The sequence below is a fragment of the Notolepis coatsorum genome, assembly GCF_963971535.1.
Source record: "Notolepis coatsorum genome assembly, chromosome: 6".
Lineage (NCBI taxonomy): Eukaryota > Metazoa > Chordata > Actinopteri > Aulopiformes > Paralepididae > Notolepis > Notolepis coatsorum.
Window position 1 is genome coordinate 113,905,237 of NC_140170.1, and position 114,306 is coordinate 114,019,542.

General features: G+C 43.2%; 2 protein-coding genes across 2 annotated transcripts in view; one reads left to right on the forward strand and one right to left on the reverse strand.

Moving 5' to 3' along the window:
- Nucleotides 1-10,533: 10,533 nt before the first annotated feature.
- On the reverse strand, nt 10,534-73,238 carry dctn2 (dynactin 2 (p50)). The gene is made up of 14 exons (XM_084316801.1): nt 73,038-73,238; nt 72,590-72,658; nt 67,236-67,332; nt 65,298-65,359; nt 64,419-64,517; nt 62,569-62,729; nt 60,548-60,698; nt 36,724-36,789; nt 35,792-35,830; nt 30,779-30,856; nt 29,070-29,141; nt 25,209-25,311; nt 17,299-17,390; nt 10,534-11,406 (listed from the first exon to the last, which is right to left on the reverse strand). The coding sequence occupies exons 1-14, from the start codon at nt 73,071-73,073 to the stop codon at nt 11,320-11,322; spliced, it is 1,212 nt and encodes a 403-aa protein (XP_084172927.1). The 5' UTR covers nt 73,074-73,238; the 3' UTR covers nt 10,534-11,319.
- Nucleotides 73,239-77,825: 4,587 nt separating this feature from the next.
- kif5ab (kinesin family member 5A, b) overlaps nt 77,826-114,306 on the forward strand; it is a gene marked incomplete at both ends in the record, with an annotated part of 362,394 nt that continues 325,913 nt past the window's right edge. Inside the window, 1 exon segment of the mRNA XM_084315723.1 lies at nt 77,826-77,954. Coding sequence (XP_084171849.1) covers nt 77,826-77,954 — 129 coding nt within the window.

Consider the following 114,306-nt stretch of genomic DNA (forward strand, 5'->3'; position numbering starts at 1 on the left):
TGCTTGTGATACAGTAAATCTATTACTTGTGGCCCGTTCTTTATCACCATGTTCAGCCTCTGCCTCAGGTCCTGCTCCACGCCTCCATCCAGCGGAGGGATGCAGAGACCCAGCCTCAGCAACAGCTGGAGCTCCTCACTAAACCGGTGTGGGCGGGCGGTGGGCTTGCATTTCACACGGAAAGATTGGCTATACCGCCAGAACACTGGTAAATGTGTTCTTTATCATTCTCTGATGTTCAGTTGAAACTGTCAGATTGAACTTGAGCATGCAGGCTAATTAATGCTATACAGGTGGCCAATTTGGCCAACGATTATGACTAACAGTATTTTAATAAAACATTATGTTTTTATAATGATTATTTTTTGTGAATATTAACAAAAACAAATTCAATGTACAGTATAACATGCAATGCGTTGTCCTTAACTAAACACATACATATGTGTTGTCCTTGGCACATACAGTTGTGTTGAAAAACAACACACATTAATAGCAACACAATTTGTGTCCTTTTTAAAAATAAATAAATAATATATCAATTAAAAAAAACTACACACCTGTATGTGTTTAGTTGAGGACAACACATCCTTTTTTTAAAGTGTCATTACACTTTGGTATCTTCTAGCCCACTACAGAACATCAGCCACGCTGTTTTATTTGCCAACCAGTATCCAGACACTCAAAACATATGTGTTTAATGAATAACACATGATGCATGCAATGTCCTTAAATAAACACAAAGAGGTGTTCTTGGCACATACGGGTGTGTTGAAAAATAACACATTAATAGCAACATAATTTGTGTCCTTAATTATTATTATTTGTTTTAATAATAATTATACACGCCTGTATGTGTTTACTAAGGACAACATGTCCTGTCTTATTTCAACACATATTTTTTTTGTTATTACACTTTGATATCTTCTAGCCCACTATACAGAACGTCATCCACACTGTTTTATTTGCCAACCAGTATCCATGCTGAAGACAACGTTTGATGACCTTAAAGACTCATTATTACCTTTACAATAACAGTGTCTAGCTGTCATCTATAGTCATTTGTTTGTGGGCACTGGGCACACAAGTCCGGAGATTAACACACGATCGCTTGGAGGGTTACGTATAGCTAACTGTTTAATCCGGCTCCTTGAAAATCTTCCCAGCCATAAACAGTCTTATCCCTCCTTTTGTTGTTGTTGTGAGATGATGTGTTCCATCATGGCTGGAGCTTTGGCAGACAGTCCAGTCAATCTTGTTGCCGTTATCCCCTCTTTCTCCTCCAGCCCTCCCTACTCCTCGTCATCCTCGCCTCTCCTCCCTCTTCCCTCCCTCGTTCATTCGCTCCTTCTCCTCATTCTGCCCCACGACTGTAGCCCCCCTCCCTAAACCTTTACCTCCACCTGCTTCCTCTCTCCTCCCACTCTGGCACTCCACACGTTTCACCTGTCCAGAGCGAGAGGAGATCAGACTGAGAGTGGCTCCCGACTCCTCACTCCTCTATCCATCCACCTCTCTTTCTCTCTTTCTCTCTTTCTCTCTCTCTGGCGTCAGATGGTTCATCTTTCTCTTCCACAACTTGTCTCCTCGTGACATCCTACTCAATTTCCTTCCTTCACACAATAATAGAACAATATAATAATAATCATAATAATAAGTAGTATAATACAATTGATAGTTTTTTTATTCATCATTTATAATGAATAATAAACTTTTTTTTTTATCCACTTTTTCTCCCATTTTTCTATATTTTCTCCCATCCCAATTTCGTATCATCCAATTCAACCCTCCCCTGTCACGAACGCTGTTTCTTGCCTCCCACAAGCCGGCTGCAATGTGGACTAAGTCATACATAGCACAAGTCCCCTCCGGTACTTGAGGTAACAGCAGTCGCATCTTTTCACCTGCGCAGCTCGATCTCTCAGTGGCGAGGAGTAACGCGTGGGAGGCTCACGCTGCCCCCGACACTTCCTGATTCTACTGCGCAGGCGCACCAACCGACCTGTAGGAGTCGCTGTCCACAACGCCCGATCCCCACCCATCAGTTTCCCACCCCCTAATACGGCCAATGTGTATTAGTACGGACGACCAGCTAAACTGAAAGCAAATGTGGAGCGCTGGGCTCGAACAGGCAAGCCCAGCGTCTCCAGATTTCGTGGCGAGCGCCTTGCCCACTATGCCACGTAGCCGCCAAATGAATAATAAACTTTAATAAAAAGAAAAAGCAACACTTCTAATCACTTTACTATCTGTCGACAGCAAGATTATAAAAAAATTTAAAATAAAACAAAGCACGGGAGACTAGAGGGTATTAAACAGAGGCTGACAGAGAGACCCCGGGCTCTGGGCTCTTCTGAACAGGTGATTAAACTGACAGAGAGACCCCAGGCTCTGGGCTCTTTGCTCTTCCTCCATCTTTCCTCTCCTCCTTCCTTCCAGCTCCCCCACCTGCAACAGGCCCGGAGGAACTGATGCAATAGAAGATGCTTCCCTAGTCTCCTCAGCGTTCAGACCCCAGTGTAAGTCTTCAGTGTTGATGGGAGACTGGTAGACTCTCTTGCCCTGTGAGGTGTGGGAGAGAGGTGGTAGATGATTGGTGTTAGGGTAGGGTGGTGTTGGAGTGGTAGATGGTGGGTGTTAGGGTGGGGTGGGGTTGGGTTGGGATAGAGTGGTAGATGGTAGGTGTTAGGGTGGGGTTGGGATAGAGTGGTAGATGGTAGGTGTTAGGGTGGGGATATAGAGTGGTAGATGGTAGGTGTTAGGGTAGGGTGGTGTTGGGATAGAGTGGTAGATGGTAGGTGTTGGGGTAGAGTGGGGTTGGGATAGAGTGGTAGATGGTAGGTGTTAGGGTGGTGTTGGGATAGTGTGGTAGATGTAGACACCAACACCTGCATCCCTCTCAGGGGCGTGTTTAGGACCTGGACAGATCAGGGGCTGAGCCCAGCACATCTGGGGCTGTGGTGATGGTGTGTGCGCACGCCAACATATTATTAAATTTTTCTGCTGTGCTGTCTGGCACTTTACCAGTGTATAGTTAGGCTTGTCAGTTACAGTATAAAGAGGCTTGGAATATGATATCTATGCTCAACTATGTCTATATATTCTCAACTAAGTTGTTACCATAGGTTGATAACATTTGTTACACAGATTTGGTGCAAAATGTAAAAAACTATTTGACCACTTGATAATTGATAAACATGGTCACAAAGCTCTCCATAATGCCACATTAAGACCCTGGAGAACACAGTAGAAAAGATTTCTGTAAGAATTGCATTTTGGGCGTTTGGATCTTCTGTTCTGAAAGTGGCTCAATTGTCACTATACCTAGGAAAGCCATTATCATCTGAATGCCCAGGTTTCTAGTTTGTGGTTGTAAAGTTTCATGAGGCTGTGATTATCTACAAGTTATGTTATACAGTGAGTTCAAGTTTCACTACATTGAAATGGCTACTAAGGGGACTAACATCATCACACATGAATACAGCTGGGCTCATTGGATGCTCAAGAGTGAAGCATGGTGGGTCTATCTGTAAAGGGGAGACTCTACCCATAGAACCCATTGTCATTCAGACGTCTTGAGGTGAGATGTCAAGTTAGGGGCCCCTTTGAAAATGGTCATGTCATTTATTCAGCCCCTTGGAGCTTTATTCAGCCCTTTGGAGCTTTATTTAGCCCGGTTGGAGCATTATTCAGCCCGTTGGAGCTTTATTCAGCCCCTTCCCGACAAGCTAACATAAGATAAGATAATTATTCCTTTATTGATCCCCTTGGGGGAATTCAGGCATCATAGCAGCATGGGGGAGGGGGGAGGGGAGGTACAGGTAGTAGAAGACATACAGGTACAGGTCACAGAATTATAGTACAGTGGAGAAGTAAAAATAGAATAAAAAGTAAAATATAATTAACATGACATGCTCGCTGCGCTAGAGGCATTTTTAAAAGTGTTTGTTTTGGTTCCCTGTTTTTTGTTGTCACCAAATTAGGTTTTTAGTGGGCATTTGGGTCGAACTGAAATAATATTAAAATTGCTTTTGTAACAGCAGAGTCACTGGGGTCTTGAAATGTACCATTTTAATATACCAACAGTCTCACACTAGTGTATTTGAATATAATTATGCTGGAATAAGAGTTGTTTTCATTCCTATGTTCTAAGCATCTTATATTCCTCTGGCCCTGTGGCAAGCCCTTGGTCCTTCTGTGGGAGAAGAGTCTTCTGACAGATGGGGCTGTGCTGACCCAATCTGCACCACCTAAAATAGCAGGACATGATATACAGTATACAGTATGTATCTGTGCTCATCGCGGCATTCCCCTCTGAGGGGGAGCCCTGGGTCTGAGGTCTTGTTTATTACACATGACCTGTCTTGGCAGAATGTATGGTCTTCCCTCCTCAACACCCCAGTACTTAGAGCAGGAGGAGTGTTCAGGTCCATTCCCTCTCCTCTGGAATAGAATAAGGACTAGTCACTAGATTATCCTCTGGTACACACACACACACAAAACAACTTGACGGTTTAATCAAAGCAACTGAGAGCCACACGGTCTCTCTGCCCAGCCATGCAGCCCCTGCTCACCCATAAGGAAGGAAGGAAGGAGGATGGTGAAGAGATGCTTTCAGCTATCACCACCTGGTCGGCGATGGCATGCGTGCTCCACGGTCTCCCAGTAAGCCATTCATCCACTTCCAGGGGCTTAACAACAGGCAGACCTCTGATGGATGAGTCATCAGACGTACCTGATCCCAGATCCTACATCTGCTGTCTGTCTTTGTTGTTGATACTTTGATACCGTCACCTGACACGGCCATGCCTCCTGCCCGGGCTGCGTCCACCACGACAGCACTCTCTCCTTTAGATCTGCTGATACTCTGAAGGTCCTGACGCACAAATGCATTGTGTTTAGACACACACAAAAATATTACAACTAATAATGTTTTCCCCTTCTTATTTAGGTCCTTATATAGCCCAGTGAGTTATCCACTTGATTTGTTATTTAGGTCCAGTGAGTTATACACTTGATTTGTTATTTAGGTCCTTAAAGCCCAGTGAGTTATCCTTATCCACATGATTTGTTATTTAGGTTCGTATAGCCCAGTGAGTTATACACTTGATTCTGTCTCTTTCTCTAAACCACATTCAGATCGCATGTAATATTCCCCGTTTCCAATGCCTCAAAATATGGCCTGTGTATGGCCTTAACACATTGACCGCCAATCACGTTGTACGACGTTTGCTTGTCATGCGAATTCTGCCAAGCCACGGCGTACGACGTTATTGAGATCATATTTAATTTTTTCGCCATGGTATTCATAATTCCGCCACCCAGCCTCTGCTGAGACAGTGGGACCATAGCTGTCAACATTGGGATTTGAAAAAATGGGATATTTCGCCCCGCCCCCTTCCCCCCGGCCCCACCCCCTCCCAATGTAGTCTCCTCCCCCTCGTACATATAAATATATATATTGTGTCTGCACTGCGCAGCCGTGAAATTGCGAGGCCATAGATTTAGAATAGATAGAAAGGGCACATTGTGGTGTATCATAATTAATTTGTTGAATACAATAGTATTTTTATAACGTTGACACAAATGAAAGAATATTTACACTAAGTTCTCTTTTACCTCTTATTTAATTCATTCATTAATTTAATTGTAGGCACTATTTATATTGTACATAGTCCTGTGTTGTATATTGTGTCCTATGTTACTTTTGTGTTTATTGTCTCTTTCTATATACACTGTGGGATAATTGAATTTTATACTGGCACATGGGTCTAATACAGCAATGGATTATGGGTAAATGCAACGTTAAAGCAGTGCCAATGTAAGACTGACTTTACATTAAACGAATGACAATAATATAGTATAAAGTAAGGTATTATTTGGACTAAAGAATGGTGTTGTCTCACCCTACTCGCATGTTGAGGGAGAGCACCATACATTATACACTGAGAAACCACGGCCGAGAGTGAGCTCTCCGGGAACAACCCCACTTTGCCGGTATCACTTCTCTTCTCCATCTCATCGCCTTCATGTTGAGAATACAAACATCATCTCCTCTCTTGGAGGGCCCCCCCAAGAGGGGGAACCCTCCATCTCATCGCCTTCATGTTGAGAGAGCGATGAGATGGAGGGTTCCCCCTCTTGGGGGGGCCCTCCAAGAGAGGAGATGATGTTTGTATTATGATTGTATGACAAGAGGAGCAGAGAAGAAGGAGACAGACAAGAGGAGCAGAGAAGAAGGAGACACAGACATGGATGAGAGAGCCCGCGCCAACAGACATGGATGAGAGAGCCCAGAGCCAACAGACATGGATGAGAGAGCCAGCGCCAACAGACATGGATGAGAGAGCCCAGCGCCAACAGACATGGATGAGAGAGCCCAGAGCCAACAGACATGGATGAGAGAGTCCAGAGCCAACAGACATGGATGAGAGAGCCAGCGCCAACAGACATGGATGAGAGAGCCCAGAGCCAACAGACATGGATGAGAGAGCCCAGAGCCAACAGACATGGATGAGAGAGCCCGCACCAACAGACATGGATGAGAGAGCCCGCGCCAACAGACATGGATGAGAGAGCCCAGAGCCAACAGACATGGATGAGAGAGCCCAGAGCCAACAGACATGGATGAGAGCCCAGAGCCAACAGACATGGATGAGAGCCAGCGCCAACAGACATGGATGAGAGAGCCAGCGCCAACAGACATGGATGAGAGTTCCAGCGCCAACAGACATGGACGAGAGAGCCAGCGCCAACAGACATGGATGCGAGAGAGAGAGAGAGATAGAGAGATTGGAAGCTAGAGAGAGAGAAAGAGACATCAAAAAGAGGCACACCCTAGCCAGAGAGAGAGAGAGCACAACCAAGCCAGAGAGAGAGAGCCAAGCCAGAGAGAGAGAGAGAGAGAGAGAGAGCACAACCAAGCACAACCAAGCCAGAGAGAGAGAGCACAACCAAGCCATAGAGAGAGAGAGCACAACCAAGCCAGATAGAGATAGAGAGAGAGAGAGCACAACCAAGCCAGATAGAGAGAGAGAGCACAACCAAGCCAGAGAGAGAGAGAGCACAACCAAGCCAGAGAGAGAGAGATAGATAATGTAGGGGAGGACGGGTTCCAGTAGACTGCGGGAAAAGAAGAAGAAGAAGAATAGCCCATCAAAAGAATTGCGGAGGGCAGTAATACGCCACGATGCGTCTACACTGCCGGAAATCCAAATAAGAAGAAGAAGAACACTTCTCTTCTCTTGTAGGTAGGTAGTTGTAGAATGTAATACATTTCGTGCTAAACCACTCCTTTATCCGGTCGCTGTTTTTCTTCTTCGGGTTGCAACCGTCTTCCGGTCTGACTCCTGTGCTAACTTTCTAATCTACACTGCTGCCACCTGTCGTCACGGAGGGGAATTGCAGCCATTTTGTAAAAACAAATAAAATGTAATAAAAAATACGGGAAGATATTTTAACGGAATGACGGCGGGAAGGAAGGTTGAAATACAGTACAATCCCGGGAAAAACGGGATGGTTGACAGGTATGAGTGGGACTCTGCACAACAGTGCAACGCTTCAATACTGCCGCCTGGTGGATGATCGGGCGAGTTACAACCGGAAATGGATCTGGTGATCTGGGAAATGCGTCCGGCAGTCACATATTGTTGTGGGACTCTAGACACACATCCGTGTATATGGATCGCTGCGCCATAACTCAATAATCGATATGATTTGGGCGTTTATTGCGCCATACAAACCGGAAATGGATCTAGTCGATCAACGTCAAATAAGTGGGATCTTTTTCCTCCAGTCTCATCGGCGAACGGTAAGAGGACTAACGTTATTTTCATGGCGATTGTACATTTCTTTATTTACAAACCATCTGATCAATAAATCAACCCATACTACATAAAGCATTTACGGACGATCACGGAATTATAAACGACCCCCCCCCCGTTCATCCGCGCATGATGAGTCATAACGTTTAGGATCATGTACAGTTGAAATTTTTAATATAGCGTGTATCGGCAACAAACGGCAGTTGATAATCTATATATGCGTTTATGCTTATAACTCACGTTCTAGGAATTACTGCAGAAAACGATAAAAACATACTTATATTCTAGACGGTATTTTTGGAAGAATCTATGAATGAAAAAGTATAACGTTCCTACATCCTGAACGATAGATAATCGATGTTGAATGGCCCATAGTAATGTCAATTTAGCAATACAATTTAAAAAGTTATAGCCCTGCAAAGAAGGTGAACATCTCCATAGGCTTAGACTGGTGGCAGTGATCATACATTGATGGATAGAAGCGTGGCAGTCAATGTGTTAATGCAGGATAACCCTGTACAATTTATATAATAGACATATTTATTTAGTTATGTTAAAATGCTACTGACATAAGCCAGTTATCAACACATTTTCACTTCAGCTAAATTAGGTGTTCTGTAAATGTACATTTATAGGGAACTGATTTAAGAGTATGGCTGTATTAGAGCCCAGTTGGAAAATAATTTGAAAAGCAGTTGATTAGCAGTGAGTTGAAGCCTGAAGCTCATGCCTTTCATAAGGTGCTATGCTGCCATCTTGTGGTAATACATACACATTACACACATGACTGGGGCGTTTTGAGAACCTTTTGATCTGAGCCAGACCTGTATATCAGATACCAGACAAAATATCTATGAAAAACCCTTCATTTCACTCAGGCTTTGATGAAGGGAAGCACATGGGAAAAGTGGTGAGAACACTGTTGCTAAAATAACCTATGCTAGAGAGACTGAGAGGTCAAGAGGATCTTCAAAATATGAGTTAAAGAGGATGCTACGACTATGCTTGCACCTCATGGTACCAAAGCACATCAAAGGCCATAAAAACAAGGCTACAAACATCACAAAACAAACTGGTCAGACTGCTGCATGGCCTTACTCCTAAAACCCACCTTACCCCTGCCCATTTTGACAATCTAGGATGGCTTAGAGTAGACGTCAGAGTACAGCAACTTGCAATGGGCCTGGTCTACAAGATACAATATACCACTAAGATATGAATGAATGAATGAAAACTTTATTTAACAGATTGCAGAATGGGTACAATACAGTACGGCTCAATACATACAATTGTTAAGGGGATGCAGACCTGAGAAAGACGTTTGTCTTGTTTCCATCAGGGTCCCCCTATACCCCGACGATACCCATGTACCTGTCGAAATACTTCCTAAAGGTCACTGAAGTCAACGACCACAACACCAGAGGGAGTTCCACAAATCACGTTCAACCCAGATTCGGCTCAAACAAGGGACTAAACACGTTTTGCAATTATGCCACAATAATGTGGAACGCCCTACCAACAGCCGTAAAGGAATGTGAATCCCTACCCTCCTTCAAAACCGCTCTCAAAGAGCACCTACGGGTGGCTGCAATTAGAAACTGGCCCTGGTAAATGTCAATGTACACAGTTTCTTCCCCTTCAGATGTATATATTTTTTTATGATCTTTTTCTTACACAGTACTGAATATGAGTGTCTTGTATGTCATAAATGTCTTGATGAATTGAAAATGGAGGACCCTTATGTAAACAAGACGAAAGTCTTTTTCTGGTCTTCATCCTCTTCGCAGTTGTTAGTATTGAGAAAAATAAATTAAGTCATATTGGCTCATATTACCCCACTCTCCCCTAAGGTCAAATAGAAAAGTGCTCATATTGGTTCTCTGTAGAACATGTTGCATATCTAGTAGCTGGTATGGCTGGTTTTAAGTGCACTTCAGCATAGCTATCAAGTGCACTACAATTAATCCCACATCTAAAAACATTTGACTATTTTTAATAGGGTCATAAGTACCTTGTGGGTTGAAATGAATCATTACAATGTTGTCCGTTTGTAATGTGTCCATACAATGTGCCAAGATTTAAAAAAAAAAATGCTTGACATTTGAGTTGTGAGTGCTCAGAATGCAATCCTATTACATCATTGCATTGTGGTTGAATCAAATATTAATTCCTGTACCTATATTAGTGTCTAGATCCTATAGTCCAGAAGGATGTTTCCATGGGAATCGGCACTTTTTAACCTAGCTGCAAATTTGTCATTCTCCTACAAGTAAATGTAGGTAAAATAAATAAATGCTTCCCCGCTGTAGGACCTTGACTCTACCATTGAAATGTTTTCCTATACTTCTAGATGTTTTATAGGTACATTAACATCAATAACACATTCTTTCAACCATCTCAGGCAGTATGTTTTCCTATGCTTCCGTTTATTATTAGGTACATTAACCCTTTCACTACAGACGGTTAACAGTCTGTAGTGAAAGGGTTAACCTTGTGGTGTGGCTGTGAAAGGGTTAACCTTCTGTAGTGTGGCTGTTAAAGGGTTAACGATCTGTATTGTCTCAGTGAAAGGGTTAACCATTTGTTAGTGAAAGGGTTAACATCAATAAAACATTCTTTCAACATTTTCCTTACAACTCAAAATAAAACTAGACAACTTGAAAGTCCATTTCAGTTACACTTTTCTCTATGGAATGAACCGAGGACATTTTAAAGCACTTTTTTTTTATTCCGTTTTTATGACCACAGATGTACAATTACAGTCCATTTGTAGGCAATGCCAGTCAAGAGCAGAGATTAAAAGTTTGTGGCATTTGGCCTCAGTCATAATAATAATAATAATAATAATAATAGTTACAAGCGACTGAGCATGAAGAAACATTTAAGGTACACAGGCATATTTACAAGCATCCCTTCCGTGACCTGCTCGCCTCTAGAGACACACACACACACACTCCTGCTACAAGATGGATGTTGATTTTTGTGCACAGCTGAAGACGTGTCCTTTCCTCCTTCAGGTGTCAACTAACCGCCAGAGAACACTCCTTGAAACAACCGACAGGACCGTGAGAAGTCTTAGCTGTCCAGAACATACTGGTACATACCCCAATAAATAGCATGAGAGGTTCAAAAAGGGAATGGATGAATTTCTCATTGAATTAATACTAATAATAAACAAACCAGTCTAAAACTCATCAAGCTTTTAAAAAAAAAAGGTAACCGAAATAAGTGGCATGTATAGAGTGGACAAATGCATTTTCTGTCGATATCAAAGATGATATTTCAATGCAAGAGAGAGGAGAAGGGGAGTAGACAACATTTGGTCTCTGTGTGATAATCCATCTGATTTTGTATTCCTCCCTCATCTTTCTAACATTCCAGATAAAGGCAGAGGTGGAGGAAAAGAGCAAGAAAGGGAGGCTGAGGCGGCCTCGTCTCCTATTCTTCAGCGTTCTCCACTCCTCCCCCCGGGACGTTTCTCAAGTGATTGCTGCTGTTTTTATTTGGAGAGCTTCTTCATCCTCTGGTCCAGGGTGGCAAAGTTATCTTCTACTGCCCCCAAGTTCTCCTTCATGGTATGCTGGACCTGAGAGAAAAATTAAGGAGACAGTTAAGAGGATAGCGGTATGTGGAGACCTTGACCTCTTTTCTTTGTTTGTCTGAGGGAAGCAATAGTTGTGATTGGAGGATCAAGAAAAAGACAGCGACTCCTACAGGTCGGTTGGGTGACGCCTGTACAGCAGAGACAGGAAGTATCGGGGGCAGCGTGAGCCTCCCACGCGTTACTCCTCGCCACAGAGTCCGCGCTGTCTGGTGAAAAGATGCGACAGGCTGCCTCCTCGTGTACCGGAGGGGACATGTGATGCAAGGCTTCCATCCTCACTACAGCCGACCAGTGGGAGGCATAGTCTAGCAATGTTCAAGACAGGGGAGGGGAGAATTGAAGGGGAGAATTGGCGATACGAAATTGGGATGGGAGAAAAATAGAAAAAGAAAAAAAATGTTTTGGCGGCTGGGTAGCACAGCGGACTAAGCGCCTGCCTACCACCGCAGATACACTGGTATCGAATCCAGCTGTCAGCGGTACCTCCGGCTTGGTCGGTCGTCCATACTAACACAATTGGCAGTGTTAGCGGGTGGGAAGCTGGTGGGGTGTGTATCCTGGTCGTTGTAAACAGTGACTTCTACAGGTAGGTCGGGGCGCCTGCTCAGCAAGGAAGGGAACTAGGGGGAGGTAGTGTGATCCCCCAGCGAGAGTCCTCGCTGTCAGGTGAAATGAAGCGGCTGGCTGACTCCTACTGATAGTATCTATCAACCCTCCCTAGGCCGGCAAGTTGGGGGGAAATGCGCGCAACGACCAGGAAGGGAATTGGCATAACGACAAAAAATTTAGATGAGAGAAAAATACTGAAGTAGAAACATTTTAAATAAGTTTGAGATAGGTCAGTTTGCATCAGTATTTATACAGTCCATATCTCAGATTTTTTAACAGATGCGTTGCTTAATATGAGTGCCAAGTGAACAACAGAATAACACTAACAAGGTTTTTAACTGGCTTTATTTTGTTTATCATTTAACAAAAAAATTATCTCAGTTACGACAACCTTAAATTGCTCCAGTATTTTAATAACGCTGCACTTGTGAGAAAACATTATAATTTTCTTTCTCCCATTCCTTAATTTTGTCATTATGCCAATCCCCCCCTGGTAGTTGCACTGATTGATTGATTGATTGATTGAAAAGTTTATTAACAGATTGCAGAATGGGTACAGTACAGTACAGCTCAATACATACAATTGTTAAGAGGATGCAGACCTGAGAAAGACTTTCGTCTTGTTTCCATCAGGGTCCTCCATTTTCAATTCATCATATGACACACACGACATACAGATAGACAGTACTGCTACATCTATACATTTATGACATACCAGATTTTCAAATACAGTACCGTTTGTGATACTAAAAAAGAATCCAGAAAAAGAGTGTATATACATTTGACATAGAAACTGTGCATTGGGGGAGGTTGGGTAGGTGGGGTGGGGCTGTACATTGGAGGGGGGGGACACACACACTGTACATTGGAATACTGACCTACATTTGACATAGAAACCGTACATTGGAGGAGGTTGGTTAGGTGGGGTGGGGTTGGGTGGGGCTGTACATTGGAGGTGGGGGGGGGGGTTGGGTACATTGGAATACTGACAAAGCCATGCTTGGTCTTTATTGTACAACTGGGTTAGGACATTTGTAGGGGCCAGTTTTGAATTGCAGTCTCCCGTAGGTGTTCTTTGAGTGTTTTTGAAGGTGGGTAGTGATTCACATTCCTTTACAGCTTTGGGTAGGGCGTTCCACATTGTTGTGGCATAATTGCGAAACGTGTTTAGTCCCTTGTTTGAGCCGAATCTGGGTTTTACATGATTTGTGGAGCTCCCTCTGGTGTTGTGATCGTGGTATTCACTGACCTTTGGGAAGTATTTTGACATGTACATGGGTCAAATGTCAAGTTAGACCGCGCTCTCAAGATACGACACTGGGTGCTGAAATCCCATTAAGTATTATATAAAAGAAGCAGTGAAGCCAGACCAGCACTCTCAGGTTCAAAATTTAATGGCAGCATGAAACAAACATGTTTCGGAATTATGTATTCCTTCTTCAGTGTTATAGCTTGCGACATGTACATGGGTACCTTGGTCGTGTAGTGTATCTTGTAGACCAGGCCCATTGCAAGTTGCTGTACTCTGTCGTCTACTCTAAGCCATCCTAGGTTGGCAAAGTGTGCAGGGGTGAGGTGGGTTCTAGGAGTCAGGTCAAGCAGTAGTCTGACTAGTTTGTTTTGCCCTTCAGTCAGTCTGGGGAGGGTGTAGAGACCTCCAATACATGTGAAGTTGCTTGACAGGTAAGAGTTTCACTAGTAGAGCGTAACATGCACAGAAGTTCACGCCATCTCCCTGCTGAACAGGCGCTCCGACCGACCAGCAGGAGTCGCTATTGCAACGACCAGGACTCATACCCCAACGGCTTCCCACCGCAAACACTGCCCAATGTGTTCGTAGGGACGACTGGTCAAGCCGGAGGTATGGCTGACACTGGGATTGTAGGCGAGTGCTTAGACCTCTACACTACTCAGCCCACCACTTGATTATCTGAAGACAGGCTTGTCTGAAAAGCTTAACCTGGTTTGAACCTGCAACAATCGGTATTGGAATCTCCGTCATCTGATATGGGTGAGGGGACATCAGATACCTGCCTTAAAAACACCCATATGGTTCATCTCCACAACGGAGACCAAGGCAAACAGGATAAAGAAATTAACACTATGGTCGCCAAAAACGCCTTACCACGTCATTCCCCGCCATGCTCATTCTGCCAAAGACGCCGTAACACGTCATTGATATCAGACACAATGGATAGCAATCCGTTACCAATAACTCGATAAACAACATGATTTGGACGTATATACTATTATACAACCTGGAGATGGATCGCATATTTCTACATCCCATAATAGGAATATTTCTGCTCCACGCTCATCGCCCAACGGCCCGAGGAAGCTACGGTGAGATTCAGCGTTTTTTTTTTTAACGTGTTCGATATAAACTGCTCTGATGATCATATCACCCACACTAGATGAATCATCTAACATTGGCCACGGAATTATAAACGACCCCCCCCCCCATCCGGTCAACATCAGATGATAAGTAGTAACTTCTAGAAGCACGTCCATTTGAAATTTTTTATCTCGCGCCGATTGCTATCAAACTGTATACAATCGTCAATATAATGCATTTAGGGCTATAAATCACGTTCTGGAGAAATCTGCAGAAAACAATAAAAACATACTTATACTTTAGACCATATTTTAGTATGAATATGTGAATGAAAAAGTATAACGTTGCTACACCCTGAACAATAGATACTTGATGTTGAATGGGCCATAGTAATGTCAATTTAGCAATACAATTTAAAAAGTTATAGCCCTGCAAAGAAGGGGAACTTCTCCATAGACAAATAGAGCTGGCGTGGGATGGTTTATTCTGAATTTAAGCCTGGCGACCAAAGTGTTAATTCCCCTTGTGCAGTAAAGATATCGAATTTTAAGATTTTCTGTAATGGCTGACATGATGAAAGATGCTGAGATGGATATGGTGATAACACGTTGTGACAACGGAATGGTCCAAGGTTGTCAATAATGTGAACAGTACATTTATACACACAATGTGGCTCCACATTCTTTATTGGTCTTTTTAACACCAGGCTGCGACACGTCAGGACCAATATGAAGTTGAATTAAACTGTAGAGGTGGGTGACAGAGACGGATGGAGAGAGGAGGGAGAGACGCAGAGAGAGCCGAGGGTGGAGAGGATATGCAGAGAAAATCAGGTTGAAGGTGAGAATTAGATGGGGATGGAGAGAAGAGGTAAAGGAGGACGTGGTAAGAGATGGAAGGAGAGGGGAATCGGGGGGGAATAAAGGAGGGAGGAGGAGGTAGAGAGGAAAGGCCATTAGAGGCAGTGAGAAGAGGAGTGGGGAGGTGTTTAGAGAAAGGAGAACAGGGTGATGCGTGGTAGTAGGGGGGGGGGGGGGACAGAAAATCCTTCCCAAAATAGCAGGGTATGTAAATGAGATTACATAAATAAAGAACCTTTTGGCCTGGATGCGCAGGGCGCAGAGTGGGAGCGCAAAAAGAAAACTAAACAAGCATCCGACGGCGCTGCCGAAAGTCAACATTGTCGGGCAATTTTTCTAGGACACCATGTAACCCGGGAAATGGTGCTTAGAGGAGCAGAATGATGTGCCCTCAAGTGAATCATAAGGGCGTTTCAATTTCACATTCAATGCAGACGGAAAGCCTTGGAGGAGACCAGAGTACAGGGTGTGAATGTGTCTATGGAATGTGAACACACTACACGTAGGACCCTGCAGACGTCTTTCTGCACCAACAGAGGGTTTTCGTTCAATAATTAAGGCCTTGTACTACAGAAGCTCAAGAGTATTAAACACCAACTTCTTCCTCCACTTTTCCCATTAAGTCACTGGAATGAACAACGCATTCTAAATTGTGGTCCAGGCTCGCTCTTCAAAGAAGCCATTTCAAATCAGAGGACTAGATGACGTGGCCTCTAGGGACAGGACATGGCAGTACCTCATTCGCCTATAAGAGATTAGTCCTATGCCGATGATACCTGTGGCAGGCGTGTGCCATTATGCCAGCTTCTACTCCCATGACAGCAATGTATTATTAAGCCTTCCTTCATGCAAAACCTACAAAGTAGTTTACACAGTTTAGTGTAGTTGCCTTGCCAATACTGCAGAATTCACAACGTTTAGACTATTAACCCATTAGTCTACACTACTTTATTCAGTCTACCATGTGTTGCAGGGACTTCACAAGGCTAACAGTCATTAGCTCTGAATTCCACTTTCTCCAGAATCATTTCGGGAACGCATTAAAATATTACTGCAACCAAAGTAAATGAAGGACACAGGCCATTTTTAGCCTACAGTACTTTATTCAGTCCAAATTCCATAGCAGGGCATTGGGAAGGCTTTGGCATGAACAAATCTCTCCAGGATAATTAAGGAAACCTATTTTAATATCACCATGACATGACCCATGCAGATGAGACACTGGACCTTGCCCCCGCCCCCCCAATGCCAGTGGTCATACAGAACAGCCACTTACCGCATTATCCTCAATATTAGATTGTGTTTTTTTTATGGGTGCTTACTTTGATGGGTGCTTACTTAAATGAAATGTATTACCAATAAACCAGTGTATTTCACCTGCTCTTCGTGTCTGAGGCGCTGGCTGCACCGGCCTGCTTCCCCGTGTGTCGACAAGGCTTGCTGGCGCTGGCTTATCAACGTGGAGGCGATGCTTGGCTAGGCCTACGCTTCACAACCTATGCTCTCAAAAAGGCGGAGTCTTCTAGCTCCGCTCTCTGCTACGCTTCTGTATGCTTTTCAACAACATGTTGATTGATCTGTTCCTCTGGATTATTATCTACTGCTCCATCAGTGCTAAACAAGCACTCAGATTCTACTCCACTCCGGAGCTGCCAAGCCTGCGCTCGCAGTATCCTCCGTGATCCACCCAGATACTCACCGTGGATCTGGACGGAACTTTTCTCAGTAAGTCTGACACTATTCCCTCTATCTGGTCCTCCTCATATCACCTCTTCCCTCTGATGCTGTTAACTAAGAGCACCGTTAACAATATCTTACAACCATTTACCCTGAACAACGACTCAGACACTTTCAGTTTATAATAAGTGTCCATCGTCCGACTCAGTATTGTTAGTATTACAATTTTATTTAATAAATACAATAAAAACATCCCAAAAATAAATAAAGGTCTTGAGAAAGTTATATATTCGAGCCAATACAGTAATTCACAATATATTATATCATGTAGAAAGACCAAACTAAAATGATATATAAATTATTTTATACAACAAATGAACATTGACTTCCTACCTGTACTAGCAGTGTACCATTGTCCTTCAGGGAGTTGTTGATCATCTGCTGGGTGGTGTCTAGATGCATCAGCAGCTGACCAAACTGCATGGCTGGAGATGGCGAGAGATGGAAGGGAATGAAAAGAGAGATGGAGGGAGAAAAAGGAGGGATGGTAGGAGATGGAAAAAGGACAAGACACTTGGGATTAAAAAAAGAAAGTGCCGCACACAGCTTCAAATGCTCTCAGTTTAGATGGGTAGGTATGTAGCATCGGGTGTGTTGTTGAAGTTGGCAATGCTGTTTGGGGTCCATTATGGGCCATGTAATATATTTGTAGTATGTAATTCCATAGTATAGTATTTATAGACATCTTAAGACTTTCTTTTGTTGCTTATCCTTATCATTAGGGCACAACTATCTTGTGTTTTATTATAAATAAAGAGCATGTTTCTTCAGCAGGTTCAATGCTCTTTAGATACACACGTTTCTTCAGGTTCATACTGATGAGCTTTAACCTCTTAAGCCAGACGCCATAAATCGATCAATACAGAACAGTATTAATTAATGTTGCGTTTCCCCCCCAAATGTAGCCAAGAGTAAAGACCCTAACCATGTCAAAACAGCAGTCAAAATGTATATTTTCAGCACTACGTTTGTTTACCTATGATTTTAAGTGTTATTAGTGAAATAGAAAAATAACCACCAGGGTTAAAAATCATGCTGAGCCATGGATGCATTCGGACATACTGACCGCTATGAAAACCAGAAACAAAAAATTCTCTGAACTTCATAAAAGTCAGTAAAAGCTTGCCAAAAGCTTCAACAGTGATCTCCAAGCCCACGTAGTTAAACTCAGACAACAACGAAACAGGCTAAGAAATGATGTAAATACCATGATCGAATCTGCAAAAAAAGATTTTTTTGTCAATGATAAAACTGAGAAACTAAAACAAACCCTGTGAGCTTTGGAAATTACTCAACAACCAACTAGGCTGCAGTAAGAAACTGAAAACCATATTTACAAACATTAAGACAGACGACACTCATCACAGACAAGCTGGATGTGGCCAATTACTTAAACATCTTCTTTACGAACATAGCCACAACACTGGTTAACAAACTACCCTCCCACTCTGGGCATTTTGGTGTAGAACACATCCTAGCGCTCTACAAAAACATAGGTGTTCGCGAAGACGATTTTAAACTTGTAATGGTAACAACTGATGATGTGTTCAAAAAAACTGAGCGCCCTCCAACCTAACAAGGCCACTGGCCATGACAATATGATATCCCCTCCAAATTCCTCAGACTCAGCAGCCACCATCACCCCAATCATCACCCACATAATAAACCTCTCCATAAAAGAGTGACCCCCCTGCACAAAAAAGGCAGCAAATTAGACCCAGGCAACTACCGGCCTGTTTCTATTCTTACCTCCATCTCGAAAGTTATGGAAAAAATTGTCTACGAACAGGTCGAAAAGTAGCTTGCCGAAAAAAAGCGAATCTACGAATTCCAATCTGGTTTCAGAACATCCCATTCCACTGACACCTGCCTTCTCTATTTGAACCACCACATCAAACATGAGGTGGACACGGGCACAGGGATTAAAGCAAAAAAAATCTCCTGACTGACTTTTTTTCAGGCCAAGTCAAGTTATTTTAACCTCCACTGTATATCTTTTTTTAATAGCGTTAGCATTTTAAGGGAACTAGATTATTTTGACGCTGGGTTCAAGCCTAGCTCTCCGCATTGCTATCAGCTTGGCTGGTCGTTCATACTAACACAATTGGCAGTGTTAGGGGTGGGAAAGCTGATGGGTGGGGATCGGACGTTGTGGACAGCGACTCCTACAGGTCGGTTGGTGCGCATGCGCAGCAGAATCAGAAAGCGACGGGGGCGGCGTGTGCCTCCCACGCAGACCCCCGCCGCTGAGAGATCGCGCTGTGCAGGTGAAAAGATGCAACGGCTGCTTCCTCGAGTACCAGAGGGGACACGTGATGTAAGGCTTCGTCCACATTGCAGCCGGCTTGTGGGAGGCATGGCCTAACAGCGTTCGAGACAGGGGAGGGTAGAATTGGACGATACGAAATTGGGATGGGAGAAAAAAGTAGATAAAAAAAAATGCTCTGATCGTCAGCAACGGCATACGCTTTGGAGTATGTGAAATCATTGTTGGATCAAAGTAGGGTTGATGTCATATAGTCCTTACCTTTACTAGGAGGCATCCCAAAAAGAATATTCCAATTGTCTGATCACGATTTTCAGTATTGATGTCCATCGGGTCCCTGACATGAACTGGCACAAAATATGCTCGGATGAAGCGATTCACTTTGCTTGGTCTAAATTCTCCGCCTGGACCATATACAATGTAACACACAGTGTGAAATAAGGTTTCAAAGGGTAGGCGATACTGCCACCTAGCAGGATTAGGCCGGTATTGCACTCTCGGGGTCTCAGAATGAGTTCCAATGGTAACACTTAGGTCTGTGAGAGTGTATAGGATATTAAAATCGAATAAAAGAAAAAACAATGAAAACGATCAAAAACCCGACTATACTCTGGTCTTGGCGCTCAACGGTTGGCGAGATAACCCGACTATAGGGTACCGACAATGACATCACGCCATAAATCCATTTCTACAGAATGTACTGTATGAATGAATGTTGCCAAATGTAGCCAAGAGTAAAGACCCTAACCCTGTCAAAACAGCAGTCAAAGTGTATTATTTTCAGCACTACGTTTGTTTACCAATGTTAACTGTTATTAGTGAAATATAATAATCTCAGGGCATCGAGTTGGAAAAAGGCATGGATTGACGCAAGGATTTGGCGCAACCGAACTTGTGTAGTCTTTTGAGAGAAGAGACCCAGGGCTTTCAATGGGCTTTCAAATGTCAAAACACTCACTTCCCAGCTCACGCCAGCCCCTGTCAATCATCCGACTTCTAGATTGACTTTTTTTATTTCTCTTATTTTTTAGGATGATATCCCACAAACCTGAACGTTGCCATAAAACAGAACGTAGTTAGTTTCTCTACCTTTCTACGCGTTGCAATCTGATAAAAAAAAAATCTGCAGAGAAATTTACATTTAAAAAAAGTAACTGTACAGTAGATTTCATTCACGGTTTGTGAATCATGCCTGGTGATACTAAATCGCGATTGAACTCTGCCATTGGAAAGGGGAGATTTGGGGGGCGGCTAGGTGGCGCAGTGGGCAAGGCGCTCGCCACCAACGCAGGATATGCTGGGTTTGAGCCCAGCTCTCGGCGTTGCTACCAGCTTGGCTGGTCGTTCATACTAATACAATTGGCAGTATTAGGGGGTGGGAAGCTGGTGGGTGGGGATCGGATGTTGTGGACAGCGACTCCTATAGGTCGGTTGGTGCGCCTGTACAGCAGAATCAGGAAGCAACGGGGGCGGCGTGTCCCTCCCACGCAGACCCTCGCCGCTGAGAGATCGCGCTGTGCAGGTGAAAAGATGCGACGGCTGCCTCCTCGTGTACCGGAGGGGACACGTGATGCAAGGCTTCGTCCACATTGCAGCCGGCTTGTGGGAGGCAGCCTAACAACGTTCGAGACAGGGGAGGGTAGAATTGGACTATACGAAATTGGGGAAGGGAGAAAAATAGAAAATGTGGAGAAAAAGTAGATAAAAAAAAAAGGAAAGGGGCGATCCATAGATGTGTGACTTGGCCATAATAAGGTCATTTATAGGCCTGATATTCTATATATCATATTCTATATGTTCCATCATCAAATTGCATGTGTCAGGATGGCAGAATTTAGTACTGTATCTACAAAACCTTCTATTTAATCATCTTCCCTTTATTCATTTGCTTAGATTTTTGTACACGTGAGACACTGTACATTTTTCATGTCTGGTCAATTTTAGCAAAGATGAAAAAGAAAAAAGTTTTTTTTGTTCATTACAATTTACTCAAGCCTAGTAACAGACACAATATTTCTAACACTGGGAATACATTCCCTGATATCTTTTTTTTGTATCCACTTTTTCTCCCATTTTCTATATATTTTCTCCCATCCCAATTTCGTATCATCCAATTCAACCCTCCCCTGTCACGGACGCTGTTTCTTGCCTCCCACAAGCCGGCTGCAATGTGGACTAAGTCATACATAGCACAAGTCCCCTCCGGTACTCGAGGTAACAGCAGTCGCATCTTTTCACCTGCGCAGCTCGATCTCTCAGTGGCGAGGAGTAACGCGTGAGAGGCTCACGCTGCCCCCGACACTTCCTGATTCTACTGCGCAGGCGCACCAACCGACCTGTAGGAGTCGCTGTCCACAACGCCCGATCCCCACCCATCAGTTTCCCACCCCCTAATACGGCCAATGTGTATTAGTACGGACGACCAGCTAAACTGAAAGCAATGTGGAGCGCTGGGCTCGTACAGGCGAGCCCAGCGTCTCCAGATTTTGTGGCGAGCGCCTTGCCCACTACGCCACGTAGCCGCCCACATTCCCTGATATCTATAGATGTCCCTAGATCCCTAGAACATGCAAATTGACCTTGTAGAAGTGGAGCAATCTTCCATTTACTTATGTATTTTTAGGCAGATTTTCAGAAAATAGGGCTAGGGCTTGAGAGGTTAAAATAATTGGTAAACAAACGTAGTGCTGAAAATATACACTTTGACTGCTGTTTTGACCGGGTTAGGGTCTTTACTCTTGGCTACATTTGAAAAATAATTGTATTGATGGATTTATGGCGTGATATCAATCTTGTACTGGTACCGGACCGCTCGGGCTTAAGAGGTTAACTTATGCCCTGATAAGTTTAGATACACACATGTTTCTTCAGGTTCATACCCGATGAGCTTTAACTTATGCCCTGATAAGTTCAGATAGACGCACAATGTTTCAAGCGTTATCTTATGGGAGCGTGCATATTCTCCCTTTTAAATATGATTCATCCTTCCACTTACTGCTATCTAGAGGACAGGGAGAGGACACATTATGGTAGATCTCAAACTGACAATTTAATGTATATTTGAGATCGAAGAGAAATTGCATTTTCTTTCTGGGGGTTGTTGTGCCTTACTCTCATCAGTGGAAGGGGAGAAAAAAGATAGCAAACCACCAATGTGACAGAAGGAGATGCAGATAAACTCCACAGAGTCCAGAAAACGTTCACTCAACTGTGACGGAGTGGAACAAATAGGAGCTGGGTGATCAATCACTCCCAAATGATTTATCAATAGTTTTTATTTCGGCCAGTTTGGCAGTAATCCGATCAATTATAATAATAATGTAATATGCAACTCCAAACATCTCATCTCTAACTGAGTGAGAAGAGGCATGATTTGGCATAATCCCATTACCAATTTGAATCCATTTCTCATTATATTTGTATCCTTTGCTTTGAATAGAAATGCATGGTTCAGGCTAATTCCATTACCAGTCTGAATCTCATTTTCTCTTACTTTTTTCTTCCCAAAATGTCCATTGTGAATATTTCACCCCTAGCAGATGGTCTCTGTTCAAACTGTCTGGTCTCAATGACTACAGACCAGTGGCACTCACCTCTGTGGCCATGAAATGTTTTGAGAGGCTGGTCAAGGATCACATTTGTGCCTCCCTCCCCAGTGATATGGACCCTATGCAATTTGCATACAGGCCAAACAGTACCACTGATGATGCGGTCTCCCAAGTACTGCACAGCACACTCTCTCACCTGGACCGCCAGAAGGGGGGCTATGTGAGACTGTTGTTCATTGACTACAGCTCAGCGTTCAACACCATAGTCCCCACCAGACTGGTGGACAAGCTGATCGAGCTGGGTCTGAGCTCCGCTCCGAGCGCCTGGATACTGGACTTTCTGAGTGAAAGGCCTCAGGTGGTCAGGGTGGGGGGTCAGACCTCCAACACCATCACCCTGAGCATCGGGTCCCCCCCAGGGCTGTGTTCTGAGCCCCCTGCTGTACTCACTATACACACATGACTGTGTGGCCAAGTTCAGCTCCAACTCCATAGTGAAGTTTGCGGACGACAGTGGTGGTGGGGCTGATCTCGGACAACGACGAGAAGGCCTACCGGGAGGAGGTTGAGGTACTGGAACGCTGGTGCCAGGACAACAGCCTGCTCCTGAGCATTGGTAAAACCAAGGAACTGATCGTGGATTATAGGAGAGGACAGCAGGAGACACACACGTCACTGAGGATAAACGGGGCTACCGTGGACAGGGTGAGCAGCTTTAAGTACCTGGGGGTCCACATCTCAGAGGATCTGACATGGACAACACACATAGACAGTAGTAAAGAAGGCGAAACAGCGCTTCTACCACCTGAGACAGTTAAGGAAGTTCAGAGTATCTGGGAAGATACTCCAGTCCTTCTACTCCGGAGCTGTAGAGAGAATCTTGACTGGAAACATCACTGCCTGGTATGGAAACAGCATGGCACAGGACAAGAAGGCCCTACAGAGAGTGGTGCGCTCAGCCGAGCGTACCACGGGTATTGCACTACCACCCCTGCAGGTTCTATACAACAAGAGGTGCAAATCCAGAGCCTGCAGAATAATGAAAGACCCTCACCACCCCAACAACAGCCTGTTCATGCTGCTGAGGTCAGGCAGACGCCTGCGAACACCAGCTACTAGGACAGAGAGACTTCGGCTCAGCTTCTTCCCCCAGGCCATCAGAGCCTTGAACACTGAACTCTCCACACACAAGCACACACACAACACACATACTGTACACGCGCACACACTAGCAGCCACTTTAACATGAGCAAACACACACTCATGCTGCACACGCTCACACTTATGGTCACTTTACAAAAGGAAAGGTCACTTTAAGAATAGTATAGTATAACTTGAGATTGTATAATATAGCATGTACATAAAGATCCAGTGCCTCATCCGTAGCTAACAGTGTATTGCACTACCACAGGACCTAGCATGTCCTACCATGCTCTGTAAATAACTCATGTACATATACCGATATGCCCTACTCGGTTTACTTGTTTTATTGCACAATGTCGTTCTATTGGATTCTATTATATATTACTATTGTATTATGCACATCGTTGCGGGCAATACCACCCGCATTTCATTGTATACTTGTATGCCGTGACAAATAAAACTCTTGACTCTTGACTTGAATAAGGATCCTCTTCTCCGTTCACCTAGATTCACGTCTCTCTTTGTGCTGGTGAAGTGTAATTTCAAGCTCGTCAAATACTAGTAATTAATTCACTTGTTGATATTTCGTTATTATCTTGTGGCTCCAAACAGAGACTTGTGTAAAGAAGCAAATGACTGCTTTGCCTGGTAGTGTGTAAACCAGTCCTCTGTGCCATGTTCATTCAGAAGGGAGAGGAGAGGCGTCACATTTTCAGTGATTGTAACTATTACCAATTACCCTGCATGATTATTTGCTTTTGGTTCTGTATTTATTTAAATTGGTAAGCTAAACGTGAACTTGTCAAGCGCAAGGGAGGCTAACGTTAGCTGGCCAGCTACCTCCTGTAATGTTAGGTAGCTGGCCAGTTAACCATTATCTATTTGTCCATTGTTTATGTTAACTTGTTTTCACTGATTGAACATTCAAAACAATAATAAAATAGTATAATAAATAAATAATAAAAAAAATATCCATCACCGAACTACCGTATTCTATCACTCTGAACTATTCGCTATGTTAAAAGTTGGCCGATTATTATTCCATGCTGGTCTGTGTACATGCACGCTGTAAACAATCCCATTGGCTAGTGAGTGTGACTATCTGCGAAGAACAACATCTGGTTGGATGCAGCTCATCAAAGTCCACAAATGAGATAGTTTCTTTATTTGAATGGGAATGAATGGGAAGTTATCACTCTCTCTCAACACCCATCTCACTCACTCCATCCCCCTTGGACCTGACGGAAATCTTAGCAACAGAAAACTTTAATCCCTGTGTGTGTTACCTTGCTCATGCAAATCCTTGACGGCTATGAGCCTCTGCACCACCTGAGGCAGGGAGGTGGCCATGGCATCCCACTTCTGCACCATGTCATACAGCTGCGACACCTGCCAAGGAGACACACACACAGTTTAGTACCAGGAGACTACATAGCTACATATCACAGCCGGGCAAATTCAAATAGAGTGAATGAACTTAAGATCCCCGGGCGACGGGACGTCATGTCGTTTGACTTTTACTTACTCAAAAGCATTCTATTCTACCCAAGCAAAAGAAATCTGGACCACTTGTTTGACAAACTCTCACCACGAAGTCGTATAAATGATCCAGCTCGTCAAAACGTCTGTCTACAGTCTTGTCTCGTCAGAGTCGGTCTACTCTCTGGGGGCTGACATGTTGAAGCGAACACAGCTTGGAGTGAAAATAATGGATTTAACGTTGAAGATGTCAACCTCCAGAAAGCAGACAGACACTCTCTCAACGTTTTGACAAGTTGGATCATATACTGCTGGGAACCATCGACAGAAGACCAAGCCTTCTACCTAAAAGCCACTTAAATGGCCCTAATATTTACCAACGCCTCCAGACAAAATGTTTCATCAGCTGATGTTGCCAGTGGCAGAAAATAAAATACAATGTCGGTTTATATTTATATGCAGAGTTTCGGCTAATACTGCTCAACAACAGTGTTAACATGTGTTAGCAACTACACCGATGGGGAATACAAACATTCCAACCGCAAAAGTGAACTATTCCATTAACAGGAGATGCTTTAGTCAGTTTATTCTGGACCGTGAAAGTGAAAACTATTTTATTAACAGGAGACGCTTTAATCTTTGATCAGTCTATTCCAGACCACGAAAGTGAAAACTATTTTAGTATCAGGAAGATGCTTTAGTCAGTCTGAAACTTGAGGAATCATCAGTGGACTCTATAGGCACGTAGAAAAACCTTGGCCTTCGTCCCAGACGGTGGCTGGTTAGAGCAGTTCTTACGCGACCACTGTTGATTGATTGATTTACATTTTTTGCAGAATGGGTACAATACAGTACGGCTCAATACACACAATTGTTAAGGGGATGCAGACCAGAGAAAGACTTTCGTCTTGTTTACATCAGGGTCCCCCATTTTCAATTCATAATGACATACACAACATACATATATCATGACATTTATGACATGCATGATATACAGATATACAGTGCCGTTACATTTATGACATACAAGATATACAGTACTGTTTAACAGAGATCCTAACAGAAACTATATACATTCGAGAGGGAGGAAACTAGGAGGGGGTTTGGACATTTACGGGGGCCAGTTTCGAATTGCCTCCCGTAGGTGCTCTTTGAGAGCGGTTTTGAAGGTGGGTAGGGATTCACATTATTTTACGGCTGTGGGTAGGGTGTTCCACAAATTTGTGGCATAATTGCTAAACGTGTTTAGTCCCTTGTTTGTGCCGAATCTGGGTTGAACATGATTTGTGGAACTCCCTCTGGTGTTGTGGTCATGGAATTCACTGACCTTTGGGAAGTATTTCGACATGTACATGGGCATCTTAGTGGTGTAGTCGTGTATCTTGTAGACAAGGCCCATTGCAAGCTGCTGTTCTCTGTCGTCTACTCTAAGCCATCCTAGGATGTCAAAATGGGCAGGGGTGAGGTGGGTTTTAAGAGTACGGTCTTGTTTTTTTTTTTTTTTTTTAACTTTGGCCATTTCCCTGGCTCTTTTATACGTTTATCGCATTTATACCTGGTCAAGTTCGACCGACAGAAGCAGGCTGAAAGGGTTCAGATGGGGGGGAAGACACTCTGGGAAAGGCACGGCTGCAGTCCGGGATTCGAACTCGCTCAGCCCCAGATCCGTGACGAGCACGGTTGTCCACGGCGCTGAAATAGCACTCGCGGTACGTGGTGAGCTACTGGAGCTCCCCTGTGGTCTTGTTTTTAGTGCCTTTGAGGTGCTTTGGTACCATGAGGTGCAAGCATAGTCGTAGTACCCTTGAATGAGTGCTCCTGTTAGAGTCTTCAGGGTATTCTTGCTTACCAGAGAGGAGATCTGGTACAAGAATCTTGTTCGTTGGTTGACTTTTTTTATTAGATTGGTTGCCATTTTGTCACAGGAAATATTTGCCTCTAGGATGGAGCACAGCCTCACAGGTATGTAATTTCATCCTTGTGACAATATTGTCACCCACTGTAACAGAGAAGCCGTTTGCCTTGCTGAGTTTGTTATTTGATCCAAAGAGAATGGACTCTGTTTTACCCAGGTGTAATGATAGTTTGTTATCAGCGAGTCAGGTGCAGATTCTGCCGAATTCAGAGCGGAGGGCTTTTTCAACCTGCAACTTGTCCCAGTCAGAGACCAGCAGGGCTGAGTCGTCCGCGATCAGGAACAAGTTGCAGTCACAAGCTGATGACATGCTTCCTAGTATGCTTCCTTGTGGAACACCGCAGCTCACTGAGAGGGGGGGGGGGGGAATCTGTTCTCTCCCCTCCAGGTAGGATTGCATCCAGCTCACTGATTAACTATCAAAACCAATTGCTTTTAGCTGGTCAATCAGAATGGAGTGATTGACAGTGTCGAAAGCCTTTTGGAGGTCCAGCACGACCATGCCGCAGTATTTGCCCACGTCCATCTCTTTGATAATAATAATAATTGTTAGACTTGAAGTCTTTATTTGTCATGCAGTTTTAACACACACGCGAGATGGGCGACCCACAGGAACACACACACACACGCACTGAGTCGCCGATGAAATGTGTCTGCACTTTTCCCATCCCGTTGTCCTTCTGCCGGGAGCAGATAGGGCGTCAACGTGAGCCGCGCCCTGGTGACCAATCCAAGTGCTCCCGTCAGTCTTCGTCAAGGACACCACAGCGTTAGCGATCTGTTGTGCATGTTTTTCCATTGGGTTTATCTTATCGGGGGGAAACCCTTGCGAGCACGGGGAGAACATGCAAACTCCACACAGCAAGGCCTGGGAGATACCCCACCTGGGTACCTGGCATCATGGAAACCTGGTCCCCAAGCGGGAATCGAACCCTGGCCCTTCTTGCTGTGAGGCGACAGTGTTAACCACTACACCACCGTGCCGCTGTTTGATGTGGTCGTTCAAATAGAGAAGGCATGTGTCAGTGGAGTGGGATGTTCTGAAGCCAGATTGGAATTCGTAGATTAGCTTTTTTTCCACAAGGTACTTTTCGACCTGTTCGTAGACTTATTTTTTCTAGGGACAGTTTTTTTTTTGCCACAAATATTGGTATCGGTATTGGCCGATTGTGTTAGTTGAACAATCGGTATCTGTGGCAAATTTTCATATCGGTGCATCCCTATTTTTTCCCATGACTTTCGAGATGGAGGTAAGAATAGAAACAGGGCGGTAGTTGCCTGGGTCTAATTTGCTGCCTTTTTTCTGCAGGGGGGGTCACTCTCGCAATGTTGAAGTCTTTGGGGACGTATCCCTGTTTTATGGAGAGGTTTATTATGCGTGTGATGACTGGGGTGATGGCGGCTGCTGAGTCTCTGAGGCATTTGTAGGGGATATCGTCATGGCCAGTGGCCTTGTTGGGTTGAAGGGCGCTCAGTTTTTTGAGCACCTCATCTGTTGTTACCACTGTAGCATCAACGTTGGTGTTAATGTTACTACCAGGACCGTCCTAACAGCCAAGTACTTCACCCTGGATGAGACTTCTGGAATCTGAAAGGGTGACCAACCTTGTTCTGTCCTCGATAGCTGCTTTGTTTATTTATTTTCATTTAACCAGAACAAATTCTTATTTACAATGACGGCCTGGTGAGAGGACAAAAAGGCCTCTCGAAGGGTAACAGGGAAATACAAATAAAATCTGGTAGTGTGACCAACCTTGTTCTGTGTATCAGCGTCCTCGATGGCTGCCTTGTGCTTTGCTATCTCATTCATCTTCCCAAGGACGCTCTACAGGGAAACAGAAAACATGTCCACTCTCTACGGGTAACACCATTCCAGATACAGTACGCACCTCCATAACAAATACATCCTCCGGTGTTAAGCGGAGACAAATAATGAAATTGCCTTTTGGCTGTATGTGTTGGTGACATGATAGAAATATTGGAACACGTGATTTGTGTTAGTTGAATCACAATATGATTGCATCAAATGGGTTATATGTTACGGAATCAGATCGTAGCATAATTTGCTACATCGTCAAATATTGAATCATTGCCATGAGAATGGAAATGGTAGTGAAGTCTAAGGTTCATAGCGGTAGCGGTCCAACCATTTTAGATGTCAACTAGACCGACAGGCGAGTATACTCTACAAACACAGAAAAAGAGGCAGGCAACCCTGAAGTACAGATACCCAACTGATAAAGGGTTTTGGGTAGGGATGTCACGATCCGATCACGTGATCGGGATCGGCGTCGATCACGTGCTTTTCAGAGGATCGGGGATCGGGAAAAAATAATAATAAAAATCGGCAGTCAAAAAAAGAAAAATTGTATTCAACAAACATGACCATGTCCACGTCTTAAACTCATACGGAGGCCTTAGTTTTGGTTTTAAATTACATATAATATATCATCATTAATGTATTTATTGTCACACAGAGCAGAATAATTGTCCACAACAAACACATTCCCCTTTAATTTACACCGTTGCAACAAACACATTCCCTTTAATTTAGACCGGCTACACGCTCCACGCTCCACATCACAACAACAGTACAACACGTCGCTCCCGAAACACGGTTAATATCCACTGACTTGAGCAGCTAGACTTAATGTCAGAGGTTTGGAACTACCGTAAGCATTTTAAAATAGAAAGTCAAGCCAGTTGCAATGTTTGCAAGGAGGACAGGCTGGAGGCGAAGTTTTCAGACTAACTTTTCACCTGGAGGATAACGTGACTGAGGATTATCGTCGGCGTTTCAGACCAGAATGGACCATTACATAAGTCGAACACTGAATGTATACTAATGTGCAAACATATATTGAAACTTTTAATATTTCTCATATGAAGCAGAAGCACATTTCTCAGGGTGAATGTAATAACAAAAGCCTCCGCGCTCGCGCCCCGGACTATAGGCAACAGATGGGCTTGTCTCGCTCTGCCAGTTTCTGACAAAAATGCGTCAAAATGTATTACTAATGTGAAAGATCGGATCGGAAATGATCGGATCGATAGATATTTAAAATCACATGATCGGGATCGGAAGCAAAAAAGGCGATCGGGACATCCCTAGTTTTGGGGGCTGAGGAAGATGAAGATATTGGGTAGTAAAGAAATTCTGATAGCGATATATCGACCGATATTTGCATACATCTTCAGGATCCCTCAAATTTGGTTATCAAAAGAGTTGTGATAAAGATATGTACTGGAGACAGGAACAGTTAAACTAACTTTATTTTCCATTAACATTTCAACAGTAGACTTCACTAGAAATAACATAATTTCTAAATGATCTCAAGCGTCTTTTTATTCCTGCATAATCTACTGTAATGTCTTGTAATAACATGCCGATACAGACATATCTGTGCTAAGCAAATATCTCACTGATATATGGGCTGGGCTATATATGATATAGTACCTTACCTGCAGTCTGGCCTCCACCTGGTCCAGGGTGGCCGAGTCCAGAGCACTGACCCTCGCCTGCAACAGCTCCATGGTGTCCTGACAGATACACACAGTAATCAAAAACAGAAACTGAACCAAATACAAATAAGTGTTCTGCATTAAAAAAGCAGCAGCATTCCTTTTGATGCATTTAATCAGAGAGAGCAAAGGACGTGCTGTTTCAACACTAGGTAGGTCACCGTTAATTTGACCGGTGAATTTTGAATGAGAGCATGGCATTTCATTCAATTTATTTTGAAAACATAGTCAGAGCCATAAGTATTTGGACATCAACACAATTTATCATTTAGTCTACATGTACACCACCACAATGGATTTGAAATTAAACAATGTGACTTAAGTGCAGACTTTCATCTTTACTTTGAGCGTATGTACATCCAAATCTGGTGAACGGTGTAGGAATTACAACAATTTATATATCTGCCTCCTCCTTTTTAGGGGACCAAAAGTTATTGGACAATTTGCTTAGACTATCAGTGAAGCAATCCATCATTAGACTGAAAAATCAAAACAAACCCAACAGAGAGATAGCAAAAGGCAGTACATTCTTAAAAAGAAAGAATTCACTTGTGAGCTCAGCAACACCAAAATACCCGGAAGACCACGTAAAACAACTACGACAGAAGAATTCTTTCTCTGGTGAGGAAAAAACACTTCACAATAGTTGACCAGATCAAGAACTCTCCAGGACACACGTGTATCGGTGTCAAAGTCAACAATCAAGAGAAGACTTGTGAATACAGGGGGTTCACCACGCGATGTAAACCATTGGTGAGCCTCAAAAACAGGAAGACCAGTTTGTCAAACAAAACCATCTAAAAAAACAAAAAGCTTGTACAGTTCTGGAACAACATCCTATGGACAGATGAGACAAGGATCAACTTGTACCAGAATGATGGGAAGAGAAGAGTATGGAGAAGGTCCTGCTCATGATCCAAAGCATACCACCTCATCATTGAAGCATGGTGGTGGTAGTGTTATGGGCATGTATGGCTGCCAATGGAACTGATTCCATTGGAGAGCAAATGATCTGCTCAGCAAAATGCTTCACAACTCATTGGACAGCGTTTCACAGTGCAGATGGACAATGACCTGAAGCAGACTGCGAAAGCAACCAAAGAGTTTTTTTAAGGCAAAGAAGTGGAATGTTATGCAATGGCCAAGTCAATCACCTGACCTAAATGCAAGTGAGCATGCATTTCACTTGCTGAAGACAAAACTGAAGGGAAAATGCCCCAAGAACAAGCAGGAACTGAAGACAGTTGCAGTAGAGGCCTGGCAGAGCATCACCAGGGACGAAACCCAGCGCCTGGTGATGTCTATGGGTTCCAGACTTCAGGCTGTCATTGACTACAAATGATTTGCAACCAAGTATTAAAAAGTGATAATTTGATTTTATGATTGTTAGTTTGTCAAATTACGTTTGGTCCCTTAACACATTAACTGACAGAGTTTGCCCGTCTCATACCACTCTCTGCCACCACTCTAAGCCTATGGAGATGTTCACCTTCTTTGCAGGGCTATAACCTTTTTAATTGTATTGCTAAATTGACATTACTATGGCCCATTCAACATCGATTATCTATCGTTCCGGATGTAGGAACGTTATACTTTTTCATTCATATTCATACGAAAATACCGTCTAGAATATAAATGTTATCGTTTTCTGCAGTAATTCCTAGAACGTCAGTTATAGGCATAAACGCATATATAGATTATCAACTGCCGTTTGTTGGTGATACAGGCTATATTAAAATGTTCAACTGTACATGATCCTAAACGTTATGACTCATGCGCGGAAGAACGGGGGGGGGGGGTCGTTTATAATTCCGTGATAGTCAGTAAATGCTTTATGTAGTATGGGTGATATATTGATCAGAGCAGTTTGCATTAATAATAATAAACAATCACGCTGAAAATGACGTCAGCATCCCCTTACCGTTCGCCGATGAGACTGGAGGAAAAAGATCCCACTTATTTGACGTGGATCGACTAGATCCATTTCCGGTTTGTATAATAATAATAAACACCCAAATCATATCGATTATTGAGTTATGGCAGCGATCCATATACACGGATGTGTGTCTAGAGTCCCGCAACAATATGCGAGTGCCGGACGCATTTCCCAGATGCACGGAGATCACCAGAGATCCATTTCCGGTTGTAACTCGCCGATCATCCACCAGGCGGCAGTATTGAAGCGTTGCAGAGTTGTGCAGGCTCCCACTGTATCAGCCGAGGCTGGGTGAGGGAATTATGAATACCATGGCGAAAAAATGAAATATCTCAATAACGCTGTACGCCGTGGAATGGCAGAATTAGCATGACCTTGAAACACGTTGTACGACGTTATTGGCGCCCAATGTGTTAACACTTTCAGTGGCCAGCAGGGGGCGCACATTTAGTGCTTGAATGCCCACCATCCGCTTCAATGTTAACGTTAATATCGCCTAATCTATGTTTTAAATTATGGCTATGTGTCTAATCTGCCCGTCGCCCATCAATGACTCATTTTCCAGTCAACATTGTCGAAGTGGATTGTTTTTTTATCGGTTCATTTCCGTTTGATAGCATTTTGAAAAGCCCTCGTTTTCAAGAAGAAAAAAAAAATCCCTGATAAACGCTGATGTACTGTAATATTCTAGAACGTTGTCATTTTTCGGCCTATTTATGAATAGTTTTCAAATAAACGCTAGATTATCGATAGTATGTGTGTACGTATGCACGCTGGTGCCGCAAGCTGTAAATCGATTATCTTATTTCCTGATCACTCGCACAGTCAAAACAGCCATATCACATATAGGGGGAAAGCTTATATCTCTGTGAAAAAAGGTCTGATTATCCTAAGACTGGTAAAATAGATTCCTTATGAAGGAAACTGGTGTTTTTGGGTGTTTTTCAATGTATGTGATGTATAGATTGGGGGGAGATGAGAGCATCTAAAGGGGGCCGGGTCAGGGAGGTCGAAATGTGCAGGCTGACTGTGGTGGGAGCAGGAGAGGTGGTTCAGAGCGAGCAGGGTGATTGTGAGCACCACACTGAGCAGGGCAGAATGTTGACATTCCGATCTGGAACACATTGATAACAGCATGCACAGGGCACAGACAGCAGAGTGGAGAGAGGTTCGATCATTAATGGAACAGTAATGAAACGTTTAGAATGTGTGTGAAAGGTTGCACGCATGACAACCAGAAGGGGGGCGGGCCGTCGTTGCTATGACGAAGATCTATAAATCGAACAGTGGTTCCGGGTAGGGGCAGACTACAATCTGACTGAGACTAAGGGGGAAGAAACCATCAGAGACTCCCATCCCTCTCACCGTCGCCGGTGGGGGGGGGGGGGGGGAATGACACATCATCATTAGCTTCGGCTAACGGGAGAAGGGTTCTGGCTAGACAAGGCCTGAGCCACCATTGGACTGAATAACAGCAGAGACGATAGCAATGAAAATACAATCTGATAACATCTGGGCTGAGGCTTCTGTTTATATCAATAAACAACGCTCTTTCAAGAAAGGTATGCTGTCAAGGTGTCGATTTCTTACGAAGGTGGTGAAACATTATGGTGGCGGATCGCACTAACGGGGAGAGATTGTACAGCCAGTATATGAGACGTCAGGATCATTAAAAGTACACAACGCATAGGGATTGGATGGAGAGAGGATAACACAAGAAGACGTGATACTGGCTGATTGATCAGAATCTAACACTTACCTGAGATCAGATGGTATCCAAATGGATTATTCCAATTCCTGATCGCCATTCCAAAAATCGATCCTTTTATTGATCCAATGCTACGTACTGTAAATACATATTACACGCTGTCCTGAGGGTCCAGAATAAATCTGATCGTCTCCGATTACATGCGTGAGAAGTAAAATGTGGATTCCGGATTTTTTTTTCTTCCTTCATCGATTTTCATTGAGTCCAATCCAAAAGGGTGCATTACCATCTGGGAGACGATAGGGGGCGCTTTTTTCCACATCTGAGCGCCTGGTGGGGCAGGCTTACCAACGGTAGACTCGGTTGATGAAATATGAATTCAGATCGCTAATAAAAAAAATGTAACTAATATTCTCGTGATGGGCATTCAACCCGCGGGCTGATAACCCGAAATATCTCGGGTTGGGCATTCAAAGTGTTAAAAGGGTGGGACACAGAAACTGTTGTAATTCCTACCATGTTCACCTGATTTGGATGTAAATACACTCAAATTAAAGCTGCACTTAAAGCACACCTTGATTGTTTCATTTAAAAAATATATATATTTTGATCTTTTTCCCCCTCCTTTTTCCTCCGTTTTTCTCCCATCCCAATGTTTAGTTGTTATGCCAATTCCCAATCCCCTTCCTGGTCGCTGCGCACCTACCCCCCACAGTCGGTCTGGGAGAGTGGAGGCTATCACGTGCTTCCTCCGACACATGTGTAGCCAATCAACCGCTTCTTTTCACCTGGCAGCGCGGACTCTCACTGAGAGGGTGTAACGTGTGGAAGGATCACACTACCCCCCTTAGATCCTTTCCTCGCTGAGCAGGCGCCCCGACCGAACTGTAGGAGTCACTGTTTACAACGACCAGGACCCACCACCAGCTTTCCCACCCCTAACACTGCCAATTGTGTTAGTATGAACGACCAGCCAAGCTGGTAGCAATGCCGAGAGCTGGGCTCGAACCCAGCGTCTCCTGCATTGGTGGCGAGCGCCTTGCCCACTACACCACCTAGCCGCCCCATTGATTGTTTCATTTCAAGTCAAGTGGTGTTGTACAGAGCCAGAATTGTGAATATTTATGGACCTGACTGTACACTAGCAGCAAAGCATGCACAAACACACAGAAACACACAGGCACATTGTTCTGTATTCCTACTACTAGGGCGTAAAAGACTTAAGAGGCGGGTGAACATTGAGATTGATGGGGACGTTTCAGAGACACGGTGCAGTGAGCAGGTCTGAGACCAATGGCTGAGAACTCACCATCACACTCGCTCCCTGGACCCCAGCACTCAGTGGGCCCTACAGTACAGCATAAATACAGTCAATGTGGAGGATATTAAGACCATGTTTGATATGTGCATTGAAATATCTAAACAGTATGTGTGAGAAGAGGGAGAGTGAGTGTGTGCATGCGAGAGAGAATGTGCATGGATGGGTGTGTGTGTGTGTGTGTGTGTGTGTGTGTGTGAGAGAAAGAATGAGAGAGAATATAAGAAGGACAGAGAAAGATAATGTGAGGGACAGAGAGAGAGAATGAGAGGACCAGAGAGAATGAGAAGGACAGAGAGAATGAGAAGGACAGAGAGAGAATGAGAGGGGCAGAGAGAATGAGAGGGACAGAGAGAATGAGGGACAGAGAGAGAATGAGGGACAGAGAGAGAATGAGAGGGACAGAGAGAGAATGAGAGGGACAGAGAGAATGAGAGGGACAGAGAGAATGAGAGGGACAGAGAGAATGAGAGGGACAGAGAGAGAATGAGAGGGACAGAGAGAGAATGAGAGGGACAGAGAGAGAACGAGGGACAGAGAGAGAATGATGGACAGAGAGAATGATGGACAGAGATAATGGTGGACAGAGAGAGAATGAGGGACAGAGAAAGGGACACAGAGTGAGAATGAGGGACAGAGAGAGAGGGACACAGAGAGAGAATGAGGGACAGAGAGAGAGGACACAGAGAGAGAATGAGGGACAGAGAGAGAGAGGGACACAGAGAGAGAATGAGGGACAGAGAGAGAATGAGGGACAGAGAGAGAATGAGGGACAGAGAGAATGAGGGACAGAGAGAATGAGGGACATAATGAAAATGAGAGGGACAGAGAGAGAATGAGAGGGATATAGTATCAGAAGGACAAGAGATAATGAGAGGGACAGCGAGTACAAGCCTGGACAAAGACTGTGTGTGTTGTTGTACCTGTTTGTCTGATCCTGAGCCAACAGCTATCTCCAGCTCAGCTAGGCGCTTCTCCAGCTCTGCCACCTATAGGGACAGAACAAGACAACACATAATAATATTATTATTAATAACAATAATAATAAATCATACATTTGAAGGGGAACTATTTAGCTATTTCTTTCACTATTTGGGCAATTTTACACAATTCCTGTGAGTCTATGGAACACATCTGTAAGTTTTTTTTGGGCTGTCAGTTAATTCGATTAATTAATTACACAGCAAATTATGACGTTATGAAAATTAACAAAACAATTATATATATTTTTTAAATGAACTGTAAAAAAAAATGTATCTCATTCATTCAAGAACACAGAATAAACATTTACAGATTTTTTTTTTTAAATTGACCATTTGCATGTTCTTGGTATCTAATTCTAGGGACATCTATGGATCTCAGGGAATGTATTCCCAGTGTCAGAAATACTGTGGGCTAAATCCACAAAGAATGGATTGCACGGAGCAAGTTGCACCCTTACTTACAATTCATTATGAAATGAAAATGGGGGACCCTGATGTAAACTAGACGAAAGTCTTTCTCTGATCTGCAGCCCCTTAACAATTGTGTGTATCGAGCCGTACTGTATTGTACGCATTCTGCAATCTGCTAATAAAATGTTCATTCAATCAATCAATCTGCACAGTGATTGATTGAATGAAAATTTTATTAACAGATTGCAGAATGGGTACAATACAGTACGGCTCAATACACACAATTGTTGGGGGGCAGACCAGAGAAAGACTTTCGTCTTGATTACATCAGGGTCCCACATTTTCATTTCATAATGAATTGTAAGTAAGGGTGCAACTTGCTCCGTGCAATCCATTCTTTGTGGATTTAGCCCTGTGTCTGTTACTAGGCTTGAGTAAATTGTAATGAACCAAATGAGAATATCAATTAAATTATTTTATTTATGTATAATTGTTTTTGACTGTGAATAACACCATGCTAAAATTTACCAGACCTGGAAAATCTAAGCAAATGAATAAAGGGAAGATGATTAAACAGAAGGTTTTGTAGATATCACCTGACAGCACCATTTCTTTTTCAATAAAATCCATTGTTTTGTATTTCTAATCAAGTACTGTAGAGCACCACTTTCTGCCCTTCAAGATTCCAAGCGTTTTTTGGCTGGGCTCCGCCCATACTAGTAGTGCGCTTTGAGTTTTACCTTTCTTGGGGGGGGGGGGGGGGGGGGGGGGAAGAGGACTAATAAATTTTGCCGCAGGGGGGGCATAATCCCACGGGACAATGCATTGGTAACTTGTTTCAAGTGACAATATATACCCCGTGAATATTATTGCACAGATCGGAATACGGGCGCGCGCTATGATATTTTGCAACAGGTCGACTGTTCCATTACCTCCCACCCGTTTTATCTAGTTGTGTGTGTGATTCACGGTGTGTGTGAACTAGGGCTGGGCGGTAAAACGATAACTATCGCGATAAATTATTTCCTCGAAATAAACATGAAACGTGGTCGCAAAGTTTCGATATATCGATTTTCCAAGCTTGGATATGAGCACACGCACTAACAACCAATCAGTGAAGGAGATGGCCGATAGCGGAAGGAGACCCTCGCTGCACCTCTGGGTAGAGAGGTAGCACTCAAGTAGTAAACAAGGCTGGCTAGGATAATTAGCTTGCACGGCGCTATTTTATAGTTTACGTGCCGAGTGGGTGTGTGGTGTGAATTCTGAGGGCACGGTTATAGTAGTGTGGGGTATACGGTGGACGTCGTTGCAATGTATTGGGGCGGAACAGAGTATTTTAGGGTTATATTGAGTGCATTGGAAACCAGGCTGGCTAGGATAATTAGCTTGCACAGCGCTATTTTATAGTTTACGTGCAGAGTGGGTGTGTGGCGTGAATTCTGAGGCCACGGTTATAGTAGTGTGGGGTATACGGTGGACGTCGTTGCAATGTATTGGGGCGAAACGGAGTATTTTAGAGTCATATTTAGTACATTGTCATGGGATACACGGCTTGCTCTGGCTAACTGCTAACGTGCGCGGACTGATGACGACATCAACTCGAGACATTCGCAGCAGCAAAACAAGTCTATTAATAGCCCGTCCATCGGCGCCTGGCATAAGAAGTTAATTAAACTTGACAGACATTATATCGACGATAATTATCGATATAGAGTTATATGAAAATAATTTTATAATTTTATCGCGATAACATTTTTGGCCATATCGCCCAGCCCTAGTGTGAACAGCTGAAGGTCTCTGCTGTCTAAACCACTTCCGCATTATTTGCACTCGCTGCTCATATAAACGTATCACAGTTGATTGTGGGCGGGCGGTGGCAGATCAGAATTCTTACACGTCACAGATCTGCTCAATTCAGAATGGCTTGGTTTAGTGGGGGAGGATCTTGTCTCAGCTGAACTGGAGGAATGCGCCAAAATGAGAATTTGAGACCTAGACAGTGTTGGTACCAGGGTTTCGGTTAGAAAAAAATTGTTGCCGGTCTCCGTGTCCTGCAAGATTTCAATCTACCGGACAAATGGGATCAATTCCGGTCAGAGTTTATTGAGCTTAAAAACAATTATATAAAGAATGACATCCTCAAGGCATCTAGATTTATAATATTTTAACTTAAAACTAGGCTACTTTTGCGTATACACACAGTCATTATATTCCAAATCAAATAAGTCCAGAGACTCCGTGCTGCTGCTGACTTTAAATCAAATAGGTGTCTCTGGGCAGTCGGCCCGACATTAAATACAGCAGTGTGTTATAATCACATTTTTATGAGCTAACGAATTCCGTTATATTGGACATTTGTATTAATTATATCAAGCGAATAACTGAGAAATTTGGCAGAGAGAGACGGAAACATTATCGTGAAATATAAACGTTGCATGATGACTATTATATCTCCGCCTCCCAGTCCCAACGAAGAACATACCAATAGTATGCAACTGCAGAGCCGCAGAGCCAGCGGCGCTCTCAGGTCCGGTCTGGGGACCGCTCAGCAGCGCCACCCACCCAACAGCTGAATTGCCAATGGCTGAATTGGAGTATTGCACTGTGCGCGCACAACCGTCAGCTCTGCGGCTCTGCAGTTGCATGCTTCTCGCAAATCTAGCGCCCGCTGCCAAACCAAATGAATCTCGACATCGCTTCACCAATAGTCGTTATCAGAACACTACACGCATATCATAATAGAACACACATCGTTGTCATTATTAGACCTGCTTGGTGAAGCAACAATGAAACAAATGTAACTATTTTAATACAATTCAAATTGTGCTTAGAGGGAATTATTTTCACCGGACATTATGACGGGAGAGATTTAAATATGTCGGACTTCAACAGATTTTGCCGGTCAAAAACCGGTAATTACCGGACAACGGAAACCCTGGTTGGTACAACCCCACATTGCTAGAAAACAATGCTAAAAACTGGAAAAAGGCCATTTATAAGATAGTTCCCCTTTAATATATATAGCGCTTATCTAAAACTCTTGTTGGTAGTGAGACAAACAACAGACAAGTGTAACAAAAACACTGTGGATGGCATGTCTTGGGGAGGAGGTCAGTGTGGGAGCCAGTTGGTGAAGAGCAGGATTTTGTAGTTGACCCAGTGGGAGACACGAAGCCAGTGAAGGTATTTTAGGACTGGGGTGATGTGGTGCGAGTTAGAAGTCTAACCACTCAGGTCAAGGTGGATGAGGATGTTAAGGGCTCTGGTGTCAGCAGAGCACATGGCTGAGAATCACAACAACATCCCACAAGAAACACTGGGATGGGCATTTGAAGGCACGGTTGGTCAATCAGTTAACCAAACTACCCATGAAAAAACACTAGTAATGTAGCCTGCAGGCCCGTTGTGATCCTTGCCTTCACTAAACAAAATAATTATAATTATGTCTGTTCCATTTATTAGTGGGGGCGACAGTGGCTCAGGAGGTAGAGCAGTTGTCTGGCAATCCGGAGGTTCCCGGTTCGATTCCCGCTCCTCCTGGGCAGCGTGTCGATGTGTCCTTGAGCAAGACACTTAACCCCAAATTGCTCCCGATGAGCAGGTTGGCACCTTGCATGGTTGCCTCCACCGTCGGTGTGTGAATGTGTGAGTGAATGGGTAAAATGTGAGTAACAAATTGTAAAGCGCTTTGGATAAAAATGTCAATGTGTTCAATTTATTATTTTGAATCAAGAAAAACTCAAAATCGGTATGATGAATCAGTGCAGTTGATGCAAACAAAACCATCAGCTATAGTGAAATACCTACGTCATTTTGTATAGTTGAATATTCTAATAACCTTGCCCATCCCTAACACACTTTTGTCACCACTATCCAGGGCCAATATATTATATAATAGAATATTAATGAAGGTCTGGTTAGATGGATTCAGCAACAGTTACATTGCAATATGGTTTACATTTTCCCATAACCTTAGAACTATAATTGAATCCACGATTAGATTGGCAAGATTAGCCAAGCAGAAATACTCACAGTAAAAGCTTTGTGACATGAAGGTTAATACAGGGCTTAAATCGAAAAGTGTGATTTTCCATTAGATCATTTTCAATGACATTTCCAGGACACGTTCAAATTACATGCGGCTGATATGACAGACCAGACACGATTAATAAGTTCCTCTGTGTGAAAGTCTCACATTTAAAAGAAATGTGGCTCTATGGTAGGGTTCAACAGGGGTGGTACCATCCCCCCGGGGGGGTTCGGGGTGTGTCAGGGGGGCACTGGGTGCAGAATTGTTGAAAGGGGGGAGTGGGGATGCTCAAACTGGGTGCTAGTTTATTTAAGATATTCCTTTATTGATCCCCTTGGGGGACATTCAGGCATCATAGCAGCATGGGAGAGGGGGGTACAGGTATGGGCATGGTAATAGTAGAAACTAGAAAGACATAAATACAGGCAATAAAAATGATAGTACAGTAGAAAAGTAAAAATAGGCAGTGTAAACAATATAATTAAAGGTCCCGTGTCTTGCTATTCCTTTCACTATTTGGGCAATGTTACACAATTCCTGTGAGTCTATGGAACACATCTGTAAGGTTTATAAAAAAAAAAAAAAAATGCATTGTTTTGTTTTTCTAATAAAGTACTCTAAAGCACAAATGTTCCACTTCAAAGTTTCAAGCTGTTTTGGACTGGGCTCCGCCCATAAGCACTTTGAGTGACAGTCACCCACAGTCTGCACTGGCAGACAGAGAGAGACAGAGAGATTGAGAGGGATACTAATTAATTTCGCCGCGGGGGGGCATAATCCCACGGGACAATGCATTGGTAACTTGTTTCAAATGACAATATTATTGCACGGATCGGAATACGAGCGCGCGCAATGATATTTTGCAGCAGGTTGACAGTGATATGCGAGTGCTCCCGACTGCGTGTGTGCGTTTTCCCGAGAGAAGCTTCTGCCCTGCGCATGGTCGGGAGTGTGTGTGGGGTGCTCCTGTCACCCTGTCTCTCTTAGAGCCATATGAAATCCGTTTAATTTTTTTCCAAATTCCATTTTATTTATTTCCAAATTCCGTTTTTTCCGTTTTAATATTTCAGAATTCTGTATTTTGCTTTGTACGCTCATTTTACCATCAGAAATAGTGTCTAATAAGTGGGAATGAATAAATGTCCACAATTTAATAAGATATAACAGTCCATTTAATAGGGCTGTCTTAAATACTTCGAAGCTTCGTTCGATGGGCATGGGATTCGAATATGAAAATAAAAATCAACTCTGCCTCTCTTTGTTAACTACAACAAGCAATGCTGTTTGTTATTTAAGATGAGGTCGGACTCGGCACTGACAAATTTGTGTTCATTGTGCTGCTTTTATAAAGCCTCAAATGACGGCTTACAATATTTCATGAAAGCAAAGTGTTTTGTTTGTCTAAGATTTAAAAGGGTTTAAACTTTACAGCACTGACAAAGTTGAACAAGGTGCTGTACAAGTCCCACAACATTAAAAAAAAAAAAAATGTATAGTTGATTCCATTTTTATTGCTCAATTCCGCGATTCCGTCCGCGATTCCGTGATCGCGGATTCCATATGGCTCTAGTCTCTCTCTCCCCCTCGTTCTCTGCCTCTCTCTGTCTGCACCCGCGCCACGTCAACCCGTTTGAGGAAGTGTCGGTATTTCCACTCGCTCTGTTGTTGAGCGAATGGTTGCACTACAACCATAGAGGGGGTGTTAGTTATGCAGATCAGTGCCTTATTCACGTCAGCAAAACAGTCAAATCAGAATGGCTTAGTTCACTGGGGGAGGATATTGTCTCAACTGAATTGGAGCAATCCGCCAAAATGAGAATTAGAGACACAGACCCCATTGATACAAACCCCCATTGCTAGAAAACAATGCTAAACACTGGAAAAGGCCATTTATAAGACCGGGGACCTTTAATCTGAATATACGCATGTGAGCAAGACAGCAAGTAGGCAGTGTGATAAAGGTGCAGATGAGGGTCTGTATGCCCCATCAGTTATATTATACATTACAATAAATATAGTTACAATAAACACTAGAATCTAAATATATACCATCTATGAGTATGTAAAGTATACAATATACACAGGTGCAGTATACACATACGGTACCCTAACTGTCGTGATATAAGTCATATGTTATAGTCCGTGCAGTTTAGGTGGGAGTCAGCCACACTCAAGTGATCAGACATTCCTAGTAGTTCGAGTTCTGGTGCGGTTAGCTCTCCGGCTGCTGGTAGCGGTCCCTGCCCACTGTTGTGGAGCCTGATAGCCACTGGTACAAAGGACTGGCCAAGGTGGTTAGTGGTGTGTCGGGGGGTATATTTGATTTATTAATCATTGTTTTAATATCAACTTGACTGGAACCAGAGAGGGGCCTACATGCAGTGAGCACAATCAAAATCCAAAATCCCACTTCAAATCAAATAAATAAAAGGTTTACTTTTTGTAATGTTTAATTTATACACACTTCATTTAAAGGGGCTATGTATTGCTATTCCTAGCACTATTTGGGCAACTTTACACAATTCCTGTTAGTCTATTGAAGACATTTGTAAGGTTTTTAAAAAAAAAAATGCATTGTTTTATATTTCTAATCAAGTACTCAAAACCATAATTTTTCTGTCTCAAGAAATCAGGCTGTTATGGCCTGGCTCCGCCCATAAGCACTTTGAGTGACTGTCAGTCCACAGTCTGCACTGGGAGAGAGAGAGAGAGAGCGAGAGCGAGAGCGAGAGAGGCCCCCTCTCTCCCTCTCTCGGTGATGAGTTTGCGGCAGCTTGTGTTTTTTTTTTTCTTTCTTTCAATCTCCCGTTTGCGGGTCTGTGGCGCGCGGCCGGCAGGTACCCCCCCCCCCCCCCCCCCCCAAGTGCCCCCTCTCTCTCCATCTCTCTCTTCCTTTCTCTCTCTCGGTGATGAGTCCGCGCGCGGCAGAGAGAGAGAGAGGGAGGGAGGGGGTGGGAGAGAGAGAGAGAGAGAGAGAGAGAGAGAGAGAGAGAGAGAGAGAGAGAAAAAAAAAATCTCTCTTCCTTTCTCTCCCTCTCGGCTCATGAGAGTTCACGGCAGCTTGTGTTTTTTTTTTCTTTCTTTCAATCTCCCGTTTGCGGGTCTGTGGCGCGCGGCCGGCAGGTACCCCCCCCCCCCCCCAAGTGCCCCCTCTCTCTCTCCATCTCTCTCTTCCTTTCTCTCTCTCGGTGATGAGTCCGCGCGCGGCAGAGAGAGAGAGAGAGAGAGGGAGGGAAGGGGTGGGAGAGAGAGAGAGAGAGAGAGAAAAAAAATCTCTCTTCCTTTCTCTCTCTCGGTGATGAGTCCGCGCGCGGCAGAGAGAGAGAGAGGGAGGGAGGGGGTGGGAGAGAGAGAGAGGGAGAGAGAGAGACAAAAAAATCTCTCTTCCTTTCTCTCCCTCTCGGCTCATGAGAGTTCGCGGCAGCTTGTGTTTTTTTTCTTTCTTTCTTTCCACTCGCTGTCTAGTCTAGGTAGAATGGGGGCGGGCATTAGCTCCAACCACAGAGCCAATCGCATCACTGTGCGCTACCCAGAGCCCGAATGACGTGACTCAGGCCTTAAAATTAAAATGACCTGATTTACTGGAGGACGAAAGGGGCTGGGCTGAAACAGAGCAATCCGCCAATATGGTATTTAGACACTAAAACACATTGATATGAACTCCTATTACTATAATACAATGCTAGAGACTGAAAAATGACATTTATAATACATAGCCCCTTTAAGTGTAAAATGTAAGTACAATTTGTAAAAGAATATATTTAAGAAAATATTTAGACCCTGCCCAATGTTGGAAGCATTCATTTGACAGACACACAACACTGACAAGCTTAATTGATCCAACAAACTGAGCCAAATTGAAATATTAATGGCTGAAAATTTCATATATACCCATGATAAACAGAAAATAATCAAAACACTTAAGAGCCTAAAGATAAATTCCCATAGGGTGTAGGTGTAGGGGGTTGAAGAGGGTTTTATGGCACAGATTGATCCAACGTGAATCGGTACTCAGTGGTACTGTCTGACGTAATTCTTAAAAGTAGAGTTTGGTACCCAACCCTACTGTAAGCAGACTCAAAACTGAAGGGACTGGGCGGCTAGGTGGTGCAGTGGGCAAGGCGCTCACCACCAATGCAGGAGACGCTGGGTTCGAGCCCAGCTCTCCGCATTGCTATCAGCTTGGCTGGTCGTTCATACTAATACAATTGGCAGTATTAGGGGGTGGGAAGCTGATGGGTGGGGATCGGACGTTGTGGACAGCGACTCCTACAGGTCGGTTGGTGCGCCTGCGCAGCAGAATCAGGAAGCGACGGGGGCGGCGTGCCCTCCAAACCAGGGTTTCCGTTGTCCGGTAATTACCGGTTTTTGACTGGCAAAATCTGTTGAAGTCCGACAAATTTAAATCTCTCCGGTCATAATGTCCGGTGAAAATAATTCCCTCGAAGCACAATTTGAATTGTATTAAAATAGTTAAATTTGTTTCATTGTTGCTTCACCAAGCAGGTCTAATAATGACAACAATGTGTGTTCTATTATGATATGCGTGTAGTGTTCTGATAACGACTATTGGTGAAGCGATGTCGAGATTCATTTGGTTTGGCAGCGGGAGCTAGATTTGCGAGAAGCATGCAACTGCAGAGCCGCAGAGCTGACAGTTGTGCGCGCACAGTGCAATACTCCAATTCAGCCATTGGCAATTCAGCTGTTGGGTGGGTGGCGCTGCTGAGCGGTCCCCAGACCGGACTGAGAGCGCCGCTGGCTCTGCGGCTCTGCAGTTGCATACTATTGGTGTTACAAAGGGTCAGATTAAACCGAATATATATATTTATTGATTGATATATATTGCATAGTATTTGTATATCGTTTGATATCCCTTGTACATATACACGGAATATCCCTTTAACCTACTACAGACCATAATATTTCATTCTCCTATTGGACAGCGGTCCACAGGCGCCAGAGCCGTGCCTCCAGAGTCAGGTTCAAAGCCACCGTCAAGGCTTGTCTCAACATGCCCGGTTCTGCCCAGGACTACGAGACAGAAATGAGATTGGCACTAGATTGTTCGCCGTGCATATAAATATGGCGCAGGTGAATACAGAAGCACTTAGTCAGAAGTCAGAGTTACCCAATAAGTTGAAGCCTCACCCACGATACTCCGTGCGGTGAAGTATGGCCTGTTTGGCCCCAAATAGAGCATTGAGACCGCGTGCGACTTAATAACTGAATTGTCAGAGTTTGGCGCTATACCGTCGAGTGCGACATATTTCTATTAAGTCAGTAATAGTCTATTTGTGTATAGTGTATCGTGCGGCTAAAGTTCTACAGTGACCAGCATCACCAACGCTTCCTCGTATCAGCTAGAGTGCTTATCCAGGCTGGGCTGCTTTCATGGCGCTTTCACCCGAGGAGACCTAGACGAGAACCGTGTGGACATGTACACTGGATTAATCTACCCGACGACTACATAGCCCTTTGCGGCTGGATTATATTTGTTTTGGTCCTGTGATTTATGGAGCGGAGAATCGCAGACGCCTACACGTGTTGGATTTACCCTGTGAGGAGACCAGTCGAGTCTGCGCCTCAGAGAGCCTGAGGCCGGCTAGCTTTCTTCACTGTGGAGCTACAGTCTACGGAGAACAGCTGTATTCGTCTGTGGATCAAGAGGCTATTGCACCGTCTCCTGTACTTGGAGTCTCCTTAGTCATCGTTGACCAGACTCTCTACTACCGACAGATCCTCTACCCCTGCTGGCTTACAACCGGGGGGACCCTTCCAGTATCTCCCGCTATATATTACTAGTGTACCATAGATATAATTCCCTAAGATTCAGGTTGTATAATTACCTCCTGCGTAACCAGAGAATGGACATTCATTGTTGATTTGCCTACGCACATTCCTTTGCCTTACAAGTGCATTCAAAGTATAATAGAGAAGTATTATGTACCTTTTGCTGCAATAAATACTTAAAGACAACTTTGTGTAGAACCGATTCATTGTGGGAAGTGTTCATTATATTTAGATATCATGTACTGTATGGCCAGTAATTAAAGTACATAAAGCGGTAGTGGTTTAATGATACCATACTTATCAATACAGTCAGGGAATTGTACCCCTCAGTTACAATTGGTATGTTCTTCGTTGGGACAGGGAGGCGGAGATATAATAGTCATCATGCAACGTTTATATTTCACGATAATGTTGCCGTCTCTCTCTGCCAAATTTTATTCGCTTGATATAATTAATACAAATGTCCAATATAACGGAATTCGTTAGCTCATAAATGTGATCATAACACACTGCTGTATTTAATAATAATAATAATAATAATCTTCATTTATATAGCACCTTTCATACACGGAGTGCAGCTCAAAGTGCTTAACAGAGACACGTCTTCTTTAAACAAGCCAAGAAAAAAAAAAATACATAGTAACACAGTAAGTCAAGAAAAAACAAGAATACCATAAGCTCAAAATAAATGCATGCATGCATGCATGCAACACTCCCAGACGTACCCCACGCGAAGGTAAGGAAGAACTCACTAAAACCTAACAATAGGAAAAAATGCTCCACAGTCAATGTGGAGGAGAGAAACCTTAGAAGGGCCAATTCAAGCGGGGATCTCCCTTCTTAGATGTCGGTGATAATAGTGTTGCATGTTGCATTAAAAAGAGGCGAACAGCTGGTAAGCATGCACCCATGTGTGTAGTGAAACACAGATGAGTGCATGCGATAGCAACTGAACATTTTGAAAACCTATACCAGAGACACCTATTTGATTTAAAGTCAGCAGCAGCACGGAGTCTCTGGACTTATTTGATTTGGAATATAATGACTGTGTGTATACGCAAAAGTAGCCTAGTTTTAAGTTAAAATATTATAAATCTACATGCCTTGAGGATGTCATTCTTTATATAGCCTGCCTATCAATTGTTTTTAAGCTCAATAAACTCTGACCGGAATTTCTCCCATTTGACCGGCAGATTGAAATCTTGCAGGACACGGAGACCGGCACCAATATTTTCTAACGGAAACCCTGCTCCAAACGCAGACCCGACGCTGAGAGATCGCGCTGTGCAGGTGAAAAGATGCGACTGCTGCTTCCTCGAGTACCGGAGGGGACGCTTGAAGCCTTTTTACAACGCATCAGCGTTTCCGGGTTCCCGTTTTGCGCTCCGATTGGCCAGGTCATGTGACATGAGCGCCAATCGTGGGACGGCAAGTTTCTACACTGGTTAAGCTTAGGCACTCTTCGAAGTTGGTTAAGGTTAGAGTTTGTCTTAGAGCGTGACGGCAAGTTCTTTCGCCGGTTAAGCTTAGGCACTCTTTCGAAGTTGGTTAAGGTTAGAGTTTGTCTTAGAGCATGGCGATAGAACGCCAGGTAGTTTGCAGGCTGTTTCGACGCGGAAATTGGCAAACACGCTATTGGGCGCACATGTCACATGACCTGGCCAATCAGAGCGCCGGAAACGCGGATGCGTTGTAAAAAGGCTACACGCGGAGGGGACACGTGATGTAAGGCTTAGTCCACATTGCAGCCGGCTTGTGGGAGGCATGGCCTAACAGCGTTCGAGACAGGGGAAGGTAGAATTGGACGATAGGAAATTGGGATGGGAGAAAAATAGAAAATGGGAGAAAAAAGTAGATAAAAAAAAAAAACTGAAGGGACTGTATGTGGACTCGCCGTGGATTCAGGCGTGTGGATTATATGCTTTTTGTGGATAACTTCTATCATTATGTTACGAAGGAGTGATTTTTCAACTGAATTGAAAGACTTGCCTGCTATTGAGGCAGCAGACTAACGTTACCTTGTCCTCCAGACATCCTTCTAACGTTACTCAAGAAAACAAATGAGCATGCGACAGGGAAATTTACCAGCACACTTCTCTCTTTATCTCTTTCTAACACACACACACATGCAAACACACCATCTCTCCCTCTCTCTCTTATCACAGACGCACAATCGCAAACGCATAGCCTTCACACACTATCCATCTACACAGCCTTCAACTTGTACACGCATATGCACACAGACTTATCATAAGTATACGTCATTATCCAGATATCTCTGCACATCATATCTATAATTCATATTATGTACATCAAAGCTCCACTTGTTTGTCTACTCTACTGTATAAATACTTTATTAGCTCACCATTCTTTAGAGATCTAGGCTAGGGCCATTTCTGTAATCAGGGAGCGAAATTAAAGCCTGCCAAGCGCCATTTGCGGCAGATTTTACGTTTGGCGGGTGGGACTGAGAGGTCTGTCCGCCATAGGGTGACCACCTGTCCCGCGACTCGCGGGACAGTCCTGATATTGGGCCGTTTGTCCCGCAACAACAAAACAATGCCCTGCAATTCAAAGATAATTTTTTTTTTACATTTTTTATCTTTCAAAGATTATTATTTAAAAAATGTTTTAAATGTTGTTAATTTAATGCCTCGTTCCAATACCCTCTTATATTTAAAATAAAAAAATCGGGCGACGTCACAAACCAATGCATTGCGCAGCCGAGCAATAGTATCCATCTGCAGGACCACAGCACAGACACATTCAGGACCGCGACACTTTGCGGACCCACACTCTCCAGACCCTCGCTCCCATTGGCTGATTTGAGTCACGTGACCATCCCACCCAATGGCTGAATTGGAGTGGGACGGTCACGTGACCCAAATCAGCCAATGGGAGCGAGGGTCTGGAGAGTGTGGGTCCGCAAAGTGTCACGGTCCTGAGAGTGTCGGTGCTGTGGTCCTGCAGCAGGATGCATCTCCAGCCAAGGCTGCTGAGCAGCTCACTCGAGTCGCGCTGCCTGTCACCTGTCCGAGCCGGTGTTCTGCGAAATTCTACTACTCTGCTGAGAACTGCTGCCGTAGCGCGAATCGCCTATATGTTTGGACAGCTGGGTGACATCACCCTATAGTTCACTCCGAATTCCAACAGGTGTACCGACATTTTATCATCTACAAATATTCGGCTGCAAAGCCAATTACATGCAAATATTTACATGCATATACAGTTCAAAAGGTGCAATGAAAAACATGTTTAAGATATTGTTTAAGATATATCAACAACAAGACTCAACAAGACGTTCGTCAGCAAGGTGGCAGGATATTGTAGTGTGAACGATTGTGGGTCATGCGCATGCATGCGCCATGCGTGCCAGCAGGTAGTAGAATTTCGCAGAACACCGTTTCAGATGATCCCCAAAAGGTAGAATGCAGGATCTGCCACTGACAGGAGCTTCACCATCACACATGGAGGAGAGGGGGACGTCACATATAGTTGTTCAGCAAGTCTGGCCCGACTATTATTGAGAACTGAATCAATCAGAGGGTCGGTTTGTTATAATAACAGAATACACAGGGAGTATCGCCGGGACACTGTCCAGAGGGAAGGGGGCAATAGAATCCGGAGGCTAATATCCCCAAAACCGGAGGTGAGTTTAATAAGATTAATAACAAAATGAGCTATATATAGCCTACCGTCTGCGTCGAATATGATATATAGGCATTTAAGGCGAGACACTGCAGGTGAATAGTCAAATATACTTTTTTTGTTGATTTTGAGATTTTGTTATATTTTGCTTCCTAAACATGTCTTCTATGAAACTAGTGACAATAAAACGTCAATAACACACATTTAGTTGTTTATTTTACATCATTTTGCCTTATTGCATCCATAAATGTGCACATATTTAATGGGGAAGTGCCTCATTTGCATATATAAACATACATTTCAGAAAACTTGCAATATATTTTTTCTTAGTTTATATGTACATAACAAATTGGGAAATTTTCATAGTGATATCTATTCAAATATTTTTTGCCTATTAGGGGGTACTACACTGTACTACACTGTTTGTAGCCTGTGTGTAGTTCTGTTCAGTTCAATAACATCATTATTATTATTATTCAGTTATCAGGCATGTGTTTAGGTTGTCTATTACTAATGGTTTGATTAGGTATTGTGTTTGTAAATATCTGTTTAAAAAAAAAAAAAAGTATGGCATTTTACAATACAGAACTTTGAAGGCGTTTTCCCAAAAATTCGTTTTAAGAGTTTTTCCTCATACTCTGAGCCAGAAATCTCCACTTCAGTAGCACTCACATACACCAAACCTTCCAGTTCTATTCATATCTATGTTCTGAAGGTATTTACAGAAGGGTTTGTTGATATCGCATTCATACCCTAATTTATATCACATTTTATTCCTAAAAACATGGCGAAATATGGAATTTTACCATAAAAATGGACTGAATGGAGTATTTTCTGATTTATGGAGTGATAAAAAGAGATATCCAAAATCCCCTCTGTAATAACCTTTGGCTCTAATATGTCAACAAAATTAAACTATAATTTTGAAAATGGCTTTATCCAATGTTAAGATTTCTGTCCTGGAATTATATGCAAATTAGTGCATATTTAAGTAGATAATGCCTCATTTGCATATTTAAACATACAATTTCAGAAAACTTGTAATACAAAAAAGTCTTGTCTTAATATAAGTAATCAACTGGGGAAGTTTCATTGTGATATCTATTAGTTAATTATTTTACCCTATTCACCTGCAGTGTCTCCCCTTAAATAATAAATACATTTATTTAATTTTAATTAGCAATAAAAAAAATATTTAAATACACTTCCCCCCCCTCCTACGTGTCCCGCATTGTCCCGCAAAAGCAGTGCTGCTGTCCTGCGACTGAACCATTTTGACCTGGTCACCCTAGTCCGCCATGTGGCGGGCAACAAAATAGTCATGTGAAAACCGATCGAATAACATGATCCAATTCTTAGCGGAGTTCTCACTCGCTGTCTCAAGCACACAGACATGCAACGCGCTGCTCCTCCCTCCTCCAGCCCCTCCAAACCCCATGTAAACAGAGAGGCTAGAGTCGGGCCGGGCAGTCTGCTGACTGCTCTAACGTTAGCTACCGTTACAAAATTACCCAGTCAACTATTCCCTTTTAGTTTAATACTGAGGCATTGTCCGTTATCTAGCCGGCTAGCTACTGATAGCTCCCGATATCAACAAATGCTCCAGCAAGTCTAGTAGTGCATAATACCTCCGTTGGATAGGTAGCTACCTAGTACACGTTAGCTCCAGTAGGGTCCAGCTGCAGCGCCGGAGAATCCTTGCTGGAGCTGGAGGCTACAGTATAGGGTCCAGCTGCAGCGCCGGAGAATCCTTGCTGGAGCTGGAGGCTACTCGATAGGGATGCACCGAATGGGAAATTCTTGGCCGAAACCGATACCGAAAATAGAAAACAGTTGGCCGAAAACCGAAAGCCCGAAAATGATTCATAGAATAGATTTTTTTTTACCAATGTTGTGGAACATTATGATTATGGAAAAATATGATTATGGCAAAACTTAACTTAAATAATAAATAATCACTATTATGGGTCCATAAAACATTTATTCAGCACTTCTGAATGCATACAGTCAGTACATTAATTCCATCTTTTCTCTGGCTGCGCAGCGGACATCTGTGCTCTACTGAGCGCACCTTTCTAGTCCCCAGCTGAATGTGCTCGCTTGACTCGGCACAGTAGACGCGCGACAGACAGACAGCGTCAATGTGAGAAACACAATCCCCCCCCCCCCCTCTCGCTCTGAATAATATGCATATTAGATCACTCAGTGATTAACCGCGACAGGCATAATAGTAAATAAGGATATAAAGCATGTTAAAGACGCATTTATTGGACGCGTTGCGCGCAGAGTTTACATAGAAACAGCACGACTCCCGACAGCGTGACATCATCACAACAACACGCAAGGTTGTTAGGTTGTTTCTGTTTCGGTGAAAAAACTCTTTCGGCCAATAGCCGAAAGGCAATTTTTTGCCATTTTCGGCCGAAAACTTTCGGTGCATCCCTACTACTCGAGTATACACACAGACAGTGGAGCTGTTTGCAGATAGCGAGCATTTTGACTTGTTGCGTGGTGGCGATGTCTCGCAGATAATACAACTACAAGTATGATTATATAATATATGTAACTAGCCGTGGATAGGAGGGACTTGTTGAGGCAACGTACATTTTTTTTTATACATATTGTGAAAGTACAGATTCATACCTTAAAAATAAGCCATCACTTGAACATTTTGGTGGGATACTTTTCAAGCTACATCCTATGAATCATGGTGATATCAGAAAACGCATTCAGAGATGAATGGCCTTCGAACTTTGTGGAGAGGTTCACACCTGTGAGTTAATCAACTACAACCCTACCCAGAATGCATTGTATTCCATGGCCCCCCTCTCTCTATGGGGTTAACACCTTGCGTCAAGCTCTTTTGTTATGTCAATTTGTTGGAAGCCTCACATAAGCCATGTAATGTTGGGTGTCAAGGTATTGGCTGAACCAGGAAGGAAAGGCTACATCAAAATAAAATGGGGGACCCTGATGAAGTTTCAAGATTTTATTATCATTTCAAATAACACGAGAAATTTTGATTAATTTGAGTTGAATTGTGGGACAAATCAAAAGACACAAATAGTGTATTGATCCAAAAAGGTTTTTGGTCTATAAATACTATCTGCTATACTATAATATACTTAACTATGCTACTATAATGTACTATATTAGTTTTAAATAGACAATAATAATTTACCCGTGGATGAAGAGGAAAGCTTCACGGCAGATTTGTACAGCCCCGAAGAAGTAGTGCGTGTAGGCGCGTTGCCTTTTTTTGGAAATCGATTTATTTCAACCAAAAGCCTGGAGCTGAGCCATAATAATCAAATATTTATGATCCTCTTCGAGAGCCGCTATCTCAAAATGCCTTGTGTAAATTTCATGACGGTCCAATTTTGTGATACACGAGCGCCGGTGAACAAGCATGTCATTTTCTTTATCACTCTGGACGCATTTACAAGTGAATCGCAAAAGTCTTTCCATTTCGTATTTCCCACAAAGCTCATTACATTAACTTTATTAACAGATTGCAGAATGGGTATACAGTACAGCTCAATACACACAATTGTTAAGAGGATGCAGACCAGAGAAAGACTTTCGTCTTGTTTACATCAGGGTCCCTCATTTTCAATTCATCAGGATGGATGGTGTGTGTGTGTCGCTATAAGTGAAAACAACAACAACCTCTCTCGCTCCGATGAAAGGAAGCATTGGTATCACTCCGTTTCCCCATTAAATTAATTTACTTCTTATGCCATTAGGTTGCAATAAATGCACTCTAACGAAATTCGTTCGCTCATAAAATTTGTGACATTCTAAATGTGTTTTAATGGCGTTTAATTTAATGACACCCGCCGACCGTTTTATGACGGCGGCCTTCTTTTTTTAATCTTTTTTATTTAGACACTGCGTTTGTCACAAGTTACGTTGCTTATAACTTATAACATTAAGATAGTGTATTAACATTGTTATTCTCTCTCTAAGAAAGGAGAGCGTGTGTCTGTGTGTGTTTCAACACCTCGATAAGTACCTGTACTTAATACGCGGACAGACCACACCCAGCGAATAGCCCTCGCGTGTAGTTTTTCCACAGTATGAGAGACAATACTTGTCGAACTATATAACAATAATTACCTCATTTACAAGTTGTATTTAAGTTTGCAAATAAGGGAACACATTGACATTTCAAAGATGTAAAAAAAAAACAAGATTTCGATTTTCTGAAGAGCAAGACATTTGTTCACTTCCTGACAGCTCTCTCTGCCCGAATCAAATCGGGTTTGGCCACGTCGAGTCACATATATATTTTATTAAAAGAAAATAAAAAAAAATTGGCTGGTAAGAAATATGCTTGGCGGGTAGATTTTTCTCATCTACCAGCCACTGGCCGATGAGTCAAAAAGTTTATTTCGCTCCCTGTCTGTAATCTAGGTTTGAAATATTACATTATGTGTGGGGTCAGGGGGCGAAATTAAAGCCCGCCGCCCGCCAGGGGCGCTCAGTTTTTACCTTTGGCGCTTGCCACTGAGAGCCCTGCCCGCCGTGTGGCGTGTGGACGTGTAGTTCATAACGATACTCTTATTTTGAAAATCTGTGCGGGTCTCATTTCCGGCCCAAGCGCAGCTAGAGTCATAATATCGATGGCTCCGGCAGTTAGCAGCATTCGGTTCGTATGATATTCTTATTTTGAAAAAAAACGTGGCAACGAGTCATATCCGCCCAGCCGGGCGATACTATTGGCTTCTGCTCGTATCAACACAGAGCGGCCCGCAGCTCTAGTGCCACTGCTAACGTTAAGCTCTCAGAATGGTAGCAGCTCGCCCGCAGCTCTAGTGCTAACGTTAAGCTCTCAGAATGGTAGCAGCTCGCCCGCAGCTCTAGTGCTAACGTTAAGCTCTCAGAATGGTAGCAGTCTGCTCTAGTCTAGATCGGACCTCCATGAGCTGCATAATACCTCCGTTCCCTCGTTAGCTAGCTCGCGTTAGCTAGCTCACGTTAAATCGATCTGTCCCAGTAAACTAAATTATCTTAACGTTATCTACCGGGCTAGCAGTAGCTACAGATAGCTCCTGATATCAATGTCTTATAACATTGATTGAATGCGTATTCTAGCTGAGGGCATGTTGAATGTGATTTGACAAAATAACCGTAACGTTATAAATAGGGTCCAGCTGCATCGCCGGAGAATCCTTGCATGCTGAATGTAGGGTCTAGCTGAATATAGGGTCTAGCTGCAGGGCCGGAGAATCCTTGCTGGAGCTGGAGGCTACTCAAGTATACACACAGACAGTGGAGCCGTTTGCAGATAGCAAGCATTTTGACTTATTGCGTGGTGGCGATGTCTCGCAGATAATACAACTACAAGTATGATTATATAATATATATTTTATTTAAAAAAAAAATTATAAAATATATATATATATTTTTTTTAATCAAAAAAAATTTGGCAGGTAAGAAATATGCTTGGCGGGTAGACTCTTCCCATCTACCCGCCACTGGCCGATGAGTCAAAAAGTTAATTTCGCTCCCTGTGTGGGGTCCACCACTGTTCCAATATCGGTTAGGATTTGGAATATCTTCTAGTGCATGCCAGGCATAACCACTGCCCTCATTAAATGTTATTTCACATACATTTCCATGTCCCATAAATTGCTTTATCCCAAAGTATACGATGCAGTGATACAATTTTCTCTCGAGACTGGTGTACGAGTAGGGCTGGCCAGTCTCTCTCTCTACTGGTTCAATTAATGTTTAAGCAGAAAAACATTGCACTATAAAAACGAACTGGATAGTTGATGATACATTTAACTTCATTAGCTGAAGTATTCTAAAATCATTTAAGCCATTCTCCTTTTCTGTGTGTGTGTGTGCATGCGTGCGTGTGTGCACGCGTCTCATATCTGGTCTGACATCAGAGGAGTTTGATAGTATTTACTGAGGATTGCCAGATAATGTTGATATTTAAACATAAATATATATGATCATGCAACATAAAAAAGATTGTTGTAGGAATGGTTTGGGAGAGGGAGGTAAGGGGTTTTAGATTGTGTGTTGTGAAGTTTAGACTTCAGAGAGGGAGAGTAAAGTACAGAAAAATAGGTACCGTTGGGTACCGGTATCGATTCCCAGGTAAAAAGAAAAATTTTCAGGCTCGGTGTCCCAAACAGACCCACCGCATAAGCCAGATGCAAGCCGCATTTTACAATAAACCTCTGTGGGGCGGGGCGGCGCAGCGGACTAAGCGCTCGTCACCAACGCGAGAGACACTGGTATCGAATTCGGCTGTCAGCGTTGCCTCCGGCTTGGCCGGCCGTCATACTGGCTCAATTGGCAGAGTCAGACGGAGGGAAGCCGGTGGGTGGTAATCTGGTCGTTGTAAACAGCGACTCCTACAGGTCGGTCAGGGCGCCTGCACAGCGAGGAAGGGAGATGGTGAGGGTAGTGTGAGCCTCCCACACGTTACACCTCACCAATGAGAGTCCGCGCTGGCAGGTGAAAAGTAGTGGCTGGCTGACTCCGCATGTATCAGAGGGGACATGTAGGGATGTCGGGGCCGATCACGTGGTTTTCCGAAGATCGGGATAAAAAAAAAAAATGTAAACCAAAACTAAGGCCTCAGTATGAGTTTTTAAGACGTGAATTGTTGAATAAAAAAAATAAAAAAAAGATATCGGATCGGGAAAGATCGGTATCGGTAGATACTCAAAATCACTAGGGATGCACGATATTGATTTTTTGACACCGATAACTTTATGCTCCTCAAGCCGATATTTATTGTATTATAAATTTTTTTTAACTATATATATATATATATATATATATATATATTTTTTTTTATCATTTTTTTTTTATTTTTTTAGTATTTATAAGCTCCGATGTCATCAGTACTGCTATCGGTACTCGAGAAATTATGGAGTTTTTTTTTAAGGAATTTAAACGTCGCAAACTAATCTTGTTGGCCGCGTCTATATCTCTCCTGCCTCTGTGTGTCTGCCTGCGCGGGGAGCGGGCTGCCTGCTCTCTCCTCTCTTCCCTTCCCCTCCCACACACACACTCACTCACACACACACCGAGTACAGACAGCTCTGCTCTCATAATGGCGGACAGAACGAAATGTTCAAAAGTCTGGGTCTATTTTACTAAAGTCGACGCTGACAACGCTCGTTGCCACAAGTGCAACAAGACATTTGCCAGTAATGTATAAGCGCTGGTACTTGTCAATGTGGCTGGCGGGGAGATAACGTTAGCTCCGAGTAGAGTAATGGCTGACAATCCGGAGGTAAATAAACGAACGAGAGCTTCTGATTGGTGGTAAGAAGAAGAGGTGGGTGCAAGCCGTGGGACGTAATTGGCAGATCCACGGCGGCCAGCGCAAGACATCACATCCGTATCCTGCAATGCTGAGCAGTCCCTTTCAGACACTGGGGGAAACCCACCCCAGCAATGTCTCTATACGTGAAGACAGCATAATGCCGCATCAAATTTGACCCCCCATTCCGTGTTCATACCTTTCACACAGAACGGTGGAATAACGGGGTAAGATTCCCGGCTTGAACTGGCAGAGTGAAAGGGGCTTATGTTAACCACTCTCAAAGATCTGGTGAAATGCCACTAAAGAGCCAGGGAAAGTGATGATTGTTTAATGCTTTTTAACGAGTAAATTGAGCTAGGTTATAATGTTTGTTAATTCCCTTCCTGTTTTATCTAGCTTTATATACTGTAGCTCTGGTGGTAATGAAACACTGCTCCTTCGTGACTTTATTCTCTCAGAGATCAGTGGGGATTGTTTATGTGTTGTGTGTGAGCGTATATAATAGGGGTGGGGGAAAAAATCGATACGTAGTAGTATCGCGGTACTTTGCGTGGCGATACTGTATCGATACAGGGACGCCAAATATCGATATTTAATTATTCGAAAAAGAAAAAAAAAATTGTATAAGGAAGTTGCGTTGTTCATTTCAATACCTGTAATAGTACAGTAGTCCACACACACATGGAATGACTAATACAAACAGTTCAGTTTGTCAGGTACATGCAACACAGATTACAGTGTTTACATCTGTCTGCTTGAGAAAATACCATGTTCTGCAATAAAAATGATTGAAGTGAGATGAACAGACTGAACTTTATTTTATTAGATAAAACATGTTGACAGTTTTACTTTGTAGTTAAAAAGTTTGAGCAAATTATTATTATAATTTTTTTTTAAACATCGCAATATTTTCAGCGTATCGCGATATATTTAGTATTGCGATAGTATCGTATCGTGACACAAGTAGGACTGACGTTCGAAGCTTTTTTTGGCAATCGAAGCTTCGGGGCCGAGCTTCGATTTTAATTCGAAGCTTCGAAAAAAAATTACATTTTTTTTTTTATCTTATGTTGTGGGACTTGTACAGCACTTTCATAAACTTTGTTGTTTTTAAATGTGCTCTATAAATAAAGTGGGTTGGATTAATTAATTAAGTAGCCCCTTTCATGACTGAGCCAACAAGGTTTCACTCGGCTGTGTGATTTAATTCAAGGTGGATCGCTGTTGTCGTTTGAACAACTTCAGATTTCATGGGAACTACCAATCCCCCAAATCAAGAATGTTTAAGATGAATGAAGTAAGATTTTGATTATTTGAAATATGGCCTGTGTAGACTAAACTATGCACAGAATTATGTCAGTCTACAAGGTCCGGATTCTACATGGTCCGGCAATGTAGACCTTGTAGACTCCACTACAGACCAATTATCAGTGAATATTCATGCATTTTTAAGAAGGGCAACTTCCACAAAAAAACAAGGAACTCACCAAAACATCTCAGTAGCACCTTATCTAAATTTTATTTCCTATCTTGTTTATTCATCCCAGTATCTTTCTTTCTTATGTGTGGAATTCTACAAGGCATGTATGTGTATATGTATTTGAGGATGATATCCTTCAAACAGGCAATAGTGATGATATAATTTGGGCAGTGCTGAGCTGGGTTACTTTCCTCCAGTGTATTTGTCCCCCGGCCCCACCCAATGGCCCCATGCGCGCGCGCACACACACACACACACACACACACACACACACACACACACATTTAGCTGACGCTTTTATCCAAAGCGACTTACAAGTTCTGTACGACAAGACAGCAAGAAGGGTACAACTCTATCAGCTGAGTAACAATGTTTATCAAAGTGTTGCGTGTTACAGTGTAGGTTAGTTTATTAGGAAAAGTGCATGACAGTAAGGTTAGTCACGGTTAGATTTAGATTTTTTTTTTTAAATCATTTCAGATAATGGTTGAAGTGTCTTTAGTCAACGGCGAAAGATTGGACGGGATTCGGCTGTCCTAACTGGGATGGGTAGTTCTCACACACACACAAATCGAAGTAAAAAAAATATTGAAAAAAAAAGATTTTTTTTTTTACTTCGATTTTTTTTTTAATGTTCGAAGCTTGTGCCATCGAACGAAGCTTCGAAGCTTCCAAGTATTTAAGACAGCCCTAGACACAAGTATCGCAATAGTATCGTATCGTGAGGTCTCTGGCGATTCCCACCCCTAGTATATAATGATATAATGCAATATAATGAGTAATTGCATTTTAGGCTTAAAGTTACCTAAGCATATTACTTACCGGCTTTACACTAACTTGGTGTCATTAGCTTAGCTTTAGAGATATCTGCCATCACTCCAATACAATAGAGCTGAATGGCACTCATCTTATGGTGCTCAAAGCACCAATTGAAAAGTCAAAAGCAGTGCCCCTTCCGACAGAACATGTCCTGGTTACTCAGGATAATCCACAGACCTTGTTGTGAGCGGTTTCATGTAGGAAGTATACAGATGTATCCGAGAAAGGCCAATATCGTCCTGTAATATCAGCACCCCAATATAAGTCAGGCACTGCTCCTTACCTTGGCAGACTCTGTGAATTTCTCCTGCTCTGGTCTGCTGTGGAGCTCATAAAGCACCACACCGTCTGGGCCCCTGGCTGCTGCTGCCTTGCTCTCTCCTGGACCACTGCCACGGACACCCTTAGCCACCTCCAGCTGGGTCAGCAAGCGTCTGGAGGGAGGACAGGACAGAGAGAGGGAGATGGGAGAGAGAGGTGGAGAGAGAGAGAGAGAGAGACAAAGAGGTATAGAGAGAGAAGGGTAAGGGAGAAGAGGGAAGATGGTGAAAGAAACCGTTAGCTCAAAGGATCATAGCTCTGTTGTGGCCAATTATAACCATCTGTCCCCCTCCTCTCTCACACCACACTTGGCTGGAGCCCAGTTGATGTCTGCTGGGTTGATGTGAGGTTGCAGGAGCAGGTTTCTCATTTTTAACCAAGACAGCAGGGGAAGGGAAGTAGCCCGGCAGAGAACCATGTCCAGGAGCGTTACATGCAACACTGACTTCTAGAAAGTCATGCCAGATGGAAGACACCCGTCAGTGGTCTATGCTCCTTAAATACATATTCAATAACAAGCTGGGTACCGTTTTCTGGCTTGTTTGTGTCATTGATTTTTGAGTGGCTACCACTCAAGAGAAGTTAGGGCATCGGTGCAGGCAGGACTCGCTTTCACTGCACAGTCATGGCTTGAGAAATGTTGCACTTACTCTCAATGTTATGTTTTCTGACTTAAAACGGCCACATGCCATCATTACTGTGCAATTACTATTCAAGATTCAAGAGGTTTATTAATCACATACATACACAAGACATATAGTGAAATGAAGGTGGCCATCCCCTCTTCGATTGCCACCATTGCTGTAACGTTACCATGGTTATCACTACTATCGTACTGTAATCACTACTCTGACTAAACCTTACACTGCTACTTTACTGTCTGTAACATGACTGTTCAGAAAACGAATGGACACAGGGAAACCAAACAAACAGACATGCAAGATATACCTGCTCTACGTCATTTTTACAAAGACATGGTTCAGTCTCCCAGTGACTTCCACTGGCCTTGTCGTCTGCTTCCAATAAAAACACTCCTGCCAGATGAAATGACTCCCAGTCAGTAACAGATCAGACACAGATCTCCTCCCGTCTCCTCCCTCTACAACCATGTCCTTCCTCAGCCAGTGCCTCATCAGGTTGAAAAAAGATAACACCTCTCTCTCTCTCTCTCTCTCATTCCCCAGCTCATTACGCCAGTGCTTCCACCGACTCAGCTAAGTTGATTTGGGCCTGAGGTCCCAGGTCCCAGAAGTGAATTCAACTCTTCTTCTCTCCCTCCTTCTCGTTTGACCAGTGTGCCGTTGTGGCCTGGAGGCTTGATGTAGCCCCAGGGTTACAAAAGAGAGTTCCTCTGCTATACGCTCCCATCAGTCCAACTTGTCTCAACACACAAAAACACTCATTCATCCCCACAGCACTCACTCAAACACTACTCTATAGTGTAGACTGTCGGGATCAAATCATACAGGCACATTGCCGCAACAGCATCCCTGCTTGCTTGCACAAAGCTGCACAGATGTATGTCATACAATTGCATGTAACCACACACAACTACTTGTTTGTTGTAGTATTATATATATATTCTGGTAATAGCCGATATATATACTGTATCAAATAACCTTTATATAGCTATAAAGGTGTGGTGTTTATAAAGTCAGGGTGAGTTTTCTTGCTCTCATTTCTTACAGAGTATATATATATATATAACAATAATAGAAGCGGTAGCTTTGTCAGTTATATGTAGGCCTGGGGTCCCAAAGGAAGGTTCCCCTTCTCATAGTATATAACCATGACGAAAACAAAACGTTGCCATTATGACGACCAACATAAAAGCTTTTACTATTTTATCTTTTACATAATCAATATGGTATTATTAAGTATTCATATTGGCACTCTGTATCGGCAAGTAACCAAATGTAAGTACTTGTACTTGGTATCGGGGCACCTCTAGTCACAGAAGTCAGTTCCCCCTCCCCTGCTCACTTGGCCAGCGCTCCGTCTGGGTCGGCCAGGTTGATGTGGGCCTGGGGTCCCAGCAGGGAGTCCAGGTGAGTCGACACCAGCTGCTGCTTAAGCTGCGCTGCCTGCTGAGACAGCACCACTGGAGTGAGACGCTCCTCTGCACTGGTGTCCTTAGTGGTGGCCTACAGGGTGGAGGGAGAGTAGATGGTTAGATGTTGATGTTAGATGTGTATAAATCATCAAAGTGTGTGATCAGGAGAAAATAAATAATGGCAAAGGAAAGTATCCCTAGTGACACACCCACATATAGACAGGGACAGCCATTATATATATATTAAAAAAAAAAAAAAAAAAAAAAAAAAAGCATCCTTGAGTTTCTTGAAAGCCAAACTATTATTATAAAAAGGGACACACCCATAGACAAGTCAGGGACACACCAATATAGACAGTGGAGGACACACCCATATATACAGGGGCACACCCATATTAAAGACAGGGACACACCCATATTAAAGACAGGGACACACCATATATAGACAGTGAGGGACACACCCATATATAGACAGTGAGGGACACACCCATATATAGACAGTGAGGGACACACCCATATATAGACAGTGAGGGACACACCCAATATAGACAGTGAGGGACACACCCATATATAGACAGTGAGGGACACACCCATATATAGACAGGGACACACCCATATATAGACAGGGGCACACCCATATATAGACAGTGAGGGGAAACACCCATATATAGATGGGGACACAAACATGTTAAGTGGATCACACACACATGTTCATGTAGACACGTGGTCTGTAACTTTTTGGGATACTCAAAAGTATTTAAAATCTCCCCACAGAGCAATTAGACGGTGGAAAATCCCATTATTCACACAGTACCGCAGACCCACTTCCATAATCAGATTCCTAGCAAGAGTTTCTCTGTAGGATAACAGTCATGAGATGATAAAAAATAATATGCTCCAGTTTTTCCTCAACAAAGCCGAGACGTGGCAGTCGTTTCACGGCATGCAGTGCTGTTGTGATGAACGAGGGCGAGTTGCTGGACCGCCGGCTGCACCGTGAAACTCCGACTAGTTCAGTATCACAACAACAGCAGCTTGTTCCCCTGTAGTTAAGCAGCATCTTTCATCAACATACTGTAACAGGAGCTCATAGCACAATTCTTTGATGAAACTGCTGATTTGCAATCTGATTAGGGTTTAATGTGGCGGGACCAGTCAGGAACAGCAGCAGGCACTGCTCTGCGTGCCTCCCGTCCATCCCCTCTAATGAAAGATGCATATTATTTTATTAACAGTGGGAGTTTTGAATAAGAAATAAATCTCCTGGCACAGACACACGTACGTATTATCTGCTGAGCGGCGCCTCGAATTTGAGGCTCACAGGCTTCCTTCCTTATCTGCTAATCGGTTTGTGTTCATTGAGACACAAAATACTTTTTTTTCTTTCCATAAAACAGAAACAATGCAGCGAAAACTTTGGAAAAAGACAAAGCATGAAAACTACAAATTCACTGTCAAATTTGAAGATTGAATTCACAGGTGCATGGCTAAAACCAGGCACCACTAGTTACCTACATATAGGGTTACAAACCCACTAAGAAGTCTTGAGTAGAGGCAGCCTCCAATTCTGCACTGCTGCCAACACTGCTGCCAACCAAAGGAGCATCGTGACTGAGCTGCCTCATATAATAATGTGGGATGGAGGGAAAAACTCTGTGGAAAAACTATTATTGGATTTACTTGCAGAACTCTGGGGAAAGGCTGGGTAACTGGTGTGTAACTTCCCAGACCTAAGGAAGGTAAGTGTAGGTGTGTGTGTGTGTGTGTCTCTCTCTCTGACCTCGATGGTCTCCACCTCCTGGCTCAGTTCCTGGATCTCGTTGACCAGCCTCTGGTACTTCTGCTGAGGAGTCTCCTTCACCCCACAGCCCTCTGCCAGCTATACACAGACAGAAGTTATCAGGTTAATATACTGCATGTGAAAAACAATTCTATGCATTTACTGATATTTTAAACATTTGTATAACATTAAAAAGGGGAATTCCATGGTGGTATTGTAGAAAGGTTGCTTTATTACAGGAGTAAAATTTGCTCACAGCCAGCTCTATACACATGGTCAGGCCAGAGAAATAGCCCCAACTACTGTGCATGCTCCAGCGACCAGCTTCCAGCTTTACAAAGGACCAGACCGCGTAAAAGGGCAGGCATCAGACAACGACAGTCAAAGGTTGCCAAACATTCCTCTCACATTGTGAGAATTAACCAGTTATGCCTCAATACGGTAAATGAGTTTAATGTGGCTTTGTGGTGGAATTCCTCTTTAAGTTGGACACTCGACTGCTTCTCATCGATACCTTTTAGCTATTCTGAATGATGATTTCCCCACGATGAGTGACAATAAGATAAGTTATTCAAGATAATTTTTTGCATGGTTCTGCTTGCTGAAATACCCCATGGTATATGGAGATAGCAGGTGGTGGCGGGCAATTAAAGAAATCACACAATAAGAAGAAGACTGGTATGAGATAAGGTAGAATCAATCAGACAATAGCAGTGAAGAGATTTGACATTAGAGACAACCTGCTGCGGTGCAGAAAACAGGAAATTACGGTAACAAGTAATCCATTTAATGGCATTTTGCAAGATGGAATAGTTTCTGAAGACCTTTTAGCCTAAGCTAAATAAATTACGTAATAATTAAATGCAGTGGTGTACTTACAATTTCATAATCTCCTGACTCATAGCCCACTCTTTTACTTTTGCTGATTCTGTCTGAGAAGTCTGCATGAGAGTGAGTATGTGAGAGAGAGAGAGAGAGAGAGAGAGAGAGAGACACAGAGCAAATTGATGTCAAACCAGAGATGTGTCCAGACCAAGATGAGAACAGAGGAAAGGCCAGGTAAACAGGACCCTCCATTAACTAATTCCGTGCCAATCACGATGATAGTCGGGTTAAATCGCCATCGCTTGCCAATCACAAGTATAGTCGGGTTTTAATCGTTATTTCTTTTATTAGTGATATCCATTCATTTTCATCCATCCAACCTGATGTTATCGTTGGGAATGGGCGTCTGAGCTCGCAAAAGGGCAAATACCGCTGCCTATCGTCTCCCGGATGGTATTGCACATCATTGGATTGGATTGGCTGGAGATGTGAATCAGAAAAAAAAACTGCGGTCCGGGTTTCCCTTCTCGGGCAAGCAGTATCGTGTTACCACATTGACTAGGGAGGCTGGGAGCAGCTTGGATTATGTGTTTTGGACTATAACGTTGGATCAATGGACGCGATCGATATTTGGAATGGCGATCAGGAATTAGATTAATCTTTTAGCAGAACATCTGATGTGAGGTAAGGACTCTATGTTACCAGTCTTGGGTTAATCAGATGTTCCTTTCACTGCCATCGGAGCATGTGTGTGTGCGTGCCGTTGGCGCGGAGCAAGTCACGGATAAGCGATTTTTCAGCCCGCTTCTCTAGCGTGCATAAGGACTCAAATCAAATCAAATTTATTTGTAAGGCCCGACAACACACGTTAATGTCCCCATGGGCCGGACACGTCTTCTTTAAACAAGTCAAGAAGAAACATAACAATAAGTCAAGAACAAAACAAGAACACCATAAGGTCCAACAAATTTAAAATAAATGCAAATAAATGAATGAATGCAAACACTCCCAGACATACCCCATGCGAAGGTAAGGAAAAACTCTGTTTCGTAACCGCCGTTTCGGTGGAGTGTAAGGCTCTAAAGCCAGATTGAAAAGATTCATTAAGATTATTGTTTGATAAATGGTCAGTAAATTGCGTTGCGACGATCCGTTCTAACACTTTGGATAGGAACGGAAGATTGGAGATGGGTCTGTAATTTTTCAAGATTAGAGGGTCGAGGTTCGGTTTTTTAAGTAGTGGTTTAATGACGGCTGATTTAAAGGCCAGGGGCACCACGCCAGTAGACAAGGAGGTGTTGAAGATATAGAGTAGGGCAGGGCCTAGAGTTGGGAAGAGTTTTTTTGATGAGTTGCTGGAAGAGGGTCAAACAGACAGGTTGAGGGTTTAGCCGCGCCAACCAATTTAGAGAGGGCACTAAGTGAGACGTTTTCAAGACAGCATAGCGTATGGCTGGATTCAAAGTCAGGGGGAAGGCCCATCAGAGGTTGGGAGGGACTCCGATTGTTGAGTAAGGCAACAATTTCATCTCTAATATCGATATACTATCGATAATCTAGCGTTTATTTGAAATCAGCCACTATTATCTATTAATTAATCTATTATTAAGCTATTATCGCATATTTCTCTGGAATTACTAGAAATCTCCAAAACTATACTCGTATTCAAAACGGTATAAAACGGAAATGTACAGATGAAAAAACAATCCGTTTCGTACATGTTGACTGCAAGCAAGTCATTGATAAGCGACGGGTGTATTAGACCCATAGCCATAATTTAAGATATATTTTAAGCACTCGCAAATTTCCCCATCCTCCCATTGATTAAAGTGCTGGCATACAAGCCCTAATTTGGTCATATCCGGCCGGCTCTGAATGTGTTGCATGTTCAAATTAATCCCGAAATCCTGAAGTAAAATGGAAAATCAATCTGAGCTACCAGCTGAGAGCGTCAGAGTTGATGCATCAGAAGAGGAGTGGTTAAAAGCTCACCGAGCCCCTTGGTGCTGACGCGCTTGTCCTTGAACTTGTCGTAGGCTGCGTTGGGGTTGACCACGATCCTCTCCACACTGTCACTGCACAGCTCCTCCTTTCAGTGACGACACACAGGGAAAGCAAGTCAGAACACACCAATAGAAAATATTAAATAAAAAAAATCATCATCATCACCACACAGGAGCGCAGGGAGGCTTCTATCAGCTCAGAGAAAGAGCAGCATCAGGCAGAGCCCAGGCTCACTGTCTGTGGACCAGTCGGGCAAAACAAACAAAACAAAACAAAAACAAACAAAAAAAGTCTCAAAGCCAAAGTTAGACTTGGAATAATATTATGATGGTGGTGCCAGGGAAGATGTGAGAAGAAATCCTAAGGCTTTATCGTGCCCTGGTGAATTTGATTAGGAGATTAGTGATTTATGTGCTTGTCTCTGTGGGACATCTGGCCAATTTATTGGATCAGAAAGCCACAGAGATGGAAAGTCATTCTAGCTACAGTATGTATTAGAGATGTCTGCAGTATTGACATCCCCCATTCAATTGCTGTCTAGGAGAGAAAATGGTTTACATATCACATCAGGATACCAGCAGCGAAGAGACAAACAAGACACTTCAGATTGCTGATTGTACAGCCGCACACAACAGATCAAACTTTTGGTGTGCGTATTAATGCTAAGCCTACTAATAGTAACAACTAGAGCCCGACCAATTAATCGGCCAGCTGATTTAATCGGCCAATATGTGATGGGTGCAGATTTTTTTTTTTTACAGAAAATGATGCAGAGATAATCATTTAGAAATGTTGTCATCAGTTTGTCCAGCAGAGCACGCTCCAACTCCAATGTTTACATACAACTCAGTCATAATACTCAAGTCATTGTTTACAATACTCTCAGAAGCACTGTCTGCATGAATTAGATATTACATAAATATAAAAGATAAATTCATCATTAGTGAAAATTAAAGGGGAACTATCTTATAAATGGCCTTTTTCAGTGTTTAGCACTGTTTCCTAGCTATGTGGACTTATATTAATAGGATCTATGTCTCTAATTCTCATATTGGCGGATTCTTCCAATTCTCCTCTCACAATATTCACCCTCACTGAACTGAGTCATCTGAAAATGTGCTGATCTGTGATGTCAGAGATGTCTCAGCTGCATAATAATGTGGCAGCCCAGGTGGCAGGGTTAGGGTTACAGTGGTTGGAGCCCAGCCTCAAAATGACTTAAGATCTTGAGGTAGAAAAATGCTGTTTGAGTACTTGATTAAAAATACAAAAAAAATTTAAAATTAAATTACAGAGGTAGGGCGGCTAGGTGGTGTAGTGGGCAAGGCACTCGCCACCAGTGTGGAGACGCTAGGATTCGCGTGTTCGAATCCAGCTCTCCACATTGTTTTCAGTTTAGCTGGTCGTCCGCAGTAATACACATTGGCCGTATTACGGGGAGGGAAAACTGAAGGGTGGGGATCAAACGTTGTGAACAAGCGACTCCTACAAGTCGGTTGGTGCGCCTGCGCAGTAGAATCAGGAAGTGTCGGGGGCAGCGTGAGCCTCCCACGCGTTACTCCTCGACACTGAGAGATCGAGCTGCGCAGGTGAAAAGATGCGACTGCTGTTACCTCAAGTACCGGAGGGGACTTGTGCTATGTATGACTTAGTCCACATTGCAGCCGGCTTGTGGGAGGCAAGAAACAGCGTTCGTGACAGGGGAGGGTTGAATTGGATGATACGAAATTGGGATGGGAGAAAAATATAGAAAAATGGGAGAAAAAGTGGATCAAAAAAAAAAAATTAAATTACAGAGGTGTTCCATAGACTCTCAGGAATTGTGTAAAAGTGCCCAAATAGTGAAATAAATAGTAAAATAGTTCCCCTTTAAGCTATTTAGAATAGAACATGCAATGCAAACTAGTTTGGTTCCAACTAAAATATAATTCAGTTAATGTCTCTTTTATTTTTTTTTTTATTCATGTTTTGTTTTTTTGACAGATGACTGAGGGTGGAAGAAGTAAGGTGTGATACTACACATATATATATAAGAATATCAGCCGATATATCGATATTGGAATATTTTACTCCCTAATAACCAGTATCGGTCGGGCTCTAGTAACAACATTGTTATGAGGATGGCAGAGCGAGGCTTGGGAGGGGCTGGCTGGCCTTTCTAAACGACCATTCTTTATTAGACATTTCTGGGGAGGAACACATTACTTTTATTGGAACATCATTTGATCACAACCTCCCAAGTGATCAGTTATGATGGGACTAGAGGAAATTAATAGGATTAAACACCACCAATTAGACAGACAGATGGATGGATGGACAGACAAAGACAACTAGACAGACCAACCAGGGCATGCACACACAAGACCGTTGGATGAATGATTGGAGAGGGAGGGAGGGGTAGGAGGAGTGTCAGTTAGTCAGTGAGGCTCTTACCAGCTCCTTGGGTTTCCAAAGAGTTAGAGAAAACAACGGAAGAGCAGAGGGAGAGAAAGGAGGGAAAGAGAGAGCGAGAGAGAGAGAGAGAGAGAGAGAGAGAGAGAGAGAAACAACACAGATTAATGTGGTTATCACATGCCATGCACACAACCGGATCAGTCGGTCAGGAGACTGGGGGAGATGAGAAAGAAAGCAGTGTTCAGAGTGTGGCTGCTAGCAGACAGTGGAGACACTATTCAGTTGATGCATCTCAAACCCTGTCCTCCTTTCTTGATCCTCCTTGATGTAAGCAACAGCTATGATTGGAGGATCAAGAAAAGACGGCTGGGTCTGAGATAGGTAAATTCCATCCAAATAGCCTCCTGGCATCTACAGTTCTTTCTATCTTCCCTGACTTCAGGGGTGATGACCCACCAACAGCACTGAGCTACTGGTCCGTTGACAGCAACAAAAGGGTGTGTAAGATGCATTGTGAATGCAGAGTGACAGTATGCCCTTTGCTAAAGACATAATTGTCGACTTCACAACATTATGTTGTGGAGGGAAGGGACAGAGATTTGGAGATGTTTATATAAACCAAATCGATGAATCAGAATGGCGTGTTGAGGGGGAAAGGCTGTCAAAAAAAAGCAGAAACAAGACTGGATCAATAGTATGACAATCAAGTTTCTTATAGACTGATGCAAGCCTAAATCCTGACTCAAACTAAGGTAAGTGGTGTTGGTGTATGACGTGCAGAGCCTATATCTTATACGGCTAATCCCAGGCCATTGTTGGTCTTTGGCAAGCCAACTCTACAGTTTAGTGCAGATGGGTTAGTCGGTTAGGAAGTCAGTTAGAACATAGTGGTGGGCTAGAGAAAGAAGGTTGTTAAAAACACAAACAGAAACGGTAGCTTCTATCATGATGTTCCTTTAACCAACAAGACAAACATATGTACACACAGACCCTGAACTGTGCATTGCACCTAGAAAAAAAGACAGGTGAATAATAATAACAAGGTTTATTTATATTTTAAAGTTGTATATTCTATTTATTTATACAAGTTTTTTTTTTATTGTACAATTACAGTTTAATTATTATTATTATCTTGTCCTTTTTCTAGATAAAATGCAGTCGGGGGGGGGGGGGGGGTCGCACAGGGGAAGAATTTCACTGCAATGTACTTTTGTATGTGACAAATTAAACTTGAAACACCTTAGCCTACGCTGCTTTATGAAGAGATGTAAGGAGAATGCAACCCAATATTTCCTGCAAAAAGCCTATCGACATCATCCGCTAAAAGAGCGGACCATGGATCATAAAGAAAGCAACTGTAAATCAGAGGGGAAAGAATGAATCAATTACACTTCAAAACAAAAACTGTAACTGAAAGTATAAAACAACCAATCTACCCCAATCAGAAGAAATAGGAAAGTGGATGTGAGATTAAAACCCATGCAAAACTGCTGCATTAAATGCACTGAGAGGAAAAAAAGAACCAATCTTACTTGTACAAACTAGGGTCCCAGGAAGGGTGGGGTAGAGTCAAAACAAGGACCAAGGGGAGGGGGAAGAAGAATATGGAACATGGAAGGGAAAACGCCAATTAGGATTTGCTGGTCTTGGGTCAGTTGATAGGCCAAATATGTTGAAAAGCAGACTTTGGAGCAGCATCTCTGGACTTGGGCTGGTGTTAATACAGCCATGATTTGTTTTATTGTATTACGCTTCCCTTACAAATAGAGCCGTTAAGAGGGTAGCACCCAAAGAAAATGCAATGGTGGTCAAGAAAACGTTATGGGGAGGTAAGGGCAATTCAAGACAGTACAGGTCTTCTACCTAAAGCATATTATGAACTCAAAATGCTTATATTTGTGATAGTAAAAGCTTGGTGAATATTTAGGACTACATTTTATTAAGTTATGGATTACTATTTATGTGTTGAACTCGCCACAGCCGTTTTTGGATGCAACTACCTTCCCAAGTCCCTATCCATATGTAAATATGTAACACACCACAGCTAAACAAAAGTCTGGCCATGGTCAGGTTAATAAAAAGCATGGGAGGAGCACATATAAGGGTAAATGGGGATCACTATGAAGCTGTGCCTTTACAATAAATGGATCCAGTATTTGCTGAATTGAATACAATGTTGTATTACCATCTAGCTAGGGCTATACTGATAGTGATAACTATTGCCTATCCAGTGTGCAATTGTCATCTGGAATAGTGTGAACACAATAAAAACGAAGTCATTTTGTTACAGCTACTAATGTTTCACTCAATCACTGACGGCGTTACATAACTAACCCTACTGGAAAGTAACGTTAATGTTAGCATTGATTGATTGATTGAAAATGTTATTAACAGATTGCAGAATATTTGGGTACAATACAGTACAGCTCAATACACACAATTGTTAAGGGGATGCAGACCAGAGAAAGACTTTCGTCTTGTTTACATCAGGGTCCCCCATTTTCAATTCATCATAACATATATGACATACAGATACAGTACTGCTACATCTATACATTTATGACATACCAGATTTACAAATACAGTAGTTTGTGATACAAAGAGTTAAAAAAATAAAAATAAAAGAGAGAGAGAGTATACATTTGACGAAGAAACTGTACATTGGAGGTGGTTGGGTGGGTGAGGTGGGGGTAACTGTACATTGGATTATCGACAAAACCTTACTTGGTCCCAAGAAGAGGGTCTTGTGTATTATTGGGTTAGGACATTTACTGTACATTGGAGGGGGTTGGGTTAGGACATTTACATGGGCCAGTTTCGAATTGCAGTCTCCCGTAGGTGCTCCTTGAAAGTGGTTTTAAAAGTGGGTAGTGATTCACATTCCGTTACAGCTGTGGGTAGGGCGTTCCACATTGATGTGGCATAACATGCTTAGTACCGTTACGTACCGACTCAAACTGTGCCTGGTCATCCTCTGGTAGATCACTGGTTTCATACACATCAGGTTCGTTAGAGGCCTGTGGAAATAGATATGTTAATGTGGTTGTGACAGCCATCACAGCTGGTTTGCTCTAAACAACAAGGTGCAGCAGGCTAGCGGTGAGCTAACTCGTCAATGGTTGGCCAACGCCCCGGCCCATTCAAAACACACCAGCCTGACAACTGGCTAGCTAATGGTTACTAGTGTTCTCCAACTCACGAAATCAACATTAGCTCGTCTATTACCAACTGTTACTAGTTAGTTGATACGTTAACCGGCGTTATGTGGCTGCGTTTTCATGCAAGATAAAGTACTTGTCAGAAAGAAGACAACACAGACAACACGTTAAGCTGACTAGTAACGTTAGCTCCTATTCGCTTCGATGTTACTCCAGCTAGCTAATGTTAGCCACTTACTATTCCAGGCAAGTTGGCGTATTTGGGATCTGCCATTGTTTCTGGGATGGAAGGACGATGCCGCTGGACGAACAAAGGAAATGGTCAAGGTGTTTGATTTGCCGATGATGATATACAGCTAGCTACCGAGTCTATTGGTAATAAAAGCTAGATGAGCCAGCAATCATACAAGCGGCGATGTTCGCCAGCTGATGTGGTCACTTCGCCTGCTTGAGTTCTTCTCTGGAGTTTAACGGCGGCTGGCATCCTCCATGGCTGCATCACCGCCATCTACTGGACTGTAGCCATTTATTTTGACCATCACTTTGATTGATTGATTGATTGATTGAAAACGTTATTAACAGATTGCAGAATGGGTATGTACAGTACAGCTCAATACACACAATTGTTAAGGGGATGCAGACCAGACAAAGACTTTCGTCTTGTTTACATCAGGGTCCCCCATTTTCAATTCATCATGACATATCACTATGAATTGAAAATGGGGGACCCTGATGTAAACAAGACGAAAGTCTTTCTCTGGTCTGCATCCCCTTAACAATTGTATGTATTGAGCTGTACTGTATTGTACCCATTCTGCAATCTGTTAATAAAGTTTTCATTCATTCATACATGACATACAGATAGACAGTACTGCTACATCTATACATTTATGACATACTTTTATACATTTATGACTTTCAGATATGTTTGAGTTGCGGACACTATTACTTGTATCTTCTGATTTATTTGCTACTTCTGCGGTGCAGTTAATTCCCACAGCAACACGTTTCCCTCTTCCAAACTGTTTGACTGACTTCGCTCCCCATCCTCCACCTTCTTGAATCGTCACCGACTTTGCTCCCCATCCTCCACCTTCTTGAATCGTCACCGCCTTGACACTTCATGATAGATCAATTAACTAACCTGACTGTTAACCTCAGCTCAGAACTAGGCAAAATCTCCTCTGCATATGGCTCGCTGATAACAAACTATCATTACACATGGGCAAAACAGAGTCCATTCTCTTCGGTTCAAATAACAAACTCAGCAAGACCGACGGCTTCTCAGTTACAGTGGGTGACAATATTGTCACAAGGAAAGAAGAAATTACCTACCTGGGTTCCATCCTAGAGGCAAATCTTTCCGGTGACAAAATGGCATCCAATGTAATAAAAAAAGTCAACCAACAAACTCGATTCCTGTACCGGATCTCCTCACTGGTAAACAAGAATACCCTGAAGACTCTGGCAGGAACACTCATTCAAGGGTACTACGACTATGCTTGCACCTCATGGTACCAAAGCACCTCAAAGGCGCTAAAAACAAAATTACAAACATCTCAAAACAAACTGGTCAGACTACTGCTTGACCTTACTCCTAGAACCCACCTCACCCCTGCCCACTTTGACAACCTAGGATGGCTTAGAGTAGACGACAGAGTACAGCAACTTGCAATGGGCCTGGTCTACAAGATACACTACACGACCAAGGTACCCATGTACATGTCAAAATACTTCCCAAAGGTCAGTGAATACCACAATCACAACACCAGAGGGAGCTCCACAAATCATGTTAAACCCAGATTCGGCTCAAACAAGGGACTAAACACATTTTGCAATTATGCCACATCAATGTCACTGCTATAGTCTGTAACTGTCAAGAAGATCTACAGGACATGATGAATAAGCTGAATGTCGAATGCAAAAACTATGGAATGTCACTAAACACAAAGAAAACTAAAGTAATGATCATTGAAAAAACACCAGGAACTGTTTGTAAAATACAGGTGGATGGAGAAAAACTTGAACAAGTGAAGGAGTACATGTACCTTGGAAGCTGGATCAGTGAAGGTGGAAGAGCTAACATGGACATTAAGAGAAGAACCGGAATTGCAAAGGGCGCATTCTGGAACCATAAAGAATTATTGAGAAGAAACATAAGTTGGAAAACGAAGACCAGGATTTTGGAAACGTATGTTATGTCAGTCTTTTCATACGGAGCAGAAGCATGGACGCTGAATGAAGAGGCAAGAGGATGATAGACTCTTTTGAAATGTGGACACTGAGGAAGATGCTGAAGATAACATGGAAGGATAAGATCAAGAATGAGGAGGTACTGAGAAGAGCGGATATGCAAGGGGGACAGCTGCTGGAGAGGTTGAAAAAGAGAAAGATGGAGTTGTGCGGGCATGTTCTGAGAGGATCCAGCGGGGAGATGTTCAAGAAGGTGGTGATGGGGAAGGTGGATGGAAAGAGAGGAAGTGGAAGACCAAGAAGAGGCTGGGTAGACGATGTCTGTGATTGGAGTGGAGTGAGAGGCGGAGTCACGGAGTTGGAGAGAAGAAGTGGGGACAGAATGGGTTGGAGAGTGATAGGCAACCTTCGGAACGAAGAAGCCACCTAATGATGATGAATGTGGAACGCCCTACCCAAAGCTGTAAAGGAATGTGAATCATTACCCACTTTCAAAAACACTCTCAAAAAACACCTATGGGAGACTGCAATTCGAAACTGGCCCCTGTAAATGTCCTAACACAACCCCCTCCAATGTACAGTAAATGACCAAGTATGGTCTTGTCAATATTCCAATGTACAGTTTTGCTTACAGTGTCCCCCCCCCCACCCCCACCCAACCACCTCCAATGTACGTTTCTACGTCAAATGTATGTACTCTCTTTTCTGGACTCTTTTCGTATCACAAACAGTACTGTATTTGCAAATCTGGTATGTCATAAATGTATAGCAGTACTGTCTATCTGTATGTCATGTCATATGTTATGATGAATTGAAAATGGGGGACCCTGATGTAAACAAGACGAAAGTCTTTCTCTGGTCTGCATCCCCTTAACAATTGTATGTATTGAGCTGCAATCTGTTAATAAAGTTTTCAATCAATCAATCAAACCTCAATTTCTTGGACTTTCCTTGGGAATTTAAGAACCCTTGTCTCCTCCACCTCCACGTTGAACTGTCCCTGCACAGCTAGCCTTGTTTCAATGCCCGACTCTGTTGACAATCGACACATTATTAGACCGCTCCTTGTAATCCCCATCCCTTTCCCTACTTTAACCACCCCTGTATTTCAACAGAATCTCGTAAAACACAATCCTTTTGAGTTGTCAATAGTTTTACTCCAACCCACATGGACTAATCTGGCTCTTTATTCGATTCGACTTTCTAGGTTGCTGCCACGATCTCGTTTCTCCGTGATCCTCCCCAGTGAGGCCATCTTCCAGGGACCTGGTGGTGGACCTGTTGTAACACACCCACCACCCCCATCGTTCAACAACACCGAACCTACCTGGTGGTGGACCATGTTGTAACTAACACCCCCCCATCGTTCAACAACAACACCGAACACGGTCTGACTACCTGCAGGGCTCGTCGGTCCACATGCAGGGCCTGCTGTACTAACGTCCATCCGTCTGTCACCATTTTTAAAACTCCCGCTAGCCATTCCATGCTTCACTTTCTTCTGTTTCTTTCCAACTCCACCCTTTGATTGATGATACAGTTGTGATGCGAAGCGGGAGGGGGGAGGGGATTCCGAAAGATGGTAATCCAAACGGGTTACCAAAATAGAGAAAACATACGCTCCCTATAAAAATGAGCCTATCTATATACGTAGCTATGCCTTGGCGTCGAATACAGTTTAATTGCCCTCCCCATGGAATCTATTTTTATTTAACCCTTATGTGGTGTTAGGGTCTCCAGCGACCCGTTTCAAGGTTATAATAAATAACTTCCATGTAGTTTTTATTAGAACAATATCCTCCACAACACATATATAAGCACAGCAAAACTATGTTTCACCATTTAGAAAATTCTGAAGGTATCTGCAGAAAAAAAGGTACGAGTACCTTAGGGTCATTTACTAAACTTCTTTTCAGAAGTTATATTCTAGTAATATTGTTCTATTATAGTCAGAAAACATTATGTATATTATGATTGAACAACCTAATTTTCATCTTAAAAATAAGGGACATGATGTGTCTCGGGGGCCATAAAATCAAATTACAATGGGATTATATGGTTATGAATGCATATAATGTTAGTTAGGATGTAGTATTAACTATATTGAGTGATACTCCTTTCTTTTTAGTGGTCAGGAGTCAGGACTGAGTTAGACCCTGTGTCAACATTGACCCGCTAACAACGGTCAGTGGTGCCAATTCCTAACACAACATGAGGATTAAATCAATGTTTTATGGTCTTTTTGCGTGTGGTTGATTTCTCCAGACTATTGCTTTCAAAAACTCTAAAACATCGGTATTCTTTTACACAAATTGGTTTAGTGACAGAGTGCAGCCACATGGTGGCGCTAAAGGGCTCGACTAGCTGCTCTGGTGCTGATGAGAGAGAGCAGCCACTGGAACCACGCCCCGCCCCCACCCACTGAGAGAGCAGCCTGCCACTGATACAAGGCATGCTTATTCTGCACCCTGTCCATGCACACTGCACAGCCAACTGGACTCGCTCGGAATATACTCTCAATTACAACTCTTGATTGTCTCCAACATTAAGGCGCACCTGTATCCGCTTTGAAGGGTATTTGAAACAAGCAAACTCTCTGAAAGGGCTGCTTTGTTTGTTTTAGATTTCTTTGATCGAATTTGGTCATAGTATTTCTTCCCCCAAAAACTCGAAATTGCCTATTCTTCCAAATGCTTCGCCTGCCATTCACAAAGAGAGATTGCATGCGTGCATAGCCTGTGCTTATGCAAAGCAACCTACGGGAAAAGGTTGCTTGAGGTTTGAAAAAAAAAAAATATATCTATTTTGGAAGTGCATCCAATAATTTTCCACAATGGCCGATGCTAACGCAGAATGCAACATCAAGGTGTTATGTCGTTTTCGTCCACTGAATGGATCCGAAATTGTCCGTGGAGATAAGTTCATTCCAACATTTCAAGGAGAAGACACTGTCATCATTGGGGTAAGTTGTTATTTCTGTTGATTCATTCTCTATATATCAACCCTGAGTGTAATTGGTGAGGGCATCTTCAAAGGGTGACGCAGGGGTTATACACTTTTCATCTCGCGCACGAAATCATCACATTGACTGGTTAAGTCTGAGGCAAGAACATACCGGCTGGTACATTAGTTACTACTGTAGATGTACAAAACAAACATTCATCATCACTTCCTTTATAACTTCCTTTTCTGTTCAAGAGGTTAAACATGAAATAACTGAATGGGGAATATCCTGGGCAGCATGATTCTCTTGTATAACCCAACCAGATAAGGCTCTGAACCCAAAGTGACTTGGTGACATGATGCATCTTATTCAGTCAAGCCTTGAAGAAAAAAAGGTCAGATCACCATTTGTCTTTAGACTCGAGTCTGACAGAAACTAATTTGATGTTTTTGACAGCAGCTAAAGGTATTTGACATATATTATACAAAGTCATAGTACGATAAATAAGCTTGACAAGCTTTGCCAGTGGAAATGTTTATAATAATACATTAAAAAAGATTCTATTTAAAATACATTTCTAAAATAAATACATTTTAATATTGAACCTTGAACCTCAGTTATAATATAACCAATATAACCAAGGGGCACCTAGACTCCCCTTAATCCCACTAAATCACTAAAACACTGGGCTGTTTAAATTAAATTGCTCTTTCTGGCTGATGTAGGACTGATCATTGTTGCACTGTGAACACATTCTGTGCAGATGACTTATGGGGCGCAGGAAAGTGATAATTAGATGTTTTGTGTGAATCCAATGAATGGATTGTAGCTTGGCCTTTTGGATCACTCAGTGTAAATTCAATAGCAGTTGGGGACCGCTCACACTGCTTTGGAGAATCATGCAGACCATTAAGCAGGACCATTGAACAACCTGGCAGTGAGATAAAGCTGAGATTAAAAGGTTGCTTGTATTTCCTACACCAAAATCATTTCAGCATAAACATCGACCAGCGACAACAGAAGATTATAACATTCTAAATGCAAATTAGGCCCACACTTTTTTTTTTGCGTTGTTATATACCTTGGATGCAAACTGTGTCTGAGACCAAAATCACACAGCCCGCCAAACGCACGTATGCCCCCCCATCTCATACACACACACACACACACACACACACACACACACACACACACACACACACACACACACACACACACACACACCTACACACACACACACACACACACACACACACACACACACACACACACACACACACACACACACACACACACACACACACACACACACACACACAAGAGAAAGGATGAGAGAGAGAGAGAGAGAGAGAGAGAGAGAGAGAGAGAGAGAGAGAGAGAGAGAGAGAGAGAGAGAGATAGCATACAGTACAAAATAAATCCACACCCATTGGGCCTAAGGGTTTTAGAGTCCCAATGGTGATGAAGTCAGCAGGAAACCTCTATTGTCTTGCTCTGCTGTTCCATCATCTACTACTACTACTACACACACACACACACACACACACACACACACACACACACGCACACGCACACACACACACACACACACACACACACACACACACACACACAAGCACATACTTGCACTAATGGACACACACACAGTCATAGAAAGGTGCGTATACGCACACAAAGATATACAGACACATGCACACGCACACATGCATGCAGATATACACAAATTGACTCACATACTGCACGTGCGCACACACACACACACATGTACACACACACACACAGTGAAATGCAACACAGATCGTCAGGATAGATAGCTCATATTGTACTGCATGCCTCGTAGTAGGACACTATCTGGCAGTAGGCTTTTCTCACAAGCAGATCCAATACCCATTATCACATGTTTGATGCTATTTTGAGATGCTGGCAGCAGATGAGTCTGGAAAGATATACTGGATGCATTTCATTATAGACTTAGTCAGCCAACAGATAGGAAGTTATTTTCAACTGTCACAGATAAGGTTTTTTTGATAGAATTCTTTGAATCACTACTAAATACGGTTGGCTACCTCATGGAGCACATCATCTGATTATAAATAATATTCCAATACTAGTCACAGTGATGATGTAACTGCACGATGTTGGGCTCAGTGGTCAGGGGGGGAGGGGGGGATCAAACATTTGTCTCTTTGAAGTAGAAAAATGCACATTTGCATCGGTTTACAGTTTTACACACCATTACAGGTGGTTAAGATTAAATGCCTTGAGGACATATTAACTGTTATTATGTGATCACAGTACCATGAAATTAGCTTGGAGGGGGGGGGGGGGGGGGGGGTTCACATTATTGCTACTGGTACAAACATTTGTGTATGGCCCTACGTAGCAATGCCGCAGCAGGAGCCCTTAGCACAGATAATGTCTGGGTAGTGAGGCGAGCAGGCAGTGTTCCAATTACATTTCTATTGTAATTGTCTGTTTTGTTCAACTGGGGGTAATCGCAAAAGCCTATCTACACTTTTCCCCCCGTAATTGCATTGGAGGGGTGTGAGACGTGGGCTTCTGTAGATGGGCGGGTGTATAGTGTGAATGTGTTTTTTTCTCGTTGTAATATGCCTCAAGTGGCCGAGAAGTGTTTCTCCAGGAACTTGCGAAAAAACACATCCTTCCTGTGAGTGGAAAGGCTGTGGCAGTCAGATTAGATCAGGTTAAAAACATCAGGCGCAGGCACACAGCCAAGTGATGCTCCAGGGAGCCTGTTGTACCAGCTACAATGAAGCTCCTGGAACTGCACACTTTCTGACAGTCGATGAAAACAATTCACAGCACAAGTGCAGCAGCGCCGGCATGGTCACACATTTATTTGGCCTTGAAAGGCCCCCTCCCAGGACCTGTAAACTGACAGAAGCAATGATTTGAGTTGCAGAGTGATGAGCCCATCGTACCTGAGAGGCAGAGGGGAGGTTGGCCTTGGGAAATAAAGTCAAGATCAGAAGAGTTGAGATCAGGCCAGCGGTGGAGCCTGGTGGGACCTTGTCAGATCTGACGTGACAGTCATTTAACTGCTCACGATCCTCGACCCGTCAATCTTCTCCAATTGTTGAACGTGTCTAAGGGCATCCGTGGGACATTGTGTCGTCTCGGTCGGTTCTTTAATGTGACGTGACTTGGGTTTGACCATGTCGAATTGTTCCCATTTCCACTCCAATTTCTTGGTGCAGGCTTTCCAAAACGAGTTTTTGTTGTTTACGAGCGTATAGACTACATTTCTTGTCTCAGCTTTGTGCGAAGGCTGGAGATCTCCGCCATAATGTAATTTTTGATATCCTCACGGGAGTCACGGGGGTTTCTGAGGCCCTACAAGAGATATTCCATCGTTATCACTTGGCTCTCTTGTTTCACTTGCTAGCTTATCCACCGTTCCTTCTTGTTATTCCTTGGTTCTTTCTTTAGTAGATGGTTTAGTAGATGTTGAGTTTTAAGCAATTTTACTGCAAAATGATTTAACTATATTAGTTAGAGTGTGCAGTATAAGTGAAAAGAAAAAAAACGGGAGCCATCCCCATTTAAGAGGTTTATAAGAGCATCCTATAACTGATTATTAAATCCCTGAGGATTTATGCCTCCTAAGGCAGATTCCTTCTTGTTTAGCCAAGGAGCTGTCTCCTCAAGTTAAAGCAAAAATCTCTAGAGCCACTATATTACTCATTATGACTGGCACCACAGCCGTTATTAAAACGGGATGAGTTATCCCTCTCTCTCCTTCCCTTACCCTAGTCTTGCAAACTCAAGTTGAGACTGTTACCAAAATATATGTCAACACAGTTTGTGTTTTGTTCTTGATCTTTACATGCTCTGAAAGCTATCTCAGGAAATGGAAACATCCTTGTCAACGAAGAACAACTGCGTTGTTTTGTGGCTCTCCGCGGAGTGCAGGACTGAGTTTATGGTTGGGTGGCTCCATGGTGGATGTCATGTCGGACCTGGGTCGCTCCCTTTACCCTGCATCTACGCTGCAGAACAATCCAATCTTGGGTGTGGACTGAGTAACATAACAGCAAAACAGCAGTGGGACCTATGGTAGCTTCATCATCTGTGGTCCAACAGAGAGACGCACAAGGCGAGGCAAAATAATAGAATAGAAATACTTTTATTATCCCGTGGGAAATTTGACACTGCAAATCGCTCAACATTTAAAGTGGCTCGGGAGGTAGAGCAGTCGTCTGGCAATCCGGAGGTTCCCGGTTTGATTCCCGCTCCTCCCGGGCAGCGTGTCGATGTGTCCTTGAGCAAGACACTTAACCCCTAATTGCTCCCGATGAGCAGGTTGGCACCTTGCATGGTTGCCTCCGCCGTCGGTGTGTGAGTGAATGTGTGAGTGAATGGGTAAAATGTGAGTAACAAATTGTAAAGCACTTTGGATAAAAGCGCTATATAAAAAAGCAGCCATTTTACCATAGACAGAACAGGTCACGAATTAGAATAATAAAACGAATCAAATCAAGTTGCCTAGGATAAGAGTAGAGTAGAATAGAATAAAAATGGAATAAAATATACAGTAAATAAATACAGTAAAAATATACTGATGTCTACAGTAGGTGTAGTAGTTCAAGTTCAAGTTCTTTAATAGTTGTCATACAGAAGTACAGAATACTTTCATACAAAATGCTTCTTACTGTTACGCTCCAGAGACTGTGCTAGACAAGATAGTATCAAATAACATAATAACATAATATAGCATGAATTTAGAAGAAGAAAATGAGGTCACAGTGTTCGGTATAGACATATGTACAATGTTCTGAGTTACCATATAATATACAATACACAATACTATGCAGTGTACTAATGTACAGTACTATCTAGTGCAAAGCAGAAATGGGATGAGGTACAATTTTAGGTACAATTTACAGTAAGGTGTACGAGTTGTAGTGCAATCCTTCATCCATAAATATAAAGTGTGGGGAGTGGGTGCTACAGTGTGTTTGTTTAAAGTGGGTGTGTGCTATAAGTGTGTGGAGTGGGTGCTACAGTGTGTTTGTTTAAAGTGAGTGTGTGCGTGTGGATGTGTGTGCTATGTGCGTTTGGTGGTTGTTGTTGTGTAGTGTTCATTCATTGTTCGTTTAGCAGCCTGATGGCCTGGGGATAGAAGCTTCTTCTGAGTCTTTCTGTGCTCGCCTTGAGACTCCTGTATCGCTTGCCTGACCGCAGCAGTTCAAAGAGGCAGTTGTTCGGGTGACTGGAGTCTTTAATGATTCTCTTAGCCTTGCCCTTGCAACGCTTGTAGTAAATGTTCTGGAGGGTGGGGAGCCCCCCTCCAATTGTGCGTTCGGCTGAACGTGTCACTCTTTGTAGTCTGCTTTGGTCTTGTGCAGTGCTATTCCCAAACCAGGAGGTGATGTTGCCGGTCAAGATGCTCTCTATTGTACATGAGTAGAAGTTCTTAAGGATCTTCTGGCTGACTTGGAACTTCCTTAGGCGCCTGAGGAAGTAGAGGCGTTGTCGTGCCTTCTTCACAACACTGTTAATGTGTGTGGTCCATGTCAAGTCCTCGGATATGTAGGCTCCGAGGTACTTAAAGCTGTTGACTCTCTCAACCGGTGCCCCGTCGATGCTGAGGGGGCTGTAGTCCTTGACCCCCGACCTCCTGAAGTCCACAATCATCTCCTTTGTTTTGCTGACGTTCAGGGAGAGGCTGTTTTCCTGGCACCATCCCGCCAGGACCTTGACCTCTTCCAGGTAGGCCCTCTCGTCGTTGGCAGAGATCAGGCCCACCACCACTGTGTCGTCAGCAAATTTGACGATTGTATTGCTACTCCGCTGAGCCACACAGTCGTGTGTGTACAGGGAGTAGAGGAGGGGACTCAGAACACAGCCCTGGGGGGCCCCTATGTTGAGGGTGATGGATGAGGAGGTGCAGTTGCCTGCTCTCACCACCTGGGGTCTGCCAGTCAGGAAGTCCAAGACCCACTGGCAGAGGTCATAGCCCAAGCCCAGGTCCCTGAGCTTGGCTATGAGTATGGAGGGGACTATGGTATTGAATGCCGAGCTGTAGTCGATGAATAGCATTCTCACATAGTTCCCCTGCCTCTTGTCCAGGTGTGATGCTGCTGTGTGCAGCACATGGGATATGGCGTCCTCCGTGGACCTGTTGGGGCGGTATGCAAATTGCAGGGGGTCCATGTTGATGGGGAGGGAGGAGATGTAGCCCTTTACTAGCTTCTCGAAGCACTTCATGGCTATGGAGGTGAGAGCTACAGGGCGGTAGTCGTTGAGGCAAGCAGGCTTGGATTTTTTGGGTACAGGGATAATAGTGGACTTCTTCAGGCAGGTGGGGATGACAGCCTGTTCTAAGGACAGGTTAAATATGTCAGTGAATACTGGGGCCAGTTGGTCGGCACAGACTTTTAGGACGCGGCCGGGGATGCCGTCTGGACCTGCTGCCTTCCTGATATTCACTTTTTTAAAGGTCCGCCTCACCTCATGCTCTGTTACCCTGAACACTGCGCCTCCATCAGCAGCCGACCCCCCCCCCCCATTGCCGAGGCTTGTGAGCTGGTGTTGTTATTACCAGCATCAAACCTCGCATAGAAGGTATTGAGGTCATTTGCTAAGGAGATGTCACTGTTCAGTTTGAGGGAGGCGCCTTTGTAGTCTGTCATCGTTTTGAGCCCCTGCCACATAGCTCTAGAGTCAGCTTGTTCAAACTGGAGTTCAATTTTATCCCTGTAGCGTCGTTTGGCCTCTGACACTGTCCTCCTTACGTTGTATCGCGCCACCTTGTGGTCATTCATGTTGCCTGCCTCTAGGCCGTCGTTGTATGCTTTGGTGCGCTCTCTCAGAGCTTCACGGACGGATTTGTCTACCCAGTGTTTTTGATTTGGGTAAACTTTCATTTTGGTAGTGGGGATTGTTTCTTTCACCCTAGTACAAACATAGTCCAGCACTGTCTCCGTGTAGGCATTAATGTTATCTGTGTCGCGGAACACAATCCAGTCTGTGTGGTGAAACACTGACCGGATCGTCTCCTCTGACGTCACATCCCATTTCTGCACCTCTCGCGAGACTACGGGAGTACTTTTAATTCTCTGTCTGTACTTTGGTGAAAGAAAAATGGATGCGTGATCTGACTTACCAAAGCCACTATCAGAATGAGCCTTGTAGCCACCTTTAAATTGCGTGTAACAGTGATCTAGGATGTTACCGCCTCTGGTGTTGCAAGTCACATGCTGATAGAAGTCAGGCAATACCTTTCTCAGATTGGCGCTATTGAAATCTCCCAGAACTAAAATGGCGGCGTTAACATTCGCCACTTGGATTCTATTTACCTCGTCGTGTAGTCTGGAGAGCGCAACCTTGTTGCTGGCTTGCGGTGGAATATACACTCCGACCAGGACGATCGCCGTTAACTCCCTCGGGAGGAAGAAAGGACGACACTTGATGGTTATATATTCCAGTTCTGGGGAGCAGTGGTTGGATAATTCCTTCACGTTAGTTGGGTCGCTCCAACTTTTGTTAAACATGAAGGCAATACCTCCTCCACGTTGTTTACCGGACTCTGATGATGTCCGATCCTTGCGATGGATAAAGAAGTGATCAGCCGGTTGAATTGCGTGGTCTGGGACGTCCGGCGTCAACCACGTCTCGGTGAAGCAGAGGACGTTGCAGTCCCTAACGTCTCTTTGATATTGAATCCTTGCTCGGATGTCATCCAGTTTATTGTCAATTGATTGTACATTGGCTAGCAATATACTGGGCAGTGGTGTACGGTGGCGTCTGGATCTCAGCCTGGTACGGATCCCAGCCCTCTTCCCTCGCCGTCTGGTTCCTCTGTTCCTGGGGTCTAGGAACAAAGGATCTGGTCCTGATCTCCGGAGAATTTCTTCAGGCCATTGATGCGGTTCGGAAAGCTGATCCAGTGAGTAATCCAGTTGATAAGTTTCCCGTAATCCAATGTCTATGAGTGACTGACGGTCATATACATTAAATGCACCAACAGTTGGTACGAACAAAACTCTAAAAACTATAAATATTAACAAAAGTAAACACAGTCTCGACGGAGCGAACAGAGAGGCAGCCGGTCGGAGCAGCGCCATCATCATGCATAGTATTGCACAGTGCTGTTTCGAACTAAGTCCAGGAAGATGGTAACTGCCACTCTGTGCTCGGTGATGCAGTGAGGCACAGTGATGCATTGTATAGTCTGATGGCTGTTGGAATGAAGGACTTCCTGTGCCGTTCAGTGCTGCATTTGGATAGTGTGAGCCTAGCACTGAACATGCTCCTCCTGTCAGCCAAGTCTGTGTATAGTGGGTTGGAGGGGTTTTCCCTGATGGCCTGGAGCTTAGCAAGGCTCCTCCTCTCCACCACCCTCGCTAGGGAGTCCAGCTCCACCCCAACCACGCTACTGGCCTTCCTGACCAGCTTATCCAGCCTGGTTGTGTCCCCTGCTCTCAGTCCGCTGCCCCAGCAGGTCACAGCGTACAAGAAGGCGCCCGCCACCACCGACTCATAGAACACCCTCAACATCCTTGTACAGACATTGAAGGATCTCAGCCTTCTGAGGAAGTAGAGTCGGCTCTGGCCCTTCTTGTACAGTGCCTCTGCGTGTTTTGACCCGTTCAGTTTGATGTCGATGTGCACACCAAGATATTTGTACACCTCAACCATGTCCACATCAACTCCCCTGATGGAAACGGGGGTCACAGGTGCACTCCTCCTCCTCCCCAGCTCCACAACCAGTTCCTTGGTCTTTGCCACATTTAGCTGCAGGTGGTTTTTATCGCACCATGTGACGAAGTCCACTACCAGTTTCCGGTATTCCCTCTCGTCACCATCCTTTATACATCCCACTATCGCAGAGTCATCAGAAAACTTCTGAAGGTGGTAGGACTCTGACCGATAGTGGAAGTCGTTGGTGTAGACAGTGAAGAGGAAGGGAGAGAGGACTGTCCCCTGCGGGGCCCCGGTGTTGCTGACCAGTCTGTCTGACACACAGCTCCGTAGGCGCACGTACTGTGGTCTGCCCATCAGATAGTCCACAAACCAGGACACCAGGGGGGCCTCTACCTGCATCGCCTCCAACTTCTCACCCAGCAGCCCAGGCCTTATGGTATCAAAAGCACTGGAGAAGTCAAAGAACATGACTCTCACAGTGCTCCCCGGCTTGTCTAGGTGAGTGTAGGCTCGGTTCAGCAGGTAGATGACAGCATCCTCTACCCCCAGTCGGGGCTGGTAGGCGAACTGGAGTGGGTCTAGGTGGGGTTTGGTCACCGGGCGGAGTTGCTCCAGGACTAACCTCTCCATGGTCTTATGTTATTGTTCTCCAGCTGGCCTTCCAACTTCTTCCTGTATTTGTCTTTGCCCTCTCTGAGGTTGATTCTCAGGCCATGGTTAGACTAGTGTATTCCCTTTTTTTTTTTTTATACGTTTTTTTATACGTTTGATGTCCCTATTACACAGAAATGCGTTTTTTGGCGTTTTTTTGTGGATACGGCTGAAACGCAAAATTGTGTTTGCGTTTGGAGATACGCAAAAAAAACGAATCGACAACAGCGTGTAGTCAGCACGGAGCCGTTGTTGCGAAAACGCCCATGCGCAGTAGATACCATCTGCGTGCCCTTCCGGTGACAACAGTGTGTGTGTTTGGGACATAGCTCCGTGTCCCAAATAGCTTCAGCTACCATGTGTTGTCAAGTTATTGTTATAAGGACCCCAGTCCAAGCTACAACAGTCTGCATTCCCTTAACAATTGTTTGTATTGAGCCGTATTGTATTGTACCCATATGCAATATGTTAAATAAAGTTTACATCCATTCATTCTGCTAGCATTACCGATTGCATGAGCAGCTGGCTAACGTGAGCTATCAGGATTCAGACCCTGTTAGCTCAGAGCTCCTCTTTCAACTTAACAAGCATTAAACAAAATGGCCCAGTCATCTATTCACCTTTGTTTAATACACACAGCGTTGTCTCTAATGTTATCTAACTACTGATAGCTCGCGATATCATCAGTTTTGGTGCTGGCTAAGTAGCGTGAGCTAACGTTAGCTTCTAGCCACAATGCTATATTGTTATAATGGCATACTCCATTGACGTTAGCATGCAGCTAACAATGCTACCGATCGTTTTTTAGACTAAACTATCCGCTCTTGGTGGTCACTTGTGTTGATGTTAGTTTTGTTTCATCAACAAATGACAGGCAGAACACACAGTGAATGTATCCGTTTTGTTTATTGCACTTTTATTAGGCTTTGCTGAAAAAGAATTGCTGCATTGAGTAAATAGGCAAGATAGTGGCGCGGCATAGGCGCCTGCCTTATTGACATTTTCTTTGCTGGAGCTTCCAGGAAGTGTATTGGCACATTCGTTCTGATTGGTTGAAATTGCCTTCATGTTTGCCACCTACTGCCACCTACTGCTTTGGCAGTGTACTACATCAGTGTGCTCGGGTGACAAAAACGAAAAAAAAACGAAAGTGTGACTCGAGGCGCACGACGTCGCGGCGAAACGCCTATGACGACGATACGAAGATGATACGAAAGGTGTAACCGACGCCTCAGAAGCCCCTGAACTCTTTTGACCTCCCTGTTACCTGTGTTGAAAGCCCTCTTCTTCTCGTTCAGTAGGGTTTTGATGTCCTTAGTGACCCATGGCTTGTTATTAGGGTAGCAGGTAACAGTCCTAGATGGAACATTGGAGTCCACACAAAAGTTTATGTAGTCTGTGATGCACTCTGTGAGCCCATCAATGTCCTCTCCATGGGGCTCACAGAGTGCCTGCCAGTCTGTTTGATTGATTGATTGAAAAGTTTATTAACAGATTGCAGAATGGGTACAGTACAGCTCAATACAAGTGTTAAGGGGATGCAGACCAGAGAAAGACTTTCGTCTTGTTTACATCAGGGTCCCCCATTTTCAATTCATCATAACATATATGACATACATGACATACAGATAGACAGTACTGCTACATCTATACATTTATGACATATGAGATTTGCAAATACAGTACTGTTTGTGATACAAAAAGTGTCCAGAAAAAGAGTGTATATACATTTGACGTAGAAACTGTACATTGGAGGAGGTTGGGTGGGTGGGGTTGGGTGGGTGGGTGGGGGCTGTACATTGGAGGGGGGGGGGGGGGGGGGTTGGGTAGGGGGGGGGACACACACACTACACTGTACACTGTACATTGGAATACTGACAAAGTCATACTTGGTCATTTACTGTACAACTGGGTTAGGACATTTGTAGGGGCCAGTTTTGAATTGCAGTCTCCCGTAGGTGTTCTTTCAGAGTGTTTTTGAAAGTGGGTAGTGATTCACATTCCTTTACCGCTTTGGGTAGGGCGTTCCACATTGATGTGGCATAATTGCGAAACGTGTTTAGTCCCTTGTTTGAGCCGAATCTGGGTTTAACATGATTTGTGGAGCTCCCTCTGGTGTTGTGATCGTGGTATTCACTGACCTTTGGGAAGTATTTTGACATGTACATGGGTACCTTGGTCGCGTAGTGTATCTTGTAGACCAGGCCCAGTGCAAGTTGCTGTACTCTGTCGTCTACTCTAAGCCATGATCCTAGGTTGTCAAAGTGGGCAGGGGTGAGGTGGGTTCTAGGAGTCAGGTCAAGCAGTAGTCTGACTAGCTTGTTTTTAGATGTTTGTAATTTGTTTTTTAGTGCCTTTGAGGTGCTTTGGTACCATGAGGTACAAGCATAGTCGTAGTACCCTTGAATGAGTGCTCCTGCCAGAGTCTTCAGGGTATTCTTGTTTACCAGGGAGGAGATCCGGTACAAGAATCGAGTTTGTTGGTTGACTTTCTTTATTACATTGGATGCCATTTTGTCACAGTGACCTCAAATCAGCCCTGTAGTGCCTCTTGAGCCTCCTCCGACCACCTTCTTAAAGTTATTTTGGTCGCAGGCTGTCTTCTGACCAGAGGCACATAACAGGGGTTGAGGTGAACCAGGTTGAATTTTTCCCAAATTCAATTTTTTCCGTTTTAATATTTCAGAATTCTGTATTTTGCCTTTTATGCTCATTTTACCATCAGAAATAGTGTCTAATAAGTGGGAATGAATAAATGTCCACAATTGAATAAGATATAACAGTCCATTTAATGTTTTTAAGTGCTTCAACTCAGAAATACAGTTCAATTTTACACAATATTTTTCAATTAATATTGTGACAAAATAAAAATACATATTTCAAGTGTAAACAATAGATACAGCTAGCTACTACTGACATTATCACAATGACAATGTCAGTAACCTAGCTATATCTATTATATTGTGATGAAATATAGTAATGCATAATTTAGGCACCTTTAGTTTAGTTTTTTTCGTTTATAAAGGACAGTGTATAATGGCAATCGTTTGCATTAAACAAATGGATGAGTGCACCAGATTTAGCAAGAAGCTATCATTTCCATCTATAGTCCTATGTACTGTAACGTTTCATAGCTATTTAAGTTTATTTAGATTATAAAGGGCAGTGTATAATGACAATAGTTTGCATTAAACAAATGGATGGGTGCACTAGATTTAGCAAGAAGCTATCATTTCCATCTATAGTCCTATGTAATGTAACGTTTCATAGCTATTTAAGTTTATTTAGATTATAAAGGGCAGTGTATAATGACAATCGTTTGCATTAAACAAATTGATGGGTGCACCAGATTTAGCTAGAACTTCTAGAAGCTATCATTTCCATAGATAGTCCTATAACGTTACATAGCTATTTAAGTGTATTTAGTTTATAAAGGGCAGTCGTTTGCATTAAACAAATAGATATGTGCACTAGATTTAGCTAGAAGCTAAACGTCCTAACGTTATAGCTATTTAATCACAATAGTGTCGCAAGTGTTTTTGCGGGTCCAGTCCACGGAACGTTGACAGAATTAGCAAAACACCTTATCACCGGAAGCATAAAAGTCATTAGGATACTGTTCTGCTCTGAATTGAGGGCTTATTGTGGAATTGTTTAGCTTCTTGACGATGTTAACACTGAAGCAGCCAGACGCTTGAGCACCGCGGCTGTGTTGTGTGTAACACGCTGTAGCGTCCCCGCCTCCCCGGTCGCGTGTGCACCAAACGTTCCACCCAAAAACGAAATTTCAGTCCAGATTAGGCCAAATTCTGCAATATTCCACGTTTTGCAGTTGATTCCATTTTTATTGGTTAATTCCGCGATTCCGTCCGCGATTCCGTGAACGCGGATTTCATATGGCTCTACTTGATGTTGGCATACAGCAGGTCTAGAGTGTAGAGTCCTGTTTTCCCTGGTGTGGCAGCTGACGTATATGTCTATACTGAACACTGTGACCTCATTTTTTGTACTTCTAATTTACATGCTATACTATGTTATTTTATTTCATACTTATCTTGTCTTGCACAGTCTCTGGAGCGTAACAGTAAGAAGCATTTTGTATAAAAGTATTCTGTACTTCTGTATGACAACTATTAAAGAAACTTGAAACTTGGTAGTGATTTGTCCAGTTTTACATGGTTAAAATCCCCTGAAATGAGGATTACACACCTTCGGGTGTTTCGTCTGGAGACGTGCAATAGCGCCGTGGATGACGTCACACGGGCCGTCGGGTTTGCCAAGGGGGGGATGTAAACGGCCATCATGATAACGTGGGGGATTTCTCTTGGCAAATAATATGGTCTGAGTCCTACAGCTAACATCTCTATATCCGGGTCACAGTGTCGCTCTTTGATCGTAATATGGCTGGGGTTACACCATCTCTTATTAATAAATAAAGCAAGCCCCCCTCCTTTTCGCTTGCCGCTCCCGCGGTTGCGATCAAAGCGCACAATCTGAAACCCGTCTATAGAGACATTGCTATCGGGAATATCTGTGTGCAACCATGTCTCAGAAAAACACATAATGCTACACTCACGGTATTCCTTTTGACTGCCGGCAAGCACGGGGCCCCAGCTCATCCATCTTATTTGCCAGAGACCTCACGTTGCCCATAACGATGGACGGGAGATATGGTTTAAATCTCCTCCTCTCCCTCCGTGCTTCAGCCCTCTTCTGTCTCGCACGTCGCCCTCTTCCTCGACATCAAAAGTAAGGATAACAAATCAATTTAAACACGTACAACTTGATTGACAATGGTTGGAGATCAAGGTTTTAAGCTCTGCAACAGGGGGGAGAATCTCATGCTTTAAGGACTGTTTTAGTTCATTCCATGACCTAGGGCAGGGGTGTCAAACTCATTTTCACAGAGGGCCACATCAGCATTATGGTTGCCCTCAAAGGGCCAAAGACCGTATAAATGTTAATGTAATGTAAAATAAATGTAGCTACACATTTACATATTGTTAAACATGGTGTTTCTGTATTTATTACTTATTCAAGTTATACATATTGCATATTCATTTGCATAAATGTAAAAATATATGTTAGCTTATGTTATTTTAACAAATAATTTTAGTTTATCAGAACCCCATATTACTCCACCAATCAATGATCAAACCATTCAAGTAAATAACAAAGAAGAATATCATCAAATACAAGCTATGACATTAAGTTTGTTCAAAACCTTTTTGTCACAGTCAAGAGGGGCAGAACTAACAACTGTGAGCTGCAAAGAACACGTGGGACAGATGTAGCAGATGTTACAAAAACAAATGGCTGCACACAACCTTGCAGAGGCCATACATCCAACTAATGGAAGATAGTTTAATTAACTTTAATTAACAGATTGCAGAATGGGTACAGTACAGTACAGCTCAATACACACAATTGTTAAGGGGATGCAGACCAGAGAAAGACTTTCGACTTGTTTACATCAGGGTCCCCCATTTTCAATTCGTAATGAAATTGCTATTATGTGTCTGCATGAACACACAACTGTAACTGTACTCAAAAATAACAAAATAAGGGTTGTCTCAGTTCACAACTATATTGGTCAAGTTTTGGGTGGGATTTGTTTGCGTCCCTACAGCTTCTTATTCAATTGAGCGAGATGCTCGGTTATGTCACACAGCCAGTTTGCATCTGACAGTTCAGACAATATTTCTTCAACCCTTTGTTACCTATTCCGCCTGGATCTTTTTTGTATTTTGGGCTGTAAAATTGTCAAAGAATGTCTGAGGAGTAAGTGCTTTTGGCTTTTTTCCTTTGTTACCTCAGATGTTCAACATACATGTATGTGTAAGAATGTGTAATAACTAAGGCTGTCAAAGTTAAAGCTTTATTAACGCATTAACCCACAATTATTTTAACACTGCTATTTTGTAACCCAATATTAATGTAAAAAAAAAAAAAAAAAAGGATTTTTTTTTTTTTTTTTACCTGAGCTCTTGGGGGGCCACATCAAATGACGTGGCGGGCCGGATTTGGCCCGCGGGCCGTGAGTTTGACACCTATGACCTAGGGGCATCATAGCAAAATGCAGATTCACCCTGTTCTGAGCAAACTTGAGGTTACCGTTGGTAGTGTGATAGTAAAGGGTTAACCTTCTGTAGTGTGGCAGTGAAAGGGTTAACCTGCTGTTGTGTGGCAGTGAAAGGGTTAACCTTCTGTGTATTGTCGCAGTGAAAGAGGGAGGGGGAAGAGAGAGGGAGAGAGAAAGGGAAGGAGAGAGAGGGAGAGAGAAGGAGAGAGAGAGAAAGGGAAGGAGATAGAGGAAGAGAGAAAGACAGAAGGAGAGAGAGGGGGGAGAGAGAGATGGAGAGGGAGAAACACAGTGGGGGAGAGAGCGAGAGAATCTGACAGACAGACAGACGGAGAAAGAGACACTTATTTATTTGCTTGAACTGTATTATCCCTCGCCTGTTACACTTTGTGCATGTGTGAGAGAGAGGGAGAGAGTGTGTGTGAGAGGGAGAGGGAGATAGTGTGTGTGAGAGAGAGGGAGAGAGTGTGTGTGAGAGGGAGAGAGTGTGTGAGAGAGAGAGGGAGAGAGTGTGTGTGAGAGGGAGAGGGAGATAGTGTGTGTGAGAGAGAGGGAGAGAGTGTGTGAGAGGGAGAGGGAGAGAGTGTGTGTGAGAGAGAGGGAGAGAGTGTGTGTGAGAGGGAGAGAGTGTGAGAGAGAGGGAGAGAGTGTGTGTGAGAGGGAGAGAGTGTGTGTGAGAGAGAGGGAGAGAGTGTGTGTGAGAGGGAGAGGGAGATAGTGTGTGTGAGAGAGAGGGAGAGAGTGTGAGAGGGAGAGGGAGAGAGTGTGTGTGAGAGAGAGGGAGAGAGTGTGTGTGAGAGGGAGAGAGTGTGTGTGAGAGAGAGGGCGAGAGTGTGTGAGAGAGAGGGAGAGAGTGTGTGTGAGAGGGAGAGGGAGAGCGTGTGTGTGAGAGGGAGAGGGAGATAGTGTGTGTGAGAGAGGGAGAGAGTGTGTGTGAGAGGGAGAGAGTGTGTGTGAGAGAGAGGGAGAGAGTGTGTGTGAGAGGGAGAGGGAGATAGTGTGTGAGAGAGAGGGAGAGAGTGTGTGTGAGAGGGAGAGGGAGAGCGTGTGTGTGAGAGGGAGAGGGAGATAGTGTGTGTGAGAGAGGGAGAGAGTGTGTGTGAGAGGGAGAGAGTGTGTGTGAGAGAGAGGGAGAGAGTGTGTGTGAGAGGGAGATAGTGTGTGTGAGAGGGAGAGAGTGTGTGTGAGAGGGAGAGGGAGAGAGTGTGTGTGAGAGAGAGGGAGAGAGTGTGTGTGAGAGGGAGAGAGTGTGTGTGAGAGAGAGGGAGAGAGTGTGTGAGAGAGAGGGAGAGAGTGTGTGTGAGAGAGAGGGAGAGAGTGTGTGTGAGAGGGAGAGGGAGAGAGTGTGTGTGAGAGAGAGGGAGAGAGTGTGTGTGAGAGGGAGAGAGTGTGTGTGAGAGAGAGGGAGAGAGTGTGTGAGAGAGGGAGAGAGTGTGTGTGAGAGGGAGAGGGAGAGAGTGTGTGTGAGAGGGAGATAGTGTGTGTGAGAGGGAGAGAGTGTGTGTGAGAGGGAGAGGGAGATAGTGTGTGTGAGAGAGAGGGAGAGAGTGTGTGTGAGAGGGAGAGTGTGTGTGAGAGAGAGGGAGAGAGTGTGTGAGAGAGAGGGAGAGAGTGTGTGTGAGAGGGAGAGGGAGAGGGAGAGAGTGTGTCTGAGAGAAAGACCTCTAGAGGTTCTAGTACCTAGAATGGGTTCCATAGGTTCCAAAATTCCATTTCAAGGATTTAAGGGTTGAGGCTGCAGCAAGCCTATAAATTCACATCACCATAGTCCAAGACTGAGAAGAAAACGGCTTCAACAACCCATGGCCATTACAAAGCACAGCCCAATGTCTTTCCTATAACCTATAATAGCTAATACAAGTTTTGTAAGCATTTTACACCTGTTTTGATGTGGTAGTAATGTGAAAATTGTATCATTAATATCTGAGTTTCTTTCAAATTTGCCTAATTTCTTTTTTTTTAAACTTTATTTTTTAGCGTTTATCGCTTTCCTGGTCAAGCATGACCGACAGTTGTAGGGTGAAACGGGAGAGAGAGCAGGGGGAGACATTCGGCAAATGACGGCGAGTCCGGGAATCGAACTCGGAGTCAACCAGATCCGTGACGCAGCACGGAGTTCCGCGACGCAGCGCGGTAACATGGTGTGCTACTGGAGCACCCTAAATTTGCCTAATTTCAGTCTATTCATAGCCGAATGGTATTCAAGCCCTGCCCTCCTTTCTTCATCCTCCAATCACATCTGTTTTGCTTCCCTTTTGTGAGAGAGAAGCGACAGTTCTGATTGGAGGATCAAGAAAAGTTAAATTTGCCAGTCCTACTGTATGGAAGTCGAGAACAGCCACGTCTTTATTTATTATTTTATTGTCACTTTCTCGTGATAACGACTTATTATTTAGTTATCTCGATATAACAAAGTCTGTTTTATCGTGATAACGGATTAATTTATTTCATTATCTTGATATAACAAAGATTGTTTTCTCGTGATAACGGATTCATTTATTTAATTATATCGATATAACAGAAGACTTTTGTTTTGGTGGGATAATTATCCAGAACCATGTGCAGAACTCAGAGATGATTGCGAACAGCTTCATGTGATCACGCCGTCTTGATTTCAGTCTTCAAGAGCTGCCACTGGCTGTCTGTTGCTGTACTGAACAATTAACTTATTAAATTCATTTGACTGAAATAAATTACAACGAGAAAACGATCTTTGTTACATCGAGATAATGAAATAAATGAATCCGTTATCACGAGAAAACGGACTTTGTTATATGATCAAGATAACGAAATAATAAGTCGTTATCACGAGAAAACGGCAATTAAATAATAAATAAAGATGTGGCTGTTCTCGGCTTCCGTACTACTTACTGCACACTGTTGGTTGCATTTTCCACCATTTACTGTAACAAACAAACATGGGTTGCACCAGTTTGGCATAAGTCATCACTAGATCCAAGCATTTATTCTTTACTAAATCCTTAGTTGTTACTAGCTAGTTTCAAACTAATTGTTTACTAATTTAGGTTGCACCACGCTAACTTACACAATGTCTTAGCTAGTAAATAGTTAGTAATGTGCAAGTTGTTACTAGAAAGTAGGGGTGTAACGGTACACAAAAACCACGGTTCGGTACGTACCTCGGTTTTGAAGTCAAGGTTTGGTACGGTTTTCAGTACAGTGGGGGAAAGTTTGGCTTTCCATGTTCCACTCAGGGGTGATGTAGTGTGCAGTAACTAATTGTACTTGTACGGCTGTCAACGAATATTCTATATTAAAATTAATAATCGACTTGTAAAAAGAAAATAATAATAATAATTACAGGTAATCTCTCAGTGTTGTTTGTGGGTTGAACGAACACTCGGCCCTTTGTGCAAATTATATTTTGGGAATGGGTGAACTTTTTTTGTTTTGAATACAAATTTTGAATAAAATTCTGCAAGCAAAAAAAGGTTCTGCATGTGCAGTCGTTAGTGGTTAACATACCGTTGTATTCGTTCGGTACACAGCCGTACTGAACCTAAGGTCCAGTACTGAAACGGTTCGGTACGGATACGTGTACCTTTACACCCCTACTAGAAAGTGATTGTCGCATAACGTGACAGTAATAACTTTATAGCCCATCAGCAAGCAAAGCCAAATGTAAACAAGGAAGTTAATTGCTAACAAGTTGCTCCATGAAATCCTAAAGGGCTCTAAATGGTAAATGGCTGCTTTTTAGAAAGCGCTTTACAATTTGTTACTCACATTTTACCAATTCACTCACACATTCACATACCAACGGCGGAGGCAACCATGCAAGGTGCCAACCTGCTCATCAGGAGCAATTAGGGGTTAAGTGTCTTGCTCAAGGACACATCGACACGCTGCCCGGGAGGAGCGGGAATCGAACCGGGAACCTCCGGATTGCCAGACGACTGCTCTACCTCCCGAGCCACATGCTCGAGCAACTGCAGTGCAACTGCGACACGACATGGACAACGCAACAATGTTGCAAGCGCTCTGCATTTATACTTCTGCAAAGGCTATGCGCAGCCTAAGCAACATTGTACCCCGTATGTGGCTAGGTTGTATTTCAACCAAAAATGCTTAAACAATAATGTTAGTGATAGAAGGGAATTCTTTTTGGCAAAAATGGAAAGCTTTTCAATTTCCATGCGGCAGAATTGTTAGAATAAAAAAAGAAAAAAAAGAATAGCCGATAATTCATTTTCCCAATGTTAAATCCCTATACGGGTGGAACAACCAGTGACGTCAGACTACACCTCCCTATACCTACCCAGTCAGACATCAGCAGCTCAGACTGAAGTATAGAGAGAGCAGTAGGATCAATAGACATGTTACTCTCTGTCACTAATGCAGAATGGGATCCCTCGCTGGAACAGACAATAAAGTGTACTGCTGTTTCGAGATGCCTCCAGCAGTGTGTTACAACCACAGATGTAGTCAAACGACACGCGTCAGAGAGGGAGGGGGGGGGGGGGGGGGTAGATTTAGGTGCAGATGGACATTTTGCAGATCCGCTTTTTCGACAGGTTTCTTAGCTGTTCCCCTGGGCACACAGAGGCATGGTGTAGCATCACGCAACATACCAGGATCAGTTCAAACTGCTGGCAACCGTGCCCTTAACACATTGGGCGCCGGGGGTTGTGCCCATCATTGTACCCAGTCTGCCACCGTTGAAAGCCTATGGAGATGTTTACCTTCTTTGCAGGGCTATAACTTTTAAAATTGTATTGCTATATTGACATTACTATGGCCCATTCAACATCGATTATCTATCGTTCAGGATGTGGGAACGTTATATTTTTTCATTCATACATTGTTGTGTTAATAACGTCTAGAATATAAGTATGTTTTTAAGGTTTTCTGCTGTAATTCCAAAAACTAGAGTTATAGGCCCTGACGCATATGATAGATTATCGATTGGCGTTTCTTTCCTATACACGCTATATTAAAAAATTCAAATGTATATGATCGGTATACATTATGCTTCATCATGCATGAAGGAAAGGGGGGGGGAGTCGTTTATGTTTATATGTTTATAATTCCTTGATCGTCAGTAACGGCTTTATTTAGTATGGGTTGATATGTTGAGCAGATGGTTTGCAGTGAAATGAATAAACAATCGGGCTGAAAATAACGTTATATTCCTCTTACCGTTCGCCGATGAGACTGGAGGAAAAAGATCCCAATTATTTGACGTCAATCTCTTACATCCATTTCCGGTTTGTATGGCGCAATAAACGCCGAAATCATATCGATTATTGCGTTTAGAAAGCGATCGATATGCACTAGAGTGTTTGTCTGGATCCACGTAACAAGATATGACTGCCGGAGGGATTTCCCCGACGCACCGATCGCCACTTCCGGTTTTGGCGAGAGTGTAACTCGCCCGACCATCCACCAGGCGGCGGTAGAGGCGTTGCAATCTCATACAGGGTGCCGCTGCAGTCCGGAGGGAGGCTGGATGAATTATGAATGCCATGGCGAAAAAATTAAATATTGATCCCAAAAACATGGCAATAACGACTTACGCCGTTTTTGGCTACCAATGTGTTAATGTTCTGGGGGCCTGGAAATAGAAGGGATTCATCTTTCTTTCCTCCCTTTTTTCCCCCTTTTCTTTTCTTTCTCGTGTCTTTTTGGGGCTCAGATGGATGGCTACCTGTGGAGCACTGTAGGGTTGTGTGTTTTTCTCACAGTAATAGCCGTCCTTAGCTTGTTCTGCCCCCCACAGGCTTGGCCTCTGTGTTCCTGGTGTGTCTCTCTGGTGTCTGCCCGTCTGGAATAATGCTCCATCACTGGGGCCAGATTGACCCTCCTAATCTTCTGACAGAGGAGAGGGGGGGGGGAGAGGAGCTCAGATGAATTATGCTCCATTGCTGCAAATAAATAAACACATGGCTGTCTCCGATGCAAGATAGCACTGTGGAATGGATGTTTTTTTTTTGCCCTCCCAGTTGATTGCGTGGCGTATATCACGCACCAGAGCCGCATGTGTCCTACACAATCTAGGGATTACAAGGGCAGAGCACTGATTAATCGTAGATGAGCCACATGCATCATGTAAATGGCAGCGGGCTGGTTCGTGGTGAAAATCCAGTTATTCGATTTTATATTGCGTTGTGTGTATTAGGGATGAGTTCGAATATTTTAATTTTCGAATATTCGTGCCAGTCTCCACATTCGATTTTCATGTCAGAGTCGAAAAATATATTTTTTATATAATATAAAAAAAAAATTCAATTATTTTTAAGTGAAGCAAATAATTCTTATTTAATTCATTTTTATATTTAGAGGCAGCCTAATTTTCATAGCCTAATTGATCTAAAAGATGCACAGGCTGTACAGTGCGATGAGGGCATCGCATATTGCCCCAGAATTTAGTCTGTGCGAGTAGAGAAACATTTTTGGGGGCACTCTTGCGAGTACTGATTTCAACCCTTTCAATCTCATTTCACTCCTTTTTTTTGAGGAATTTAAACGTCGCAAACTAATCTTGCTGGCCGTTTTCTATATCTCTCCTCCCTCGGTCTCTCTCCGAGGAGCGGGGCTGTTAGTTACACACTAAAACGCTCACACTCACACATGCGGGTACTTGAGAGGTAATGTGCGTGCTGAAGCAGAGCAGAGCTCATCATAGCGGAGAAAAACGAAACGTTCAAAAAAAGCATGCATAGCGCGACCTGTGTAACATTAAGTTACACTGCTATCGTTAGATAGCGTGACCCGTGTAACGTTAAGTAACTTGTGTTCCGCGGGGAAAGACCGTTCATCACTGCATACAACTTGGTTTAATCCAAATATCCATTCAGAAACTTTGTATTATGAAATAATTCTGGGATGTCTGTCTGACTATTTCCCTATGCCTTGTTTGGTGCAAGTTCAGCTGACACTGTTGACACGCCCACTACGCAAAGCATGCACGCTCTCACGCACACACACACACACACACACACACACACACACACACACACACACACACACACACACACACACACACACACACACACACACACACACACACACACACACACACACACTGCTCCGGTCATGCGTCCACTCAACTCATGGAAAATACAGCATCAGGCTATTGTTTTAAAAGTATCTCTACTAATAAAATGGAGTATTGAACCATTTTTAATAGCTGTATATTGGGTGGGACATTCTGATTTAAGAACTTTCTAAATAAAATAGAAAGTCCCAAAATAGTTAATTTATCTGACTCCTTGTATTAATTGATCAAAAAGTAGCCATGTGCAGTAATATAGTTATATAAAAGAATAATAAAGCAATGTCGATTCTGTTCTTAATACTTTGACTGCCATGAAACGTCTTTTGACGTCATTGCGGGCCATGCTCAAGTTGCCGGAGGACGCTGTACAGCGTCCTTATATCAATATTTCCAAAATCTGCGATCTGATTCATATGTCCCCTCCGCTGGCCTGAGATCCACCAGCAGGACCCACTGAGCTCTCTGGCGGTTCAGGAGCGCCATCTGGTGGCCGATCGGCGCAATCGCCAAACAGGATGTGCCATAGAGGTTGTGCTAGACGTCCGTAGTACTTCCGGGCGCTCGCTATAGGTCATGGGACTCTGGCTCGTCACGCTACACAGTGATCGATTGGCAATAACTCGATAAACAACATGATTTGGACGTATATACCATTATACAAGCTGGAGATGGACCGGGTAAAAATATATCCCATAATGATAAGATTTCTACTCTACGATGATCGCCCAACGGCGCGCGGAGACTGGGGTGAGTTTCAGCGTGTAACGTTACCGTCTTCGATACTAACTGCTATTATCAACATTTGACCCACATTAGATGATTGGTATAACGCTGCCCACGGAATTATAAACGCCCCCTCGCCCATCCGGTCAACATCAGATGACGTGTAGTAACTTCTAGAAGTACGTCTAGTTGGAATTTTTTATATCGCGCTGATTGCCATCAAACTGTAATTCATCATCAATATAATGCATTTGGGGCTATATATCACGTTCTGGAGAAAGCTGCAGAAAGAGATGAAAACATACTTATACATTAGACCAGTGGTTCTCAACTGGTCTGGCCTCGGGACCCAACATTTTCCTTAGTCATTAAGTCGCGACCCAAATTTTTTAACCACTATGATTTATTTCAATTTTCTTTTTTGCAGTAATACGCAATCTTTCATGCACTGTTAAAAACATGAAATAAACACAAAAACTATGGCTAAAAACCCAATGAAATAAAATAATTATAAATAATATATGCTTCTTAGCAGATTTCTTAGCTTAACATAACAGACCTAAGTTTGGGGGAACTAATGGGATAACTGGGGTTGCAACAAAAGTGCAACTAGGGCTAAAAACCCAATGAAATAAAATAATAATAATAATAATAATAATAATAATAATAATAATAATAATAATAATAATAATAATAATAATAATAATAATAATAATAATAATAATAATAATAATAATAATAATAACAATAATCATAATAAATAATATGCTTCTTAGCAGACTTCTTAGCTTAACATAACAGACCTAAGTTTGGGGGAACTAATGGGATAATTGGGCTTGCAACAAAAGTGCAACTAGGGCTAAAAACCCAATGAAATAAAATAATAATAATAATAATAATAATAATAATAATAATAATAATAATAATAATAATAATAATAATAATAATAATAATAATAATAATAATAAATAATATGCTTCTTAGCAGACTTCTTAGCTTAACATAACAGACCTAAGTTTGGGGGAACTAATGGGATAATTGGGGTTGCAACAAAAGTGCAACTAGGGCTAAAAACCCAATGAAATAAAATTATAATAATAATAAATAATATATGCTTCTTAGCAGACTTCTTAGCTTAACATCCCAGGGAACTAATGGGATAACTGCAGATGTTGTTTGCTCCTGACAAGAGTCTCAAAGTCTGGGGTGATGGTAGACAAAGCAACTCTGAGGTCATGCTCAATGTCCAATCTGTTCCTCTGCTTTGTCTTCAGCTGGACCAGAGCTGAGAAGCCACTTTCACAAAGATAGGTAGTGCAAAAAAAAGATTATACAAAAAAAAAATATATATATATCTTTTTTACTTCTTTTTTTTTTTTTCTTTTTTTTTTTTTTTACACACACACATCCGCGACCCACTCAAAATGGCCCCGCGACAGGCGGTTAGGTGGCCGAGCGGAGATTGCGTTCGTCACCAGCCCCGGAGCTGAGCTGGATTTGCCTGTTCGAATCCAGCTCACAGCTCCGGGGTTGTCACCAGCTTGGCTGGCCGTCTGCACTGATACAATTGGCTGTATCAGAGGGTGGGAGAAGCTGGCGGGGTGGGTCCGGGTCGTTGTAAACAGCGACTCCTACAGTTCGGTCGGGGCGCCTGTTAAGCGCGGATTGGACGTGAGGGGGATAGTGTGGTCCTCCCACACGCTACGCCCTCTCAATGAGAATCCGCGCTGCCAGGTGAAAAGAAGCGGTGATTGGCTGGACGTGTGTCGGAGGAAGCACGTGGTAGCCTCCACTCTCCCAGATGATCTGACTGTGGGGGGTAAGTGCGCAGCGATCAGGAAGGGACTGGGAATTGGCATACGACTAACATTGGGATGGGAGAAAATCGGAGGAAAATGGAGGGGGAAAAAGACCAAAAAAAAAAAAAAAAAAAATGGCCCCGCGACCCACTTTTGGGTCGCGACCCACCAGTTGAGAAACACTGCATTAGACCATACTTTACTATGAATATGTGAATGAAAAAGTTTAACGTTGCTACACAATGAACAATACATATAGGACTTTGAATGGGCCCTAATAATGGCAATGTAGCAATAGAATTTAAAAAGTTATAGCCCTGCAAAGAAGGGGACTTTCTCCATAGACAAATAGAGCCGGCAACCTATGGTATATCATGAATTTAACCCAAGGCAACCAAAGTGTTAATAAAAAAAAATCTTATAATAATAATAAAGCAAAATAATCAAAAAGAACTGATAAGAGTATCGAACCGTTAAGCAGTATCGATAAGAGTAGTAGTATCGATAAAATCCTAACGATACCCATCCCTAATGAACACTGTTCACTGTTATCAATGAAAGAAGAAATGTTTGCAGCTGTGGTAATACTTCAGTTGGTTCATTATAAAAGATACAAACCTGAAAACAAAAGCAGTCAAATGTTAAATAAAAGGACCACAGTAATGAGGCAGGAGGAAGTTTTTTTGGCACTATAATGGTAAAACCTTTATTTAAAAAAAGTGCCCCTAAAAGAATTCTGTGCCCCTAAATTTTTCATTTAGGGGCACCTGTGCCCCTAGTGAAAAAGCTTAGCGTACAGCCCTGACATGCTACTGTTTCTGTTTGTTTATTAAAACCGGTTTATGAGGGGGCGCTAGTGAGCGGTGAATGGAGTAGTCGCATTTTTCTGAGCTCCCTCCTCAACTTCTAATTTTGTATAAAAAACACACGTTTATCTAACAGTTTGCTTTCAAAAGTATCAACAGACTAAATATAACACTACCGCGGTGGAAAGTTGAGATTATATGGAATTTACCGGGCCAAACAAACAAACAAAAAAAGGCAACCGAAAACCGGTTCGAATAGGAAGTAACATATTTGAATTTCGATTCAAAATTTCGATTTATTTTTTTAACTTTTTTTTTTTAACTTTTTTTTTTTAACTTTTTTTTTTACTTTAATACCCTAGTTACAGTACAGCAACCAAATTAAACTGTATCAAGTCAACTGAAAATGTGAATAGTATGATTTTCTTTTTGAAATAAAAAAAAAATTAAAAATCTCCTTCGAAATAAGCTGTGACCTGTTTTGACCTGCACCTCAAAGAATCGGAATCGAGAATCGTTTAGAACAGGAATCGATATGGAGAATCGGAATCGGAACCGGAATCGTTCAAATCCAAACGATGCCCAACCCTACTCCCAGACATACCCCACGCGAAGGTAAGGAAAAACTCACTAAAACCTAACAATAGGTAAAAATGCTCCACAAGTCAAGTCAAGTCAAGAGTTTTAATTGTCACGGCATACAGGTATACAATGAAATGCGGGTGGTCTTGCCCGCAACGATGTGCAATACAGTGGTACAACATATAATAGAATCAAAAAATGAAAAAACAACATTGTGCAGTAAACAGGTAACAGGTAACATGGAGTGACATCTCGGTATCTGTACATAGTTATTTACAGAGCATATGGGACATGCTAGTTAGCTTTGGTAGTGCAATACACTGTTCCTGTTATTCTAATTTAAAGTGTCCTTTCCTTTTGGCCATAAGTGTGCGTGTGTGCGACATGAGTGTGTGCCCGCTCATGTTAAAGTGTTAAGTGGCTGCTCGTGTGTGAGCGTGCACAGCGTGCGTGTCGTGTGTGTGTTCATGTGTGCTTGTGTGTGGATAGTTCAATGTTCTGAGCACTCAATGTTCATTGTTCATGGCTCTGATGGCCTGGGGGAAGAAGCTGAGCCTAAGCCGCTCTGTCCTAGTAGCTGGGGTTCGCAGGCGTCTGCCTGACCTCAGCAGCTGAAACAGGCTGTTATTGGGGTGGTGAGGGTCTTTCATTATCCTGCAGGCTCTGGATTTGCACCTCTTGTTGTATAGAACCTGCAGGGGGGGTAGTGCAGGCAGTGTGGAGGAGAGAAACCTTAGAAGGGCCATTCAAGGGGGGATCTCCCTTCTTAGATGTCGGTGATAGTAGTGTTGCAGACGGACAGTTGGTAAGCATGCACTCAAGTGTGTAGTGAAACACAGATGAGTGCATGCAATAGCAACTGAACATTTTGAAAGATTAAAGATAGAGCTGATAGCGATAGCAACTGAACATTTTGAAAGATTGAAGATAGAGCTGATAGCGAATCTATTTGAGGCACAGGGGCGGCGCAGAGAGGGTCGCGTCCTCCCCGTCTTAATCACGGGACATTCAACACTCCGGTCATTGCTCAGGGACAGCTGAAGACAGGGAGATAGGGGGCGGCGCAGAGAGGGTCGCGAACTCCCCGACATCATCGCGGGACGTCCGGCACTCCGGTCACCACTACGAGACCTCCGGAGACAGGGGGGCACGCAGAGGGGGTCGCAACCTCCCGGCCTTCATCACGGGACGTCCGACACTCCGGTCAGCACTCCAGGACGGCAACTCACAGGGGGACAGGGAGACGGGACAGGCGTTAGACAGCTCATGTGATTGTAGTGGGCGGACATAGCAATAGATACAAGTGGTAAGCATATATGTGAATGGAGTAGATATATGAAGTAAGCATATTATGTGAATAGAATAGAAGTACTTAACCCAGCAATGAAACCGCGTTGACTGTTAATCTGTTAACAGTCTGTTAATACTGTTAATCAGTTGACAGGACCACGGACAGACAACGGTAGATAACTGATCCAAGGCCTCTGTGGTGCATGTAGAGCAGTCACTGCAATCTTGGCCAAGACCCCGAGGCATCCATCACCTTAGTCAGCGCTAGGAGACGGGCACTCAGAGAGATGGGGGAGGGAAGGGGGGGGGGGGGGGGGAGGGGGGGAGAGGAGTTAGAGAGTTCCCATGTTTGTGGTGCTGCAAAAGAGCAGACATGTAGTACCCTGTAGTGCCATGTAGTACCATGTAGTACCCTGTAGTGCCATGTAGTACCATTCAAAAAAAAAATTCACTCGCGACCTACCTGCACAACGCCCGCCGTCCCCCACACACAAGCTACTGCATCAAAGTTACTTTATGATTAACAAGGCATTCGTTTTGTGGCATTAACGTTATATAGTTAGTGTTACACGGACAATAACATCAGCATATTATTATTACCCATAGCAGCAAGGCATTACTCCGAGTCCGTTCATTAGCTACCGGGAGATGCAAGACTAACGTTACTGGTGAAAATGTGATTTGCGTTGGAATACTCCTTTGCCAACTTGCTGTACTTTGCTTGCAGGTCTGCAGCCATCATTGCTGGATTATGAATAGCCCAAACTTTAGCCAAGGTAACGTTATGGCTAAACCTTTAACAATAGTTAACGCTAGCTTTCGGTTAGCTGTTCAATGCTATTAATAACACAACTCCCCGTCAACACCCTCTCTCGGGAAGATGGCATTTAAGAAAGTATCTGCTGTTAAAATGACACAAACATTTGTTTTGTGGCATTAACGTTATATAGTTAGTGTTACACGTTCAATAACAAGCATATTATTTACCCGAAGATAGCAGTAAACAAGGCATTACTCCGTTAGTCCGTTCATAGCTGAGTTCCATTCCGTTGCTCATTCCGTACCAAACTACCCATTCTGCAATCTGTTAATAAAGTTTTCAACCAGACAAATGTATAGAAAGGCTTTGTTTTATTATAACATTTGTTGCAGTAAAATCATTATGTCTCATTTGGTCATGCTGTGGAGCGCTGGTCGGCGGGCCGGGCAGCTAACGTATTCGCTCTCGCAAACAGAACAATGGCGGCATGCCCGAAAGTAGAGAATGAATAAACGCTTGCCGATTGGTGGTAAGGACAGCAGGAGGTGGGTGCTAGCGGTGTGGCGTAATTGGCCGAATGGACTGTCAATCAAAATGGTTCCATTGCATTGGTTGAAAGCTCTGGTTGAGAGAATAGTATCCCGCTGCAGGCCGCCAGAATGGTTCCATTGCATTGGTTGAAAGCTCTGGTTGAGAAAATAGTATCCCTCTGCAGGCCGCCAGACGATACTGGGAGAGAGATAGTGATACCATAAACATATTTCTTGATGTTTCCTTTTTTTAAGTAAGTAAAGAGGCCTACAAATACAAACATACACATACAAATATACAGTAGTTTCATTAAAAAAAATTAACTGAAACTGAAAATTTTAACAGATATTCGAATATTCGGTCTTCAGAACAGTAGACTATTCGAAAATTATTTTGGTCAGTCATGCACATCCCTAGTGTGTATGGTAGCGCTGTTGTACCATAGGACGGCATGAACCCTGTGGCCTATAGGGGTGTTTTCCCATTATTGTTCACTGCCATGTCTCTCTCACGAGGGATGAGTTGACAAGTGTCAGTCCCAATAGAGCAGCTGTGAGAGCCTCAGATGGCTAGAGAGATTTCGGATCACTCGCAAGTAATTCCTTGGTTCATTGGGCTGTTGTCATAAGCTCTTGTGGTACGTTGAAGCTTTTAGTTTGTAAGCGTCTGGGGTAATGAAGGGGGTTGGCACTCCCTATATTGGTGCAAATTAAATGCATCCCCATTGTTTGAAAAATATGAAAGGGAAAATGTCAATTCACTGCCTCCCATTCCCAGTGTTCAGACTCAGTTTTTTTTCTCTGAAGCAGGGTTTCTTATAGAAATGGGTCGGGACACTGCTGGGCGCCCACATGACAAGAGTACGTATGTTTTAATGAGCCTAAGGCCCTGGGTCCGTTTGGGTCCTGAGCTGGTGAAGTTTAGGAACGCTCGCTGTGAAGTGTTGTGTTATTTCAAACGTCGACCATTATCCTGTCATTCTCACCTTTTGGGGGTTGTAGGTCTCTCGACTGTAGTTAAAAACACTCATTATATCAAGTCCCTAGACTATGTATTGACCTTTCTGCCATCTTGCCGGTAATATGAAGCTATTCGACGTTCTCTTCATGGCTTCAGTGACAGATGGGCGGTCGACTTCCTCGTGATGAAATAGGAAGTCCAATGGAAGCACGCCCGTTAAATAACTATTGATTCTCAATCTACATCCGACCATTTACAATTCTATAGATTGCCTGTCATTTGCTTGCTGTGTTAGTGCACTCAATACAATAGTACAGCAGTACAACAGTGCAGCAGTACAACAGTACAACAACTCAAACAGCACTCCAGGCTATGGCACGAACCTCTGAAAAGCTTGCTTTTTCCCCTCCTCAATGAGAATAAGACATGAACAACCCCATTCTGCCACCAGAAGGTTGAAAGATCTGCTCTTCGGCGAACCTCAAAAGCAACTCTCTTTGTGTCATTTCTTTTGTCTTTCCCACATAGGAGGTCTGTTTTAGTCCCATGTGTCATCACAACCTCGCGTCAGCCCTGTGGATGTGAATCTAAATGACACAGAGTATCGGCGAGGTAACAAATGAGCGTGCAGTGTTCTAGAAAGTGGGTTAATTATTCATCAGCGACCACTTAGGTAGCCCGGCCGACTGTTGTTCAATAATTTCTGATACCATATCTCTCCTCCCCCTGTCACACTCGGCCTGGGAGTTGATTCTTTCTTCTCCTTCTCTGACACCTCCCTCCTACGTGCCGAGCCAGCAGACAGGAAGGAGAACAGCTGCCGCCGAGAACTGTTGAAAGTGTGTGTCTGTGTGAAGCAGCCAACTACCTGTCTTTTGTACCTTCCCTGTTGTATAGAAATAGTGCGGTAACAATAGTTCTATTTCTGCCAGGAGGTACAGTATTTGGCAGAACACCTGGCTCGAGGCACTTCTCTCTGCAAATCAACATTTATTTTGACAGAGTAGAACCATGGCACATTGGACATCAGGTGCATGTACCCGATCCAAATCGGCAGTATAATGGGGTGTCAGCGCAGGGTCAAGGATGACATGTAATTTCTCCTGTCTGCTGGCACCAGTCATCACTGTCAAACCAGTAAGTCTCTCTCCGGAAGAGAGAACACCCCTTGTCCTTCCGCTCTGAATGCCCTTCACACTATTCTTTGCATTTTATGCCGTAATGAGGCTGCCGCTTGTTTTCATTTATGACTCAGCAGCTACTGAGGAATATGTGAGAAAGGCATCGAGACCCGTCTCCCCGTCTAATTAAATCAGGTATGAGACTGGGAGCAGGTAATAAATGGTGTCTGGGGTGGCTGGGGGGCGAGTGCTTGCAAGTCTCTGGATATAGAGATCAAATTATCTGATAGGGATCCCTGTGCAGCACTACATTAACCTATGGGCTAGACCAGTGAGGGTCTATAGAATACAAAGCTTGATGAGGTGCTGCCCACACTATACAATTAAAGAAAACAAATTGACACACACACAGACAGGCAGACACCCTGGTTTTGCTTTGGTGGAGGTATTGATGAATATTCAGCAGAAAACAACCTATCCGTGTCATGTCAGTGAAAACAAACTAAGGGCTGCAGTATACCATGCGTACGAGCAGACAAGTGGCTGCGTTGTGAAAGTCATTGTTCACATAATTATTTGCCTGCGTATTTTGCATGTACCCGGAGGGTTGAAAAGTCTACCCACGATAGAGCAGATCAGAGCTGAATCCTTCATGGCCGACACATAGAATTATATCGAAGAAGAATATCTTCCTTGTGAACTATCCACTATCCGGATTTTCAATGTAACCATAAAACATGGCAACACTCTTTTTTGCCGCTTTCCATGTAGAGTTATAGCATTTTTATCCTGTCACTCACTGGACATACACAAAGTATGCTCCAAAGGAATGCAGCCCTCTTGCGCACACAAGTATACCACAGCTCTAAGAATCCTATGCAAATACCAGTGGACCCCCAAGTCTGTCTCTAATGCAATACTAAAGTAAAGTAAAGTTGTCCTACTTCTCTGCTACAGAATAACTAATTTAACCTAAATCTGCAGGGGATTTCCATTCGCTCCCGCTCCAATATTAATATTATATTGACACCACACTCACACACCAGATAAATTGGCTGCTATTTCCATCGGTACATCTTTATTTTTACTCAGTACAGTCTCAGTATGTATGTGTGTGTGCCAGGGTTAGATAAGACTCAGTTTGTTAAGACACTTTTTTCCTCTCTTTTATGTTAGAAAGTGAATGTTGTGTGACTACTAGGCTTCCAACCCTATAGGGAATATTAAGCGGAGCATCCTCTCCTCATTAACCGTGGCCCTGCCCAGGCTACTGCTGTCTGCTTGGGCTGCCTGTGGCGGTGTGGGGCAGCACTTGGCTCTGCACGTGCTCACCCCACGTGCATGCACATGCCAAGGCCCGCGGTAGCAGTTGGTATGCTCTATTAGCCCGGGAATAGGATCGGGAAAGCCTGGGATCCTGCTGTGGGGAATAAATCTATGGGAGCATCCCTGCTCTGTTCCAGCTTGGGCCTCCTACCCTCCATTCAGCTCAGATTGCCTCATCAAACTGACATTTCAGAACATTGACATCTACTCAAGGTCTCCAGAGAGCTGTGTTCTTGTGGGCTTCCTTACATTTTTTATTATAATTTTTTTTTATCAATAATAATAATAATAATAATAATAATAATAATAATAATAATAATAATAATAATAATAATAATAATAATAATAATAATAATAATAATAATAATAAATTGTATTTGTAACACACTTTATATTTGGAACAAATCTCAAAGTGCTACATGAACGGAGATAAGATAATAAAATAAAAATGAATAAAATAACCAATGAAATGAAAAAAAATATTCAGATCACAGTTAGCTCTAGACAGCAAAAAAAAAAAAAAAAAAAAAAGATCACGTTTAAAAAGAAAAAAACACACAAGGCATCAATAGGTACATTTAGGCAAATGCCTTGTTAAAAAGAAATGTTTTTAGTCCCCTTTTGAAAGCCTCAATGGACTGCGGTACTCTCAGATGGTCAGGGAGGGCATTCCACCGAGGAGCAGCTGAGCAGAAGGCAGGAGCAGGAGGAGAGCAGGAGGTTCGTCTTGTGTTTGGGTTTGAGTGTGCTGTTGATGCACTGATGGGTAAGGAGGGAGACCTTGTACTCTATCCTGAAAGAGACAGGGAGCCAGTGTAGAGAATGGAGTATGGGTGTGATATGTTCATATTTCCGCACTCTCATCTGGATCCTAGCAGCACAGTTCTGGATGTACTGGAGCTTCTGGATGCTCTTGCTTCATCACCCCAGAATGAAATTGCAGTATTTTTTTGTAAACTAATCAGAATAGATTTTTACCTGTTTCGAGGTTTCTAATCTACCACCTGTTTATAGGGCCATTTGGAAACATGACATAGAATATAAGCTACTGTACCTTTTGATATCAATTTCTCCAGAGTAATTTTGGCATGGTGCACCTGTGCAATCCTCCCACTAACCACTTTTGGATGCCAAGTTACCGCCGACATTGGCAAACGTAGGCAGTGCTTCGATGTTATGATGAATATGATTTGTCTCATGGCTGCAGCACCCCATTAGGTACACGGTAACAAACAGCTTTAGTCTCCTTACTTCTCCATGTCCATTATGTCTTTTGCTGGGGAATTCCCATGTGTTATTTCTGTAATATTGTACAGCTGATACAGTTTTGATTTGTGAACAAGAGAACCAGAGAGACAATACTCTAGTGAAGATGGACTAGGCGGGTAACCAAATCTGTATGATCCGAATGTTGCATACGAGATATTTGTTGTATCACAACATTATTTGGCTATTTTGAATAATACCAGCTGCAAAAATAATAACGTTATGATGATGAAAAATCACATAATTATTTCATTACATCCATTACATGGTCGATTCCTGCTTTTGGTTCAGTTTGCATTCAAACTTCAAATGAACCATACAAACAATACTAATTCATATATTTAACATTTTAAGCATGACTTTATTTGAACTACTACTACTTTAATGAAATGTGGGACACTTATTGAAATGCTGAATTTATTTTCCTTCTGTTGCGGAACGCAGAACAAAGGGCTGCTCCCTTGACTCTGTGAATAACAACTCAACAACTCAGCAACTCAACAACTCCTATGCACACTGACACTATTTTACTGGGACAGATTCAAGTCTCTTATTTCCAGCTTGAGGAGACATATCTTGTGTTTATATATATTGACCTAACTGTCCAAGATCATTGGAACAGCACAATGTGTATTCTGTTTTAGAGTGGATTTTCCGTTTAATTTCATTCCATAACAAAGTCCTCTCAAGGCCCGTTGTTATCCGAAGTAGTTTGCGGCATGGTTCTTTATTCATTATTCAAACCCCTTAAACCACGCTGTTTATTTCTCAGTGCTGGTTTCTGGGGCTGCTTCCTTTTCTAACACACGCCCTCTGTATTTAACACTCACGTTCATTGTAATGGAAATTGTTATTACTTATTGTTCATGCCGTATTCATTGCGTCCCACCTCCTTATGGTCTGATTGATTGTTCATTCTCATCATATGCGGCCATTCATGCCGGCTCACGCTAATGATGTGAAGCATCGCGTTAGCACATTAGCTGGATTAAGTGTCTATCTCTGGCAACCAAGCTTGGAGGATCCGTTACAGTGACGATGTCTGAAGTCCGATGTAATTGGACCACATATAGGGACAGTCATTAGGACTTGGCCAAAAAGCAGACGTATCTGGAGCTCTGGTGTGTTTAGGGGCTGCATCTTCAGGTCATTGGTCTACATTACTTTGGTACATTACTCCAGTCAATAGATCTGCCTTCCAGGCTGATGTACTTGAATTACTGGTAGCTGGAGATCGATGGCTTGGTTAAGAGCATTCATTTTAGCTGCACTGTGAGAAAAGGAGGTACCGTAGTCTACAAGCTACCAATCACCCTCTGGTACATTAATTATTCTCGAGGTAGTAGGGGTGTAACAGTACATATTCGTACCGAACCGTTTCAGTATGGGACCTTTGGTTCAGTACGTGCTGTGTACCGAACAAATACTTTAAGCACTAACGGAACGCACATGCATTACTTTTGCGTGCAGAACTTAATTCAAAACTCGGAAGTCCCCTCCTTCCCAAAATATAACTATAATATGGCCTCATAGTATGGCGAATGCAAACGACAAGCCAGAGCTAGAAGACCTTTTTGTTTTTTTGTCTGTCGCCAGTGGATGGTTTTGCAGTTGTAAATGAATCCAAATCACTTGGGGTGTGAATGTGATACATTGCCAGAGGAGTAATGACAGGTAGTTTAAATATAGGATTTGAACCCTGCATTTAAACCCTGCTACAGTATCACTCCCAAATTGATTGAAAGACAACTAAATATGAGTTTTTAATGTTTCCTGATGCTGTAAAAGGTTTGTTTACATTGCTAATTCTTGTAAACATTGGAGTAAAACACATATATTTTCAGATACAATTCTTATTTCTATAACTCATACTCTTCAATTATGTGAGAATATAAATCACAATTACAGATTGGGCCTTTAACTATGATAATTAGGTTTAGATAATTAGGTTTGAAAACCATTCATCTGAAAACATAAAACTATGTTTTATGACTTAGCCTATACCAGGGGTCGGCAACCTGCGGCTCCGGAGTCGCATGCGGCTCTTTAGCCAATCAGCTGTGGCTCCCTGGCCCAAAAAAAATAAATATTTTTTTTCTTATTTTGGAGATCGATGTCATACTGTGACACTGAAATGAAAAAATATTTGATAGTAAAGGTTTACCACCCCTGGCCTATACTGTACACTTCTTCGTCTTTAAGGATTAAATTACAGACAGGATCGAGGTGAAAATGGATCGGCTGATGTCTGATAATGAGGGTAGTGATTCTAGGACCGCAAGTCATTTGATATTCCCTTTTGGGAGAAAGTGAAGAGAGAGCTGGCTCCTTGAGCGGCTGCCGGGAATCAACACTGGCTCCAGGCTAGGGATACATTTTCCAGATTCACGTTGGACCAGTCAATCTCTCATTCAATATTAATTTACACTGAAGGTTATGGTATGGAGGTTATTATAAGGCATAGGCTTGTCAAGGCTGAAGGCTGATTGAAACGTGAAGTTGTGAGCAGCCACTGGAGCAGCCAAGCTGTCACTGTGATGGTGATGGTATACATCAAACTATTCCTTCTTCTTCTACTCTCTCTCTCTCTCTCTCTCTCTCTCTCTCTCTCTCTCATCTCTCTCTCTCTCTCTCTCTCTCTCTCCTCTCTCTCTCTCTCTCTCTCTCTCTCTCTCTCTCTCTCTCTCTCTCTCTCTCTCTCTCTCTCTCCTCTCTCTCTCCTCCTCTCTCTCTCTCTCTGTTTCTATCTGAGCTGGTGGTTCTTTTTTGTTTTGCCAAAGCCAAA

Excerpts from the sequence above, each read along its gene's own strand:
- dctn2 (XM_084316801.1), bottom strand. The coding sequence starts at position 73,073 with ATGGCAGATCCCAAATACGCCAACTTGCCTGGAATA. Across the intron at positions 62,730-64,418 it reads AGGAGGTGGAGACCATCGAG|GCCACCACTAAGGACACCAG; the intron begins GTCAGAGAGAGA and ends TCCACCCTGTAG. Across the intron at positions 30,857-35,791 it reads TCCAGGGAGCGAGTGTGATG|GACACCATGGAGCTGTTGCA; the intron begins GTGAGTTCTCAG and ends TGTATCTGTCAG.